General features: G+C 32.9%; 3 protein-coding genes across 5 annotated transcripts in view; 2 read left to right on the top strand and 1 right to left on the bottom strand.

Moving 5' to 3' along the window:
• LOC145256312 (uncharacterized) overlaps nucleotides 1-11,716 on the top strand; it is a 71,292-nt gene extending 59,576 nt beyond the window's left edge. Inside the window, exon 4 of one of the 2 annotated variants that reach the window (XR_013863972.1) lies at nucleotides 11,427-11,716. The gene's annotated coding sequence lies outside the window, so the exon portion shown is untranslated. The remainder of the gene's footprint in view (nucleotides 1-11,426) is intronic. The other variant, XM_080115040.1, reaches the window with a different exon arrangement.
• A 19,197-nt stretch (nucleotides 11,717-30,913) lies between these two features.
• Nucleotides 30,914-91,023, bottom strand: LOC145256307 (N-alpha-acetyltransferase 10-like). 2 transcript variants are annotated; one of them, XM_080115036.1, is made up of 8 exons: nucleotides 90,851-91,023; nucleotides 75,147-75,245; nucleotides 68,994-69,052; nucleotides 60,248-60,320; nucleotides 39,368-39,528; nucleotides 35,279-35,363; nucleotides 34,408-34,469; nucleotides 30,914-31,527 (listed from the first exon to the last, which is right to left on the bottom strand). In XM_080115036.1, exons 1-7 carry the CDS (start codon nucleotides 90,869-90,871, stop codon nucleotides 34,437-34,439), a joined length of 531 nt encoding a protein of 176 aa, XP_079971162.1. In that variant the 5' UTR covers nucleotides 90,872-91,023; the 3' UTR covers nucleotides 30,914-31,527; nucleotides 34,408-34,436. The 2 variants fall into 2 exon arrangements, with proteins under 2 accessions (XP_079971162.1, XP_079971163.1); XM_080115037.1 differs by having other exon boundaries at nucleotides 60,248-60,296; nucleotides 90,851-91,016.
• Nucleotides 91,023-133,763, top strand: LOC145256306 (phosducin-like protein). Its single transcript, XM_080115035.1, has 8 exons — nucleotides 91,023-91,134; nucleotides 95,703-95,894; nucleotides 101,776-101,901; nucleotides 109,601-109,740; nucleotides 117,298-117,400; nucleotides 119,824-119,937; nucleotides 125,785-125,909; nucleotides 132,742-133,763. Exons 2-8 carry the CDS (start codon nucleotides 95,709-95,711, stop codon nucleotides 132,869-132,871), a joined length of 924 nt encoding a protein of 307 aa, XP_079971161.1. The 5' UTR covers nucleotides 91,023-91,134; nucleotides 95,703-95,708; the 3' UTR covers nucleotides 132,872-133,763.
• Nucleotides 133,764-144,179: the final 10,416 nt, after the last annotated feature.

Here is a 144,179-nt window from a genome sequence, read left to right as displayed (position 1 = left end):
AAAACCAACATTATTTTTGCATCAGATAAAAAACGACATTATTTTTGCATCAGATAAAACCGACATTATTTTTGCATCAGAAAAAAACCGACATTATTTTTGCATCAGATTGAAACCGACATTATTTTTGCATCAGATTTAAACCGACATTATTTTTGCATCAGAAAAAAAACGACATTATTTTTGCATCAGATTGAAACCGACATTATTTTTGCATCAGAAAAAAAAACGACATTATTTTTGCATCACATAAAAACCGACATTATTTTTGCATCAGATAGAAACCGACATTATTTTTCACATAAAAAACGACATTATTTTTGCATCACATAAAAACCGACATTATTTTTGCATCAGATAAAAAACGACATTATTTTTGCATCAGATAAAAACCGACATTATTTTTGCATCAGAAAAAAAACGACATTATTTTTGCATCAGATTGAAACCGACATTATTTTTGCATCAGATAGAAACCGACATTATTTTTGCATCAGATAAAAACCGACATTATTTTTGCATCAGATAAAAACCGACATTATTTTTGAATCACATGAAAACCGACATTATTTTTGCATCAGATAAAAAACGACATTATTTTTGCATCAGATTGAAACCGACATTAATTTGGCATCAGAGAAAAACCGGCATATTTTTTTCATCGGATAAAAAACGACATTGGTGGCACTCCAGTAATTTATGTTTTTAATAAAAAATTTCATCAAGAATTCTTCATAAGGTTTTGTTTCGGCTATGGCTGAAGAACTTGTTATATATATATATATATATATATATATATATATATATATATATATATATATATATATATATATATGTATATATGTATATATATATGTATGTATATATATATATATGTATATATATACATATATATATATATATATATATATATATATATATATATATATATACTTATATATACAAATATAATTCTTGGTTCGTTCGAAGTCACAAAAAAACCATATTTCTACGTTACCAATTTAATTAAAATTTTCTGAAAATTTATGTATTATTGATGAAAAACGACATTATTTTTACATCAGATATAACCCACATTTTTTTCTTAATCAGATAAAATCAGCATCATTTTTGCATCAGATAAAAACCGACACTTTTGCTTCAGATAAAAACCGACATTTATGTCTGCATCAGATAAAAACTGAAATTATTTTGACATCAGATAAAAAACAAAATTATTTTTGCATCAGATAAAAACCGACATCATCTGATGCAAAAATAATGTCGGTTTAAATCTGATGCAAATTAATGTCGGTTTTTATCTGATGCAAACATAATGTCGGTTTTTATCTGATGCAAAAATAATGTCGTTTTTTTTCTGATGCAAAAATAATGTCGGTTTTTATCTGATGCAAAAATAATGTCGGTTTTTATCTGATGCAAAAATAATGTCGGTTTCAAAAAAACGACATTATTTTTGCATCAGAAAAAAAACGACATTATTTTTGCATCAGATTGAAACCGACATTATTTTTGCATCAGATAAAAACGACATTATTTTTGCATCAGATTGAAACCGACATTATTTTTGCATCAGATTGAAACCGACATTATTTTTGCATCAGATAAAAACCAACATTATTTTTGCATCAGAAAAAAAACGACATTATTTTTGCATCAGATTGAAACCGACATTATTTTTGCATCAGAAAAAAACCGACATTATTTTTGCATCAGAAAAAAAACGACAATATTTTTGCATCAGATTGAAACCGACATTATTTTTGCATCAGAAAAAAAAAAACGACATTATTTTTGCATCACATAAAAACCGACATTATTTTTGCATCAGATTGAAACCGACATTATTTTTGCATCAGATAAAAACGACATTATTTTTGCATCAGATTGAAACCGACATTATTTTTGCATCAGATTGAAACCGACATTATTTTTGCATCAGATAAAAACCAACATTATTTTTGCATCAGAAAAAAAACGACATTATTTTTGCATCAGATTGAAACCGACATTATTTTTGCATCAGAAAAAAACCGACATTATTTTTGCATCAGAAAAAAAACGACATTATTTTTGCATCAGATTGAAACCGACATTATTTTTGCATCAGAAAAAAAAAAACGACATTATTTTTGCATCACATAAAAACCGACATTATTTTTGCATCAAATAGAAACCGACATTATTTTTCACATAAAAAACGACATTATTTTTGCATCACATAAAAACCGACATTATTTTTGCATCAGATAAAAAACGACATTATTTTTGCATCAGATAAAAACCGACATTATTTTTGCATCAGAAAAAAAAACGACATTATTTTTGCATCAGATTGAAACCGACATTATTTTTGCATCAGATAGAAACCGACATTATTTTAGCATCAGATAAAAACCGACATTATTTTTGCATCAGATAAAAACCGACATTATTTTTGAATCACATGAAAACCGACATTATTTTTGCATCAGATAAAAAACGACATTATTTTTGAATCAGATAAAAACCGACATTATTTTTGCATCAGAAAAAAAAACGACATTATTTTTGCATCAGATTGAAACCGGCATTAATTTTGCATCAGAGAAAAACCGACATATTTTTTTCATCGGATAAAAAACGACATTGGTGGCACTCCAGTAATTTATGTTTTTAATAAAAAATTTCATCAAGAATTCTTCATAAGGTTTGGTTTCGGCTATGGCTGAAGAACTTGTTATATATATATATATATATATATATATATATATATATATATATATATATATATATATATGTATATATATATGTATGTATATATATATATATATATATATATATGTATATATATACATATATATATATATATATATATATATATATATATACTTATATATATAAATATAATTCTTGGTTCGTTCGAAGTCACAAAAAAAACATATTTCTACGTTACCAATTTAATTGAAATTTTCTGAAAATTTATGTATTATTGATGAAAAACGACATTATTTTTGCATCAGATATAACCCACATTTTTTTCTTAATCAGATAAAAACCGATACTTTTGCTTCAGATAAAAACCGACATTTATGTCTGCATCAGATAAAAACTGAAATTATTTTGACATCAGATAAAAAACAAAATAATTTTTGCATCAGATAAAAACCGACATCATCTGATGCAAAAATAATGTCGGTTTTTATCTGATGCAAAAATAATGTCGGTTTTTATCTGATGCAAAAATAATGTCGGTTTTTATCTGATGCAAAAATAATGTCGGTTTTTATCTGATGCAAAAATAATGTCGGTTTTTATCTGATGCAAAAATAATGTACGTTTTTATCTGATGCAAAAATAATGTCGGTTTTTATCTGATGCAAAAATAATGTCGGTTTCAAAAAAACGACATTATTTTTGCACCAGCCTAATACTTTCTTTTAAACCTGAAATTTGTTGCACAGTGTTATTTGTATATAGAAAGGAACGTTCCAAAAATAATACCTCCTATTTTTATTCCGCCTAAATGAATCAAAGGGGATTGAAAACTGCATTGTTATGATGATTGAACGCATGCATTCAGGACCTGGAATTTTTATCTCACTGTTACAGATATTGATGGTGCGAGACTCTAAATAAACAATCCTTGTCATGGATGTGCATCAGAAGCAAAGTTGCATTCCTCATTGAATCATCATTATTGAAAAGATTAAACCGACCAACATTCACCGGCGCATCTATACATATATATAATATTTTTCGTATCTGCGAGAGTGTCCGCCATGTTTCATTTCCGGTAGAAATGCGCCTTTCACGTGCACCACAGGTTGACGACTTTCGAAAAAAAAATCCCTATTTCTTAAATTATATATATATATATATATATATATATATAAATTCCCGTTCACATACACATTTCAGGATAAAGCTAGAACCCAGAACTAGATAGAATCGAGTAATTGCATCGACAACGGACAACGCCAGACCCAAAATGGGTTTCGATGTACTGCATCTCATCAGTGACGTGCTCCGACATAGGCGCGAACCCAGGTCGTCGCACTCATGAAGTGTGCAATACTGACGACCTAACGATATGGGCCATGGCGCAATCTATTGACTATGCCTCGATTTTTTAAATTCTTATATTTTTTATCCAGTTCTACATTCTACGATGTGACAAGCAACGCGTCATATACAACTAAGATAGTTACTGCTGGTATGCAGGCGGTAGACATCACATCTACAAACATTAACTGAAATTAGCCGACTCCCCAGACACGATTACGGAACAACCTTATTTGTGTTTGTGAACGGGAATTTATATATCTATCTATAATCTCCTCTTAATGTCTAATATATATATATATATACTTGTACTTCAACCTTACAATTTAATTAAAAAAAACATGTAAAAATGTAATTAAACTAGGAAATACGATTTAAAAAATAGCGCGGATCGGTAAGTGCACTAGCATCATTTGTTTAACTTAATTTTTTATTTTTAAAAGCCTACCTTAAATATATTGGTCTAATTCTTGATTTCTTATGTTATTGAAAAAAAAGAAGAAGGTAATTATGGAGAATTACTTAACCCTCGAAAATTCCTTTAAAATTTCCACTTTTATAAGTTTTCGGGGTCGCTGAAAACGAAAATAACGTTTATAATTAAGGCAAACGAGTAGTTTCCAAGATATGAAGAAATGTTAGTTTAAAAAAGTGGAGGATCACTTTTCCATAATAATTTAACGTAAAATGATCACCCACTTTGTGGCTACGATTTTTTTTTCTTGGAAAATCCTTTAAAACTACCTGTTTAAATTGCAAAATGCAAAAGAAATCAAACAAAAAACTTTTTAGCCAAGAAACACACAGAAATTTTTTTTAAAATAGCATCCATTTTTTTCTATCGAATTCATTTGCTGTTTTTATTGAAAACTATTTTTTCCCGGATTTTTAATAAGATTTGCCGTTTAGTTGTACAAATATCCTCAAACCAGGTAATCACTAAAAGGGACTCTTAAAAGTCGTCATCTGTATCGAGCAAAAGTTTAAAACCACTGATTATATATCAGCCTACGTCACAGTAACATATATTGAGTGAGTTCCTAACATTATTTTGTATAGATTTTTAGGTTAAACTCATTTTCCCAAAATTTCCCCAAACTTAACGTGTTCAATACAGTCTGCCGCCATTTGTATTTTTCAAATATACCGATAAACACTGCATGTTTTTGAACCGATTAAGCATTATACATTACATAAAACACTACAATGTAATCCAGTTAGGTAGAACATTTATTTTCTTGCCTTTGATAAAATTTATTTGTTATATATTTATTTTTTGACAACTTCTTTGTATCTGTGTTTAGTAATACAAACCCTTTTCATTTAATGTAACGTTTAGTCGGCTCGAAAAACAGTGTTTATCGGTGTATTTGAAAGATACAAATGGTGGCAGACACTGTTGATTACGTTAAGTTTGAGAAAGTGAGTTAAAACTAAAAAAACTATACAAAATACTGTCACAAACCCACCGATTATGTCAGCCTATGTCATGGTAACATATATTCGTTGGGGTTTTGACACTGTATTTTATAGTTTTTAGTTTTCAACTTACTTTCCCAAACTTAACGTATTCAACAGAGTCTACAACCATTTCTGTTTTTCGGGTCGATTAAACATTTTACATTACATAAAAACACTAAACAATTATCCAGTACGGTAGAAACATAACTTACCTTACCTTTGCTTTCATTTATTTGTTTTTGGACAATTTTTTCGAATCTGTGTATAGTAACTCCCAATCACTCAAATATCAATTACTAACTCACATTTTTCTATATAGAAAAAAAAAAAAAAAAAACATTTAGCGTTTCAACATTTTTGCTACGTTCAGCTTTATCCACTGATTGTTTGTCAAGCCCAAGCCATGATTGACGGTAATCCCGAGGATCAGGATCCAATTCTGCAAGAGTACCATTTTTATTTTTCATTTTCGCCTTGTTTATTTTACGTTTTGGAGTGGATTGCTGTACTAAGAATATAAGAAACATGCATTTTCTCTTTTTATTAGAATTTTCCATTACACCAAATTGAGCCACAGCAACGCGTGGCAGGGTACAGCTAGTATATATATATATATATATATATATATATATATATATATATATATATATATATATATTGAAATAGCAACTTTATAATATATAAAAATCGATAGAACATTAAATCTATAATAATATATACGAAATCTGCAAGAATTAAAATATCATATTTAAGCATACTTTATGACGGGGCTTTGACGGCCATTTGTGCTAGCTTAGATAAATACTTTTGCAGTTATAAAAAAACAGCTACAATAATATCAGAGCATCTCCATTTACGCTGAACATTTACAGAATGCCAACATCAATATATTACGTATGAATGAGTCCCCTGTGGAATTTCCACAGGTCCTGCTAGTAAGAATGATTTCATTTGCTTTATTTATTTAATAATTTCTAATTAGTTTATTGAATAGTTTCTTAAATTATTCATTACAAAACTGGCTAGAATTTTTACTAGATCTTCTTTTGTGAAATCCATAGGATTACCACATCAACTGAAACTATCGTTGCAGATTCTGGAGATACACGTGCAAGTCAATTTGAAGGATGAGATGCATCATAGGTACGTATTATATATATATATATATATATATATATATATATATATATATATATATATATATATATATATATAATAGCAAGGAGACCCGACATTGTCTGGTATTGAATGAGGGTCAACAAATGTTCCATTGTAGTCTAATTGCACTGTAGAGAATCTTTTTCTATATAGGCATCACCACTTATCAAGGCCAAGAGGCCACTCGAGGATAAGTGTTAAAGAGTGTACAGTAGAAATTGGACAATATAGTAAGCGTTAGTAATGGAGATTTGGTAAATTTATTAACTTATATGGAATGACTCATCAAAAACTTTTTTACATTAGACTTGAAGACAACCATATTGTAGTCAGCTGGAAAGCAGGAAAACGGAAGACAATTCCATAGGCATGCAGTTCTAAGAAAGAAGCTTTGCCCATGGTATCTACGTTTAGGTTTAGGCACAGATAAAGAGTGGGCTGTTGATTTTATGAAATTATCTTTAAATAATGGCTTCACTAAATGTTTAAAATGCTACAGTCAAGTATCATGGTTAAATTGTGCTCTAACCAGAAAAATTTGTTTCAAATGCGCCCCTGTCATATCAAAGAACCAACTGTTAATTTTATGAAATTAATTTTACATTATCACTTGAATTAAAGTTAAACGTTCAAAAGTCAAGTATCAGAGTTTAATTGTGCTCTAAAAAGAAACATTCATTTTGAACGCGACCTTATCTTATAAAAGAACTTACTGTTGATTTTATAGGCTTTTATTTATTACTAGCAGGGGATACCCGGCGTTGCCCGGGTGTTTGGAGGTGTGTGTGGTTTTAGGTAACTGTCGGGGGGCGGGGTGAAATAAAAAAAGTTTTGGTAGGTAAGTATGAAGGATCGAACCTGAACCCTTGAGTCGAAGTTGGAAATTAAAGTGTGAAAATTTAAGTATTAAGGAATTAGCAGGTGCCCGTACCTAATGACTTAATGAGGTCAACTTTGACTGCGGGGGAGTATTTTATTTACTGCGGGGGCAACTTTTTTTATTTTTATTTTCTGTTTCCCCAAGATGTTGTGGGAAAATCCAGCTCCCCATAAAAAGGGGATTGTCCAAATTGAATAGCAATTGTCTGATATAAGGAGAAACTCCACATTGATCAAAGCTGATTGCTTTCGGACGTTTCCGGAAAAATGTAGCCAGAATTAGCTTCGCTTTTATTATACTAAAAAGCTTAATGCACACGCGACGATCGAAAAATGTTGAATATTTATCTTTTCAAAGTCGAGCAAATTAAATAGACAGGCGACCCCCGTTGTTAACTCATAGATATTATCATTTAGACGTGATATAAAAAGTTTTAAGAAGTGAGTCAACCGATCGCTTCTCAGAAAAATGCCTTTCTCGGACATGCACAAAAAGCGAACATACATACACACATTTTCGCTTTTATATATATAGATAACACAGTTGAACCATGATACTTGACTTTAGCATTTTTCTGCATTAGTGATGTTAGGTTGTGGGGAAGTGTATTTTAAGTTTGCTTGATGTACTGCTAACAAAATCTCCCTTGTGTTACCCTACATCAATATATTGTTAACTCACGTTTACAGAATGATATACACGCTACAAAAAATATTAAAGATTAATTTAATTTGGACCCTAACATATTGTGCCCATACAATTTAATCAAAAGCAAAATTGGATGAAGAATTGAAAACGATCATAGATACTTTATCCAATAAGTGGTATCCTCTCGATGTGATTAGGTGTCAGCCATTGAAAGGAAATAAAATTAATTTTCTCACATCTAAATTACTATGATGGCTAAAGGTCCAATTTATATTCGTTTACCGTGGTTAGGGCCAGTATGTGAGCAATTCACTAAACGAATCAGCTCAATAGAAAAATGCTGTTTTGCTTACGACGTACATATTGTTAATAGCATCATATCGAATAGTGGGTTAGGGTTAGGGTTAACAATCTTTCACTTGGTGCTTATATCACTAAGTGAAAGATTCTTATAGAATATTCAGATAACCTACCCCACTATAAAAGACTTCTGCCTCCCAATAACAATAAGGTAATTAATTGATTTAATGTAGTTGCAGTGCTGACTATGTGGGTTGAACAACATTAGGCTTAAATAGTAGAGTTCAGCAATATAGACCTAGCAAAATTAAAAATGGTACCCACCTATCAACGGACGTTCTTCAAAATAGCTGATCATTTGCTTAAAAACCCATCATCTACTACGAACTTCAGCATTTGACACATTTACCATTTTGAGTCGTGCTGATTCAGGCTTTTATTTGAAGATCGTGGAGTCCATTCACGTTCATTTGAAGAGACCTTCCTTTTGTAAACAGAAGGAATGTCTCTTAGGTTTGAATGTAATTATTAGGAGATTCTATCATTGTACATCGATCACATGTGGCTATTTTAGCGTCTCCCATTTTTTTTTTGTTTGTAAAATTTTTGTTTTTCCTTTTAATACATCACACCCCATGTCGTCAGCTGATTTCTCACATCTGAGAACTTCAATCTCTTTCTCCTTTAGTAGTTGGCTCACAGATGACTTCTCAGACCAATTTGAGCATAGAATCTGTGTGGCCAAAGAAGGCAGGCAAAGGTTGGCAGGAGGTGGGGAATTTTTCGCCTGCCTCTTTATTTCCGCCAATCTTCTCTTTCTGTTTCATATTGTTTGGTAACGGATTGGCGACACAGGTGCCGGTCGTGGGTTGTTTTCTCCAGATGTGATTGTCATATCCACTCGTTCTTAGGGTGGTTTTCAGTTGGTCTTTGTATTGTTGTAGAGGGCATTTTTTCCTGTAGCGAATTCTGAGTACAGTGTTTCTTGAGGGAGCTTGTTCTCATCCATTTTTAGGATGTGCCCAAACCAACAGAGTTTGTGCCTCACAATGGTGGCATAATACTTCAGCTGTTTGCTTTCTCAAGGACGTTTGTCTTGGTTACATAGTCATACCATTTGATGTTCAGTATATCTTAAAGCTTTTGCTGGTGGAATTTTTATAGTTTTTTGAGATCACGTCGGTACACAGTCCCGGTTTGGTTTTTGTTAAAAGATTTTTATTTTTTGAAGGTGTGTTTTATTAGTTAGCAGGAATGCTAACTCTAAGTATATTGACCTCTTTGCTCCATTTGTCTGCCACACCTTGATTAACAATCCTATTTCAGCTTTCTTTTGTCTGTGTTGGTTAACAACTTCCTCCTCATTGTCTTTTTACTATAACTATTATTCTGCTGATCAACTTATTTCCTCTTTTTTTTATAGTTTTTCCTTGTTTCTTTTTTTTTTTAAATCATTCCTAACACTTTGGGGGATATCAATAGTATGCATACACCTTTTAACTTCTAATCTTTTGCCGGATTTTTATCTTTGAAGATGCGCTTTATTAGTTTGCCAAATGTTAACTCTAAATTTATTGACCTATATGTCCGACTCTTTGTCCCAGTCACCTGCCACACTTTTAATAACAATATTATTTCAACTTCCTTTTGGGCGTCTTGGTGAACAACTTCCTCCCCATTGTCTTTCTACTAAACCCATTCTCTATATATAATTTTATTCTACTGATAAACTTATTTTCTTCTTTTTGTTATTTTTTCTCATTTTTTAAAAAATCACTTCCTAACACTTTGGAGAAGGATGCACACATATTTTAACTTTTAGATAAAAACTGACATTATTTTTGCATCAGATAAAAACCGACATTATTTTTGCATCAGATAAAAACCGACATTATTTTTGCATCAGATAAAAAACCGACATTATTTTTGCATCAGATAAAAAACCGACATTATTTTTGAATCACATAAAAACCGACATTATTTTTGCATCAGATAAAAAACATTACTTTTGCATCAGATAGAAACCGATATTATTTTTGCATCAGATAAAAAACGACATTTTTGCATCACATAAAAGCCGACATTATTTTTGCATCAGATAGAAACCGACATTATTTTTTACATAAAAAACGACATTATTTTTGCATCAGATAAAAAACGACATTATTTTTGCATCAGATAAAAAACGACATTATTTTTGCATCAGATAAAAAACGACATTATTTTTGCATCACATATAAACCGACATTATTTTTGCATCAGATAAAAAACGACATTATTTTTGCATCAGATAAAAAACGACATTATTTTTGCATCAGATAAAAAACGACATTATTTTTGCATCAGATAAAAAACGACATTATTTTTGCATCACATATAAACCGACATTATTTTTGCATCAGATAAAAAACGACATTATTTTTGCATCAGATAAAAAACGACATTATTTTTGCATCAGATAAAAAACGACATTATTTTTGCATCACATATAAACCGACATTATTTTTGCATCAGATAAAAACCGACATTATTTTTGCATCAGATAAAAAACGACATTATTTTTGCATCAGATAAAAAACGACATTATTTTTGCATGGGATCCTGGCATTTTGGCAGGCTATTGCTGAAATATGGAAAAGAGAGGAGGACACTCAACATGATAGAGTTAAGAGGACAAAGGTTGTTTGAATTGACAATTTTGTGTTTAACAATAATAATAAAATATTATTTAATGCCCATGAAAACGGTGCTTAATCTAGAGAAATAAAGGTCGGATTTGGTATCAGGATAATTTTTTACACCAAAAAAAAAAAAAAAACAGGTCTTATGTAGCATGTATTATGTTGGTGCAAATTTGTCATTATTTTTGCATCAGATAAAAACCGACATTATTTTTGCATCAGATAAAAACCGACATTTTTTTTGTCTTTTGCAGCTGAAACTGGATTTGCATATGCGAAGCACCTGTTCAACTCCAACACACCAGCATCTAAAGTGCTTTTTATTTTGGTTTGCTGCATTATAGCTTGCTTCAATTTGCATATAAAATGCCATTTATCGCCGCTGGCCGAGAGTTACTGAATTTATTTTTCTAAGCCACAATTTAAATAAGATGTAAATTCACTGTTGATAATCATCACTTATTTGAATATATATTGAGCCCAGTGATCCATTTCTGTATCTGTGCTGTGTCTCATAATTTATTAAATAATATTGGATCATTAATTGTTGTTGTGCTTTTATTCCTATTTTTTTTTAAGTCATTTCATCTCAAATAAGGCATATCACCACTTGGACGTAAGTGGCTACAATTTGGGAGCATGTTTAGAAGAGACAAGCAAGATGGTAGTTTACATTACATTTAAACTTCTGGATGTCAGTACAGTAAGTGTACTAGGTAACAGGGTTAGAATTTCAAAGTAAAGAAGTCCAAGGAAAGAAGTTATTGGATTAGAAGGCTTTCCGGCATCTAGTGACCTCTACAATGAAGGGGTGGGATTTTATTACTAAATTAATTCCTATGGAGTTGTACATTTTTTTTAGTCATATTCATCCCAAATAAGGCATATTGCCACCTGGTTGTCATGTTGAATTATGATGCGAGGCAGTGCAAGGTTTTGTGAAGCTGGGCAGTGCCAGGCTTTGTGAAGCTGGGCAGTGCCAGGCTTTGTGAAGCTGGGCAGTGCCAGGTTTTGTGAAGCTGGGCAGTGCCAGGTTTTGGTGAAAAAAAAAAAGAACAACAATTGAGATAGTAATGTTCCATTTTCCGACCAAATGAACAACGGGAATTCCGATTTATGGAATGACAATAAAAACGGATTTTTGTAAACTGTGAATGCTCCGACGAACTGCAAGCACTTGTAACCCCCTCGATGTAAATATCTCCGACAAACCCAACAAGCAGCTAAATCCCACCCCTACACAGCAGAGATCCCTAGATGTAAGAGAGCTTTCTACTCCAGTAATTTCTTCCCCAGAACTGCTAGACTTTGAAATTTTCTTCCGGGTGCCTGCTTCCCCAACTGTACTGACATGCATAGTTCAAGTGTAACGTGAACCAACATCTTGCCTCCGAACTCCTCACATAGTACCCCTGTAGCTTATGTCCCTGATAGTGGCCCCCTACATCAAAGTGGCAATGTTTGGGGTGAAAATGTAATAAAAAAACAAAAAAAAAAACTGATGCAGTAATACTAAGTGTTTCTTTGTCACATTCTAAAAGTCATGTAAAAGTTGTACAATACCTGTCGAGAGTATGTTACGTTGTTTAATGTGTGTATTTACATTACATGTCTACGGGTAGGTAAAATTATTTTTACTATGTCTTGTACATTACTCGTGCAACTAAAGGTAAAATTATTTCACATAGGTGCTGTAAATCACCTGCCCTAGGGAAGGTACACTTATTTCATACACATGGTGTGTAATACCCGTCCTAGGGTAGGTAAAATATTATTTTACCCTAGAAAGTAAATGATACATAGACATAAAAAATTCCTAAGAATAATAAGTTTGTTCAAAAGCAACTTCATTTTTCTCCGTTTTATACGGTCCCGAGCAACGCCGAGTAGCACTGCATGGTGCATACAGGCTTGTCTGCATTCTTTTGTCATCCCCATCATCTGCCCTCGTCTCTCTCCATAACCGACGAGCTCAAATTGTCATAATAAAGTTGTTTTATAAACACAGAGAAAGTGATTGTTAATGAATACACTGCATATTCCCGATGAGTATATGTCACTAAAGTACAGCTACAACTGACAGGTAAATATATGTTCGTACGTATGGAAAAGCAAAGCTGATTGAAGACTTTGTACATACATGTTGTATGGTTGCTCAAAATATAACAGTAAGTGGTTACTACTTGGATGTCAATACACTCAGGAAAACAAGTAACAGGAAGAGAATTCTAAAGTCTAGCAGTTTAAGAGAAGAATCTATTAGTGTAGAAGGTTATCTAGTATCTAGTGAGCGCTACAATGAAGGGGTGGGAGTTTGTTGTTAAATGGTTTTGATGAGATGTATATTAAGAGGTTACATGTGTGATGGATTCATCAGAACAAATTCCATTAGAGTACTTCTAAAACAGGCAGGGAGATGCAACATTGTGGCGATAGGACAGAGGTGTGATATTGGTTGATAGTGTGCCGAGCATGAGTATGAGTCGGGCCTACCTGCGGTGAAAAGCAAACCTGAGACGTTTAGATTACAAATCAAGTCTACTAATGAACTGCACTCATCTTACCCCAAAGTTATGATTTAGTTTCGCCTAATGGCCTTAAAAAACAAGCCGATAAGTGATGTGGCAGTTGAAACGTGTTTTGAGAAGTGTCTTGTGTTATTGTATTTCTTATTGTGGCGTGTTGATTCGGCAAGATTGTTTGGTGCGACTTGGGAACATGTGAGTCGATTCAACGATATTTGTTTGTGTTGTGGCGTGTCAATTTAGCGGTAGTGCTCGGAATTGCGTGGACGAATTTGTTAAGGACCATGCCGTCACCTGTGAAAACAAATATATACATATGGGACCTATTAGATGGGAGAGTTTTTTGGACCCTGTCCAAGATAGAAAGCCTAGTGGTAGATGCAGCTTGCACTATTGCCTGAAAATTATTATCGTACTGCTGTGCTAAAAGAATAATAAACATTGATACGAAGGGCTTTCCAAAAGTGATGCCTAGTTTTTATTCCGCCTGAATGGATCAGAAGGGATTGCAAATTCCATTGTTATGATGACTAAACTTATGCATTCATGACTTGAAAGTTTCATCTTTCTGTTGCAGATATTGAGAGTGTGAGACTCTAAGAAAGCAAGCCCTGTCATGGATGTGCATCAGAAGCAGAGATGCATCATTAAATTCCTGGCAAAAGTGCATTGAGAATAATAGTGACTATGTAGAAAAATAAATTCTGGAGCACAAAAATGAGTCTTTACTTTTGGAATAATCATCGCATATAAAAAATAAAATAATATATTTTTATTGCTTGCTTGTTGTAAACGAGTGAGATGAAGCAGAGAAATCAGCAAAGGTTCAACTCACTAGCAGGTGGGTACTCTCAATCTCCATTTGGGCTGGTTTATATTGTAACAATATGATTGGATTGAAAAGGGTTGATTTGAAACTTGCATTTTCTAAAAAGAGGAAAACTTCAATTTGATTAGAAAATCTGGTGAGAAAAGAATTGTTTTGTAACGTTAAAGAAGGCATTCTCATTTTGTTTTTCCTCTCGTCTGTCGACCCCATCAAAGTGCCAAACAAAGAAATAATTTGAACTCACATTTTTCTGAGAGACACTTTTATTTCCTATCTGTGCTTCCCATTATACATAACAAATTTTGACAGAGCTGTTACCAGCTAGCGGGGGAATTGTTATGGTCTGCTTTCTCTCTCTCCTGCTGTTCATGCCGTCACGTCTTTCCCACTCCACTCTCTCTGTTTTGCTGCTTATCCGCATGACATCACCTGTCCTGCCACCTCCTACTGATCCTCTCTCTATTTCACTGCAGCAACTGCTGTCTACGCTACATTGCTGCACATTATGGTAGTTTTTCTCATCATGTGAATAGGAAATTCTATAAACAAACAAGCCAACTGGCTTTTTAACCTGCGTGGGCCACTTACGGTCAGTAGACAGTGATGACCTACATTTTTCCCAGAATTAGTGAAAATTGGAATACATTTAATTTTGGAATTTATGTTGAGAGTCTCGAAGGGAGGACAAAAGAATTTCTCCCTCTTGATGTGCAGAGAAAGAGAGAAATACCTCCCCCTCCTGATGTAATAGAGAGCGTGAGTCTAGCAGGGATCGGGCAGTGCCAGATTGCCTTGCTGGATTCTTAGCATTTTATAATAAGCTGCATTTTATAGCTGAGATTCCTTTTTGGTTGCTACATGACTCCATGTCATTAAGCGACAGACTCCAAACTTTAAGGTTGTAAAATGCCAATCCAAAATCATAGAAAAGAAAGTGTTAATTTATTTTTATTTCGGACTATTCTTCTCATCTTTATTAGTTGCTATTTTTTTGATCTTTATATTGGTTTGTTTATTCACAACGTTTCGGCCAACTATTCCTCTGGCCTTCGTCAGGTGGTAACCGCGACGGATAGGAACTTCGAATCTCCTAACTGCATTCTCAGCCATCACTGCCATCCGTAGTTGTTGTCGTCTCACCACATTTTGACCAATTAACCTCTGGCACGCTTTGGGTGGGATTGAAACCGCTATCTTCAGACAATGCTCATCTGGAACCATAGAGATTCAACGTCTCTATCAACTGCGTCACGGGCCCCGAAGAGCGATCAAGGTTGGATACTTTGATCTTATAAATCCACGTTTATTTATTATCTGATCTTCCATAGTCGGGTCCGTACCGATTGGTATATATATATTATTCCTTAATTGGAATTCATTTTTTGAGATGAGCATTATATATTAATTTATTTTTATTTTTTAAAAATAAATTAATATATAATGCTCATCTCAAAAAATGAATTCCAATTAAGGAATAATATATATATATATATAAAAGAAAGTGTATTTAGAAGTTTTTCTTTGTACTTTTTCTACACAAATGCAACATTGTGTTAAATAATTAATATTGTTAAAAGTTAATTAGTTATTATCGATCTATCTATTCAATGATATTCTTAAAATAGTTTTATTGGGAGTTATTTACTGTTTATAGAATTAAGTGTAGCAATAGATTTTAGCTGAGATGTTTATATAATTTAGCTAGGTTAAATATAAACAAAATAACCCTGGACAGGCAGACGTGGAAAGGTCACACGTAAGGGATACGTGTGCATGTGAATGATGACATAACAGAACTGAGGTCAGAGGTCGAGAAGTTTAGAGTCGACAGTTGGTGTTTCATCACCAGAGTGAACAGACGACAGAGTTGGGGGTCTAGTCACGCAGGTGAATAGATATACTTAACGGCCAGGGAGCGGGCTGGGAGAAGAAGAAACATGTAGAAGAAATGCAGACCATGTAAAATTATTTAAGACAACTGAAATAAATTTATATTATAAAAATATAAAGTGTTGTTCTTGTGGTTTCACAAAAAGAACAGATGTCTCAGTTGGATAGTGCTGATCATTTCATTGTTGCGTCACGGAGCTCAGCAAGTGAAGATATAAGAACTCTTCAAGAAAAAAAAAGGTATGAAGCATATATTATTATTCTTATATATGAAATGTAAAATATACCCGTGTGATAACTGATACACCATGACTCAGTTTACACGTCAATATTATATCCTCCTTGCTAAGCAAATATACATCCGATTAATATGTTTTAATACAGATGTCATAAGAAAATATCATTAACAAAATATCAGAGCCAACATATAACATATGACACGTTTTATAATATCAAATCCACCTCGTAATACAACAATTGTAACCTTTACTCAGAATAATTATTTTTATACAAAAAAAACAAAAACAAAAACTGTTGAATTGCTTTTTATTTTCATGCTTTAAAGTCATCTTTGCTTCTCAATGCTACAATAGAGTTTGTATGGATTTTCAACGTTGATTTTCCAAGACTTTTCAAAGTTTTTCAAGACCTTCTCCAGACAAAATTCAAGTTTTCATAACAAAATTTGGGGTTTATTTTACAATCCACAGCGATTTGAAAAAGTGGTAAAAAATTCAAATATACAACAAATAAATATTACCACAGCCAATAAGTTACTTTGCAACCTACCTGCATCATTTTTTAGTGTTTTTAAGTAGTTTTAAATGCTTTTTATCTCATCACAAATATTAACTCTCTTTACGGCTTTTAATTTCAAACCAAGATGGCTATTGTCTTGTCTATTTTTTTGGGGCCTGGTCGGTCTAATTTTAGGTTATTATTTTTTTCTTTTTGTATGGAGATGCATCATTGGAGAGTCCTGTCCACACATTATTATTTGCATTGAACTATGTAGCACAATATTATTTTCTGAGTATTTAGTTGTACTTATTAATTTCTCATTTGAGTCAGTTCTATATAAAAACTACACAATTTTTATAGAAATGTTAATAAACTCGTATTTGATGCGTGTTAGTGATTTTTCTGCGTAAAAACACATTTTTTTTTGCACTATTCAGACAACCATCAGCTTTATCAAAACATCTGTTGATTCAACATATTTCTCATTCTGTGGAATTTCCACAGGTCCTGCTAGTTTCCATTATTTAAATTATTCGAACTACTGTTCTAATTTTGGATGTTATTCCCACAATGTTTTGGCCGATGTAAGTGTTAAACTTTTTCAGGTAGATCTTGTCAAGCTTGAAAATCTGTCCACAAATGTCTTAGTTAATGCATGTATAAGGGGCCTAGAGAAAAACAGAAATTCAGAGCATTGTTTAAATTGTGTCAAATGATAATAAAATTCAATGTAATCTCTATATAAATAAAATGAACTCATTTTTCCCGACTGATTTTGACCTTAATAGGATTAAAAATCAAGATATTTCATGCAAATATAATATGCACAAACGGCAGAACAATATCTGAGGTGTGTTATAGGCTTATTATTTCTCAAATTCCTCGATAATCTTAGATTTCTATACTTTTTCTGCTGAGAAGTCACGGCCAAAATCGGTTAAGATCAATGGAAATCACACAGACGTAGCTGGTAGCGCCACATATAGCTTCTCTATATCTCATTCCCTATCGCAGATGGTTACAACTCCGACACGTTTCCCAGACCAGCACGATCAACATGCCTCACTTCTAGATCTCTTTCTGACAACGGTTCCCAATGACTGTACAACAAATGCCCATAGCCCACTCGGGAATGCTGATCACGCTGTGATAATGGTAGAAATCAGCCTAAATTCTCGCCCTAAAACTGAAGACCCACTACTCAAAACAACGAGGTATTACAAAAAGGCTGATTGGGAAGCCATCAGGGAGCTCATCAGAGATGCCCCATGGCAAAATATCTTTACTCTTCCAGCGGAACAGTGTGCAAATGAGACAACTGAATGGTTCAAAACTGCTATTGAAGCACATGTTCCCGCACGGAAATACTATAGCAAGCCCCACTCCCCCCAATGGTTTACTTCTACTTGTGCAGCTGCCATTTGTCAAAGGCAGCATGCGTTCCGCAGATTCAACCGACATAAGTCCAGCTCAAATAAACAGAAGTTTATAGAAGCTAGAAATAATTGTAAGAGAGTGATAGACACAGCTAAGTCAGATTACTCTGAAACCACCAGAAAGCGCATCGAAGCACAGAAATTAGGAACCCGGGATTTTTGGAAAATCTACAACAGCGTAGTTAATAATGGACAGTCAATTATTCCCCCACTAACAAACAATCATGAGGTTGCTTGCACGGCAACTGACAAGGCTAATCTGCTTGCCAGTCGGTTTGCCTAAAACTCCACACTGAACTCGGTACACCACTCACTCCCTGATTTTCCTCTGCGAACAGACGCCACACTTGACGATTTGAAAATCACCCCTTCTCAGGTACATGCTATTATAAAAAACCTAGACACCTCTAAAGCATGTGGACCAGATCTCATCCCAGCTGTGCTATTAAAAAAATGCTCTGCCAAGGTTGCTCCAGTTCTGTCCAAACTTTACAATAAATGCCTTAACGAATCTTGTTTTCCCGACTGCTGGAAAACCGCCTCTGTGGTACCAGTCTTCAAGAATACTGGTGAAAGAACTGACCCACTAAATTATCGCCCCATTAGCCTCCTCCCGCTTTTCGCCAAAATATTTGAGTCCTTAGTTAATCAAGTCCTAGTCCAGCACCTAACAGCTGCTAAACTCCTGACTGACAAACAATATGGATTCAGGCAAGCCCGTTCAACAGCAGATATCTTAACTGTAGTTTCTGAATGTATATACCGTTCATTGGATAAAACAGGGGAGGGTAGAGCGGTGGCCCTTGATATATCTAAGGCTTTTGACAGGGTATGGCACGATGGTCTTCTAAGGAAAATTAGATCATATGGAATCACTGGAAGAATTCATAACGTAATTAAATCCTTCTTAAGTAATAGAAAAATCAAAGTTGTCCTCGACGGACGTACATCCAAACAATATGACATAAATGCGGGAGTGCCTCAGGGGTCTATCCTTGGACCTCTATTGTTCCTGATATTCATAAACGACCTCCCTGATAATATTGTTTCGGAGATGGGTATATTTGCCGATGACACCACTCTCTATAACAGATATGAGGGGAAAACAAATGAACACATATCCAAGAAAATGGCAGAAACACTAGAGGATGACCTCCAATCCGTAGTGGAATGGGGACAAAAATGGTTGGTCTCATTCAATGCTGCTAAGACTAAGCTTGTTTCCTTCAATAACTACAAGAAACCTTCTCTACCACCAATAGCAATGGCCAAGAACACATTGCCTGAAAGTACTTCTTTTAAACTCCTCGGCCTAACGTTTACAGGGAATATGAACTGGAATAGATACATTGAGAGCATTGCCAAGGCTGCTGCAAGGAAGGTTGGCTCCCTCTACCGTGCTAGAAAACTACTTACGCCTGCCAGTATCCTATACCTCTATAAGGCAACCATTCGCCCATGTATGGAGTACTGTTGTCACATCTGGGCTGGTGCATCTGCTGCTTGTCTCTCGCTCCTGGACAGGGTTCAAAAAAGAGTCGCCAACCTGATAGGTCCTGAACTGTCATCTAGGCTTCAACCTCTGTCCCATCGACGAGATGTTGCATCCCTCTGCCTGTTCTACAAATACTTTAATGGTGAATGCTCTGACGAACTGCAAACACTTGTACCTCCCCGACGTAACTACCCCCGACAAACCCGACAAGCTACTAAGTCTCATCCCTTTACAGTGGAGATCCCTAGGTGCAAAAAGCCTTTTACTCCAATAGTTTCTTCCCCAGAACTGCGGGTCTTTGGAACTCCCTTCCGGGATTCTGCTTTCCCAACTGCAATGATATGCAGAAGTTCAAGTGTAATGTTAACAAACATCTTTCTACTCTTCTCCCTTCATAATGACCCCGCTAATTAATTCCCTAATAGTAGCCCCCTGCTTCAAAGTGGCACTGTGCCTTGTTTGGGGTGAAAATTGAATAATCAAAAAAAAAAAAAAAAAAAAAAAAAAAAAAAAAAAAAAGTGGTAAAATATTTTCTTATAAATTCCTCCTCCCCCTGCCACCACTTAACACCGTTCGGGGATCGTTCACAAGGAACAGTTGAGAAGAGAACACCGGTTTGGCTTCGTAGTTCTTTCATGTGAAGTTATTTAAAATCACTAAACTAAGCTGCAGTGCTCTGTGGCGTAGTGGTTAGCGTGCTGAACAATTCACATTATATTTTCACGTCCGCGCCGACCTACCGTAGTCGTTTTTTTTTTTTTTTTCCCTAAACAACTGGAATGGACTTCTCTTGGTGGCCGAACTGTTAACGTTGCAGATGTTTTTTTTTTTTTTCACACTTTATTTTCCTACTTTTACTCATGACTCCGGGTTTGATCCTTCCTACTTACCTACCATAACATTTTTTAAAACTCACCCACCACCCTGTCCCGGAAACAAACACTCGGGCAACGCCGGGTACCCCCGCTAGTTATATAATATTTGAAGTTCGGATGTGAAGGTGTGTCAAATGAGATGTTTATGCCATATTACAACAAATAAAAGTGCCAAGTTATAATTAACTCAGTACTCATCCAGCTTTTGAACTAGAAAAAAGCCGAGCATGTGGGAGCTCCCTCCATGAGTGAAAAATTTACTTTTACCATGACTAATGTTTGTGTATAATTAAAAAAAAAAAAATTCAAGGTGTGGTAACTGAGAAAAGTGTGAACCAATGCACTTGAGCGAATTTCTAGATCCAATCCCTCCTTTACCAAGGGGTTAAAAAACAATAAAACTTTTTATGTAACCAGCCAAAAGAAGCAGGAACACTTTTTCAATCAAAGAGGGAGGAAAAAAAAAAATGCTTAATTGTAAGTTGAATAAATATAGTGCAGAACAATTTCCTGGCAAACGACAAGACAATTGGTTAAAGCAAGAATGAATTTCATGCATTAGGCCATTTGATTCATAAAATTAAAATATTTTTGAAAAAAAAAAATTCATGAAAAATAAAAAGGATTATAAAAGCTGTTTTATTAAATTTCTTCATCAAAAACTAAATATCTTTCTGAATTTTTGAGATGAGGATAGATAATCTGCATTATCGGGACTACTGTTCTCATGAGTTATTTGCACGTTTCGGTTGATATAATCTTTAACCTTTGTCAGGTGTATCTTGTCGAACTCGGAAATCTTTCTATCAGATTCGGGAATCTACATAGAATTTCAAACAGCCCATAATTAAATCGATGTTGATAGTATGCTCTCATTCCCTCAGCCATGGTTGTCCTAATTTGCAATCGTATTTTCAGTATTATTCCAATTCTTTGAACTACTGTTCTCGTCGTGATCGTCATTTACACAACGCTTCTGTCAATGTAATCTCCAACGTCCGAGGAGTACAAATAATACGAATTACCACTCCTCATCCAAAAAATTCAGAAACGTATTTTCAGTATCACCCGCATTGAGGATTGATCCTTCAACCTCCAGAAGATCGTCACTTACAAGTGAATTTTACCAAGTACTTTATCCACTATGCCATGGGTCCTTGCAAACAATTCTAGAAAGAATTTTGGGAGCCTTAAACCTATTTTTGTTTTTAAATGCCTTCCATAGTTGTCGTTTGATCACGTTTTGGCCAAGTAAGCCATCTTACTATTTTTCATTATGTATCGCTATGTTACTTTACAGATTACTATAAAACTAGGAACGGCTAAAAAATGAAAGAAAAACCAAGTTTATATATTATTTAATTGGAATTCATTATTGAGATGAGTATTATTTATTAATTTATTTATTGCGGACTATTATTCTAATTCTTTTTTTTTGTGGACTATTATCCTCATTTTTATTTGTTGTTTCACGACGTTTTGGCCAACTATTCCACTGGCCTTCGTTAGGTCATGAATCTCTACAGTTCAAGGTCAGAATTGTCTGAAGCTAGCAGTTTCGATCCTTCCCCAAAAGCCAGCCAGAGGCTTACTTGGCCAGAACGTAGTGAGACGACAACCATGGAAGGCAGTAATTGCAGAGGATGCAGTTAGGAGATTTGGAGTTCCTATCCCGTCGTGGTTACTACCTGACAAAGGCCAAAGGAATAGTTGACCGAAACATTGTGAAACAACAACCAAAATGATGACAATAGTCCGTAATAAAATAAATTAATAAAAAACAAGTTGATTTTTGCTTTTTAAAACGAATTAAAATCTATTATTCATAAGCAACTTTTTTTTCCAGAAAGATTAAAACCTGAATCTTATCATATGAAAAGCAGAATAGTATAAAAACTTTTTCTATTACTTTTAAATAAAACCTTTTTCTATTACTTTTAAATAAAAAACTTTTTCTATTACTTTTAAATAAAAACTTTTTGTTATTTTTAAATAAAAAACTTTTTCTATTACTTTTAAATAAAAAACTTTTTCTGTTACTTTTAAATAAAAACTTTTTCTGTTATTTTTAAATAAAAACTTTTTCTATTACTTTTAAATAAAAAACTTTTTCTATTACTTTTAAATAAAAAACTTTTTCTATTACTTTTAAATAAAAAACTTTTTCTATTACTTTTAAATAAAAAACTTTTTCTATTACTTTTAAATAAAAATCTTTTTCTATTACTTTTAAATAAAAACATTCTATTACTTTTAAATAAAAACTTTTTCTGTTACTTTTAAATAAAAACTTTTTCTGTTACTTTTAAATAAAAACTTTTTCTGTTACTTTTAAATAAAAACTTTTTCTGTTACTTTTAAATAAAAACTTTTTCTGTTACTTTTAAATAAAAACTTTTTCTGTTACTTTTAAATAAAAACTTTTTCTGTTACTTTTAAATAAAAACTTTTTCTGTTACTTTTAAATAAAAACTTTTTCTGTTACTTTTAAATAAAAACTTTTTCTGTTACTTTTAAATAAAAACTTTTTCTGTTACTTTTAAATAAAAACTTTTTATGTTACTTTTAAATAAAAACTTTTTCTGTTACTTTTAAATAAACACTTTTTCTGTTACTTTTAAATAAACACTTTTTCTGTTACTTTTAAATAAAACTTTTTCTATTACTTTTAAATAAAAACTTTTTCTATTAGAATGTTTAAATAAAAACTTTTTCTATTAAAATTTTTAAATAAAAACTTTTTCTATTAAAATTTTTAAATAAACTTTTTCTATTAAAATTTTTAAATAAACTTTTTCTATTAAAATTTTAAAATAAACTTTTTCTATTAAAATTTTTAAATAAACTTTTTCTATTAAAATTTTTAAATAAACTTTTTCTATTAAAATTTTTAAATAAACTTTTTCTATTAAAATTTTTAAATAAACTTTTTCTATTAAAATTTTTAAATAAACTTTTTCTATTAAAATTTTTAAATAAACTTTTTCTAAAAACTTTTTCTATTAAAATTTTTAAATAAAAACTTTTTCTATTAAAATTTTTAAATAAACTTTTTCTAAAAACTTTTTCTATTAAAATTTTTAAATAAAAACTTTTTCTATTAAAATTTTTAAATAAAAACTTTTTCTATTAAAATTTTTAAATAAAAACTTTTTCTATTAAAATTTTTAAATAAAAACTTTTTCTATTAAAATTTTTAAATAAAAACTTTTTCTATTAAAATTTTTAAATAAAAACTTTTTCTATTAAAATTTTTAAATAAAAACTTTTTCTATTAAATTTTTTAAATAAAAACTTTTTCTATTAAATTTTTTAAATAAAAACTTTTTCTATTAAAATTTTTAAATAAAAACTTTTTCTATTAAAATTTTTAAATAAAAACTTTTTCTATTAAAATTTTTAAATAAAAACTTTTTCTATTAAAATTTTTAAATAAAAACTTTTTCTATTAGAATGTTTAAATAAAAACTTTTTCTATTAAAATTTTTAAATAAAAACTTTTTCTATTAAAATTTTTAAATAAAAAACATTTTCTATTAAAATTTTTAAATAAAAAACTTTTTCTATATAAATCTTTAAATAAAAAACTTTTTCTATTAAAATTTTTAAATAAAAAACTTTTTCTATTAAAATTTTTAAATAAAAAACTTTTTCTATTAAAATTTTTAAATAAAAAACTTTTTCTATTAAAATTTTTAAATAAAAACTTTTTCTATTAAAATTTTTAAATAAAAACTTTTTCTATTAAAATTTTTAAATAAACTTTTTCTATTAAAATTTTTAAATAAACTTTTTCTATTAAAATTTTTAAATAAACTTTTTCTATTAAAATTTTTAAATAAAAAACTTTTTCTATTAAAATTTTTAAATAAACTTTTTCTATTAAAATTTTTAAATAAACTTTTTCTATTAAAATTTTTAAATAAACTTTTTCTATTAAAATTTTTAAATAAAAAACTTTTTCTATTAAAATTTTTAAATAAAAAACTTTTTCTATTAAAATTTTTAAATAAAAAACTTTTTCTATTAAAATTTTTAAATAAACTTTTTCTATTAAAATTTTTAATAAAAAACTTTTTCTATTAAAATTTTTAAATAAAAAACTTTTTCTATTAAAATTTTTAAATAAAAAACTTTTTCTATTAAAATTTTTAAATAAAAAACTTTTTCTATTAAAATTTTTAAATAAAAAACTTTTTCTATTAAAATTTTTAAATAAAAAACTTTTTCTATTAAAATTTTTAAATAAAAAACTTTTTCTATTAAAATTTTTAAATAAAAAACTTTTTCTATTAAAATTTTTAAATAAAAAACTTTTTCTATTAAAATTTTTAAATAAAAAACTTTTTCTATTAAAATTTTTAAATAAAAAACTTTTTCTATTAAAATTTTTAAATAAAAAACTTTTTCTATTAAAATTTTTAAATAAAAAACTTTTTCTATTAAAATTTTTAAATAAAAAACTTTTTCTATTAAAATTTTTAAATAAAAAACTTTTTCTATTAAAATTTTTAAATAAAAAACTTTTTCTATTAAAATTTTTAAATAAAAAACTTTTTCTATTAAAATTTTTAAATAAAAAACTTTTTCTATTAAAATTTTTAAATAAAAACTTTTTCTATTAAAATTTTTAAATAAAAAACTTTTTCTATTAAAATTTTTAAATAAAAAACTTTTTCTATTAAAATTTTTAAATAAAAAACTTTTTCTATTAAAATTTTTAAATAAAAAACTTTTTCTATTAAAATTTTTAAATAAAAAACTTTTTCTATTAAAATTTTTAAATAAAAAACTTTTTCTATTAAAATTTTTAAATAAAAAACTTTTTCTATTAAAATTTTTAAATAAAAAACTTTTTCTATTAAAATTTTTAAATAAAAAACTTTTTCTATTAAAATTTTTAAATAAAAAACTTTTTCTATTAAAATTTTTAAATAAAAAACTTTTTCTATTAAAATTTTTAAATAAAAAACTTTTTCTATTAAAATTTTTAAATAAAAAACTTTTTCTATTAAAATTTTTAAATAAAAAACTTTTTCTATTAAAATTTTTAAATAAAAAACTTTTTCTATTAAAATTTTTAAATAAAAAACTTTTTCTATTAAAATTTTTAAATAAAAAACTTTTTCTATTAAAATTTTTAAATAAAAAACATTTTCTATTAAAATTTTTAAATAAAAAACATTTTCTATTAAAATTTTTAAATAAAAAACATTTTCTATTAAAATTTTTAAATAAAAAACTTTTTCTATATAAATCTTTAAATAAAAAACTTTTTCTATATAAATCTTTAAATAAAAAACTTTTTCTATTAAAATTTTTAAATAAAAAACTTTTTCTATTAAAATTTTTAAATAAAAAACTTTTTCTATTAAAATTTTTAAATAAAAAACTTTTTCTATTAAAATTTTTAAATAAAAAACTTTTTCTATTAAAATCTTTAAATAAAAAACTTTTTCTATTGCTTTTAAATAAAAAAATAAAACACCATTCACATTCTTAACATTTAACACATTTGAATTTTTTTTTTGTCTAATATTTAGGATGATTTGCTCTAAACATGCAAAAATATTAAAACATGAGAACCTGAATTTTAAATAATTCCATTTTTATAATCATACCGATATCCGCCCCAACCACACCAGGTGTCCTTAACCTCGTCGGACTCCACCCGATATGGCAGGTGTTCTTTCGATCGTACATTGTCCCGTCACAAGTTGGCCTGTTAATCGTCTTCACCCACTGTGTTTTCATGGTGGGGCACTTTGCCTCTCGATCGAATCGTCTCCTACCCTGTGTAGGTAGTTTCCGGGTACATCAATCACTCCGCTGGTCCTTGCGGCTTGCTGCAAAATAGAGTCCTCACCACACACAAACAGAACTCCGGTTTATAACAGTAACAAACTATTTATTAATTTCATTACTTCATAGAAGCTACTATCTAAATTAAGGTGACTGACTATAGCAGTGAAACGATGTAAGACCAGATTTCCCATTAACATCATAACATCAGCCCCTGAGGGCTCCCAAATCAGGAGCGCTTGACCAGCCCAGCCGTTCAGTTTGCTGGCTACGACTCTTCTCTTTTAAGAATTCCTTTTTCTAAATCCAACCCCTTTTCCCCACCTCTCCTTCAGAGTGGTTACAAACATCCTTTCTTTCTTCCTCTTAGAGCTTACCCTTCGTCTTGTCCACTCAACACCTCTCTCTTTCTCTGTTCCCCTAATCTCTACTCCTCCTCTCAAACTTATCTCTACCAAATTTTTAACCCTCATTTGCACTGAGGTGTTTACTTATTATCAAATTAGGAGTGATTAGTCACTCCAGGTCGAACAATGCTTGGCGGCGACCTTTACCCATGACCCCCATTCTACGTTGTCAGCCTTAATCAGCTAAGGATCTCTGGATTTCTTCATATCTCTCAACAGAGGTTTTAAAAACAACCTTTCATGTTAACAGATATATAACGACAATGAGATAAAAACAATTATTATTTGTTTTTTCTCTTTTCTTGTCAAAATCCCACAGACATTTCTGTTTTGTCCCAATCAGACATCAACACCCCCTCTTCTGCCCTCTCTTCCTCTATTTGTGTCGCCCGGGGTCTTGCCATATTTTTATGTCATTCTATACAAATTCCATACTGATTGGATAATTACTTGATTTTTGGTAAATTTTTAAAGAGAGGCTCCGCTGACAAATACTTACTACCTCCTTTCGTTTTCGACGTGCCTATCTAAAACTAAATACTATTTCATAAAAATAAAACCCAATGAGTGTTATGCTTGCTTTAAAGTTGCTTCATTTTTTTATTGGAACATTTAGATTTTGATGCTGTTGCATTTTTATTTGCCGATTTAAGTATGTCGACAGAAATCTTATTTTGTTTGGTTCAAAAACAGTATTCTTCCTTGTAGAGATTGAAAGTTCAATCCTCAATATAAGCAATACAATTATTCATTACTTAAGACATCTACCCGGTAATAACCGACAGAACAAGAACAAGCTACTCTTGTAGCTCAAATAAAAAGTTTTGTTGGTAATTCTGTAAAGATTCCAGAGGTCATCGTTGGTCCCTTTACTCAACCCTTTAACATATCCCTTCAAACTTGTGACATTCTTAAAGACTGACGAACAACTATTTATCTCATTTGCAAAAAGGGTAAGAGAGAGAATCCAGTCAAATACAGACCAGTTTCGTTTACTCCTGTCGTTTGTAAAGTCTTTGAGATTCTTCTCAAGTCATATGATATGATTCTATGATGTTCCATCTCCAGACCATCAGGGAGGTGACAGCGGCTCAGTGGTTAATATGAACTGACAAGCTGGGTGTGTAAAGTTCAAACTCAGTTCGTTCCACAGAAACACTTTCATTTAGGGATGTTGGCAACCTTCATGCGGTCCTTATTCTTAATAGAAAGATATCAGAGAAACAAGTGCCAAACACAATCATCATGAATGATCATCATCAGAATTCAACAATAACTACAATTATCATAACCACAGTATCAATTTCTCAACTCCAACATGGCCTCATATTGAAGAGACACTGTTGATAAAATACATGATTATGGTCGAGTGGGTCCCTAAAACCATGAATGACGGCGATGCAGCAGACATTGTCTTTCTTAACTGTGCAAAGGCCTTTGATTCAGCTACTCAGACTTCTGCACTATAAGCTCCAGGCCTATAGCTTTCAACCACATGTAATGACATGAATTATTGGTCGTATCTTTCAGGTACATGTCGGTAGCTCTGTATATGGCATTTCTAATGCGGTTGCTGACGTTTCCCAAGTCTTGGTATTGGATGCCTTGCTGTTCCTGATGTTTGTCAACGATCTACCAAATAATATCTACCAGACGGTCTTTCGTTTTGCAGATGACGTCCTAGAAGTGACTTTCAACATTCCCATAAATGCTGCCATCAAATCTGCAAATGACTCAAGGACTTGGGTGTTCAAACATCCGACAACTACTAAATTGGGCCCTCACCATCGAATGCCATTTCAATTATTTTGTAATTGGACAAAACTGCTGGAAATACTATTTAAAATATATATATATAAGCCTCTCTCTTTTCACCATCAATGCTCAGACCTGCACGACTATGTAGCAAAGAGATCATGGTTAACAAATCTTTTGATTACGGCTGAAATCACTAAAACAATGGATGATGGCAATGCAGCAAACATTGTCTTCCTTGATTTTGCTGTTTTTTTTTGTTTTTTTTTTCAAGTGAATAAGATTAGAGTATTTTCTGCTGGTCATACCTTTCGATCATAAGTTACACGCTCTCTGCCCGACATTTTCAAAGTGGTTAGTTGTGTCCATCAAGGCTTGGTACAGCGTCCCTTGCTGTTGGTCAATGATCTGTCCATTAACCACTCCCGGAAGGTCATTCTTTTTGCTGATGGTGTGAATATAATTACTTCAAGAAGTGACTTTCAAGACCTCCATCAAATCTAGAAATTATTTTTTTATGGAAATCACTTTAGACAACGCGTGAAGCCATTTAAAAAAATTAACAAGAACGAAATATGATTATTGCAAAGATAGGAGATGCCTATTGACCTTAGTCTTGAAAGGACCAAGGTTAAAAGTAGGGGGAAAACTCAACAGTAATAGAGTTTCACAAGCTTGTGGTTCTAAGAAAGAAGCTACTGGGATAGGAAGCTGTATTACAATAAGGTCTCAAAACATAGAATGGATGAAGACCACTACACTAATAAGTCAAACGAGCAGGAACAAAGGAAGCAGAGAATAAATCAGACAGTTCTGAAGAACACATAACATAACATTTATAAAAAAGACAGATTAGAAACAACATGTTTGTGAGAGAGGTTGCAGAGAAGAAGATAGAATGGGGCCAGTTAAATTGTAGATAAGTTTCTGTGCCTTATCAAATGGGACAGGGATTCACCAGCCCAAATATGACAACAGTACTTTATATATGGTTTGATAGTAGACTTATAAAGATAGGGAACAACCTCACATTTGAGAAACTGTTTAGAATGATATAGAGAACATGGCGAGAAGCAGAAAGAGCAACGGATCGAATATTTGGACTCCAAGAAAGATTTGATGAGAAAGAAAGACTAAGACATTTCAGAGTTGATCTGAAGAAGAAAAGAGACATGTCTACGATTGAAAGACACAAGCTGAATCAAACCTACATCAATTCTTTACACAATGTGCCATTTCATTTTGAATCAGGCAGATTGATTCTAGACACGATGACACAGTCGAAGATCTCGAGTGCGGTGGACGATTCTTCCTTTACTCCAATGCATTCAGGCGATAAATAGTATGTTCTTTCTTACCTACCATCCTTCTGCTACCATGAAGGTCGACGTCTTGGTACTTTTACAGGGTAGAACGATAAAGTTGTTGTCCTAAAGAAAACAACACTACAGCGTGATTTTAAAACTTTTATGAAAAAAATCAATTCAGGTTAACTTGATTACGTAGTAGAGCTGATATCTATTCAATGTAGCCGCCTTCAGCCTCAATCACTGCCTCAATATGAGTCCGGAACAGGGAGCATGCCTTTTACACAAGTACCGGCGGAAGCTCGGCGACTACGCGACAATCAGGTTGGATTTAGTGTTGTGGGCGGTCATGTTGCGTATGACTAAACGAAGTAGTCCAACGGGTTCAGGTCGGAAGAGTACAAAGTCATAACACTCCTGAAGCCAGTCGTCAATGCCTGTACCAGGCAGGACACCACTTGATGATAACGAAGGATTACATAGGATATGGAAGTAAATAAAGAACATGTAATATAGTGGAAAGGATTGTGCTAGATTATATAAAGGACGCATCTTCAAGGTAACATTTACTGCTGAGAACTTTCAAAACCATAACTCATTTGGATACATAAATACGCAATTTTGTGAAAACTACAAAAGAGAAAGAAGAGGTAGAAAAAACAACAACAAAAAACAAACTAAAAAAACAAATTTTTTCATTTGATAAAAGCACATATCAAAAAAAATACACAAAAAAAAACAAAAAAAAAACAATGGTTCTTGTTCAGAATTGCACCTATATTAAAAACAAAAATATAGAAAAATCTGTATTATTCGTGACAAAATGAAAATATATTCCAAAAATCAGTTTTATTTTTAAATAAGAAAATCAAATTTTATGAATAATCGAAGAGCGACAATTTCATGACGTCATTTTGCAAACAAACTCAAGAAACAAAGGAAGATAACTAAATTCGGACAAGATTTATGTTGTAATGGCCACAAATTCTTACTTGTTGCTTAAAAATGATTTTCTTTATAAAAAGAAAACTACTTGATCAATTTACGGCATTTTTGGAAGAGAACATTTCCGTTTGGTCACGGTAAATACATACTATAGATTTTCCGTTGTTTTAAAATAGGGTGAATTCCGGACAAGCACCCAACCAGCTCCTACAAAGTGACGAGTTGATAGCCTCTTGAAAAATTGTTTGTACAGTTTTCAGTTCTCCAATGAATTTCGATGCAAGATGGTAAAACATGGCCATTGGGCAGTTGAGAGGATGGTGCTTTTTGTACAAGTTTTTATAAACCTACAAAGAAAAAAAAAAAAAAAGATTTCTTAGAAGTAATAAACATAAGCGACACAGTAACATAAAAAAGTTACATTAGAAAAGACATCCTCGGTTTGTAAAGGAATGGAATTAGAAATGGATGGTAACATTTACGAGGTACCTTCAATAAGTTTCCAGACTTTTTTTGGAAAGGCATTTAAAATTGTTGTAGACTCTTGAAAATTCAGTATGTTATTGCTATACATCTTACGAGATAACTGACCAATTTTTACTTCAGGTTACAATGAACAGCTACAGCAGGAATTGGAATACACCCTACTAAAGCCTGATTGTCACAATTGGTGAATTTCAAAAATGTAATCCGGGCATGAGGACACATTAGAAGAAAATTATGAAATAAAATTCTGTTTTACACTTGGAAAAAATGTCACAGAAACGTATGAAATGCTTCAGACTACTTTAGGACCATCTTGCAAGAATCAAACATCAGTTTTTAAGTGACATAAGAGATTCAAGGAAAGTGGGGAGTTTGTGAAGGATGATGAGAGATGTAGGAGGAGTAAGGAAGTCAGAACACCAGAGTTGATTGGCCAAATAAAGAATTTCATGGATAAGAGCCATCGTATGTCTATAGAAATAATAAGTGAACAGTTTGATGTCAGTGCGGGAACTTTGTGTATAATGATTCGTGAGGAATTGAAAATGCAGAAGATTTGCGTGAAGTTTGTCCCAAGGGTGTTCAGAGAAGATCAGAGACTATTTGACCACGATGGGCATCAAGACACTTCCTCACCCTCCCTATAGTCCAGACCTTGCTTCCTGTGACTTTTGCTTATTCTTATTTTCAAGGAAAACCTTAATGGCTGTCGTTATGAGAAAATTGGAGAGATGAAAGAGGCTGTGACGAGGGTCATTGGAATGCTCACACAAGAGAACTTCCATGGGGCCTTCCAAAAGTTGTTGGAACGGTACAAGTGCATTGCAGTTGGAGGAGATTACTTTGAAGGGGACTATAGTTTCACGTGTGTACTATCAATAAAAATGCCCATATGAAAAAAAGTCTGGAAACTTATTGAAGACACCTCGTAATGCTACAAAAACAAAACATCTCTCATTCAACAATTTTACAAAGAACCTTTTTAGCCACCGATTGCCATAGATAATAACATTCTAGCCGAGAGTTCAGCATTTAAACCCCTCAGCTTAACATTCACAGGTAACATGATTTGGAACAAATAAATAAAAGACATTACTAAGTCTGCTGCAAAGAAGGTGGGCTCTCTCTAAGTATCCTATATCTCTACAAAGCCGCTATTTGCCCTTGTGTAGTATTGGGAATCCCAGCTTAAATGCTATATAGGTAGTTTTTAGAAACAGAAAGTTAAATAATCATATTTTGGGTTTCCCATCAGCGATTTGGCAGGGTCACAAAAGGTTAGGTTTGACAGGTATCATCCTAGAGAGAATGCACCGGAAATTAGGGCTGACACGGGAATTGTGGTTGTAGGCTTCCAGTTGACGACCACATGGGCTGAGAGTGGTTTTTATGCAGCAGATGAAGCGGACGGAAATTTGGGTCCCTCCCCGACAACCAGGGTTCAGATATAGGCTTGCCCTTAATAAACAATTGAAGCTTCAAATCCATCTTGTTGTTTATCGATGCAGCTGTCTGCAGTGACCACTTCCCCAATGAGATGGAGACCAGCGTCCAAGAAGGCATCATCCGCTGGCTAAGGCAAGCAGGTATGTACGCTTGATGCTATTTGCACATACACGTCGAGACCTTCCAAGGCAAGAAACTGTAAGATACGCAAGAGCATACACACCCACATGCCCATATATGTAAGAACACAGACACTTAAAGGTACCCTTTATAAGTAAAAGCAACAGTAAAAAGAATCGAACAGAAACAAGCAAACGTAACGATTAGCAAAGTGAACAATTAAATAAACAGGACAGCAAAACGTAATTCATGTAACACTTGCATGAATTATTGTGGTCACAGAAATTTTGAATTCACTAGATTTGCCAGGGATGCCACCACATGTGTTGCAATTAAAATGTGAAATATCAACCAGCCCAAGCTTTGCAGTGGCATGCAGCTTACAATAATAAAAAAAAAAAATAATGAACAATATAATAAAAGCAACAACTTTGCTGGACCGTTTCAAAGGTGACGTCCCCATTCAATGCATTCTTGCTGCATCAACTATTAGTCTTCTCTATTAGACAGGATCCAAAAAAGGGTCTCCGCTCTAATAGAGCCCACATTCAACAAAGCTACAACTCTTGTCCCATCACCGCAATGTTGTTTTATAAGTACTTTAATGGAATTAAATTTAAAACTTGTAAATACCACTGACAAGCAGCAAAATTCCACACATTCACTGTAGAGTTCTCTCTGATGCCAATGAGCCTTCAACTCTGAATGTTTATTTCCCCTGTACTGCTAGACTTCGGAATTACCTTCTTGTATCCACAAAAAATAATTATTCATTATTGATTAATCAACACTCGTTTTTCAAAGGAATATGCAAATTATTTAACTTTCATGTAGTTGCTTGTATATCTATGACTGTGTATATCAAGTTTGCTTTAATAATTTTTAAATAGAAAAAGTAGGCTTTTAATATCAATGTCAGAACAAGAAACCTCCCCCCAAACTCCACTTTATAGGCATATTATAACATTAAAAAATAAAACCATTTTGAAAAAGAGGCATTGCAAAGTAAAAACTATTTTTTATCTAAAGTTTTACAATTAAACTGGAATTACATAAACAACAATCAGAAGAAGATTGTTTTTAGCGATACAACTGCTAAACAGAAAAAGTCAAAATGGTATAAGTTTATTGGATTCAACCCGATTCTCTTTTTATAAAGAAACAAAAAAACTTACCTTATTAACTTTCTATAAATTAAAATTTGTTAACTTTGCTGAGCTAAAACACGTGGGTGATCCTGAAGAAAGAAAAAATGGGACGATTATTAAGAATTATACTTATTAAAAAAAAAAAAAAAAAAAATATTAAAAAAAAAATATTAAAAAAAATAAAAAATAAAAAAATCTTCGTGGAATGAAGATGTAATATTGCAAAAATCACCTAAATTCATCAAGTATTTTTTTTTATCTTTTGATTATCTTAGTTAAAATTAAAACTACTTGATCAATTTACATTTTTTTGATTATCTTAAAAAATTTTTTTTTTAACTAAAAAAAAAAAAAAATCAAATTCTATGACAGAATGAAACAGGATTTTGTTTGGTTATGTTGAATAAAAAAGGTGGAGACAACTCAACTTGAACTATAGAGACCAAAATCAGCCTTATAAATGGATACAATTTGGTATCAAAGTCACTAAAAACAGTATATTTTTATTTTCTTAGTTACAAAAAACATAAACATTAAAAATGGTAATTCAAGTCGGATGTTTTAGAACGAGTCGGAGTTAGACTTGTAACAATGCTAGGAGTTAGTATAAAATTTTTTATAATATTTAAAAATCTACAGTCTGAATATTGTGAGACTTTAAAGTATTGGAGTTGATTTGGGCATTTTGGGAAGCAGAGCTAGAATATATAGAAATCTTGGGAATTAGACTCTGACGTTATCCTATATCGTCTGACGTTATCCTATATCGTCTGACGTTATCCTATATCGTCTGACGCCACAAAATTGCTTTAAATCCAAGAAGTAAATAGGTTGGCCAGAGCAAGAATTTTAAAAGTTTGATGAAAAACAAAACACAAAAATTATCAAGTAAAAGTACCTTATCGATGAATTCTGCCAAATCCCTTCGCATGGCATATGCATCCTCCCCATCGGCATAATATTTAGGTTCCACTTCGCTGATCCTAAAGAAAAAATAAAATGAAAATAGATAATAGCAAATTAAATCAAAATATTAAATTAAAAAAATAGATAGCAAATTAAATCAAAATATTAAATTAAAAAAAAAGATATTAGCAAATTAAAAGGAAACATAAAATTTTAAAAATTAACTAAAAATAGATAGCAAGTTAAATTAGAATATAAAATATTAAAAAAGTTTAATTATTTAAAAAGTTAAATTAGAATATAAAATATTAAAAAAGTTTAATTTAAAAAGTTAAATTAGAATATAAAATATTAAAAAAGTTTAATTATTTAAAAAGTTAAATTAGAATATAAAATATTAAAAAAGTTTAATTATTTAAAAAGTTAAATTAGAATATAAAATATTAAAAAAGTTTAATTATTTAAAAAGTTAAATTAGAATATAAAATATTAAAAAAGTTTAATTATTTAAAAAGTTAAATTAGAATATGAAATATTAAAAAAGTTTAATTATTTAAAAAGTTAAATTAGAATATGAAATATTAAAAAAGTTTAATTATTTAAAAAGTTAAATTAGAATATAAAATATTAAAAAAGTTTAATTATTTAAAAAGTTAAATTAGAATATGAAATATTAAAAAAGTTTAATTATTTAAAAAGTTAAATTAGAATATGAAAAAAAGAAAGCAGCAATAAATTAGAATATAAAAATCAAAAAAAAAAAAGAAAATTAAAAGGAAATATTAAATTTAAAAAATAAAATAAAAGTTGAAAGTAACAAACAAAAATTAACTAAAAATAGATAGCAGCAAATTATATTAAAATATTAAATTAAAAAAAAAAACAGTAACAAATTAAAAGTAAATATTAAAATATTTAAAAAAATAAATAGTAGCAAATTAAAAGTAAATATTAAAATACTAAATTAAAAAAAAAAAAGGAGATAAAAGTATTTGGTGCTCATTTAGAAATACACTTATTTAAAAGAAAAAAAAAATTACAAAAAATCTTTGATGTACGTACTTGTCACGGAACGAAAATGACATATTCCAAAAATTACATAACTTGATCACGTAGGTTTTTTTCCTAAGAAAATTAAATTTTATGACTAAGCGAGACGTGATTTTTAGTTGGCTCAGCATAAATAAAAAGGAGACCACTCAATTCGAAGGATCGAAATCAAATTCAGTTTTTAGAATTGTGAAAAATCATTAATTTTTTTTCATGTGATTTTTGGAATATGACATGTTGGTTCCATGATGAGTATGTGCATCATACAGATTTTTGTATTTAAAAAAAATTTTTTTTAAATAAGTGTAATTCTAAATAAGCACCAATTATTTTTCCTGACAAGTTAGAAGTGAAGTGTGATGCTGGTAGGACAAGGCAATGAGCATATGTGCGTCAAATTTTCACGAAAAGATTTGAGTAACATTTATAATTTTTTTTTTATTACAAGGACTCAAGTTTGCCCAGCTGACTTTGCCATGCAAAAAAAAAAATAACGATTTACTAAACAACGTTTTATTTACTGGATGTTTTTCCGGTACAAGGACTCAAGTTTGCCCAGCTGGGCAAACTTGAGTCCTTGTACCGGAAAAACATCCAGTAAATAAAACGTTGTTTAGTAAATCGTTATTTTTTTTTTTGCATTTTCATAGACCCAACATGGATATAAATATCACTAAAACATCGCTGGGTCATAAGCTTCATTTCGGTACCTTACTTGCCTGGCTGGATTGCCTGTAGGCTGAGATAAACTGCGTCTCTCACACACACACACCCACAGACAGACAGACATTAGGAAAATTTATAATAAGATTTTCTTTTTTGCTCTATGTCCCAGGAACTCACACTTCCATGTTGCTAAAGAAACACACACATATATATATATATATATATATATATATATATAACTACTTCATTTACTCACATAAAATTAATATACGAAAGTATAAATTTAAGCGTAAACGTTAAGTATTTACTTCAAAAGTGCTCAATACGTAGGTCGAGCTAGTTAGTAAATTATAAAATATATATGGCAATTAAGCTACACTGAATATTCCGCGTTTCATCCACTCTAGGACTCTTCAGGCTCAATCAGATCAATCAGGACAACCACAAAATTCGCGCATAAGCCTGAAGAGTCCTAGAGTGGATGAAACGCGGAATATTCAGCTTAATCGCCATATATATTTTATAACTTAGTATATATCTATATATATATATATATTATACAACTTGCAGGTTCTGTCCAGAATTTCCTATATATTAAAAATAAAGCTAAAGAATCCGTATGATGCACGTACCGATGCCAGAACAGAAATATATGAAAAGAAAAAAAATCATGTAAATTGATCAAGTAGTTTTAATTTTAACGAAGATAATCAAAAAATTTATGAGTAAGAAAGGAATGACTGTCTCATGTCACCATATTGAAAATAATCTCAAGAAACAAGAGAGATAACTCAACAATTCAAACTCGCAAGATGTTTTTTGGTAATTCTACAAATTTCCATTAATTGCTTAAAAATGAATTTCCTTATATAATAAACGACTTGATTAATTTATGTGATTCTCGGAACATGACATTTTCATTTCGTTACATGTGTACATCATACAGATTGTTCTTTGTTTTTTTTTTTAAATAGGAAGGAGGGGAATTCTGAACAAAAACCAAACTTCCTTAAGCAACAAGATGTGGTGCGAGAAGATCCAGACAGATGAAAAGTCACAAGTTATGACTCCCAGTGAGTTATGTATCTTTTCCGTAACTCAATCGAGGTCATACTAAAGCACTGTAACTTAGTATTTTGTTTATTAAATCCATCCAATATTTTTGTAATATTTTTTAAAAACTATAATATATGATTGAACATATTGCTTTTCTCTAGCTATTGACAGATATTTGTACTTGTTTTGGCATTCATCCTGGAGAGATTAGATAATTTGCTGCAACTTGAATGAATACTGATCATGTGTGATCGTCCGATGCAGCAGATGATACAAGAGTTAACCAATCACGTTTCATAGACGTGAGGGACCAGTATCAGTGTAACATAGTCGTTAATCACCTTCAATGGTGTCATTACATTTGAATACTCAGACCCAACATGTATCTGAGGTCAGTTGCAAAGGAATAAAAAAGGAAAAAATTCAACTGCTTCTTCTGGTTGAAATGAAAGGCATTTATTTATGGTACTTTCCAAACAACCAGACCAGCAAGATCAACATGCCTCACTTCTAGATCTCTTTCTGACAACGGTTCCTGATGACTGTACAACAAATGCCCACAGCCCACTCGGGAATGCTGATCACGCTATGATAATGGTAGAAATCAGCCTAAATTCTCGCCCTAAAACTAAAGGCCCACTACTCAAAACAACGAGGTATTACAAAAAGGCTGATTGGGAAGCCATCAGAGAACTCATCAGAGATGCCCCATGGCAAAATATCTTCACTCTTCCAGCGGAACAGTGTGCAAATTTAAAACAGAATCAGTAATTGTATTGGAATCGGGGGAAAAACATTGGAATGATCTCATCACTAGTTAAAAATCTGATCAAGTAATTGGGTTCTTGTCCAGAATTTCTCCTATATTAAAAAACAAAAATAAAACAAAATCTATATGATGTATGTACTTGCACAAAAATGTCACATTCCAAAAATCACATAAACTGATCAAGTACTTTATTTTTAACCAAGGAAATGAAATCTTATGAGTAAGCAGAAAGGGTCTTGTGTCGCCATTTTGACAAGGAAAAAAAAAAAAAAAAAAAAGACTCACAATAATTCCAACTTACGAGATCAACCTTTTAGTATCTATGATTTCCCATTAATCGCTTAAAAATGATGTTCTTTCTATGATCTTTTTTGTTCAGTTTTTGGTATGCACATCATAAAGATGTTTTTGTAGTTTTGTTTTTTAACATAGGCAAAATTCTGGACAACCACTGATAATTGTATTAACATAGATCCGACAAGAAAGACTACGATTAAGAAGAAAAAAGGCAAGAAAGGAGAAAAGCGACAGTATACTTACGAGAATTTTAGTGTGTTTGTGTAAAGGTGAAGTGCTGCCCGGTTACTTTTCCTCACATGAAGACTTACGTATTTTGCATTGAAACACTCAACCATTGCGCGGGATGCCTGATCCATCAATTTTTGAGCCAAACCCAAACGTCTGTATGACCGTTTTACAGCCTTAAAACATGAAAACATTTTAAAATCGATTGTTAATGGATCAATGTTTAAAAAGAAGATTGTTTTAAGGAAAACAGAAAAAATTACATCCTATTTTTATTTAACAAATATTTTTAAAACTGAAACAAGAAAAATCACCTTTCTCTTTGTTAACAAGGAAGACTGAAATAGAATTTTCACGATATTGATCGATAATACGGATATTGTAACATATACAAGATAATCATATAAAAAGCAAAAAATTCAAATAAGATTTGAATAAGAATCAATTTCTAAATGTAGCAATACACACGGATGATAAAACACTTTGGATAATTATGGATTTCAAGGGGGCTCTGCTAAAAATGTCTTATTTTAAAAACCAAAGCACCTTAAGTCTTCGAAATACAACCGTTTTGTTAAAAAAATGTAAAAAAATTTTTTAAAAAAATGTAAAAAAAGAAAATAAATAAATGTAAAAAAAAAAAAAAAAAAAAATGTAAAAAAACCAAAGCACCTTAAATCTTCGAAATATCACCATTTTGTTCAAAAATATGCTTTCAAATGAATTAATAAATAATATACATTATATATTTTTAGAGTTTTAAGATAATAAAGTGATAAAAATGTTATCATAAAACAGCGTTTTCCGTAAGATTTTGTAATGACCCCCCCCCCCTTATTTATAAATGGTCGTACACGTTTCTCTGAAGAATTTTGTCATGAAATTTGGAAATTAACTAGAAGAGATATCACTTTTAATAGATTCGGGTGTCCAAAATTCTTTTGACAGCTCATTTTTTTGTTGTGTTAAAAAAAAATAAAAAAGACTTCAACATGAAAATTTTGAAAAAAAAATTCTTTGGACACCCACTGTTAAATAAATCAATCTTTTTACTATATTTATTCGTTAAAAATAAAATTATAATCAGCATTCTCTTGTATCGAGCAATTTAAAATGATACCTGGAAAAAAAAATCGTTCTATTTTAAAAAAGTATCAAAACACGATCTGTAGAAGCAGCAGCAGTAGCATTACTATCGCTGATATTAATTACTTTATTATAAACTAACGTTTTTTTTTCGTTTGGAAAAGATATAACTTTTTTTGTTTGGAAAAGATATAACTTTTTTTGTTTGGAAAAGATATAACTATGTAAAGTGTGAACTTTTATCCATTAACATTAGTTTTTAATGGTGAATTAAACAGCGTTTTGTTTAAAAAAAAAAAAAAAAAGTGAAATATGATTCTTTTTGCTTCACATATGTGAGCAGTACCTCCCCCACCCCTAATATATATATTTTTTTCGGCTTTTTTACAATTTTTTTTCAGCGGATTATAATCGAATGGACACTCTTTAAAAAAAAAAACCTCCCTTAATCCTAACTCTAACCCTAGGTACGAGTGGCAAGCCTCATCCTAAAACAATAATGCAAAGTCCAAGTGGCAAGCTCCTCATCAAACAAAGTTCCTTGGCAATTTACATATAAGTGTCTAAAAAAAAAAAAAAAAAAAAACCCTTCCTTAAAAAAAAGTGCACCATTTATCACCTATAAAAAATAAATTGGTCAACTGTCCTAAAACGCTAAAATGGTCTCAAAATGGTGAATTATTTATTTTACATTAAATTTATGTGAAACTAACCCCCATTCTAAATTCTAAAATTGTTTTTGTTTTGTTTCTATCAAGTCTTCAGGGTGTTCACACATAATTTTCCTTAGCTCTATCATTAACCCAAAGTCAGAGTGGCACCCCCCTCTCATTATTGCACAAAGACCCTCTTAAAACCACACATAATCTTCTTTAGAAAGAAAAAAAAAAAAAAAAAAAAAAGAGGCGCACAGGATTTATCTCCTATAGGAAAAAAACCCGATTAACTGCCCTAAAACGCTAGAATGGCTCAAAATGGGGAATCATTTGACATTAAATTCTAAAATAATATTTGTTTATCCTTCATTAAAGTTTTACAAGGTATTCACATGTAACTGCATACAAAGGTAAAATCGCATATTTTTGAGAGGTGGTCAGAAGGGGAGGGGGTTAACAGAGGATATTAATCTACAGTAATACCAAAGAAATATTGCAATATATTCATTTTTAAACAGACCTAGATTTCGATTTAAGTTATTTGTACATAAAATGCATTACAATTCAGCTTTGAGTTCTTTAACTTTTCTTTTAATGGATACATGACATTTTTAAGGAATTGCAGCATATTTATGTGCATTTACTGCAGCTTATTTGGAAACCATTCATTTCTGGAGATTTTCAGTAGCATATTCTGATTCCTAGCACAAAAAAATACACTTATATGGTAAATTTCATTGTTTAATCTTGTGTTTTAACAAAGATATAGCATTTTTACTGAAAAAGTAGTGTAAGAAATGTGACAAAAGGCATATGGTCTTAAAGAGGGGAAAATATCCAAACGTGTGAGGCACAAAAATAGTCATAACTTCCTTAATTTTAATCAGATTTTAAAAATTTGAAAAGATTCTTAGCTCATCAAGCTCTTTCTATATATACCAACATATTTATATATATATATATATATATATATATATATATATACCAATATTGAAATATTTAAAGCAATTTTAATTTATTCATGTGTATTGCTACTAAATGCAAAGGAAAGCTCAATGTTTAGAATATTCAATTGAGCTTAGAATAAGTGTTAAATTCAAAATAAAATCGCCACAATGTTGCATCACTGTGCCTGTTTTACAAATATTTTAATGGAATGTGTTCTGATGAACTTGTTTCACTTGTACCCCCTCGACGTAAATATCCATGACAAACACGCTTCGCAATAAGATTTCACCCCTTCACTGTTGATATCCCTAAATGGCAGAAAGTTTTCTATTCTAATATTTTCTTCTCTCGAACAGCTGGACTTTGGAATTCCCTTCCTGCTGCCTGCTTCCCTGGCTGTACTGATATGCAGAAGTTTAAATATAACATAAACAAATATCTTGTTAATCTTTCCTAGACATGGCCCCAAATAGTATCCCCTTACGTCCAAGTCGTGATATGCTTTGTAAGGGGTGAACATGAGTAAAAAAAAAAAAAAAAAAAAAAAAAAAAAAAATTTTTTTACACATTTCTAGAGTTCACTCTAAACATAGGCAATCCAGGCTGTCTACTCCAAACACCAATCCCCTCTTTAAAAGGGGATCTTCGGTTTACTTTCGGCAGCTGCATAACACTTGCTTCCCTTATTTTGTCCTTTAATCCTCACATTCCATGAATGAAAACTGAATGTGCTGAAGAGTGTGGTGTAATCAGGTGGCTGCTGGCAGACACTAGGTGTAACACCAGGACTTGTCGCCAGCCCATAAGTCCAAAGAGACCCAAGCTTGGCTTCAGAAAGAGTGCTACAACTATACCCTTCTCTCACTCGTCTCCCCGCTCCTTCCCTGACCTGAACCAGCTGGACTATTTCGTTTAGTCATATGTCAACAATATCACCAGCATAACCTCCCACAACACCAAAGCCAGTCTGATCATCGCCATCCGCCAAGCTTTCACTGGCACTTGTGGAAAAGGCATGTTTCCAGTTCCAGAACCGTATCGAGGCGGTGATTGAGGCTTCAGGCAGCTACATTGAATAGATGTAAGAAGTTTTGAAATAAAGCTGTAGCGTTGTTTTCTTTAAGGTGACTCTTATTGTTCCACCTTGTATATATGCGTGTGTGATTAAAAAAAAAGAAAAAAAAAAAAGAAAGAAAGTCAACTTGCTTTGAAAACAAAACTTTAAAATTTTGTAATTTAGGAAATTTTTAAGCTTAAACTTGGATTTACTTTTGTGTAACTTTTGCTTCTGCTATTTTGTTCTTTAGTCCTCACATTCCATAAGCGATGTTTCTAACAAAGAGGGAAGAATTACCATTTTCTGGGTCAAAATCTATTTCATCTAACACTTATCACTGACAAGTTTTTGACTTTGTTGATGTACTATTCAAAAAAAAAAAAAATAAAACTAGTCATTACATCAATTGGCTTCATGCTTTGTCTGGAGTGATTCTAAAAAAAAATTTTTTTTTTTTACAAAAGACCCAGAGGCCACTCGAGGATAAGGATTAATAAGTATACAGTCGTAAATGGGACAATGATGTAGTAATCGTTAGTAGTGAAAATTTGGTAAATTAAATTACTTAAGGGGAATGGCTCATCAAGAACTTGTTTACGTAGGACTTGAAGACGACCACATTATAGTCAGCCGGAAAACAGGCAAATGGAAGAGAGTTACACATTTTTTTTTTTTGGGGGGGGGGAGGTATTGTTATAATGAACAAAAAAAAAATAACGAGCATTTATTTATATATATATATATATATATATCAATAAAGAAAAAAAATGACGATATAAGTCTATATTATTATATACAGATTTATTTGTTTATTCAATAAGGGTATACCAATTAGAAGTGTAAGGTTAGTGAAAGCTCTTTATACCATGGTATTTCAAAGCCCAATGATTCTCATCAGAAGAGGAGAAAAGATACTGAGTAATATGATGGGGGTGCGACATCTAGCGATAGTTATATTAGAGGCAAAATAAAATATTAGGGCTGCTTGGGGGAACTACTCCTATATCACAGAGATCAATTTAGTTCCTCCCAAACAGCCTCAATATTCTATTTCGCTCCTAATGTAACTATCGCTAGACGTCGCATCCCCATCATGTTACCTAACATCTCTTCTGATGAGAAGCATTGGGCTTCGAAATACCATGATATAAAAAGTTCTCACTTACTCAACACTTAATGTATACCCTATTGAATAAATCTCTTTATATATATTAATATACAGTTTTATATCAATATTTTCTTTCTTTATTGATTTCTATATAATCTTTAAAACAATTCGTTGAGCTTCGTATCATTTCAATAAGTCTCCTCTTAAAGAATTGATCTTATTCTTTTCCATTAACTCACCCATATTATACACATTATATATATATATATATATATATATATATATATATATATATATATATATATATATATATATTATATGGGGAAAATAAAAGAATTAAAATTTATTATTCGACTGAATACTCCAAAAACAATTTTCAAAGTCCTTATTCCGCGGAGTTTCAAAGAATGTCACACTTTAACAAAAATAATTATTTAAAAAATGTAAAAAAAAAAAAAAAAAAGTGAAAATTTTGCAAATTATCTACTATTATATAAAAGCGTGTGTGTGTACATGTTCTTTCTCACAAGTTCTGAAACAGTAAAACCTGTCTTTTGCAAATTTCACACAAAGGCAATTTATATATCTGGCAGTGTTCTTAGAGATATTTTGTACAAAAATTCATTCAATAAGTATGAAAATAGAAAAAATCCGATCCTACAAATAGTCTTTCTTTCTTATAGATAAAAAATAATTTTTACAGAGGAATATTTTACATTACACAGCCAAGGGAGATAATAAAATCTTAGCAAATCATTTCTTAACCCCCCCCCCCAAAAAAAAACAAAAAAAAAAAAACAATTTATTGACATCTGGAGATATAGGTCAGTGGTAGAGCATTTTCATATAAAAAAATTGTCTTTGGAGAATTTGAAATCATTGCTTTTTTTTTCTCCCTTTATATTTTTACAAAATTAATATGGACATTTTGCCTTAAGTCAGTCCTATTCAAATGCATATAAGCTTGTGACTGAAAATGGTAGGAAATTTACACAATTTACAGACTAACCCATCTTTAAAAAGCTGTATTTTCAGATCTTTTTTAAGGTATTATGATGAAATGTTGAATATATCATAATACCATGAGAATTCAGTTGGCTTCATTTACGACTGTCTCACTTGGTAACTTACATACTAATTAGCATATTTCAGTTTCATTTTAAAGGCTTAAAGTAGAAACATCATAAAAACAGCTAAGAAACATGATAAGTAAGGCTTCATTATCATATGAAGTATTATTTTGATGGACATTATCATCTGGCATTATCACCTCATGAAAAATCCAAGATGGCGACTGGGAAATTCAAGATGGCCACCACGACACAATTGAAAGAAATTATTAACAAAATATGGCTTGTAGCATATCAAACTAAAGGAAATTTTGTACAGATCAGAATTATGTTTTAAAGTACATTATACTAATTAGCATAATTAAGTTTAATTTTAACGGCTTTAAGTAGAAGAATCATTAAAAAAACAGTTAAAAAAACGGGATCATCATGGGAAATATCATTCTGATGGACATTATCATTTGTCATATATATACATATATATATATATACATATATATATATATATATATATATATATATATATATATATATAGAGAGAGAGAGAGAGAGAGAGAGAGAGAGACTTATATGTAATATACTGAGTTCGTGTACTTCAGTAAATTTTTATATACCAATAGGTTTTAAGCCAAAAATGGTTGACTTAAGGATTAAGCTACAAAATTATCACATTATGATGAAATGTTGAACATATCATAATACCATAAGAATTCAGTTGGCTTTATTTACGATTGTCTCACTTGGTAATTTACATACTAATTAGCATATTTCAGTGTGTGTGTGTATATATATATATATATATATATATACAAACACACACACACATATATATTCAGTAATCCCTCCATTGTAAATTTTATTATACTATGGAATTCCTCTTTAAACCTTGCTAGAATGATACAAACGTTTAACAATGTGTTTTAACAATGACTATTTTTATTTCTTTACATATTCTTTTTATGTCTTATGTAATTAGATAATTGTTTCTGCATTTGTTTTTTCTTAGCCCATATCTATCCTTTAAGTAGACCCATATATTATCAATTATTAGGTTTCCAGCCACCCGTTGATGTCGAATCCAAATGGTCATGATGCTGTTACGTGATTGCTAACGTGGTATCCTCTTACCGTCCCCCTACCCCTTGTGCTGATGAAGAGACTATATATAAACTTGACATCATCTCTGAAACAATTGCACACAATTGTAAGTTGTTAGTGTTTCAATTTATTGGAACCTATGTAAATGATCTTGGATTCATTTTGTTTACCTCCTATTTATGCTCTCTCTCTCAACACACACACACACACACACAATGCCTCTTGGAGAGAACTTGAATGCCTACTATATACTGCCCTCAGGAGTCTAGATTTTTTTTGTACAGTTGTGCCCGTAAGGGAATGAAGTTTTCAAAAAATGTTAAAATATTTTTGACTTCTAATGAGGGTATGACTCTAATGATTTCGATGATCGGTTTCATAACTACAAGTTGTGCCTGTAAGGGAAAGAAGTTTTCAAAAAAAAAAAAAAAAAAAAAAATGTTAAAATATTTTTGACTTCTAATGAGGGTATGACTCTAATGATTTCGATGATCGGTTTCATAACTACAAGTTGTGCCCGTAAGGGAAAGAAGTTTTCAAAAAAAAAAAAAAAAAGAAAAAAAAAGATGTTAAAATGTTTTTGACTACTAATGAAGGTATGACTAATGATTTTGACGATCATTTTTATAACCATATATAACAGTTATAATAATCAATCAATAAGAAGCTTCAAAAGTCATTATTCTTCACCAACATCTTTGTTACTAGGAATTACTTAACACTCGAAATCGTGACTGCATTGATTCTTCGCCAATTTTATTTACTGCTGCCATCTTTGTTCAACACAATTTCTCAACACCTAACAGGCTATGTGCCCAGCCATCATCTTTTCTTTGACGGATCAGGATCTAAATTTGAATTGTGGCAGATGAAATTTTTGGGGTATTTAAGGATACAAAAACTACACAAAGTTATACAATCTCCAACAGAGAATCCTAACGACTCTAGATTTCTTGAAAAAAAAAAAAAAAAAAAAAAAGACGCGACTTTTTGCAGAACTGATTTAAAGCTTAGACGATAGAAGTCTATCTCTGATTATAAGAGATGCCTTGGATGATGGACGGAAATCATTGAACATATTAAAAGAGCATTATTTATCGAAAGAGAAACCGAAAATTACATCTATATACAGAACTAACGTTTCTAAAACGATTTGATTTACTGCTGCCATCTTTGTTCAACATAATGTCTCAACACTTAAACATTCAATTTAATCAAGTATTTTTTTTTTCAGAGGAAAATCAAATTTTATTGAAACCCATTGCAGCACAGTCATTTTGCCAATTGCAGCTACAAAGAAGGGGTGCTAAGGAAGATAAATCCATTTAATTCTTGAAGTTTACTTTAAAACATTGTTTCAACATTTTTTAATAAAATTATTAGAACTTCAAGAATTAGATGGAGGTAACTCCCCTGACACCCTCTCTCTCTTTGTAGCTGGAAATTGCCAAGATAGCTGTGTTGGGATCGACGTCACTAATATTTGATTTTTCTTTGTAAAAAAAAAAAAGAAAGAATTTTATTCCATAACGGACACACGTACATCATAAAGACTTGTTTATATTAATTTTTTAATGTCTTTGCTAAACTGCATAAGCACCCTTACATTTTATTCAAGACAAACTGTGACATCTTTTAAGAAATTCTTCCTGCATGATTAAAAATGTTTCTACTTGTACATTAATTATTGCCAGTGAACACTCATAATGATAGAATAATGCTCCATAATGGTCTTTATCCTTTTTCCTCTCCATCCTTATCACTTTTGGCCACTTTTTCTTCAGTCTTTTCCTGCTATTTACACCGATTAACCCAAAAATTTTCATCAATTCTTTTAATGTGGCCCTTCTACATGCATTTCGCTATAATGCTAATCTTCATCAGTTTATCAGATCTGAACCGTTCTTTAAGACAGACATTACACATACATCATATCATTTTTATATCATTTCTCGTCATGCAACACATGCCCTCAACCCCACTGGCCAGATTTCACTTCTATACATGCGTACACATGCCTGATAAACTCTTATGACATTGATTGACAATAACATTCTGCTGCAGAGTTTGTTCAGATTTTCAATGTCCATTTTCAAATACTTTTCAAGGCTTTTAAAAAGTTTTTCAAGACCTTCTCCAGACAAAATTCAAGTTTTCAAAACAAAACTTGATATATAAACAATATGATAAACTAAACTTAATTGACAACAGGAAAAGTCATTTTTATTTATCTCTTTATTTCATGAAGTAGTTTTAAAGGTCAGACTATTATTTACATGAAGTTGTCTAACGCACAACAAAACTGGTCAACTATTTACAGCTTTCGTTCATTTTGTGTTTAGTGCCTCAAGACATTTTCCCTCATTTTGCTCCAAACAAATGTATTTTTACATACAAAACAATACGCCTGGCGACAATCAGATTTGCATTTCCTGATGCGCTTATATTTGGCCAACCAAGCATGATTAAATTTTATTTTCCCAATTGTAGATTAGTTTACGCTGTGTTTGTTTTACTTTCAAATTTTGAATTTCCAGTATTGTGGATACAAGCGTTATGTCCTTTTAGCACAAAACTACCCGATGTTATTGGAAAACCTCAGGTAGTTTCATGTTAAAGGGATGCAACTATTCTATCCACAATAATACAATGAAATTTCAGAACTATGTGTTATGATTTTATTTTCAACATTTAAAAAAAATATCTTAATGGTGTTTTTTATTAATACTTACAAAATAATTTAATAGTATTTATTTCAATACTAGTATGGGTACCTGCATTGCCCGGGTTGACAAAGTTCTGTTCAGAATAAACCTGCTATACTAAGGATATTAATTATCATCATCATGGGCAACGTCGATACCCCCACAACAATTTAAAAAATAAAAGAACGGATAAAAACATGTAAATGTAGTCACCCACTCCCAAAAAAGAAGTCTGTGATACCCTCTCCACCAGACATTTCGGCAGAATGGATACAAAGAGAAGAAACTATTCTCCTGATATTGAGCACTTTTTGTTGTTTGTGTTTTTTTTATCTTTCAAACTAGAACATAAAAAAAAATCTCATCAGGAGAAATAACTATCCCCTTCTAAAAAAAAAAAAAAAAAAAAAAAAAAAAAAAATTGATGTTGGAAATAAATTCAATTAAATATATTATCAATATAATTGTTATTTAAAGTTGATGAAATAACCTTAAATAGAACACTTAAAACAACTCTTGTTAGAAACTTAAACTAACATACAGCTATTTAATAAATCAATTTCCCTTAATATAATATGCAAATGAGGTGATTTCTTAATCGTATATTTCGAAAGAAGCATACTATATGTAGAAATGAAGGAAACATTAAAGTAATGGACCTTTTGTGTGTATTAATCAAATTGTAAAAAAAAAACAAACAGGAATTTATATATTTAGATTATTTTGAATATTTCGACAAATTTTTACTGGACACGATTTTCAAGGCCTCTTCAGAACATTTTCCATATTTTCAAAGGATTTTTCAAGGTAATAATAGAAATAAGGCCTTTTTAAGACAAAAGTAAAAATTCCAAGACTTTTCAAGCCTGTGTGAACCCTGTGCTGGTTAGTAATGGCAGAGGTTGGTTGAACTTGCTCCATCTACTGCTAATTCTTGCAATAACACTAGATTCAACACCTTCCTGTGTGCGCCGATCATATCACCAAGGGTGACAAAACTTCTGAACAATGCAAATAGTTTTGTCATCCAAATATACTTTTTTCACGTTCATCCATCTCTATTGTCTTGCGCTTCTTGCACTTTTACCACTTCCACCAAAAGTGGAGAAAACTGCTGCATTTTTGAACAAATAAATCAAGTAATAAAAATAAATACCAGTACAGGGACGATTAATCGGAATCGAAAACCAGAAAAAAAAAAATATCAGAAGTATTGGAATCGGAAAAATGTGTCTATTTTCCAGTGTCAAAAACGATTTGTTTGTCATTTTTCATTTGATTTTGTTTTAAAGTTAAATCTCATACTGCTGGCAGTAATAATAAAATATTTAATGATTTTAAATTGCTAGAAAAACTAAAATTTATAGATCATCTCCCACAAGTGTATTTTTCATGTTTAAGATGTGGTTTTATAGTAATCAGGGAAAAAATAGCAATTCTATAGTGTGAAATGTTTAAAGATTTACAAAGAATTGGAATCAGTAATTGTATCTGAATCAGAAAATATTAGAATCACCCCATCACTAATAAATATGCATTATTTGGACTATTGTTCTCATCTTAAGTTTATATCTGCAGGTTTCAGTTGATGTAACCCCTTAGCATCTTCAGGGGTATCGTGTCAAACTCTGGAATCTGCACAGAATTTCTAACAGAACTCTTTATTCAATCCGCAGGGGTAGCATGCTCTCATGCAGTCTCCAACGATCAGAGTCTTAGGTAATTTGCAATTGTATTTTGAATATTAACCGCACTGAGAAATTCTGTGCAGATTCCAGAGTTCAACAAGTTACAACCGAAGAAGGCCAGAGGCTATATCAACCAAAATGTGAAGATAGCACTTAAGATAACAGTAATCTGAATAATCCAAATTATCACTCATCTTAAAAAAAAAAGAAAAAAGAAAAAAAAAAGAAATGCAGCAAAAAAAAAAAAAAAAAAAAATTAAATAGCCAATATCACATTAAACAATGTTTCTCCCTTTAAACGATCAACTATTTGTCATGCTCATGGAAATTAGATTCATTCCAATGTTCGTGTATTACAATTTTATTCTAAAGTGACCACGCATAATTTTCACTTTCAAGATTTTCAATTAGCTGCCCTTGAGTATATACTAAATTATTGCCTTTAATTTTTTTTTTTTTTTTACACATTTATAGATACAAACAAACAAATATATCTATATATCCATATACCTATCTCTACATATCTATCTCTATCTCTCTATCTATATACTTATCTCTACCTATACATCTATCTCTATCTCTACATCTATCTCTATCTATCTCTATATCTACCTCTATCTATATATCTACCTCTACCTCTATCTCTATCTATCTATCTATCTATCTCTATATCTCTTTCTATATCTATATATCTCTATTTAGCTATATCTATATATCTCTATTTAGCTATATCTATATATCTCTATTTAGCTATATCTATATATCTCTATCTAGCTATATATATTTATATATTAGTGTTGGGACGATTAATTGGAATCAGAAGTGAGAATTGAAAAAAATCAGAAAATTTGGGGGTATCGGAATCGGAAAAATTGTGCCTACTTTCCGATGCCAAAACGATTCTTTTAATTGTCTTTTTTTATTTTTATTTTGAATGATGAACTAATAAATATTTATTGATTTTAAAATACCAGTAAAGCTAAAATCGATAGACCACTCTCCACAAGTTTATTTTGACGTTTAGAAAAATATCTACATATTTAACATGTGTTTTTACGAAAATCGGGGAAATAATCTAACTATAGTTAAATAATTAGAGATTTATAAGAATCGGAAAAGATATTGGAATCGTCCCATCACTAATATACATAAATTTGTATTCCTGTGTTTGTTTGTTCTTCTGTAGTATTAGTGATAGTAACAGCAGCAGCGATAACATGGCGTAAACAGACATTTGTTTTTGTTGTTTATTTTTATTCCAAATCGATTTTTTTTTAATTGAAAATCTGGTTATAAAAAAAGACATCTTACATGTTTAGTTAGAGCTATTTTGTTATCAACCATACAAATATTTTTAAAAATTGTGTAGTAGTAAATTTTAAAATATTTTAACAAACGAAAATGTGAATTATCATTGTTCTGGTTCATGTGTACGAATGGTACACACACTTCTAATTTTCGTCCCTTAAAAAATGTTTTCAGTGAATTATTATTGAATGGAAACTAATCTACCCGATTATTAAAAAAAAATAAAATAAAATAAAAATCAATATTTAAATATTTGTAGGAGGTGCTCAGTTAAAAAATAACGGTCAGACAAGACATGAAATGTAATTAAAAATCAAAATAACATTAATTCAAAATTTTTAATTTGCCAGTTTTAGCAAAAACTTGTTTCTTTTTTTATATTTAAATAGAATTTAAATACTTGATATTTTTCCAAGCATCATGTTTTCTGTTAGAGGGATGTTACTTTTTTAAATAACATTTATTTTGTCTGTTTGTCATAATTCTTGTAAAGTTTCACAATGGGTATCAAACACCCTCTTAAAAAAAATCCTAGGTATGAGTGGCAAGCCTCCTCCTAAAACCTTTAGCCTTAACAATAACGCTAAGTACAAGTGGCAGAGCTCCCCACTAAATAAACTTCCTCTGTGAGCTCATATAAACATAAAAAAAGCATAAAAAACGTTTAAAGAAAAGTGCACATGATTAATCCACCCCCCCAAATAAATTGGTCAACTGTCCTAAAACGCTAGGATCGTCTTGAAATGGTGAATTATTTTACATTTATGTGAAACCAACCCCCACTCTAAATTCTAAAATTGTTTTTGTTTTGTTTCTATCAAGTCTTCAGGATGTTCACACATAATTTTCCTTAGCCCTATCATTAACCCAAAGTCAGAGTGGCAACCTTCCTACCTTCTCATAATTGCACAAAGATCGTCTTAAAACCACACATAATCACCTTTTAGAAAACAAACAAAAAAAAAACACCCAGGATTTATCTATCATAAGAAAAAAAGGGGGGGGGGTAACTGCCCTAAAATGCTTGAATGATTCAAAATGAGAAATTATTTTACATTAAATTCTAAAATAATTTTTGTTTATCTTTTATTAAAGTTTTTCAAGTTGTTCACATGCAATTGTCTATAAAGGTAGAATCACATATTTTGGAGAGGTGGTCAGATGGGGAGGGGTAACAGAAGGTATTAATCTACAATAATACCAAAGAAATATTGCAATATATTCATTTTTAACCAATCCTAGATTTCGATTTCAGTTTTTGGCACATAAAATGCATTACAACTAAACTGAGTTCTCTAACTTCTTTTCTTTTAATGAATACATGGCATTTTTAAGCAGTTGCAGCATATTTATGTGCATTTACTGCAGATTATTTGGAAACCATTCATTTCTGGAGATTTTCAGTAGCATATTTAGATTCCTTGCACAAAAATACACTTATATGGCAAATTTCATTGCTTAGTCTTGTGTTTTAACAAAGATATAGCATTTTTACTGAAAAAGTAGTGCAAAAAATGTGACAAAATACATATGGTCTTAAAGAGGGGAAAATATCCAAACATAATTTCCTTGATTTTAATTGGATTTTAAAAATTTAAAAAGATTCTTTTTTAGCTTATCAAGCTCTTTCTATAGATACCAATATTGAAATATTTTAAACCATTTAAATTTTTTCATGTGTATTGCTAGTATAATAGCTTGAATTAAAGTTTAAAATGTAACAGTCAAGTATCATGGTTCAATTGTGCTTTAAACAGAAACATTCATTTTGAATGCGCCCCTGTCATAAAAATCACATTGTTGATTTTATATACTGGGCCTTTCTTCTTGTGTGGTAATAACCTTCTCAAATGCACTTGTGATGTTAGGCTGTAAAAGGTGCTGACTTTAGTAAAAATCGCTTCTTCCTTCTTTCATCGAATTTTTTTCGATTATTGATGCTTATTGGAGATAACCCAATACCAAACCTAAGAACACTGCCAGTCACAAAGTACATTTCTATGAAATAAAATTAAAAAAAAAAAAAAAAAAAAAAATCAACCCAACTCGCATAATTTGTACTTAGATTCTCGGGAATTCCCATCAAGCATGGATCGGGCGAAACCGGCAATCATCGGTTTCAGCTGAGCGTTGCTAAAACGTTGAAACGCTAAATAAACTTTTTATTTACATCATCGACAAGGACGTTTATTTTTTTATATATTTTTTTTTTTGGTGACCATACCAAATTGCAACGCCGAAACCCTCCTTCCAATAATAAATAAATATATTTTGCCAGGGACTTCAGTTGTATATTTGACTGTTGGAAGGGCCTATAACAAAGTAGGAAGAGAAGGATTCCAAACACCTAACAGTGAATCATAAGTATGCATTTTGTAAATCTCGCGATGAAGGCAACAATGAACCACGTCTAGAAGATGGTGGAAGGAAGCAAAACAGCGAAACAAGCAAGAATGCAGGACCAACCGGGAGCGTCCGAGTACATATTTACTTGAACTGATGTAGAGACAATTGGAAACGATCCTTTTGTTACCATCATAAATCACATTTCCGAAAGCTACCCGATTACTGGGGAGCTGCCTTCAATTTCCCTTTACCCCCATCTCCCTCCTTGCCGTCGATGGTTGTTCAACAGTCAACTGAAGTAAAAGATTCCTAAGGAAATATCCTTATCTTGAGAAAGTTCTTCCACTGGCAATGAACAGCCATAAAAAATAAAGAAATATTAAGTTTCTTTCAAAAAAGAAGAAAAAAATTTTTTTTTCCTGTACTTTCATCTAACAATTCACGCTTTTCGTAAACATATTTTTACATATTTTCTTTAAAATATATATAAAAAATTTCTGTGGATCCCCACCCCCTAAATAACTTGACTGAACAAAAAGTCTTGAAAAATTGTACTTACACGTAACAATTTACGGTAAAAAAAATAAAACTTTCATCTTTTCTTGAAGAAAAAAAAAGGAAAAAAAACCTTTTTGTTGATAAATATTTTGCAAAAAAAAAAAAAAGATAAAAAAAACAAAACGAAACAAATAAATAAATAAAATAAAATAAATGAAAATATTTTCAGTCCTTTAAAAGTAGATTTTTATTATTTTTGATTATTTGCATTTTTTCCGGTTTGTTTGTTTGTTTTTAAATTAGTCTGCGTCTATTACAACGCTCAACTTAAACCGATGATTGCCGGTCTCGCCCGATCCATGTTTGACAGAAATTCCCGAGAATCCGCGTCAAATTATGCATGAGTACCGAATTCTTAATATCTTCAAATATTTACGGTTTTTAGTTTGATTGGTTTTAAGACGATTGTTTTTGATTTTAGCTTTGCAAAACATGATTGAATTTTACAAAGCGACAGGAAGAAAACAATAACATCAATGTTTGGTTCATTTAAGGTCAAGAAGCCATAATTTCCAGTCTGATCTGGTAGCACCAGGGAAAGTAGACAATCAAGAGCGAACAGGCCAATAGGAGAGAGTTAACAAGTGTACTGGAAATTTAAAGGTTGAAGAATTATGGACCCCCTATTAACGATCTGTTGAAGTTGTCTCCCTTGGATTGTGTGAAGGATTGGTTCGCTTGGATGTGTTTCTTTTTCATTTGCACAGGTGGTTTGAGTGATTTGGAGTTGTTTCTCTTTGACCTGTATATATATATATATATATATATATATATATATATATATATATATATATACACACAAGTGTTTAGGTGTGCTCTTTCTGTGTCAAAATGTAAATAATAACGTTCTGTCTTGTCTGTGAGTAAAATTAAAACATGGTTACGTGCTAATTTTATTTTTGTTGACGTCGGTGCTTTTTGATTCTTAATTCATAATTAATACTAATACTAGACGAAAATTCATAATTAATACTAATACTAGACGAAAATTCATAATTAATACTAATACTAGACGAAAATTCATAATTAATACTAATACTAGACGAAAAGAATTAAAGATATTATTAGGACCGCAAGAATTATTTTTCATAGTTTTAAAAATAGATTAAAAACAGAATTTGTAGAAAATAACGTTTAATGTCAAGAATGTAACGGTAATATTTTTAAAAATAAATAATTATCTTTAAAACTACAGACGCATGTATTTCAAACTTATGTTCTCTTCAGTGTAGGAGATGATAATTACTGCCAGTTCGGGGATTCGAACCCAGTCACAAAGTCACCCTCAACTTTGTTAGCAGGTATTCAAACTCCAAGCTCAGAATTTAACACGAGAAGCGATGGAAATTTAATGCCAAATCACCCGGCATAAACAGTAAGAGAGTATTCAATGACAAAAAAAAGGCGGAATATTGCCCTTGTGTTAAAGTTGACCAGGTATTCTTAATTCCCAAGAGGGCTTAATTTTTTTCTTAAAGAGGCTAATATTTATTAGTATATATATATATATATATATATATATATATATATATATATATATATATATATGTGTGTGTATGTGTGTGTAAGTTGCCCTTTTTTTTATATGCGAGGTTAATAGGAGAGAGCCACAGCCGAGTGCTCAATTATTAAGGAAAATTCAAAACTAAGAGTGAAATATTATTTATATGGGGGCTATAGAAGGTCAGAATAACATTGGTGTCATCAGTTTCGAATTTTCATACAGACATAAACTGAGGCTGATGAGAGTCTGATATAGGTCCTTTTATTTTGGATTTGAAACTGACATTTAGTACCAATGTTTTTCTGATATTATGTAACACACAAATTATATTTCTCCCAAACCTCTCGCTTTGATGGAGGGGAGACTAAAACTTGCTGCTATGGTTTCAAATAACAGCAAGGGGATTGATTCCAAATATTTCTCATGTTATATCTCCTCTCTTTTGGAAATAGGGTACGATTATGAATATCTCCAGTATCAAAACATCCTTATACACTGTGAAATTTACTTTATGTATGAAACCAAAGAGGGGTAGATATAGCATATGAGAAATATTTGGAATCAAGTCTTCCCTTAAGAGATGACTATTCAAGACTCCGACTTAAGAGTCGTTAAACTCACAAGAAAAGCTGACACCTTATAAATATAGAAAGACCAGCCTTCGCAAACCTATATCTGGTAAATATAAATTGATTTCTTTGAATTATGTTTGACTAAAGCAGTATTTATCTAAAACCATAAATCAAAATACGAAATATTAATCTAAGGGAATTAATCTGAGAAATAGTTGTCTCCCTTTTACCTTGTTGCCTTTTTCGGTTTTGTTTAATTTTTTTTTTTTTTTCAATAAAACTTTTTTTTTCATTTAACCTTTTTTTTTTTTTGACTCTTCTAGTTTTTATAATATACTAGCGAGGAGTACCCGGCGTTGCCCGGGTGTTTGAAGGTGTGTGTGGAAAAGTAAGTATGAGGATTGGACCTGAACCCTTGAGGCAAAGTTGTAAATTAAAGTGAAAAAAAAAAACAAAAAAAAAAAAACGTCCAACGTTAACCATTGCCCCACCGCGAGATGTTAACGGGAACACGTTTGAATTTATTTAATTATTTGGATTTGGCAGGTGCCCGTTTCAATGAGTTAATGAGGTCAAGTTTGACTGCGGGATTTTTATTTTCCCAAGATGTTATATAGGAAAAAGACTAACCCACATGCGACGAGCGACAAATGTTGAATATTTATCTTCCCGAAATCGAGCAAATTATATAGACTGGCGAGCTTCGTTGTTAACTGTGAGATATTATGATTTATATGCGATATAAAAAGTTTTAAAAAGTTGTGAACCGACTGACCGCTTCTCTGAAAAAAACCTTTTGTAGACATACAGAAAAAGCGAACACACATACATACATACATTTTCGCTTTTATATTTATAGATGATTTGCGGATTAACCCTAGACTCTACGAGCAACACTCATGAGGCATCTCTGATGAGATCCCTGATAGTTTCCCAGTCAGCCTTCTTATAATACCTTGTTGTTTTAAGCAATGGCTCTTCAGTTTTGGGTCGAGAATTAAGGGCGATTTCTACCATTATCACAGTGTTATAAGCATTCCCGAGTGGGCTATACGCATTTGTCACACAATCATTGGGAACTGTGGTCAGAAATAGATCTAGAAGTGAAGCGTGTTGATCTTGCTGATCTGGGAAACATGTCGGAAACGTAACTATCTGTGACAGGGAATAAGATATAGAAAAGCTATGTGTTGTTACCAGCTGCATCTGTGTAAGTAGAGAATCCAAGCCAATTACTGCGGTGGACATTCAAGTCACCAAATTCATGTACTTGTGAATTAATATAGAGGGAGAGTGCTGTATCTATGCTATCGAGGGAGAGCGGTAGAGAAAATACAAGTAATTAATGTTATTTTGCATGTTAAGTCTAAAGCACATGAAAGCCTGGTCGTCTGATTCTAGTTTTGATTAAGGGGAGGGTGTTTTGAATATAGACTCCAAGTCCGTCCATATGTCCGAGTCCTTACGGCAAAGTGGGAGATAACCAGGCATATTAAAGTGGTTAAGCCTATAGATATTTGTGAATTCAAGTCTCAAGGGAGGAGGCAAATTGGTTTTGAGTTTAAGCCTAGTTTAATCAATTTTTGATTGAACTGCCATTTTATTTTATTTAGAAGTTTCAGTTTAAGGGTGAGAAGTGCTGGACAAAGTAGCTGACCAGAATACCAAACATGCAATACAAGTAGACCATCAGCTGACTCCTCATCTACAGGATTCTGGCCTTGGAAAGCCCAACTTGTTATTTCAGATTATTTAAAACCATAGCAGTAAATTTTAGCCTCCCCTCCATCAAGGCCAGAGGTTTTGGGGAATATATATATATATATATATATATATATATATATATATATATATGTGTGTGTGTGTGTGTGTGTATGTGTGTATCACCTTTTTTGGCAATATTATAAGTTCCAATCTCAGTGACTATTGATCAGAATTTAATGAATAATGGCTTGTTGGAAAGGTAATGACCTGAATTGTGAAGTGGTCTATGTGGCATTTGCCCTTAAGGCTGTACATTAAGGGGATCAAAAAGAAAACGGTTTTGGGGAATTATATACCTATATGAATTTTGGAAAACTTGTCCCTGGAAAACTCGTCCCTTTTTGCTAGGTAGGAAAACGGGTCCCTTATTGATTAAATATTGATTGAAAATCACATTTTATGACTGTTTTCGAAGAAGATATGGTCTTTAAAAGAGAATACACATCCCATAATATTTAAAAAAAATATTTTTACTTGTTTACGGTTTTAAAAAACGCCCCCCACCGCCTTCAAAAGAAAATAAATTTGTATGTTTTTAGGTAATGTCCAAGATCACTGCTGGGGGAAAAAAAAAAAATTCAAGCTATCGAAAGTGGATATGATTGATTATGTAACAAAACCGAATGGAAGACACAAAAAACGAAACCATATATTGCATTATCAAATAATCAAACAAATATTTTATTTAGAAAATTTGGTACTTCATAGGGAACAGTGTTTTTATTTAATGATTGCTCCCTCAAAGCGCATGTGCAAAAGGTTTTCTTTGGTTTATTTAATCACAAAAACTTTTTGAAGGTACTATTTGAGGCCAAAAAAAGGAGGAAATTTGAATATGTATGAAAAAAAAATAATTTAATAAAAAATAATATTTAGTGGAGAAAATAATAAAAAAATAAAATAAAATAAAAACAAGCACGAAATAAAAGTATGAATCAAATTTACCCAAAAAAAAAAAAAAAAAAAAAAAAAAAAATTTTTAGAACAAAATAAATACACGCACGATTAAAAATAAAGTCTGAGATATATACGAAGAAAGGGAAAGAAAACGTTTTCAGGGAGCAATCATTCAATAAAAACACTTTATGCAGGGTCCACGTTCCCCGTGAAGTACCAAAAAATTAGTTTTAACACTTTTTGTGTTCACGAAACAACAAAAGGCACTTGTGCAGCATGAGGACGGCGGCCGTCTCTTCTTGGCGCATTTCACTAAACTGTCGCCAGGTGGCGCTTCTCGATCAAAAAACATTCTTTCAATTTATTATGTAATTTTTAATGGAAGAAAAAAATGAAAACAAGGGGGAAAAAAAAAGAAGAGGTTAAGTCATTTTTGCAGAAATCTAAGAAATGCATTTTAAATAAGAGACAAAAAAAAACAAAAACAGTTACTGCTGAATTAGTTTGAAAACTTCAACACATCTACGTACCAATGAAGTGATGTGTCCATGGGGAACTGAATCTTCGGGGTCTTCCTCCCTGCAAATAGAAGAACCTCTGTCACTGGAAGTATAAAACGAAATATGTCATTGGATAAGAAGGACAACACAGTTGAAAATGAGCATCTGGCTAGAAACGTTACCTAGACATGGAGTGGGGTACGTATTTTACAGAGTAGCGCGAGTTTTAGGAAAAAAAACTACCATAAATAGTTCTGCTTAAAACTGAATAAAACTGGTTAAAAAAGTGCTTATTTCGAATTACACTTAATTAAAAACAATTACAAAAAAAATCTTCATAATGTACGTACTCATCACAGAACGAAAATGTCATATTCCAAAAATCATGAATTGATCAAGTATTTCTTTTGTATAAAATATAATTATTTTACAATTATTAACGATCTTACAAGTAACTTGTATTCAATACAAGTCTGATTTTGATCTCAGTAGTTGGAATTCTATTGTCTTCCACTTATTTATAAACAATGGCTGCGAAAAATTATTAACTGCTAAAAATCATAAAATCTGATTTTCTTGGAAAAAAAAAAAAAGATGACTTGATCAATTTACATGGTTTTTGGAATATGGCATGTTTGTTCTGTGACAGGTATGTACACCATAAAGATTTATCCATATTTTCTGTATATTTGTTTTTTATTAAGTTAAATTCTAGAGAAAAAAAACAACAACAACAATAATAAAACACTCAAGAGACAAAGCAAAACCAAAAAATAAAAAAAAAATAAAAATAAAGCAAAACCAAAGCCGAATGAGAGCGTTTCAAAAAACAAATTCTATTATGATGTATTGCATTTATTTTTTCTGTAAACACAAAACTGAATTTGCAAAATTATTGAGACTAAACTTTTTAGCCAATTATAAATGGGAAAAAGTTATAAGCCCTTTGACTTAGCATGAGTGCTTTATGCCAAATTGATGGTTGACTATGGTTTAATTTGTGCTCATTTCAACATTAAATACTTATCACTATTCATCACTAACTGTACATCAGAGGGATAACATAATACTTAGTTTGTTGCACCTTATATCAAAGTTCCATACAAAATTTCAAAGGAACTCAACCTTATTAGGTACCTGTCTGACCGTTAACTGTTTAACAAAGTTTAGCTAAAATTATACCCAAAGTTGTATTGTAGAGGCAGATGGAATCAAATGTTTTAATCTAAATATTGGAAGATTTCAAAAAAGAGTCAGAGTCAAATATTTTCAAATTCTAGAAGTCTAAGCTTATACATTCTAACCCTGCAACCTTAATTATAATCTAAAAAAACAAAAAAAAAAACAACAAAAAAAAAACAGTTCTTTTTCTCCTTATCCTCAACCTTTAATATCAGCAGAGATTAAACCATTCCTAGTTCTGTGTAGTTCTGGGAGGTCCAACCTCCCAGGCTTTGCTTTCTCCCTTTGAGATGGGGTTAGTTTATTGCTAATCGTCTGATGCACTCTTACTGGAGTATGTCAACAGGGGTTGCCCAGGCACTTTTTTTTGCAGGTCAGAGTTCACCCTCCTCGGGGGCAATAACTTCTCAATCTCACTTTTCAACCTCGGTGTCTGAGTTCTTGCAGTGGGAGAGATCTAAATACCTCCTTAACTGTTAAATAGTTTTTAAAAGAATTGTTGAAATATTTTCTATCCTGTTTTCATCTGTCTTGCACCTCTCTGCTCCGTCTGTCTATTTCTCTCATCTGTTTTTCAATTGTAAACTTTTTATGAGTTTTTTGAACAATTAAGACAAAATATTAAAATTTCAATCCACAGAATAAATATATATATATATTATTTATTTATTTTTCTTTTAGTGTCGTTTAATAACTCTTGCTGACATTTTTTTAAGTGATAACCTGTACATTTCAGTTGACCTATATTATTTTGCCTTATATATATGTTCGCGCCTTTAATTTTTCCTGCCTGGGTCGTTTTGACTTTTGTTTCCCTTTATTTTATATTTAACTTCATAATTTTTTTTTTTTCTCTCTATCTCCTTTTTCTTCCTAGATCTTTTTTATTTATAGTTATGTCTCGGAAGTAGAGTGAAAAGCACATCTTATTTTTCTTTTATTAATATTATTTTTTTTTTCCTTGTACACATGTTTGTGAATTATTGCATGGATTTCTGCCTTTGGATTATTATGGACCATCTTCTTCCAATTATGGGATGTCTTTGGATTTTACTTGTACAAATGGAAATTCTTTTAACTTTCTTGAAGTTTTACATTTGGATTTTACCGTCACTGGATTTTTTTATTTTCCACCAGACTATCCATTCATGTGTAATCACCTTTTTCTTCACCATATTCCCTCTGCTTAACTTATTTTGTTTTCAAGTAAGATCTTTGACTTACTTGTCGTTTCATCAAATACTTCTGCATGCAAAATCCGATCCCGCATTTTGCTAATTCCTACCCTCTGATGAGAAGGAGAGTATTTCTTCGAAACTCCGCGGATTAAGGACTATCCATTTATCTAGTGTTTCCTTTTCAGATTAAATATGTTTTTAACTCATTTCAAAGTGTTTTTTAACATATTTTATTAACTGTTTGCTCATATATATATATATATATATATATATATATATATGGCACAATCATGTTGACACACTGGTTCCTACCAAATCATCGAAGTTAAGCAATGATGAGCCTGGCCATTACCACGCTGACAAATTTCCAGGTTGGTATCCGGAGGCGCATTAATTCACTTGGAGAGATGCACCCCTAGTCTTAGTTTAGACATGCAGCTAAGAGACGTTATATGACCATGGAGGAGGATGAATCTCTAGCAGATCAACAATTCTAGGGTATCGAGAGTCACGTTATTCAGCTGCAGCTATGCAGCTGAATAACGTAACTCTTAATACCCTAGAATTGTTGATTGTTGATAAGCTATGCAGATGATCTAAGGACAGGCATGTCAGATGCCGCTGCACTGGGGAAGGTAATAGCAACCCACGCCATGTATTCTGCCAAGTTCAAAATCTTGTGATGTCTTCAGAGGAATCAGACCAACAGTGGACTGAATCCTATGGAGAACACTAACCATGATTTCATCTACGACATGAACATGCCATGATAATACAAGAAGATTTTATATATATATATACACATATATATATTTTTATTTTTCATGGGAGTTACCACTTATCAATGCCCAGAAGCCACTCAAAGATAAGGGTTAATGAGTGAACGATGGTCACTGGGACAATATTGTAGTAACTGTTAGTAGTAGAAATTTGGTAAATAGGAGAACTTGTTTACGTTAGACTTGGAGACGACCATATTATAGTCAGCTGGAAAGCAAGCAAATAGAAGAGAGTTCCACAGGTGTGCAGTTCTAAGAAAGAAGCTTTGTTCATGGAATCTATGTTTAGGTTGAGGCACAGAAACAGAATGGGGGAAATATATATATATATATATTTAATAATTTTTATTCAAACCAAGTAATGAGGGTTAAAACTGTTTAATTAAAAAAATCTGTATAGTAAACAAAACAAAAAAACTGATGTTTATTTTACTATTAAAATAAAATTCTTTTTGCCAGAACGTTGTTTAGAATTTCTTAAAAAAAAAAAATTGTTTTTTTGTAGTTCTTCAAAACTAATTACAAGCTACAAAAAAAAAAACAAACAAACTAATTACAAGCCACAAAAATAATAAATTTTTTTTTTAACATTTCATGCAATAGAAAAAGCACACAAGGCATGCAAGTAGGACAGCCATATTTAATGAAAAGTGTTTGTATTCAAATCAATGGAACTTTAATGATTTTATATAGATTTTTTTTTATTATCTTTGTTGTATTTTTATTGAAATAAAAATGTAATAGTGCAGCATAAAATGAAAAAAAAGAAAAAAAAAAAAAATGACTAAATTTGGATCAATTAGGTTTCGAGGACCCCACAATAATCAAAACAAAAGGGATACATTCGAGTTGACATTAGGTGACTTTCAATGTATGTGACATCTGTAAATAAACAGATAATAAACCCACTTTGTTGAGTGGTCTACCAACTAGAAAAGATTGGGACAGCCTTTATAACATTTTTTGTTTGTTTTTTTTTTACCCCCCACTCCTCCATGCTAATGAAATTTTGCCTATGATAAAATTATTTAAATTTTTTTTTCTTTTTACACATAGATTTTACAGGGTGGAATGATAAAATTGTTACCCTAGAAAAGACCACATAATTCCATTTCAGTTTGATGAGAGCTGATTTTCCTTTTTTGTTGCAGACCATTTACTAGTTGGCAAGTTGTGTACAAATCCCAACAGCAATAGGAGCTTTCTATCATGTCTGAAAGTGACACAATGTTCAATGAACAAGATTGGAGATGTGCCACTGTAAAACTCATGCTCTCTACTGATCAAAATTATGACAACAGGGTCAATGTCAGCACCCTCAAAATGGAAATCCAGATGGTTCAATGCTTGAGGGCACAGCTCAACGCATCGGATGACCCATGGTTATGGTCTTTGGTGTGGTTTCAAGTGAGGGCCATATCATGCCACCTCACATCTTTGAAGTCTACTTGAAAGTCAACACTAAAGTGTACCCGGATATGCTGAAGAATGAGGTGATCTCTTGGTGCAATCAGGTGGCTGTTAGCAGACCTTAGGTATGGTAGCAGGACTCGACGCCGGCCCACAAGTCCAAAGAGACCCAGAATTGCCTTTAGAAGGAGTGCTATGACTTTGTACCCTTCTCTCACTGCACCCACCCCCTCCCTTGACCTAAACCCGCTTGACTACTTTGTTTCGTCATACATCGAGAATATTACCAACATGTCTCAAGAGACAATGGATACCCTCTGTAAAGGCAGCTGCATGCATAATTGTGAAGCAAAGATTACACAGTCTCAAGTACATCTCTCCTAAGTCAGGACTGTCTGATTCCAATGGCAAGAAAAAGTCTAGGATGTCAGGAGAAAATGCTAAGATAAACAGAGAGCAGATACAGCACCTGGTATTCCCAATTGATTACCCATTAAGTATGGACCAGGCTCAATGTTGCTTAACTTAAGGTTTCAATGATGAAATAAAATCATCTTGACTATTTCAATTATTTTCCTAAAAAACAAAAGAATCTCCTGATTTTTCCCTACAAAGAATTTACGCATTCATTTTCCCGCCACATTTTCCACAAACTTGTGAACTTGTAAATTGTGAAGCTCTGCATTACGGACACATTCTATAAAAAGCAGATGCTAACACTGGCAACATAAAACAATACAAATAAGCAAGAAATTAAAAACAATAAATTTTGCAGTTCAATTATTGTTTACAGACTTTGTTGGGGGAAAAAAAAATAAATAAATTGTCTGTTTTGCTTTGCGGGGAGATTTTGAGCGAATTATCCCACTTCATTGTTGCATCCAGGCTTAAAATCTTTGTTATAAAATTTCGAAAATGTTTTTTTTATAATGTAATTGAATTGTTGATTAGTTATGTCGAGATTTCGCCATTTTTTTTGGTCTTATTTGAAAAAAAAAAAAAAAAAAAAAAAAAAAAAAAAAAAAACTATTTTAAATCCATTTGCAAAACAAAGTTTAAAAAACAACAAACGAACTAATATATACTAAATTTCACAACATTTTTCATATGTAATGTATTGCTGCTGGGCATTCTGTGGACGTTCAGCGTGAATGGCGATTCCGCAATATTATTGTAGCTATTTACTATGCCTCCCCACGGGACAGAGTTAGACACTAGGGTCGTTTTTTAACGTGGAGAAAAGGTACTAAAATTACAAATTGTCTCAGCCGTGAAAGACTGATTCTCCACCGAAAGAGAACAAGAAATGGAAGTGCAGCATCTGAAGAACAGACACTACACTCCGATCTTGACCAAAAGGGCTAGCCCTTTTGTTAAAACAGCAAAGTAATCTGGTTAATGTAGTGTCCGAATATATCTGGTTATTATAGTTTATTTCCAATATCATTATAGGAGTTTGGGACATATTTCCACTGTATGGACGCCCAACATGAAAGAAACTCCACAATATCATCATACCATCTTTAAACAGAACAGATACTACTCTAGGATCCCAGACAGAAGACCAAGAAGGTGTATTTTAGTTTCACGTATGGCTAAAAAGCGACAATTTTTATTTTATCCCGATCACAATGTAAAAAAAAAAAAAAAAATTTACATTGTGTCTTTGGTAATCGGGAGATCCTATTCATTAAAAAGGAGGACATAAGGTGGTAACATTACTACGAACATTAAATTAGCGTATCTATATATTAATTTAATGCTCGTAGTCTTATCACCTCTCCTCCTTTTTAATAAATAAGATATCCCAATCAAATCATTTGTAATCTGGAAATCATGACACACGTACGTACGTTATTAATATATAGACAGTTATCTAGTCAGATTTTTAGAAGTTAGACTTAGAGAGTATTACTTCTGGTACATTGATATTCGACCCTATGTAAATGCTTCAGTAGGGGTTTTGATGCTTTTCCAGAATCTCTTACTATGAAAAAACAAAAAAATAAAGAACAAATTTCAATGATGTACGTACTCGTGATGGAAAAAAATATTGTACACAAAAATTATATCGATTGATCAATGACGCCCCCCTCCCTCGTGTTAAGAATGGCTTTCTAAAACCTTGATTTGGAGTTATTTCCCTTGTTTCTGTGGACTGTTTTCAAGATAAAAAAGAAAAAAACAATTCGGTAAGAGAGATTGTTATAATGGTGAAAATTGTAAATACTAAATTAAATGATCTAAGGGAGATAAATCTTTTCAACCTAAAATATGAATTATCTCCCTTACTTTATGAGTTCTTGTTGAGCAATTTTTCTGTTTCTTCTCGGTCTTTTGGCAAGGATCAAAGTAAAATATCTGTTCTGATGCAACACTTAGTCTATTCTGTTATGCGTTAATCAGAAATCCTTCTAGATTAAGGCAATTTTTATTTTTGTTCCAAAGTGCTCTTTTCTGAGGAAGTGAACTTATCTCTTTCATTAAAAACTGACCTAACTTTGCATTCATAAGGGGTTGGGGTAGGGAGATGGAAAGATAAGAACAACATTTTGTGATCACTGTGTGCAGATTTCTCATGTGTACGTGGATTTGCACATTGTTTTTTTTTTTTTTTATTTTACCTGGTTCCTGTCGATCGTTTTTTTTTGTTTGTTCATGAGGATTCTTACAATTTCTACATAGGCGTATGGATTTCTTAACTCTAAAATGTTTTTTAATTTTTTTTACTCATCATCCCCAACAAGGCAAATTGCAACCGAGATATAAGGGGCTCTTATGAATTAAGAAGTATGTCTACAAGAACACTAAGTAGGGAATTGAGCAGCAAAATTGACATTCCACTTAAATGATGGCAAGTTTGAAAATGCATATAATTTGATTTGCCCTAAAGAACTATAGTTGAAGTGTGAATATGATGACAGTTGCGACAAACAATTTCTGAATATTCAGTAAACACATTTTTGAAATACAACATCAACGAAGCAACTATGACAAAGTGAAAAACGCAACTCAGTCGTTAAACAATAATTGAACGACATTTAACAAACTAAGCAAAGGCAGTGATAAAAAAAAAAAAATACAATATCAAAAAACCGTTTATTCAGTTTTATTCAGGTTGGTTAAATATAAAAAGGATTTCCCCTAAAATCGTCCAGGTACCGTTCGAGTGAGATAAGCCAGTCATCAACCTGCGTTGTTGGAATAATCCCAGATGGATGGAAAGACGGTCAGAGAGAAAAATGTGGTGATGGAGGGAAAGGGTGATAAAGGAGAGGGGGCATAGAGAAAGGGAGATAAAAACGAAGGGACAGATGGAAAGGGTGATAAAATGGGGGGGGGCAGAAAAGATTGATAAAAGAGGAGGGAGCATAGAAAAGGGTGATAAGGGGGAGGGAGCATAGAAAAGGGTGATGGGGAGAGGGAGCATAGAAAAGGGTGATGGGGAGAGGGAGCATAGAAAAGGGTGATGGGGAGAGGGAGCATAGAAAAGGGTGATAAGGGGGAGGGAGCATAGAAAAGGGTGATAAGGGGGAGGGAGCATAGAAAAGGGTGATAAGGGGGAGGGAGCATAGAAAAGGGTGATAAGGGGGAGGGAGCATAGAAAAGGGTGATAAGGGGGAGGGAGCATAGAAAAGGGTGATAAAGGGGAGGGAGCATAGAAAAGGGTGATAAAGGGGAGGGAGCATAGAAAAGGGTGATAAAGGGGAGGGAGCATAGAAAAGGGTGATAAGGGGGAGGGAGCATAGAAAAGGGTGATAAGGGGGAGGGAGCATAGAAAAGGGTGATAAAGGGGAGGGAGCATAGAAAAGGGTGATAAAGGGGAGGGAGCATAGAAAAGGGTGATAAAGGGGAGGGAGCATAGAAAAGGGTGATAAAGAGGAGGGAGCATAGAAAAGGGTGATAAGGGGGAGGGAGCATAGAAAAGGGGTGATAAGGGGAGGGAGCATAGAAAAGGGTGATAAGGGGAGGGAGCATAGAAAAGGGTGATAAGGGGAGGGAGCATAGAAAAGGGTGATAAGGGGAGGGAGCATAGAAAAGGGTGATAAGGGGAGGGGCATAGAAAAGGGTGATAAGGGGGAGGGGCATAGAAAAGGTGATAAAAAGGGGGCATAAAAAGGATGATATAAAAAGAGGAGGGAGAGAAAGTGGGACAGAGATTGAAGGCAGGAAAGAGTGAATAAAAGAGAGAAAGAGGGAGTAGATAATGAACGTTGCGATACTTACATCTTAGCCAGAACATAGCCAACAATTTTTCCGTTTTCATCCTCGGCAACATATGACAACTGTGGAACAAAGGAAAAAAAAAAAACACAAATGGACTTTTTAGAGATAAGGAAAGTATTTTTTTAAATATACAAAAAATTTTTTTTAAAGAATATAGAAAAAATTTTTTTTTTTAAAATATAGAAAATTTTTTTTTTAAATATAGAAAAAGATTTTTTTTAAATATAGAAAAAGATTTTTTTTAAAAGAATATAAAAAAGTTACCAAATTTATAGCAAAAGTACACTTTCAAGCTTCTGTAGTCTAAAATAGTATTCAGTCGATTTTGCAACAAAGGGTTTCAGTAAACCCTTATTAAAAACAAAAGTCGGTGCTTGTTAAGATAAAGTCGACAAATCGATTGTTTAAATGTCATTTTAAACAAAAGCAATATTACGTACTTGTCATGTCAAAAATAGTACCATATCCAAAAATTACGAAAATTTGTTGAACAGAACAACTGCTATTGTATTTTTTTATTAAAACAAAGTCTATTGCTACAGACAACAAATATTGGAGCCATGAACAAGTAATCTAACATATTCGTTCTGAATTATGTACCCTATTTCTTACCATCTACTTTATAACGTCCAACAAAAATGCAATTTGATCCAATTTTTCTGTAAAAATGTTCGACTTTCTACTCAATGAATTTTCATAAGTTTTGAATATATCATTTTCAGTAGCATTACAAGTTGATTTTTTCTTTTTAGATAATTGTTATTTTATCAACTCTATTTTTAAATAATGGAATCCATTATTTAAAAAATACAATGTACTACAAATGATTGGATCATAATCCATTATTTAAAAAATACTAAACTTCTACTATCCTCTTGACACTTCCTCCTTTGGAGGAAACTGGTTCGATCTGCTTAGGGTGAATGCTGTACAACAATACATCTTCAGATCATCAGTACTACTCCAAGTCTTAAATGGAACACTTACATCAAATCTGTTGCTAAGGCCGCTGGAAAAATGGTGGGATCCTTCTATCGATCCAGTAGATATCTCACTGCTGATGCTATTCTCTATCTATATAAGAGCCAGGTACATCCAAGGATGGAATATTGTTGCCACATCTGGGCAGGAGCTGCTAGAAAGGACTTGTCCTGCCTTGATAGAGTTTAAAATAGACTTCGTAGCCTCGTAGGAGATGTCCTTTTCTCTTCCTTGCAACCTCTATCTCACAGAAGAGATGTTGCGAGTTTGTCTCTGATGTATCGTTATTTTCATGGAAGGTGTTCAACTGAGCTTCAATCTATGGTCCCCCCCTCGCCAAACTTTCACAAGAAACACTCGTCTAGCTGAAAACACTATCAATAATCCCCCCCCCTCTTTATCTGTGCCTAAACCTAAACGTAGATACCATGGGCAAAGCTTGTTTCTTAGAACTGCACGCCTGTGGAATTGTCTTCCATTTTCCTGCTTTCCAGCTGACTACAATATGGTTGTGTTCAAGTCTAACGTAAACAAGTTCTTGATGAACCGTTTCACTTGTTAACAAATTTACTGAATTTCCATTACTAACAATTACTATATTGTCCAATTTCTACTGTACACTATTTAACCCTTATCCTCGAGTGGCCTCTTGGCCTTGATAAGTGGGGATGCCTATGTAAATTAAAAAAAAAAAAAAAGATTTTATTGAATTAATTTGGAATTATTTTGAGATGAATAATTTGTATAATTAATAATAATAATTAATAAGATAGTATTTGGACTATTATCCTCATCTTCTCGTTGTTTTCGTGACGTTTCGGCCAATTATTCCTCTGGCCTTCCTCAGGTTAACCCCGCGACAGGAAAGGAATGTTGAATCCTCCAATTACATCCACAGCAATTACTGTCTTCAATAGTTGTGGTCATCTCACAATAGTTTAGCCAACTAATCCTCTGACTGGCTTTGGTGGGATTGAAACTGCTACCTCTAGCTCTGTGCTCACCTGTAATCGTAGATATTCTGCATCTGTATTCACTGCGCCACGGGCCCCAAAGGGCAATCAAGGTTGGATTTTATGGCCTTATAAATCTACATTTTTATATTTTTTGTTCTTCCAATTGTTGGGTCTGTACGATTGTCATATTGAATTAATTTGGAATTATTTCGACTATCTTGGCTGCTATGTTCATCTGAGACGCTGTGTTCTACGAGAGGAGCTGACTCAACTCATCTTAGGTAAATGTCGTCTCGCACGCAATTATCATCAAACCCAGTTTAATGTCTATTTAATATGTTGGACTGTTTTGAGAAATGGACTTCCAAACTTATCTTATGTTCAGGATTCTTTGGAAGCTATTTCTTTAACTGAGGCAAGATTTTTATAGTCTGGATGCCCTTTCTGATGCTAAACTAGTGAGTGTTGTGACAAGAACCAATGTATTTATCGAAACTATCGCTAGCAAGGAAAAAAAGCACTTCACCTACCCTTACGAAGAACCCCCTCCCCTTTCTTTTTTCATTATTTTTCTAATATACAAAGTTAGTTTTAAAATGTTCAGTATAAATTAAAAATTATATTTTCTTTCTGCAAGATTTTTTTTCCATGTGTGTGTGTGTGTGTGTGTGTGTGTGTGCGTGCAAAGGGAGTGGGACGATTTACGAGAGAGTATTAATCTACGAATGTACAAGAAAAATAAAAACAAAACAAAAGATTAACCAGTTCAGGTTGGCAATACGCTCCTTGTTAACAGGAACTTTTTGAATCGAAGTGAACAATGATTAGAATGGCAGCCATCCATATAACATAATGCTTCTTTCATGATAGTGAAAGCATTCATGTCATCATCAACAAGTAAATGCATCATATGTATAAAAAAAAACAAAAGAAAAGAAAAAAAAAGAAAAAAGAAAAGAAAGAAAAGAAAAAAGAAAACAAGCCGCACGTGCGTGGTCCCGCTTTTGTGCTGCATATGAGATGACGCCACAAAAAATAGTGAAGAAATGATGAATGTGAGAAGTGTGAAGGGCAAACGTTGCCTTCACATTTTCGCCAAATTTCAAAAAAATCTAATAGATACGGCAAAAGTTATAGGGTAAAAAGTGTCATATTTTGCAATTTTGGGGCATTTATGATCCCTTTTCAGCTCCTGAGAATGCTGAATTCCAATGAAAATGAACAAACAGTGCAGTTTCACACCTTAAGACATGTATATTTGAATTCAGCACCATGGAAAACCACTATATAGACATATATATCAAGTTTTTGAGTAATATGAAAAAAGAGCTCTAAAAAGGCATGTTTTTTAGCCCTAAAAGTCCCAGAATGACGTGAACCAGAATTTTGCCAGGGTCACCCATACTGGATTTACATCAAGAACAATAGGCTCCACATTTTAGCTAAGTTTCAGAAAAATCTAATGGATGGATCAAAAGTTATGGGGCAAAACATGTCATTTTTGGCCATTTTGGAGCATTTTTAACCTCTTTGGAGCCCCTGGGGACGCAACAGGAATTTCTGCAAAAATATTTATTTTACTGTGCACATCTATTTAATAAAAATGAATTTGTAGCAAAATTTCAGGAAAAACTAATGAACAATTATCTGGCAATTGTCTGGACTAACGGATGCATGAACAGATACCACTGACTCTGATAAATTGGGGGACCAATTTCTTATTTTGTTCAACTTCCAGATACCAGACGGTTATGAGGACATTTTCCTTATAAAAATGAATAGAACATTGAAATATTCTATTTAGAACGTCTTAAGAACAATCTGGAATGATCAAGAAAATTCCATGCAGAAACCTATATAAGGACGCAGCATTAGCAGCCGCATCATGTGTTAATTTATTAAGTTACAGACTTGCTGTTTCTTATGAACTCCCGTAATGTTCTAGGACGAAAATTCAGCTGAAAGAAACTCCTTAAAAGCCAAACACAGCAGGATTTGAGAAAACTGGAATTTTAGTTAAATACAAAGATTTCTGTATACCTTCACACTAACCAAAGAATTCTATTTTTAATATTACATATATATATATATATATATATATATATATATATATATATAAAACATTTGATTTGAAGTTAGTAGTTCTTATCTCCCTTATACGCCAACGCTATGTACCTTATAATCGCTTTCAAAGCTAGTATCAGTAGCTCTAAGAAAATGTGTCTATTTATAAATATTATTTGTAGGTTTTGTTTTATGTTAAAATACATATATCTTTCAGTTTTATTAGTTTTTTTCATTTTGTTTTTTTTTTTACATAGGAATCGAATCACCACTTATCAAGGCCTATAGGTCACTCGAGGATAAGAGTGAATGAGTGTACTGTAGTCAATGGGACAATATTGTATCTATTTACAATGCCTCCCCACGGGACAGAGTTAGACACCAGGGTCGTTTTTTAACGTGGAGAAAAGGTACAAAAATAAAAATTGTCTCAGTCGTGAAGGATTTCTCCTCCACTGAAAGAGAATGAGAAATGGAAGTGCCGGATCTGAAGAACAGATACTACACTTTGATCTTGGCCAAAAGGCCAATCGTTAGTAGTGGAAATCTGGTAATTTGAATTACTTAAGGAAATGGCTCAAGAATTTGTTTACGTAGGACTTGAAGAAGACCATATTGTAGTCAGCTGGAAGTTCATATTCCTGGACAGACATGCAGCACGGACATTCATTCGCTATCTCATAGATTCCAATCAAAAGATCTTTTTATGATTCTACCCCTCCCTTTATGTGCAGCTGTTTGAATCAGACATATATACGTCTGCGTATAACTCATTAAATGTTCATCTCCTGACAATTGTACATAATCCGATGCATGCCTTTTTTTTTTTATGGAGAGTGGATGAGAAGTGTATTGTACAGAGTGTCCAAAAAAAAAAAAAAAAAAAAAATTTGACGTCATTTTAAATGCAAATACTCAAATTTTTAAGAACACCCTGTATATTCTGTTGCCATATCCTGCCAGGTACTACATCCTTCTTTGGGGTCAGTATATTTTATGTTCACTTAACAAGATGGTAGCACATCTAAGACACTAAACGACCAAGTTCTCTCCAATTCTCTCTCCTCTGATCTTGAGCACGTAGTACAATGGGGAAAGGAGTGGCTGGTTACTTTTAATGCATCTAAAACCAAGCTTCTCTCTTTACATCATCAACATTCTGATCCACATCTGGCATCAATTGAAATGAATGGCTCTCGTCTTCAGGAGGCCTCAAGTTTTGACAAGCTTCTGGGCTTGACCTTTACTCCTGATCTTAAATGGAACACGTACATCAAATCTGTTGCTAAGGCCGCTGGAAAAATGGTGGGATCTTTCTATCGATTCGGTAAATATCTCACTGCTGATGCTATTCTCTATCTATTTAAGAGCCAGGTACGTCCAAGGATGGAATATTGTTGCCACATCTGGGCAGGAGCTGCTAGAAAGGACTTGTCCTGCCTTGATAGAGTTTAAAATAGACTTCGTAGCCTTGTAGGAGATGTCCTTTTCTCTTCCTTGCAACCTCTATCTCACAGAAGAGATGTTGCGAGTTTGTCTCTGATATATCGTTATTTTCATGGAAGGTGTTCAACTGAGCTTCAATCTATGGTCCCCCCTCGCCAAACTTTCACAAGAAACACTCGTCTAGCTGAAAACACTATCAATAATTCCCCCCCCCCACACTCTTTATCTGTGCCTAAACCTAAACGTAGATTCCATGAACAAGGCTTCTTTCTTAGAACTGCACGCCTGTGGAATTGTCTTCCGTTTTCCTGCTTTCCGTCTGACTACAATATGGTTGTGTTCAAGTCTAACGTAAATAAGTTCTTGATGAGGCGTTCTATATAAGTTATCAAATTTACCAAATTTTCATTACTAATGATTACTATATTGTCCAATGTCTACTGTACACTCTTTAACCCTTATCCTTGAGTGGCCTCTTGGCCTTGATAAGTGGTGATGCCTATGTAAAAAAAAAAAAAAAAAAAAAAAAAATCCTCTCAGTCAATACTTCCTTGTTTGGGCGTCAGTGTATGTAGTTTATTCATCTTATCGTAACAGACTAGCAAAAAAAATATGCAATCAGAGGAAGCATGTACTTGTTCGTATTTCATGATTTTGAGACAGACTGAACAAGTGGGAGTTGTGTTGAAAAAAGTAAATTACTTACCTGAGGCCACGAAAGGCCGTGATAGAAATAATACTTCATTTGGTAATTTTCGGGTAGGCACAATAAGTTGCAATGTTGCATATTCATCAAATCTTCAGGCTAAAAAAAAATAAATAAATAAATAAATAAATTTAATGCATAATAAGCGTTGAGATGACTGACCAATTTTTATGATATCAGATTCAAATGAACAGCTACAGCCGGAATTGGAATACACCCTACTAAAGCCTAATTGCCACAGCTGGTGAGAATTTCAAAAATACAATCTGGATGTGAGGACACTTTAGAATAACGAGATGCAATAAAATTATGTTTTAAATTAGGGAAAAATGCCACAGAAAAATATGGAATGCTTCAGACTAGTTTAGGATGATCTTGCATAAAGTGAACATCAGTTTTTGAGTGGCATAAGAGGTGTGAGAGGAGTAAGAAAGTCAGAACACCAGAGTTGATTGGCCAAATAAAGAATTTCATAGATAAGGACCGCCATGTGTCTATAGAGACAATACGTTTGAGGTCAGTGTGAGAATTGTAGACACAATTATATGCAAGGAACTAAAGATGTGGAAGATTTGCATGAAGTTTGTCCTAAGAATACTCAGAAATTATCACAGACTGACCAAGATGGACACAAAGACAGTTCCTCACCCTCCCTGCAGTCCAAACCTTGCTCCCTGTGACTTTTGGTTATTCCCTAAGCTCAAGCAAAACCTTAGAGGCTGTCAACGTGTTGATAAGAAAGCTCAGATGAGAATAATTAGCAAAGTCCTGGAGCATCAAAGTTAGTTGGATTGAAATTAATTAGAATAATCTCTTGTTGATAAAATCGTTCTGAGAAGATAAATAGCAGAGTCTTGTCATCGAGACATTTCGTTGCCAACGTTGAGCGAATGGCTACTGCCGAGAAAGAAAGAGCGAAGGCTTTCGTGTTAGTTGTTGATGATGCTGGAGCAAAAATGTTCATGTAAGCTGCTGCTGTTATTAGGAAAGCAAGAGAAATCCATACAAAATTTTTGGATGACTTCCACCACCAACTGTTGAGGACAGCTTATGACGCAAATCTTTATATATCGTGCGTGCAGACCTAGTTTGGAGCTGAGGCCTGCGCTACGATCGGAGGAGACATTGTGTTTGCTGTTGTGTTTCAATGTCTTGATTATCTTTTGTTGTTAGAGAATCTTCGCTCCCCGAAGTCTGCATTTTGTTATTTCCATTGAACTTGTGTGACTGTAAATGGAGTTCAGTTTAAAGTTTGTCACTTCTTGACTATTTAGATATTTTATCACATATTTCCGTATCTGATCTGTCGTATATTTTTGATCTTCTCTCTCTCTCTCTTAGCGTAGCTATTTTCTTGGGCAGTGTGTTTTCCTGATAATTCTTTGTTATAATGGACTATTTATCGTAGTAGAATGATGGGTACAAAAAGCATAGTTTCTAACAACTTGATGCACCGTTAACAATTGATTGAATGTCGAAGTAAAACACAGATCGGCGCCATTTTCACTTATGTGTCACTGTTGTGATATCAGTGGCTGCTGCTGGTGTTTGGGTGTCTTTGCTCCTGCTAATGCAAATTGTGCTTTATTTATGTTATTATTATAGAATGTTGGAGATCTTGTATTTGATAATATAACATTGATCAAGTACTTTGCTTTTTATACAGAAAAATCATTTTTAAGTGATAAATGGGAATTCGTAGACATTACAAGAACCTGGCAAGTTTGAATTATTTAATTTTCTCCCTTGTTTCTTTAGATTATTTTCAAGATGAACAGATAGTTGCTACTCTCTTATTCATGAAATTTGATTTTCTTAGAAATAAAACTACATGATCAATTTATGTGATTTTTGGAATATAATATTTTCGTTCTATTATTGGTATACATATCATACAGATTTTTTAGTTAAAAAAAATTTTTTTTTTTTAATACGGAGAAATTCTGGATAAGAACCGCCAATTGTCTTCAGTTCCCAACCTCATATCACATCGTGCTACAGTAAAAATCATGTCAATAAAGACTTCAATACCGAGTGCGACTTCTCCAGAAAAAATAAATGCAGACATTACGTACATTTCCTGTGCCATTTTAAACTCAAAGCCAATGCAGTTGGTTCTGTAATTCTGTATTATTTTTGTGTAATTGAACAGATGAATCACCAGAACAAAAAAAAAAAAAAAAAAGAAATTGTGCTTTGTTTAACAACAAATTCAAGACATCAATTCATTGTCTACAAACCATGTATTCCTTCAAATCAAATTCATGCCATTATTGGGTTCTATTTTTAACTACCAGCCTTACTTGGTGACATAGCCAACAAAATGGAAGTTAAAAGTTAAAGTCTGTAGAACATCTTTTTTTTTTGCTTTCTCTCAGAGGAACCTCCAATCATATGCGAAAAGAAGCACAAAATTGTCAATTGTGTTAACTATACAAAACTTTTAATAAATATGAAACAGAAGCAACTTAACTTCTTGGTCTCATGTCCTTGACTTTTTGGCTAGGAACAAAGTGTATCGTGCGTGCAGACCTAGTTTGGAGCTGAGGCCTGCGCTACGATCGGAGGAGACATTGTGTTTGCTGTTGTGTTTCAATGTCTTGATTATCTTTTGTTGTTAGAGAAGCTGTTCTGACGCTGCACTTCACTCTGTTCGTGGTCGGTGGAGGAGAGATCCTTTATGACTGAGACAATTTTTTATTTTTGTTCCTATCCAGAGTGCCCCTTTTGGGGGGAGCTGGATTAAAAAAAAACAAAAAAAAACAACCTTATGTCATGGAGAGGCAAGTAAATAGAAACTTCTTGGTTTTCGGGCCAAGATCAAAGTGTAGTGTCTGTTCTGATGCTACACTTCACCTTTTCTGGCCTCGGTCAGTGGCGGAGAAATCCTTCATGACAGAGAATTTTTATTTTTGTTCTTATCCAGAGTGCCCTTTTTGGGGAGCTGGATTTTCCCTACATTAAAAACCGACCTTGTGTCTAACACTATCCTTAACACTTTTAAATTTTTTATTTTTATCCAAATTAATAATAACAGCTTTGTTATAATCGTAAGATTTTGAGATTTACATAAATACTAGCAGAACTTGTAGAAATTCCACAGGGGATTCATTCATTTGTAATATATTCATGTTGGCATTCTGTAAATGTTCAGTGTAAATGCTCTAATATTATCATAGGTCTTTTATTAAAACTGCAAAAGTATTTATCTAAGCTAGCATATGAATTGGGTGCATCAGCAGGAATCGAAACCGAAACTTATGAAAAAATATATATATATATATATATATATAAGTGTGTGTGTGTATATATCTATGTATATAACCGAGTTCCTTCAGCCACCGAAACAAAAATTTATGAAGTATTCTTGACAAAATTATTTATAAAAAAAAAAAAAAATTAGATTACTGGAGTGCCATCAGCTATAATCAAAACCGAAACCAAACCTTATGAAGAATTCTTGGTAAAATCATTTATTAAAAGAAATGAAAATCCATAACAATTAAATGACAGTCACTCGGATGTAAGCATGACACACAAAATAAATAACACGCTATCCTATTAATATCTAGATAATTATTAAAAACATACATTTATTATGTTTCAATATTTATATATTTACAGAATACGTATACACTTATAAGTCCCCCAAAAATAGGAATATATAACCAATAAACACATTGGTTATTCTCAAATATATATCAAATATAACACAAGAGTTACAATTCATGTCTAACGTCAATGTGGTTCTTGGCTATAAAGGTGACCTTTACCAAAGTCAGGTAGACCACACTACAGGCTAACATGTAGATTTTGATACTTTATGTTTTCAGAATTTTTTTTTTGAGATGGAGGATTGATTATTTGTATTATTTGGATTTTTTGGACTACTGTTCTCATCTTGAGTGTCATTTTCAACGTTTCAGTAGATGTAACCTCCAACCTTCAGGTGTATCTTGTTGAACTCTGAAATTTTGGATGGAATTTCGAATGAAGCCCTTTATTTACTTCACAGGGATAGCATGCTCTTGTTGTCAGCCATTATGAAAATCATGTCAATACGACTTCTTGAGAAAGAATAAAAGCAGACATTATGTACATTCCACAGGACAGTTTGAACTCAAACTCAATCCAGTTGATTCTGTAATTACTTTGACATTTAAACATTCTTGTGTAATTGAACAGCTGAATCACCAGAATAAAGAACAACAACAAAAAAAATTGTGCTTTGTTTAACAACAAATTCAAGAGATCATTTTATTGTCTACAAACAATTTATCCCTTCAAATCAAATTCATGCCATCATTGAGTTCTATTTTTAACCAACCTTGGCCTTGGGCCAAGATTACAAATTTATCTTATTGTCTGTTACATATTTAAATAAAAAAATTGTTAGGAGCCTCCAATCAAATGCAGAGATGGGATCACAAAATTGGTGACACCAGCAATTGCATTAACTATAGAAAACTTTTAATAATTATGAAACAGCAGAAAAAAAAGGTATTTACAATAAAATATTTCTAAAGTTGTATTGAATTTTCTATTTTAAAATTACCAATAGTCATTTTAATATTATAGTAAAATTAAAAAAAAAAATTGTAAAACTAATTTCTATGTTTAAATTTGACCTTTTTAGAATTACCGAATTTTAATCATTTAAATCTTAAAAATGAATTATTTTGAGAATGAGTTTTTCTTTGTAATTTAACTGATTATATTATATATTATTGAGAAATACTATCATGTTTTTTTTACAAAATACAAAAAAATTAAATGTATTTCCATTTTTATTTATGAAGTAAAAAAAAAAGTTTATACATATAAAAAATGTTTATACAAAAAAAAAAATATTTAACATTTTTTAAAACTCTTCAGCTTTATAACATTTTAAAATTTTGCTCCATTCTAATTTTTTTTTCAGATTTTGTAAAATGAAATATGAGGAGTGGGAGAAGTGGGTGGTAAATATCCCCCAAAGATCTAGAGCGGGGTACCTGTACAGTTTAATCAAGACATTAAAAAATGAAAATATCAAAAAAAGTTTAAATTGTGCATATCTGTCATGGAATGAAGTTCTCAGAAAAAAATTTCACTTAATTTCATCAAGTAGTTTTTGTTTTACAGCGAAAAAAAAATTTGTTATGATACCGAGCAAAGGGTTCGATTTTAGGAAGAAAAGCTAGTATTAAAGATAGGGAGGGAGTGTCGGCACTTTAACTGGAGTTATCTCCGCGTGGCGTTTCTAAACTCCAAACAAAAATTTTAAAAAATCCAAGATGTCTGCCTTCAATGCGCTCTCATAAAAATGTGTTTTTCCGATGTAAAAAAAAAAAAAAAAAATTACTCGATCAAATTAAGTGAATTTTTTTTTCCAGAGATCTTCAGTTCAAAACAGATACGTACAATATAAGCTGTTTTCGATACTTTCATTTTTTTAATGTCTTGATCAAACTGTACAAGTACCTAGAGTTTTAGAGCCTTCCAACCTTACGTTTTTTTTCTGTTAAACTTGTCAATTTCTACTGTGTGCTCTGGGCCTCCTGTCTGCTGAGGATTCCTCAAGAGATAATCCTGGCCAAAGTCTCATCAAAGTTTCTGACCCTATACCACATTCTCTCTGGAGATTTTTTGTCATTGCCATGTGATATTGTTTTAATAATTTTGGAGATGTCCATAATTGATTTGGAAAAAAAATTATTAAAATTACATTTTTTTTTTCTCTTCCAATTGATTAAAAGTCGTCTGCTTAAATTCTCATTGGATAAGTGTGTTTGTTATTGATTTTGCATTGGCTAATAAACTTGATTACCGCTTGACATTCCGTCAGTTTACGTCAGCTACTGGGTGAGCCAAAGCTAACATTTACAGAAATCTGGATCGCTAACTGCATAGGTTTTCAATAATTTCAACATGTAATAAAGCTTAAGAGTTAAAATAAGAATATCTTTTTTTCTTACATTGTATTCGTAAATAGAAATGAATTATGTTCATGTTTCATAAAAAAAAGTGATTTCTCAATAATATAATCAGTTTAATTATGAAGAAAAAAATAATCCTCAAAAAAATACTTTAATATAATGTAAAAATCACTCACCATGTATGAAAAATCAAAAGCAACACCAATAAAAAATATATTGTAAAAATGATTCATTTCACAATAGTGCCTTAGGTTTCTAACAGCTTTTTAACCCTTAAAGTATGGAAGGGCATGATAGATATAAGTTTATGTTAGCTATAACAAACTTATTAATACATTAGCCACTTGAAGACGCACATTTATTGTATAAGGAAAAAATATTAGCCCAACAGGCAAATAAATACATAAATATTTTAAAATAAATTTGTATTTTTTAATAAATTTAATATTTGTGTAAATATCAAAATAAAATAGCAAAAGGATGTTGCTTCCATCATTCATTTTTAGTGCCTTTAACCAAAGCATTTTTTAGTGCCTTTAACCAAAGCATTTTTAGTGCCTTTAACCAAAGCATTTTTTAGTGCCTTTAACCAAAGCATTTTTTAGTGCCTTTAACCAAAGCATTTTTAGTGCCTTTAACCAAAGCATTTTTAGTGCCTTTAACCAAAGCATTTTTAGTGCCTTTAACCAAAGCATTTTTAGTGCCTTTAACCAAAGCATTTTTTAGTGCCTTTAACCAAAGCATTTTTTAGTGCCTTTAACCAAAGCATTTTTAGTGCCTTTAACCAAAGCATTTTTAGTGCCTTTAACCAAAGCATTTTTTAGTGCCTTTAACCAAAGCATTTTTTAGTGCCTTTAACCAAAGCATTTTTAGTGCCTTTAACCAAAGCATTTTTAGTGCCTTTAACCAAAGCATTTTTAGTGCCTTTAACCAAAGCATTTTTAGTGCCTTTAACCAAAGCATTTTTAAATTCCATGCAAAATAATGACATTGCCAATTTTTCACAAAAAATGGTCATACCTATTTTTAAATAAAAATGATAATTTTTAAACGATTTTAGGCAATTAATGGTTAGCATTACAAGGCTGATCTCACAAGTTTGAATTATAATTATTGTGGAGTTATCTTTTTTCCAAAATGGCAACATGGGAGTTGCTTACTCATAAAATTTAATTTTCTCAGTTAAAAAAAGGCAAAACCTACTTGATCAATTTATGTAATTTTTGGAATATAACATCTTTGTTCCATGACTGGCACATACGTAATAATTTTTTTTTTTTTTTTTGAAATTTAACTCTGGACTTATATAACCCATTCTTAACATAGAGGGGAGGACGTTTTGTAACTGATCTGTACATTTACCTAATAAAAAGATACTGTAAAAATTGTATGTACACATTTCAAATTTGTTCTTAAGATTACAAGTGTAATACCAAATAGATTTATTGCAACTACATAATAGCAAAATTTGGAAAAAAAAAAATATTGATTAAAAAAAAAAAAAATTAGTTTCTATAGACTTTTTGTGCCAACTTTAACTAAAAGCAATAGCATAGTAAGAAGTACTAAAATATTACATTATCAAAAAAAAAAAAAAATTTTTTTTGGATCTTTATCATACCCCCCCCCCAAAAAAAAACACCATATTTCTGTGGGAAGACACGAGAAGGACGTAACTCAGTCATGCTAGAAACAAGAAAAACCTATAAAAGCTGTCATTTTAAAGAAAATTGTGCAGGTTAACCTAATGTAAAAAAAATATCAGAAAAGATCCTTATTTTCGCACATATTTGTCGATAGAAAATATTGCATTCAAATATAATGATTGAAAAAGGTTGTAAACATTTTTGTTCCTTTTGTTGTAGCAAAATTCGGAAATCAGGCGTAGGGTGTTTTTTTGTTAGAATTTTTTTTTTGTTTTTTTTTTTTACAAGGTGGTCACCACTTATCAAGGCCCGGAAGCCACTAATGGATAAGGGTTAAAAAAGGGTTTGAGATGTCTTAAATGCAAGGGAAGTAAGCGAAGAGTTTCGTAAATTTTTTTTATTATTTAAAGAAAAGATCCTTATTCTCTGACATTTTTTCAGAAAAAATAATGCAGGTAACATTTTAATTATTTATCAACAGAAGTGGGTTTTAGTAAATATTTGAGACACGTGTAACTGAATACATGGAAACAAACACACACAGGGGAAATGTAGTGATGCCATGTTTGAATTTTAATACGTGTTCGATTATAAACGAAATGAATGCATTTTGGAATAATAGAATTTTCAAAGCTCAGCCAATCAGATTAGATGGAATTTGGGAAGGGAGACTTTATTATTTAGGAGTCAGAAATTAGAAAAGTTATGTTATGTATCTAATAACCAATTACACTGTGTGTAATCACAGTATTGTAGGAAAATGTAGAATTGGTCCCAGTGACAACTTGTAGCAATGGTAGGACTAAATATTTAGAAAGAAAAATAGGAACTCCTTCCTCTGTAGATGTTGCAATAGTGATGGTGTTGCTCATCGGATGTAATGCAGCATTTTATTATAATGACAATATGTCTAAAATGGTGTTTGAAAGCTTCATTAGATAGTGGCTAATAAGCTATATGTATTGAATTTTTATGTAGCATCTGTTGTTGCAAACCTATGACACTTTGTCCCAGTGGTGAATTTCTGCAGTTAAAATATTATATAGGAGATTAATATATGAATTTCAAATAATTTCATTTTTTATGACAAGTAAATAACGTAATTGATAGATGCCATTTTGAATTGTAAACTTTTTAAAAGTATGGAAACGTATACCTGTTACAAAAACTAACTAAAACTGTTTTGCTTTCTGATTTTTTTTTTTTTTTTTTTGCAACTATAAATTTGTGGTATTATATATTTTAATGTTAATATGATTTTTAGTCTGCTGTTAGAATTTCTAAATTTTTTCTCATAATAATTTTTTTATTTTATTGAGAATAAATTCTATTATTTTCATAAATTTAATTTATTTTTCATTTCTTATTTTCTAATTAATAAAAGTGAACCACATTATTTTTCCACGAACAGATTATACTGTTTTTCCCCCAATTTTGTAAAAAAAAAAAGATTGTAAAATTTGTGTTTTAACGGATTCAATATTTTATTGAATTTTGTTTGAAAATAATGGTCAGATGATCGCTTTAGGTTCACTTTGAATGCCTGCCTTTGTATCATCATTTTGTTGGTTGATTTGAGTCACATGATGTTAAACACGCAGACGACAATCTTATAATTTTTAGCACTTTTTAAAATGAGATTTGGGTGTTGAAGAGAAAATTATACTGTATAACCCCCTGGTAATGTAGTCAGCTGGGTTCTGATCAGTAGGGACGTATTTGTATTGAAGGTGTACTCTGAATTCTGTTGTCAATTCAGTTTCCCATTGCACAATATCCTTCAGCCTGTTTTTGGCAAACACATTCTTGTTGTTGGTACTCTTAGAGATCAACCATGACAGGACTATTTGAGCGTCGACTGCCACAAAAATGTTTTGAAGCACACATTTGAATAAGCTCTCAGTGTTGGGAGACATTTTATTGCCAAGACAGCCGCCAGTAACTCCATTGTAGGCAATGTCTTAGGCTTCAGTGGGGCTACCTTTGCTTTAGCAAAAACTAAGGACGAAGCAGCATCTTTAGCAACATAGGCAGCGAAACCATATGCCTTCTTAGAGGCATCACAGAACAGGAAAAGGTTTGCCTCTCCTCCTTCATCAATGGCATGTCTAGGGAATTTAATAGAACTAACCCTTGATAATTCTTTAGCTATGACTGCCCATCTTGCCTGCAGCTCCTCTGGCACATTTTCATCCCAGCTCAACCCCAACCTCCACAACTCGCTTATGAAAGTTCGAGCCTGAATAGTCACGGGAAGGCAAAGGGAAAGCGGATCAAAACTCCTTGAGGCTTCAGATAAAATCTGTCTTTTGGTCCTTGCCGTATGACCACAATCATAGGGAGTGACATTAATAACATCATCCTGAGGGTGATACGGATAGCCAAGTACCTTCTCTCAAGAACAGTCAGGTTTTACAAACGTGCTATCCTTCTTCATAGTCTCCCGCAGAGTGGCATTATTAGAGTTGCATGATTGTAGAATTAATCCTCCCTCCTGCAATTGCTCTACCACCCTTGAATAAAGCGCGGTCAAATTCTCCAAATTGTTGTCTGTCCTTACCAAGTTGTCTACATAGAAGTTTGACATCAATATCTTGGTGCATGGATCTCTAGGGAATAATCCAGCGTGAAACCTTAAAATACAATTGAGTATGAACGGACTAGCACTGAAGTCAAATATGATTGTCGCATATCTGAAACATTTTAACTGGTTGTTCTTTTTCAAGAAAAAACAAAATCTATTCTTATCGGCGTCATCCGCTAATCGGACCATCAGGAATGCTTTCCTAATATCAGCCAACAGAACATATCCATTCATACGGAAATGAAGTGTTAAGTCCAACATATCCCCAGTCAAATTCACCCCCAGCGTAGGCTGCATCATTGAGAGAATATGACTTTCCCAACTTAAAAGAGCAATTAAAAACAGGCCGAATTTTGGTGGTGCTGGTAGGATCAGTTTTGAAGACCAACCTACGAGGGATCCACACAATTTTTATATTCAGCAATACTCTAGGGGCTCTATTATCCCTTCTCCTTCCTGATCCTCAAAAACCCTCAAATATTCGTCATAGAGCCCCTTCTCTAAATCACAAACCACCTTATCCAAGACCTTAATGGCAACATGGTGGTTAGATTGAACTCCTTTCAGTCTACCCTCATACCATGGCAACTTGATCAAATAGTGTCCGTCTCTAAGAGAGATGTTATCCATAAACTTGTCCAACATCATTTCATTATAATTAGTATCAACCTCAGATTCAGGAAGTCCTAGCGATTCGAGGCTGAACATCCACTCCAAGCCTCTGTCCGCTCGGCTATCCTCAAAAACGTCTGCAAAGGGATCAACATATGAGGGGCAGGGATTCATCGCATTGTTGACGAGAGAGTCCTTGCAAGGAAACCTTCTGACAATTCGATCGTAGCTTTGGTTCTGGAAGCATTTGGTGAGTGGCTTCATTTGGTCATCGAACAGGAAATGTCTGGTGTCCCCAAAGGGAACTACACCGGCTGGGGTTTCCCAAGCAGTTCCATTCATACAGCCTACTACCCTAATAGGGTACATATGCTGCAAGAGATCCACCCGTATCAGGCCCCAAAGATGAACACAACCACTAGTAATATTGGTTGCCAGATCCAAGCCTAAGTCCCGGAGATTTTTCCACACCAGAGACAAACCAGGAATCTTGTAAGATCCAATTGTTTATCAATAAGAATTGGAACTTGATGGGTAGCACCTGGAAACAAATCAACAAATCAACCACGGCCATCAACTGTTTAAACTGGCGGTGCTTCCTTCCCACAAAGGAGACCACATCTAGAGCCATATCTTTCCAACGAGTTCGGGTCACAATGTAGATGGTCTAAAACTTCTTGCGAAAAATAGGATCTCTGGCTACCAGAATCCAAGAGACAGGTCAGTGAAACCAAGTAACTTCCCCTTCTAATGGTAGTCCTGATCATAGGCAATATATTCTAGGCTATTCCAGCATTAGCGCTCACATTAATGTTAATTCTCGATTCATCTGGTTTTAGTTCCGGGCACAACACTGACAAATGTCCACGAGCATGGCAAAACTTGCAGCGAGCCCTCAAATCCCTGCTATTTGGACAAGCTCTGCTATGGTGACTGGCATCCGAACAATTCAGACACAATCTTAATTGTTTACATCGCTTGAGCCATTCTCCGTATGACGGATAGGCCTTACAGTTAACACTGGAGTGCCCATTCCTGACACAAAAATTGCAGAAGTGGGGACTCCCTTCAAGATTGAGATCAACATGAAACCTCTCTGTGGTTCCTGCTAGATTGTTCGTATTCTATGAAGAATTTGTCCTAGAACGGAATCGAGAGGTATTAGTTCGATGTGCAGGCTCTGGTCTCACTCGAAGTGAGGCCTTTATCACATTACTAGTATAGTGAAGGATGCAATCCAGGCTAGGATAAGGTGAGTGATCCCCTAATTAGCTCAGCCTTGACCTCACATGGAATCTTCGCAAAGAGAATGTGAGCTACCAAGATACCACTGCCTGAACCCTCCACTAGGAAATCATATCCATAATCAGCGTCTAGTTCTCTGAGCTCGTACTGTACCTGGGCCAGATATTCTTTCAAATGTTCATAGTTTTTATCCATCTCAGGTTGGTCTTGGATAATCTTTTCAAAAATCTTCTCACGAATGGCATTCTTGTCCCAATATTCGGCCTGGATAATATCAACAGCTATGTTGTAATTCCACTCATTCTCAAAGATGATGAATGAGGTGGAACTGCTGTCCTGACACATATGTTTTTAAACATATTCACCTTTCCTTATCGCTATTGAGTCCTGATGTGCAGAATTTAAATTTCTCTAAAAAATCTCTCAAGGCAAACTTGTTGTCATGGTCAAGACCATCAAACGTGGGAGAAGATATCTTTGGTTTTGCTAGTTCATATCCCACCTGACTAGGGTTTGGCAAAGTTGGTTGAGATGTAGCTGTCAAAGGAGCGGTAAATTCAGCCAAAGGAAGAGAGTTCCTCATGCCTCTTAATGCTAAGTTTACGCTGTCATCAATCAGATCACTCACTTCTTCAGGACGAGCCACTCTGATAATCTCCTTATCTACTTGTTTCAACTCTTCAAGCCATAAGTTGACATCCTGACTATGCTGTCCCAAAACTTCAGCTTCAAGGGGCTTCAACGCCTCTAGTCTCTTCAGTGTGTGATCGACTAATGATCGTGTCCACCATAGACGCAAACCGAGAAGACTCCATTCCGGTAAGGAATTCAATCCGGGTAGAAATGAAAGAAATTTTGTTGCAAAATGATCGAATTAATATGGGGAATTCCCAGAAGAAAGGCAAGATAAGTGACGTTGCAACAAGGCAACTTGTTGCAACGTCACTTCTTATCTTGCCTTTCTTCTGACCTACCTAGAAGTCTCCGAGGTTTGGTAGACTAATGCGTTAAACTGTCAAAAAGTAGAGGTGTCCTATGCAACATAAGGCTGCTTTTAAAAGAAAAGAAAGGGAAGGTGTTCATCACGTGAACACGCCATCCATGCATGCATGCATGTCGACAAACTTAATTTAAAGTGTGCTAAAGAAGGCTACAGTTTCCTCTGATCATCCCAGGCGCCTTGGCAGGTAGGTAGTTATTTTCTACACATGGGGAGGTTAGAGAGGGGGATCATTCCGAAAGCCGTTCTTAACATGGGGTGATTGGGGGGGGTGATACTACGCTGGGGCAGGTCGTAAAGAAATACCAAAACTCGTCCATTTTTGAATAACTTATCGATTGAAAACACTGGCCGTTATTGAAGGAGATATTTTGCTATTACTGTACACAGATTCGAAAAAGTTGTCAAAAAACAAATGTCATCAAAAGGCAAGATAAGTTACTTTTCTACCTAACTGGATATGTTTCTATTTAATGTAACATGTTTATTAAGATCGAAAAACATACAGTGTTTACAGATGTATTAGGTGTGTCAGAAATTTTGTGAAAAATAGTGAATAATTCCACCCCATCTTTCCAAGCTTATAACTCCTCGAAAAATGTAATTCAAGCCCTAATTTTTTTTTCAATTAAAGGAGCAAGGACCAAGGTTTCATTTAAAAAAAAAAGAAAAGAAAAAACAAACAACGTGGTTTAAAAAAAAAAAAGGTTTTAAACTTCGAACTTTACAGGTAAATTTCTAAAAAAACATTACTTTTTTTGTTTTAAATTTGAATATATTATTTATTGACCTTTTCTCTTCAATTTGGGATATATAACACTTTGGTGAGTAAATTAATTATTTACTTTTTAATAGACATTTCAAAATGGGAGGAGTGAATTATTCGACCCCCTGTCTTTCCAAGCTTATAACTACTCGAAAAATGTAATTCAAGCCCTATTTTTTTTTTTCAATTAAAGGAGCAAGGACCAAGGTTTCATTAAAAAAAAAAAAGAAAGAACAAACAACGTGGTTAAAAAAAAAGGTTTTAAACTTCGAACTTTACAGGTAAATTTCTAAAAAAAACACTACTTTTTTGTTTTAAATTTGATATTATTTATTGACCTTTTCTCTTCAATTTGTGATATATAAAACTTTGGTGAGTAAATTAATTATTTACTTTTTAATAGACACTTGAAAATGGGGGGGGGGGCGTGAATTAAAAAAAAAAAGTTTGTTTAAAATATTATACTCAGTTTATTGGAAAGAGCATAAATTTTCACATTGACCCTGAAAATATCGTAAAAATAGAATCAATAGAAAAATTGATAGATTTTTAAAGTTTAAAAATTGAAAAATATTGATTTCGGAAAATTCATTACTGTTTTTTAAAAAATAAAAATATTTCTATTACTTTTAAAACAACTTTAATAGTTTATTTTGGAAGTATAATCCATAAAGAAAATAAACAACCCACTTTTAAAAGAGAAATTACGAGTTTTTTAAATTTTATTCGCAGTTTCGTGTTAGGGGGTGTCAAAAATTCCTACAAAAATTCTGATATACCTACCGATGTATTGGAAAATTAAAAATGGCGCTCGACTCTCTCTTTGACACGGTAAGTTTGGGAAAAGGAGTTAAAAATTCAAAAAAAAAAAAAAAAACTATACAAAATACTGTTAGAAACTCGCTCAACATATGTTACCGTGACATGGGTTTTAACAGTATTTTGCATATTTTTTTTTATTTTTAACTCCTTTTCCAAAACTTACGGTGTCAAATAAAGAGTCGGGCGCCATTTTTAATTTTCCAATGCATCGGTAAATACTGTATGTTTTACGAGCTGATTAAACATGTTACATTAAACAAAAACACTAAAAACATATCCAGTTAGGTAGAAAAGTAACTTATCTTGCTTTTGATAACATTTATTTGTTATATATTTATTTTTTGACAACTTTATCGAATCTATGTGCATAGTAATACAAACCCAACGAAAGATACCGTAAAAATTGAATTTAACTAAAAAAAATAATAAATAAATAATAGCGTACCCCGTATTCTGCATAAGTACAAAAATAAATTTAATAATAAAATCGACATTATAAAAACTGGTGCTAATGCACTTACTAATCCGCGCTATTTTTTAAATCATATTTTCAAGTTTAATTAAAGTTTTATGAGTTTTTTTTTTTATTCAATTGTAAGGTTAAAGTACAAAATAGGTACAAAACATCCTCCCCTCCCCATGTTAAGAATGGCTTTTAAATAACATTATTATTTCAGCACGGATCAATAAGTGCATAAATACCAAAAAATTAATAATGCACAAGATAAACAATCTTATCGTTAATAAATATTTAATAGTATTGAATTACAAAATTCAATTAAAATTAGTAAAAAAAAAATAAATAAATAAAAAATAATAAAAACACGTGTTACCCCGATTTTACTTTTTCGTTTGATACACTTTAGATATTTTGTTTAAGATGTAAATACGATATAAATAAAAGAAATTGTCCAAATATATTAAATTTAAATTAAAGGAACGAAAGTTTTTTTTTCAAGCAATAAAATCAAAATGTTTGAAAATATTTTTAAAAAATGATAAAATGCTTAATAAATTGACATTTAAAAATGTATTAATTAACTATTTCTTACTCGGAAACTGAAACGCAGAAATGTTTAATAAAATTACTGTTAAATAAATAAATACTCACAGTGGCACATCGGATATTCATGATTAGATGGTAATGTCGAATATCAATATAATTAATATTTTTGTAAATAAAAATATGTCAGCGATATATTTTACGGGAAGAAAAATTTCAGTAGGAAAAAAAAAAAATTGATTTTACCGGAAGTGAGATTAGCGGTGACAAATGCGCATGCCTTTGTTTAACCGGAACCGGAAGTTCTAGTCTGACTAGAAATTGTGTTTTGATTTTCACCAATATTTTTTGGTCTTCGCTGATTTTTAATTAAAAGAAAAAAAATATTCTGGGTAAGAGAGATTTTAAACATTCATTATTATCATTATGCACCTGAACGATATGTTATGTAATATTGATATTTTTATAAGATTTTTTATTCGATATTTGTACTTCGATCCACTTTAAGTTTATATGGTTGTTGAGTTAAAAAAAAAAAATATTAAAGAGATTATTTAAATCGGATTATTTTTTTTTCTATTCGGTAACATTTTTAAAAAAAATCTCCACCTCATGAAAATGACTAAAAATGAAATAATTTTCAAATGTAAAAATAATCACCAGAAAAAAAAAAAAAAAGAAAGTATTCGTGGTTTTACTTAGTTTTTTTAGCTATGCATAAAAATACATATTTCAAGATATGCATTTCAAAATACGTATCTTGAAATATGAATTTTAAAATAATAAAATCTTTGTTCTCTGTCCCATCGACGTAATGTTGCATGTTTTACAAGTATTTTTAATGGTGGATGCTCCGACAAACTACAGGCCCTTGTGCCATCTCGACGTAAATACCCCCGACAAACCCGACGAGCAGCAAAGTCCCACCCCTACAGTGTAGATATCCCTAGATGTAAGAAAGCCTTCTACTCTAATAGTTTCTTCCCCATAACTGCTAGACTCTGAAATTCTCTTTCGTGTTCCTGCTTTCCCATCTGTACTGACATGCAGAAGTTCAAGTGTAATGTGAACAGACATCTTGCTGCTCAACTCCCTACATAGTATCCCTGCAACATATCCCTGATAGTAGCCCCCTACATCAAAGTGGCACTGTGCCTTGTTTGGGGTGGAAATGTAAAAAAAAAAAAAGTTATGTCTCGATTTATTTTGAAAGAAAACTATGTAAAAAAAACAAAAACAAGTTTATTTCTGAATTTTTAAAATGAGGATTGATACTTTCGATTATTTTAAGTATTGTCTTCATCTTGAGTGTTATTTTTTATTCAGAGTTCCAAGTCACACACTTCAGAAGGTTGAAGGTTCAATCTTCAATGCGGATGATACTCTTTTTTTTTTTTTTTTTTTTTTTTTTTTTTACACAGTGATCACCACTTATCAAGGCCCGGAAGCCACTCAGGGATAAGGGTTATTGCAGGGATAAGGGTTATTGGCGTACAGTACATTAGTGTGGAGATTTGATGAAGTGTTTACTTAAAGGGGCGGTTCATTAGGAATTTGTTAACATTGGACTTGAAGACATCCAAGTTGTAGTCCGGTGGGAAGCAGGCAGACGGAACAGAGTTCCACAGGCGTGCAGTTCTAAGAAAGAAGCTTTGTTCATGGAATCCGCGTTTTGATTTAGGCACAGATATAGAGTGGGGGAAATTTTTCACTGTGGATTCAGCTAGATGGGTGTTTTTCGTGAAAGATTGGCGCGGGGGGGGGGGCAGAGATTGGAGCTCAGACGAGCACCTGCCATGGAAATAACGATAAAACAAGGATAGGCTCGCAACGTCTCTTCTGTGGGAGAGAGGTTGCAGGGTAGAGAAAAAGGCATCCCCCACTAAGCCACGAAGTCTATTTTGTACTCTGTCAAGGCAGGATAGGCTGTTTTTAGCAGATATGGCAACAGTATTCCATCCTTGGATGTACTCAGAGTACAATTATGAATTACTTAAGACCTTTACCTGATCATAGCTGATGGAACGAGAACATGCTATCCCCATGGATTAAATATTCCTGAGTTCGACAAGATATACCCGGAGAAGGTCGGCGTTAGATCATCTGAAATAATAAGATGAGGACAACAGGGCAAATAATTCAAATTCGAATAATCAATTTTCAAAATTATTTTTCTACTCTTTTTTTTTAAATTCAATTTTCACCCCAAATGGCACAGTGCAACTTTGAAGTAGGGGGTTACTATCGGGTACATAAGTTGCAGGGACATTATGAAGGGAGACGAGCAACAAGATGTCTGTTCACATTACATTTGAACTTCTGCATGTCAGTACAGTTGGGAAAGCAGGAACACAAAAGGGAATATCAGAGTCTAGCAGTTATGGGGAAGAAACTATTAAAGTAGAAGACTTTCAGTTGGGAAAGCAGAATCCCGGAAGGGAGTTCCAAAGTCTAGCAGTTCTGGGGAAGAAACTACTGGAGTAGAAGGCTTTCTTACACCTAGGGATCTCTACTGTGTAAGGGTGGGGTTTAGTTGCTTGTCGGGTTTGTCGGGGGTATTTTCGTTGAGGGGGTACACATGCTTGCAGTTCATCAGAGCATTCACCATTAAAATATTTGTAGAACAGGTAGAGGGATGCAACATTTCGTTGATGGGACACAGGCTGAAGCCTAGATGACCGTTCAGGACCTATCAGGTTGGCGACTCTCTTTTGAACCCTATCCAGGGGTGAGAGACTAGTAGCAGATGCACCAGCCCAAATTTGACAACAGTACTCCATACCTGGGCGAATGGTGGCTTTATAGAGGTACAGGATACTTTCAGGCGTAAGTAGCTTTCTAGCACGGTAGAGAGAGCCCTCTTTCTTTGCAGCAGCCTTGGCAATGCTCTCAATGTATCTGCTCCAACTCATGTTCCCTGTGAATGTTAAACCGCAGAGTTTGAGAGAAGTACTTTCAGATAATGTGTTTTTGGCCATTGCTATTGGTGGTAGAGAAGGTTTCTTGTAATTATTGAAGGAAACAAGCTTAATCTTGGCAGCATTGAATGAGACGATGTCCCCATTCCACTGCAGAGTGGAGGTCTTCCTCTAATGTTTCTGCCATTTCCTAAGATATGTGTTCATTTGTTTTTTTATCGTGCCTGTTATAGAGCATGGTGTCATCAGCAAATATACACATCTCAGAGACAATTTTATCAGGGAGGTAATTTATGAATATTAGAATAGACCCCTGAGGTACACCCGCATTTATATCATATTGTTTTGATGTAAGACCGTCGAGGACAACCTGGATTCTTCTCTTAAGAAGGATTTAATTATGTTAAGTATTCGTCCAGTGATGCCATATGATCTGATTTTCATCAATCAAACGTTTTGATTTTTTTATGAATTTTAACATGACAGTGAGTATGTAATAGTGTTTTCACCTGAAATGCGTTTTTTTTAGTGTTCAATTATAATGCACAAACAGCAGAAATCCTTGTGAGAAATTTATTCTCACATAGCTTAAAACTCTGGCAAAGAAGAAATTAACACAACATCGAAAAGTACACTTACCTGGTGGATTAATAACAGGTCGTTTCATCTTCTCGTTGCAAAATTATATTGCATAATTTTGCTGCTTCTGCTGAGCTTGGTAGGGTAGACTTTGTGAAAAAGTGGTTGGGAAAAAATCTTTTGTGAAGATTATCATTAGTCCTTGGCTTATGGTTCATTTAAAACAATGTTCGGGTTTGTATTACTGTACACATATATTCGAAAAAGTTGTCAAAAAAACAAATATATAACAAATAAATGTTATCAAAGGCAAGATAAGTTACTTTTCTACCTAACTGGATATATTTTTTGTGTTTTTATTCAATGTAACATATTTATTCAGCTCGAAAAACATACAGTGTTTACCGATGTATTGGAAAATTCAAGATGGCGTCTCACACCCTCTTTAACACCATAAGTTTGGGAAAAGGTGTTATAAATAAAAAACTATACAAAATACTGTTAAAAACCCGCCGAATATATGTCAACCTATGTCACGGTAACATATATTGAGCGAGTTTTTAACAGTATTTTAACCGTTTTTTTCCCAAACTTACCGTGTTAAAGAGAGAATCAGACGCCATCTTGAATGTTCCAATACATCGGTAAACACTGTATGTTTTTCGAGCTGAATAAACATGTTACATTGAATAAAAACATGAAAAATATATCCAGTTTGGTAGAGAAGTAACTTATCTTGCCTTTGATAACATTTATTTGTTATATATTTGTTTTTGGACAACTTTTTCGAATCTATGTGTACAGTAATACAAACCCCAATGTTCAAATTGAAAAAAGCAGATAATTTTGACAAAGTAGTAAAAACCGAATTCAACATTCTTTGCAGATTAGAAAGACGATATTACATTTAGGAAAAAATGCCTAACTTATTAGGTTGTATTGCCTCAGTATTGGATGCCAAAAGTCCTTAAATCAATAACAAAATTAATATGAGTTCATCTCGTATGAAAGTTTTTCTCAGACTGAAGTATTCAGTTGAAACATTCGATTGCTTGCGGGTTAAAATTTAAATCAACCAATGAGAAAGGCTGTAAGTAAAAACAATGTGTTAAACTAATTAACCAATAAAGTGACACAATTCAAGGCGTGTAATTTCTCACATCCTGTCCTACATGCTTAAATGTAATACGAACAAATATCTTGCTACTTAATTTCCCACCCAGAATCTGAACAGAATTCTTTATTTAAGTGGCAGGCGTAACATGCCCTCATTCTGCCACCATAACTAGGTAGAAGTCCTAAATAATTTGCCATTGAATTTTGAGTGTTACCTGCACTGAGGATTGAACCTTCAACCTCCAGATAAGTATAACTTAGAACTGACGTTGCATAGTGGATGAAGTTCTCTGTAAAAATCAACAATACATGTTAACACTTTATTTTTTTTTGTGCATCTTTTGCAGAAAAAAATGTCGGTATCGATGGATGATAAGCTTGTTGGGGAGAAGGCGCACTATTATTGCAGTAGCAGTGAAGACGAAGAGGAGGAAGAGGATGAGGACTATGGTGAAGATGAAGCTCCTCAGAAAACAATCCGAGAACCCACTTTTATTCCTGAACCTGATATGAAAAAGTATGAAGGAACCTGTACCAATGTAAGTATGAGTTTGTTTTTTGTGTGTGTACTTCCTCTCCAAGAAATTGGACACAGAGTACAAGTGGGATTTTAAAAATCCTCTGTTCCGTCTGCCTGCTTCCCACCTGACTACAACTTGGATGCCTTCAAGTCCAACGTAAACAAATTTCTAATGAACCGCTCCCTTAAGTAAACACTTCATCAAATCTCTACACTAACGTACTGTACTTGCAATAACCCTTATCCCTGAGTGGCTTCCGGGCCTTGATAAGTGGTGACCACCGTGTAAAAAAAAAAAAAAAAGCCAGCACACTGAAAGTGGACTTAACAATAAACCAACCTCTCCAAAAAGGGGAGGTAAAGCCTGGGAGGTGGATCTGCTAAGACTGAACAATCATAGCTCAGCAACAAGGCAGCTGTTGGACTGCTTGTCATGAATGTATGCTTGACTGATATTGACAAAACTTTGTTATATCGTACGGAGTCAGTGACTCTATCAATGAAAGCTAATTTCTAGGGCAATAACTCTTGATATATAAAAGATCTTTTTTACCATACAGTCATTGCTTGTCAAGGCCTAGAGTCCATTCAAGGACAAAGGTTAATGAGTACTGTGATGGTGGAAATTAGATTAGTTAATTTATTTTAGTGGGCGGATTATCAAGAAGCTGAGTTCGTTGGACTTGAAAAAGACCATGTAGGGTTTGGTGCGAAGGTTGCTCCACAAGTTTCTTAGCTATAGAATATCTGGAAACGTCCTCCCAAGCATCAAATCGTTTCTCTCCGAGAGGTCTATAAAACTAGTTGCTGATTGGTAAAAGTCAGAAGAACATACCATCAATGCAGGCATTCCTCAAGGATCTGTTCTGAGCTCAATCGTCTTCTAATCTTTTTAAGTGATCTCCCAAATCATATTCTGAGATCATTTGGTGACATCTATACAGATAACACAACTGGTTGGAACTGTATTCGACATTAAAGAAAATGGAAGACTATATTATTTAAATAGTGTTGTCCCATCGAAAACCGCCTGCCATGATCTACGGACATAGCATAAAATTCTTGGACACTGCAATATTCCTGATATCAAAAGGTTGCCAACTGTAGTTGATGGAATGAAAATACAAACATCAAAAAATTTCAACTGCGACGTCTGTACGGAGGGGAAAATGACAAACTATCAAAGCAAGATACCAGACAAGAAGGCCAAAGAAATCCAATCAATGATGCATTGTGACTTGAACGATCCCGTGGAACCGATGGCTAGAGAACATTATAGATATGTGTGGAATTTTGTGGATGACCATTCAGGTTTAATAATGGTTTACTTTTTACAGAACAAATCTGATACCCTGCTAGAAACTAAAAAATATTTAGCCGACATGTACGGTAAAGTAAAGTGTATTTGCTCTGACAACGGTACAGAATTCACTAATAAAGACTTTGAACTTTTACTAATTAACCATCGTATCAAGCATGAAAAATCAGCTCCTAGATCGCCACACCAAAACGGGACTACTGAACGAGCATGGCGGACACTTTTTGAAATGGCAAGATGTCTACTCATTGAATCCAAACTCCCCAAAAACCTCTGGACGTACGCACTTATAGCGGCTGCTTATATACGCAGCAGGTGCTTTAACAAAATCTTTCTGTGGTAAAAAACCCAATTTAAGCCAAATGCATATATTTGGTCCAACTTGCTTCGCATATATAGATAAAAAGAGTAAATAAAATATTAATTAAAAATATTAAAACCGACAGAGGTATATTTCTTGGATCCGATAAAAACAGTCCAGCCAGTTTAGTATTTTTTCCAGAGGAAAATAAAAAGAATCCGATGTGTAAAATTCACAGACACATTTAATTTTAAAGACGAAATCCTGTCATATGAAGAGGATGAAATTATATTTCCTCAAATTATTAAAACAAATGAAGACAATAAAGATGATGGAGACAAGAGTATCCATGATGATGATGAGGTTAAAGTCGAAAAATATCCCAAAAGAAATAAAAGGCGACCCAATTATTTTGTAGTCGACAATATAAAAGACTATCAAATCGACTGTTGCTATTCCATGGAAAATATGCCAAAAAGCTTTAACGAAGCAATTAATTCAGAACATTGTGTGAATGGAAATAGCCATGAAAAAAGAAATAGATGCTTTAACTGAAAATAATACCTATACGGTAGTACCTCTCCCAAAAGATAAACATGTTATTTCTACAAGATGGGTCTTTACAAAAAAGACTACAGCATCAGGCGTTGAACAGTACAAAGCTAGATTTGTTGCTAGAGGATACTCTCAGATTTACAGTATAGAATATTTTTCTATGTTTTCACCGACCACAAACCTAATGACAATCAGAATTTTATTGCAAATTGTATCGCAATATGACCTAAACATCCATCAAATGGACGTGAAAAATGCTTATTTGAATGCTCCAATAGACTGTGAAATTTATATAACCTCTCCAGAGGGACTTATAATGAAAAATAAAAGTAGCGTGTTCGACTTAATAAGTCATTGTACGATCTACAGCAGAGTGCTCAGTGTTGGAATACAGTATTTCATGATTATATGATTAAACAACAATTTAGACAATGCACTGCAGACCCCTGTTTATATACCCAACACAAAGACGATAAACTACTGATTTTGGTTTTATGGGTCGATGATATTTTAATCACATCAAATTGTGACATAATGTTGACCGATGTTAAGAACAAATTAAGTAAAAGATTCAAAATGACCGATCTTAGCAAAATATCCTGTTTTTTGGGATGGAATTTACTCAAAGCAAAGAACTTATTACGATGAATCAATCGAGATACATTGGCAAAATACTATTAAAATTTGGAATGCGAGAGTACAAGAAATGCTCTACACCGGTCGAAAATGATATTAATAAAAATATATACACAGAATCTGAAATAATAGATGGTAAATTATACTGAGAAATCATAGGCAGTCTTGTATATTTAATGACTGCGACCAGACCTGACATATGCTATACAGTAACAAAACTGTCACAAAAATTATCAAGACCGACAATGAAGAATTTAAATAGAGCTAAACAAGTCCTGCGTTATTTAAAAGGAACTAAAGAACAGAAGTTAGTATTTAGAAAATCAAAAAATCCCCTAAAATTAGAAGGATTTTCGGATTCAGATTAGGGAAACAACGAAGATCGAAAAAGTATATCTGGATATTGTTTCAGACTATCAGAAAATGGGCCTATGATTTCATGGAAATCTAAAAAGCAACAGATTGTATCTCTCTCTATGTGTGAAGCAGAATTTATCACGATCACACACACAACCCAGGAAGCACTCTACCTTAAAAATATCCTAAAGACTATTTTAGAGCCAGAATTAACTAAAATTCCTGTAGTAATTAATTGTGATAATCAAGCCAGCATAGTCTTAGCACAGAACATGGTAATCAACCAAAGATCTAAGCATATAGATATAAAATACCATTTCATAAAGAAAACGAGGTGAAAAAGGAATCCATTATTTTGAATTACATATCATCAGAACAAAATATCGCTGATGTATTCACGAAACCAGCAACAAGAATAAAGTTAAAGCGTTTTACTCCAAAACTTGATGGAGAATTTGACTGAATAATTTTTTTTTTTCACGGGTCTGTATGTATATAAATTTCTATATATTAAAAACAAAAAGTCCTGAGCAAGACGTTAAACTGCATCCATTTTTTGTTACACTTTAACCTACTAATGCGTAACTAATACTTTTACTGAAATAATAAAATAATATTTTAAAAAAAAAGATGTGAAAAAAAAGTCACTTTTTAAAAAACTTTTCTTTGTAAATTTCCTTTTTGACAAATAATTTTTTTTTTGCATCATTTTTTCGCAAACATTTTCTGTGCGTATTTTCTTTTTGACAAATACTTTTGCATGCATATTTTAAGGCGCGCAGAAATTACAATTGACTTTTATTTTTTGTGCACATTAGTTTTCTTTCTTATTTATCAAAAATGTCCTATTTTTTTCTTTGCATTGTTTTAATTAACAAAAAAACCCCTTTTTTTAAAAACGGGTGCATGTATGTTTATTTATACGGATATTTAAGAAATGTTTTCTTTTTCACATACCCATTCCTTTTTAAGGCAAAAATATGTTCCATTTCTTTTATTTCTCTTCTCTGTACACATATATATCTGTTTGACATTTGAACACAATTAAAAATGTCGTCTTTTTACATGCTAAAATGTTACGATCCAAATGATTTCCAATTTTGTTATGTATAATTGAATATAAAAATATATATTTATTTTTAAGCAGAATGAACACAAAGGACTTCCCCTATTATAAAAAATAGGGGGGATGTTACAATATTTTTGGTGTATAATGGGGTCAAGTCTTCCGAGTTCGATCCCGCCTCCTGACCCCAAAATTATTTTTTTCTTTTACACCTTTAAACACCTGGGCACCAGTTTATCTCACCCTCCCTATACACACAGTGTTGTTATCTTTAGATTGCAGGTTCGATCCGACAGGTTTATTTATGCCATTTTTTTTCCGTTTTGGTTTTGGTTTTTCCGATTTTTTAATACTGTCTTTTTTTATAATATTTAAACAGGATTATTACTCCCCCCCCCATACACACACCTACAAACACCCGGGCAACACCGGGTACCCCCCCCCCCCGCTAGTCTATATATATGAAATGCAAAAGTGGCGCACGTGTTTTTGTATGTCCATGAAAGGCTTGGGGGGAGGGGCTCTCAGTCACGTTACTATTTTTTTAGAATTTTTTATATACTCCCTAGATTATAATATCTACGATTTGCGAACGTCGTCTCTACATTTATTTTGATTGCCTTTTATGAAATTCCCTCTATTCCGTCCTTTCACGTGTTTGTTCATCTTTTTCGTATAAATAAAGCAAAACTAATTGAAGCAAATCAACTTGCCTGGCTTTCATGGTCGAGACGTCTTGAAAGCAATCAACTTTGATCAATATGAGGGAAACCCTTCATATCAAATAATTGCTATTCATTTAGAAAACTCCTCCTTTTTCGGGGGAACTGTTTTTTCCCCAACATCGTGGGGAAGCAAAATACGGCAGAAACTGGCCTGCAGCCAATGTTCATTTCTGCGCCTGCGTGATTCTTAACTTATTCACTTCAAGTCAACTTTTTGATTGACATCGATAAATTTGAACGCTTTTCACTTCCTCTCGCGTAGCGATAAGATCTCAGCTTTTCTTTCACTTTCTTCTTTTCCACCTTTGCATCACGGGTTCAAGCCTGCCTGCCTACTTTTTCCCCAAACACCTGAGCAATGCCAAGCACCCTCGCTCGTCCAAATAAGGACAGTAATCTAACGAATTCATAGACAATATTGTAGACGAGTTGTGTTTTAAGTTTTATAATTACAATCCTCCAGTTTTCTTTTGTTTGTATTATTTTTGTGACCTAACCAGTATAGTTTTATCTCCTAAAAAGAAATCAAAATCTACTTTTTTTTGGCTTTCATCTCCCACTCTAAAGTGTTAAATCTTTTATTATTTTAAAAAATTCCTTCTTTTATATTATCTTTAAATGCTGTTGAAACATAGCAAAAAGAAAAGTAGATACGTGAAAGTGCAATGGGGAATCACCCAAAGACGGTCAATGTGCTCTGGTTGTTCAACCTGCAAAGGGTGTTTATTCCAAAAACCGTTCTTAACATGGGGAGGTTGGTGGTGTCTATTCCGAAAGGCGTTTTCTTATTTTCGATCTTCCTGTAATCAACTTCTTAAAGGTAAGTCTTTGTGTGGTCCTCCAGTGCACTTTCACCGGAGGTAAATTATGCTGTGGTAGGTAATAAAAAATACCTTTTTTTCCGTTTTTATTCTGTTTTTATTTTTATTGTTTTGTTTTCAGACAGGTGTAAAAGGGGTCATCAATGACTGGCGGGAATACAAGAAATTGGAGACGGAAAAAAAAGAAGAGCAGGAACAAGAAAGAAAAGATTTGCTAAAAAAACTGTCGATGACGTGTCGTTCTCATGTAAGTTGTCTTTAAATTTTTAATTTTCTCTTCAGGTGCAACACAAATTTTCAGGTTCCACTTGCCGGCTGTAATGAAGACTCAAGGTGATTTCTTTAAATGAGTTGGATGCAACAAGAGATATCTTAAGAGATGCCTGTTGAATCTGTAAACACATCAATTATTAGTCAAGATAGGATATTTTTCCTTTTCTTTGTAAAAAGTGTCAAATTTACCTCAAACACTGTGTGTGACGGAAGCCTCTGTTCAGTCTCAAGAGACAATGGATACTCCCTGTAATTATGAGGCAAATGTTGTGCAATCTCCAACCACACGTCTCTTGAATTGGGATTGCTTGAGTCCAGTGGTATACACCTTTATGCTATACTGCTATAACCTATCAAAGGCCTTTGATATGTCAAGATTAATTGCTCTAGAAAGGAAACCTCTGTCAAGAGATTAGCTAATCCTATGAGATATAACTGTTAGCACATCTGCTGTAGATCTAGCAGAATTAAAACCATATTGCATGTTACTGAGGAGGTTATTTTTCCTGAGGTGGTTGACTACTTCTCTATTTAACACAGATTCTAGCAACTTACTCATGATGCACAGGAGATTTATTGATCTGTATTGAGAGGGAGATGAGCGATCACCTGAATTTTTAAATACAGGATATATTGATGAGGTTTTCCAGGGTGTTGGGAAGCATTTCTCCTTAAGACAATGCTTCAATAGCTTTGCAAGTATGGGAGCTAGTTCTGGTTGAAGCTTTTTGAGCATGATAATTGGAATTAATATTCAATTTTCACCCCAAACAAGGCACAGTGCCACTTTGAAGCAGGGAGCTACTATCAGGGACATAATTTGCAGGGAAGTTATGAAGGGAGATGAGTAGAAAGATGTTTGTTCACATTACACTTGAACTTCTGCATATCAGTACAGTTGGGAAAGCAGAATCTCAGAAGGGAGTTCCAAAGACCTGCAGTTCTGGGGAAGAAACTATTGGAGTAAAAGGCTTTCTTGCACCTAGGGATCTCCACTGTAAAGGACTGAGACTTACTAGCTTGTCAGGGGTAGTTACGTCGAGGAGGTACAAGTGTTTGTAGTTCGTCAGAGCATTCACCATTAAAGTATTTGTAGATTAGGCAGAGGGATACAATATCTTGTCGATGGGACAGAGGCTGTAGTCTAGATGACAGTTCAGGACCTATCAGGATGGCGACTCTCTTTTGAACCCTGTCCAGGAGTGAGAGACAAGCAGCAGATGCACCAGCCCAGATGTGATAACTGCACTCCATACATGGGTGAATGGTGACCTTATAGAGGTACAGGATACTTTCAGGCGTAAGTAGTTTTCTAGCACGGTAGAGAGAGCCAACCTTCTTTGCAGCAGCCTTGGCAATGCTCTCAATGTATCTATTCCAGTTCATATTCCCTGTAAACATTAGGCCGAGGAGTTTAAAAGAAATACTTTCAGGCAATGTGTTCTTGGCCATTGCTATTAGTGGTAGAGAAGGTTTCTTGTAGTTATTGAAGGAAACCAGCTTAGTCTTGGCAGCATTGAATGTGACCATCCATTTTTGTCCCCATTCCACTACAGATTGGAGGTCATCCTCTAGTGTTTTTGCCATTTCCTTAGATGTGTTCATTTGTTTTCCCCTCATAGCTGTTATAGAGAGTGGTGTCATCAGCAAATATACCCATCTCCGAAACAGTTTTATCAGGGAAGTCATTTATGAATATCAGGAATAATAGAGGTCCAAGGATAGACCCCTGAGGTACTCCCGCATTTATGTCATATTGTTTAGATGTACGACCGTCGAGGACAACTTGAATTTTTCTCTTACTTAAGAAGAAGGATTTAATTACATTATGTATTCTTCCAGTGACACCATATGATCTAATTTTCCTTAGAAGACCATCGTGCCATACCCTATCAAAAGCCTTAGATATATCAAGGGCTACCGCTCTACTCTCCCCTGTTTTGTCCAGTGAACGGTATATACGTTCAGAGACTACAGTTAAGATATCTGCTGTTGAACGGGCTTGCCTGAATCCATATTGTTTGTCAGTCAGGAGTTTAGCAGCTGTTAGGTGTTGGACTAAGGCTTTATTAACTAAGGACTCAAATATTTTTGCGTAAAGCGGGAGGAGGATAATGGGGCGATAATTTAGTGGGTCAGTTCTTTTATCAGAATTCTTGAAGACTGGTACCATAGAACCGGTTTTCCAGCAGTCAGGAAAGCAAGATTCGTTAAGGCATTTATTGCAAAATTTATAGAGAACTGGAGCAACCTCAGCAGAGCATTTTTTTAATAGCACAGGTCGGATGAGATCTGGTCCACATGCTTTTGAGATGTCTAGGTTCTTTATAATACCATGTACCTGAGAAGAGGTGATTTTCAAATCGTTTAGTATGGCGTTTGTCCGCAAAGGAAAGTCAAGGAGGGAGTGGTGTGCCGGGTCCAGTGTGGAGTTTGAGGCAAACCGACTGGCAAGCAGATTAGCCTTGTCAGTTGCCGTGCAAGAAACCTCATGGTTGTTGGATAGTGGGGAATCGTTGACTGCCCATTATTTACTACGCTGGTGTAGATTTTCCAAAAATCACAGGTTCCTAATTTCTGTGCTTCGATGTGTTTTCTGGTGGTTTCAGAGTAATCTGTCTTAGCTGTCGCTATCACTCTCTTACAATTATTTCTAGCTTCTATATACTTCTGTTTGTTTGAGCTGGACTTATATCGGTTAAATCTGCGGAACGCATGCTGCCTTTGACAACTGGCAGCTGCACAAGCAGAAGTAAACCATTGGGGAGAGTGGGGCTTGTTATAGAATTTCTGTGTGGGAACATGTGCTTCAGTTGCAGTTTTGAATCATTCAGTGGTCTCATTTGCACACAGTTCTGTTGGAAGAGAAAAGATATTTTGCCATGAGGCATCTCTGATGAGTTCCCTGATGGCTTCCCAGTCAGCCTTTTTGTAATACCTCGTTGTTTTGAGTAGTGGGTCTTCAGTTTTAGGGCAAGAATTTAGGGTGATTTCTACCATTATCACAGTGTGATCAGCATTCCCGAGTGGGCTGTGGGCATTTGTTGTACAATCATCGGGAACCGTTGTCAGAAATAGATCTAGATGTGAGGCATGTTGATCTTGCTGGTCTGGGAAACGTGTCGGAAATGTAATCTGAGATAGGGAATGGGATATGTGTTGTGCTACCAGCTATAGGGATATGTGTTGTGCTACCAGTAGTAATACACACGGACGAAAAAATGCTTTGGATAATCACAGATTTCAAGGTAGTTCTACTAAAATAGCCATATTTTTTAAACCAAAGCACTTCAAGTCTTCAAATTACTACTGTTTTGTTCGGAAATGAATATACTTTCAAATGAATTAATAAATATGAATGTACATTATATATTTTAAGAGTTTTAAGCAAATAAAGTGATAAAAATGTGAACGTCATAAAATGGCGTTTTCGGTAAGGTTTTGTAATGACCCCCCCTGTTTTCTAAAGGTCCGTACCGTGATTGAATGAAGAATTTCGTCATGAAATTTGGGAATCAATAAGAGGTGTTAATCTTAATACTGTCAAGTGTCCGAAATATTTTTGACCTTTTCTTTTTTTGTCGTGTTAAAAATAAGACTTTAATATGACGAGTATTGAACATTTTGAAAAGAAAATTCTTCGGACACCCAGTAGTAAGTAAATCAATCTTTTTACTATCTTTATCAATTAAAAGTATTATTTTATGTTGAGTAGGACCGCGGTAATTGATAATTTAAAAGGACCTACCCAAAAAAAAAAATTGTTTCTATTTCTCGAATTTGGTCAAATGAAGTTAGTATTACTAGAAGCAGCAGCAGCAGCAGCAGCTCCAGCCTGTAGAATCAGCAATAGCACAGTGTATAAACAACACACGTTCTTTAATTTTTATTCAAGAACGAATTAAGAAAAAACATGAAAATATGAATATAAATGTTCTTATGTTTAATTAGAGCTATTTTGTTATCAGAATAACATTAGTTTAGAACTATTCGGTTTTCAGAATGTATAATAACAACAATCCCAACCAATGCGGCATTATGAATCTGTTGCAATTTCTCACATTTCTTGTCAAATTTAAAAACATGGTTAAAAAAACAAAATAAACTTTTGTAGATATATAGCTTGCATGCACTTTTATTCTTTAAATTAGTTTTGAACAGCGAATTAAAACAATGTTTTACTGCGAACAGCCACAAATGTTTTTTTTTCAAAATCAAATAAGTATCAAAATCTCGTTTATACATAGATTCGAAAAAGTTGTCAAAAAACAAATACATAACAAATAAATTTTATCAAAGGCAAGATAAGTTACTTTTCTACCTAACTGGATAATTTTCTAGTGTTTTTATTTAATGTAACATGTTTATTCAGCTCGAAAAACGTACAGTGTTTACCGATGTATTGGAAAATTAAAAATGGCGCCCGGCCTGACTCTCTTTGACACGGTAAGTTTGAGAAAAGGAGTTAAAAATAAAAAAACTATACAAAATACTGTTAAAAACTCACCGAATATATGTCAGCCTATGTCACGTTAACATATATTGAGCGAGTTTCTAGCAGTATTTTGTCTACTTTTTTATTTTTAACTCTTTTCCCCAAACTTACCGTTTCAAGAGAGTCGGGCGCCATTTTAAATTTTCCAAAACATCGGTAAACACTGTTTTCAAGCTGAATAAACATGTTACATTAAATAAAAACACTAAAAAATTATCCAGTTAGGTAGAAAAGTAACTTGCTTTTGATAACATTTATTTGTTATATATTTGTTTTTTTTTTGACAACTTTTTCGAATCTATGTGTATTGTAATACAAACCCTCAAAATCTATATCAATATTCTTGAAATTTTAAAAGCAGTTAGAAAACACATCAAACTACAATTAGGAAGCTTTTTATTTTGTTATTTTTTTTTTCTACTTATTAAGCCAAAGATATTTTTACAACCTGCTCCAGCGTAGTATAAACGGCCTATGGAATTAACACCTTCAACCTCGAAAATAGAAATCAACAAATTTATGGAATTTTCTTTTACTTCACCTCTAATCCAAATTATGTGTGGCAAGTCTCCTCCTAAAACACTCTTTAACCCTAACAATAACACTAAGTTCGAGTGGCAAGCCCCCCAACAAAATACCTCTGTAAGCCACATACAAGCATCTAAAACAAACAAACAAAAAATAGATCCTTCTTTAAAGAAAAATACACATAAAAATAAATTGGTTAACTGTCCTAAAATGCTAGAATGGCCAGGAAATGGTGAATTATTTTACATTAAATTTTTGTGAAACTAACCGCTCCCCCCCTCTAATATTGTTTTTGTTAGCTTGGTCGCTGTCAAGTTTTCAGTATGTTCACACATAATTTTCCTTAGCCCTACAATTAATTCAAAGTCCGAATGGCAACCCTCCGGGATTCTCATTGCATAGAAACCCTCTTAAAACTACACATAATCATCTTAAAAAAAAAAAAGCATGCATATTTTCCCATAGAAAAAAAAACAGTTAACTGCCCTAAAATGCTAGAATGACCTGTAATAGGAAATTATTTTACATTCAATTCTAAAATAATTTGTTTATCTTTCATTAAAGTTTTTCATGGCATTTTATACATAATTTCCTAAAAAGGTAGAATCACATTTTGGAGGGGTGGTCAGAAGGAGTTGAGTGGGGTTAAACAGAAGGTGTTAATCTACAATAATACCAAAGAAATATTGCAATATATTCATTTTTAAATGGTCTTATGTTTAGATTTAAGTTTTTTGTACATAAAGCACATTACAATTGAACTTTGAGTTCTCCAACTTCTTTTCTGTTTATGGATACATGGCATTTTTAAGGAATTGCTGCACATTTATGCACATTTACTGCAGATTATTTGGAAACCATAAACTTTGGGAGATTTTCAGTTGCATATTCTGATTCCTTGTACAAAAATACACTTATATGGTAAATTTCATTTCTTAGTCTTGTGTTTTAACAAAGATATGACATTTTTACTGAAAAAGTAGTGTAAAAAATGTGACGAAACGCATATGGTCTTAAAGAGGGAAAAATATCCAAACGTGTGAGGCACAAAAATAGCCATAACTTCCTTCATTTTAATCAGATTTTAAAAATTTAAAAAGATTCTTTCTTAGCTCATCAAGCTCTTTCTATGCATACCAATATTGAAATATTTTAAGCTATTTCAATTTTTTCATGCGTATTGCTACTACCAGCTACGTCTGTGTAATTAGAGAATCCTAGCCAGTTACTGTAGTGGACATTGAAGTCACCAAATACATGTACTTGTGCGCTAGTATCGAGGGAGAGTGCTATATCTATGTTGTCAAAGACTTTGTTTATTATTTAGTCCTGGGTTGAGGGAGAGCGGTAGAGAAAATACAAGTAGTTAATATTATGTTGCATATTTAGTCTGAAGCACATAAGGAATGCCGTCCAGTTGCTTTTACTTTACTTATTACTTACTCTGGAAAAGAATTTACAAAAGTGTGTGTGTGTGGGAGGGATTATTCTATGTGTATGTACATTCAAATGTTTCCCATATACATATATACATGCATATTTACTGAACTGTTAAATTTTTTTTAAATGTTATTTTGATTTTGTTTAATGTATTTTTAATTATATTCATTTGTTAGTTAATACCTTATTAATTTTATCAAAATTATATAAAGAGAAACGGTTAAGGATATACAAAATAGCTACCCAGAATGTAGATTTATATTTTGTTTTTTGAATATTATATTTCCTATAGGACTCCTTCTGTCTTTGACAGACTATGGATACCCACGGAGGGGTGTCTGCACGTGAATTTTTTGTGACAGGATGTGCACAATCTTCAACCACACCTCTCCTTAATCGACATTGTTTAATACCAGTGGCCAGTGAAGTGTGTACAGGACGACTGGAAACAAATGCCGAGATAAGCAGAGAGCACATACAGCGCATAGAATTGGTCACCCATCAAGTATTAACTAGGCTTGACGTTGCTTAACTTCGGTGATCTGACGAGAACCGGTGTGTCAACACAATTATGCCGTATATATATTTCCTATAATGGTGACTAAATTGTAGAATCCTTTTCTTTACTTAAGGGTGTTGGTATTTGGAATGAGTGCTGATTCTAGAAGTCTTTGTTCAGTTTTATCTGGAATGAATTTGATGATTTTTGCACATGCAAACCTGAACGAATAACCATGTTCAGTGTAGTGGGAGAAAAGTGCATTTAAGGGGTTGCCGTTCTTCATGTCTCTTCTATAGTCACTTAGTTTTCCAATTTAGATTGTGTTTCTCCTATATATGTCTGGTGGCAGTCAGTTTGCACGTGCAAAAATCATCAAATTCATTCCAGAATTCATTCTTTTAGAATGGCTGATGGCACAAAAGCATAAATTAAATAAAGGGTTCTATTTGAAGTTCTGTCCAAGTTCCCGAGTTCAACAAGGTACACCTAAAGAAAGTGGGAGGTTACATCGACCGAAACGTTGTGGAAATGACACTCCAAATGAGAACAGCAGTCCAAAGAATCTAAATAATATGAATAACCAATCCTCATCTCAAAAATTCAGAAATGCACGGTTTTTGTTGTAATGCCTATGAATTCCCATTAAATTACTTAAAATGATTTCCTTTATAAAAATAAAACGTTTTTTATTTTGTTTAATTTTTTCAGCTTGATGATGAAAAGGAAAAAGAAAAAGACATCCGTTTCCAAGAAGACATTGAAAAAGAACTTGAAGAATTGGAAGATGAATTTATCCGGGAATATCGTCGCAAACGGCTCGAAGAGATGCGAAAACAGATTGATAATATGTAAGCAGATTTGATGATGTATTTTGACTTTTTCTTAAAAACAAATTTTGTTTTTGTCCATAGTTCCGTCCATATTAAAAAACAAAGAAAAAAATCAGTATCCATGACGGGACAAAAATATCATATTCCAAAAATTAGTTTTATTTTTATAAAGAAAACCATTTTTAAACGATTCATGGAATTACAACATAAATCTAATGAGTATAAATTATTGTTGAGTTATCTCCTTTTGTTTCTTGAATTTTTTTTTTCAAAATAGTTAGCAAGACAGTCACTTCTTGGACACTCATAAAATTTGATTTTCTTATTTAAAAATAAAACTACTTGATCAATTTATGATTTTTGGAATAAGGTATTCTCGTTTTGTCACGGGTACATACATCATAAAGAAAAATTTTTAAAAAAAATGATTTGTGTAAATTTGACGTCATCTTGTGAGATAAACGTAAAAATATCAGAAAAAAACAACTCCATAAGTAATGTTATTAAAAAAGAAAATAGTAATATATCTTACATATTTCCTGGAAATCAGACTCGAGCTATGTAAAGCATCTACGCACTGTGCTGAAGTAATAACAGATCCTTGTTCAGAATTCCCTCGAATTAAAAACAAAAAATAAAGAAAAATCTGTATGATTTTTCCATCCTTGACTGAAAGAAAATATCAAACACCAAAAATTATGTAAATTGATCAAGTGGTTTTATTTTTATAAAGAAAATCATTATTAAGCAAATTTTAGTTTTTTCTTTAGTGCATACACCATCCCTATGTTAAGAATGGCTTTCTAAAATCTTGTAAAGTTTGAATTATTTCAAGTTATCTCCCTTCTTTCAGCAAACTGTTTTCTAGATAGCTTTGCAAAATTGTCTCTTGTAATTTCACTATAAAATTTTTTTTTTTTTATTAAAAAGTAAAACTACTTGATTAAATTTATGGTATACTAGCCTGGGTACCCGTCATTGCCCGGAGGTGGGTGTTGAGTAAAAATTAAAAAAAAATGGTAGTAGGCAGGCAGGCTCGAACCCGTACCACGTAGGAGGAAAAGAATGTGAAAAAAAATAATATGTCTTTGCTGTTGCATCCCTCGCCAAATGGGAAGTGACGAAGGTTTAAATTAAGGCTAGTCAATCGAAAAGATCGGTTAAAAAAGCAACCCCTCCCTGTAGAAAAGTCTCCAGTTCAGGGTGAAGAAATTAATGTTTTTAGCCAATTTTTCGATATTTGTCGTCCGAAGGGTTGAGCTTATAAACGATACCGATCTCGTGAAAATCCATCGCCTCTATAGAAAGTTTTAGGCAGACATACATACATTTAAACAGACAGGTGAGATTTACATTATAGAAGACTAGCGAGGGGTACCCGGCGTTGCCCGGGTGTTTGTAGGGGTGTGTGGTGTTAAATAAAAAAGAAGCCGGGGATGGGGAGGGGGGGTAGGATCGAAGCCGAACCCCTGAGGCGAAGTTTGAAAATAAAATCGGCCAGCCAGAAGTGAAAGATGTTTGAAAGTCGTCGAGCGTTACGACAACGACGATGACGATGTAAGCATTGTTATAAGCGAAGTAAGAAAAGAAAAGAACGTTTTAATTAAGCGGGGGTGGGGGGTGGGGTTAAAATACCAAAAAAAAATAACGTAAGGCAAATTAACGATTAAAACAGAAAAACGAACGAACGTTACGTGAAAAATGGCTTAAATAATACAGGGTTCAATATTTAAATGTAAAAAATCGAAAAAAAACAAAAACATCTCACACCACGATTCGAACCCAAAACGTTTAGATAATGAACCAATGCCTTAACTACTTGCGCTAAAGCGCCGTATATAAAGTTTGTTCGGTTTATCAACTATTTAAAGTAAATCAGGTCACAACGTCATCTGACGCATGCATTGTTGACCCTCCCCCCTGTCGAAAATTGTCGATTTCGGGGTGAAAAAGTTAACGTTTTTCTCGTTTTCTGTCTAGACATCTCTCTCTCTCTCTCTCTCACTCACTTCGTCTGCCTTACTCTAAAGACTGGAAAATGGCGTCTGGCTGTTTTTATTTTAAAAAAAAAACTTTGATTGTTAATATTTTTTGTAAGCATATTTTTTTTTTTGCTTCACATGTTTGGCTTAGCTTTATTTTTCATTTAACTATCGTATCTACCTATTTTGAATGTGGTAATAACTTTGGTAACATTGCCATAGCGTAGAAGTTCATAGTTTAGCTTTAATTAATTTTTTTTTTTACCGATAACAACATTTTTAAATTGTAAATTAAGACTGCCATTAGAGGTTGCTGACGTCAAGATCACGTGACATGACTCAGCGGGTTTTAAATACAAGTTGACCCAAAATAAATGGCCGCATGTATACTTTATGTAGAAGAGTTGGCGGCCGTATTTTTTGGGGCAGTTATAAATCGATTTAAAAATATGTAATGTTTAACATTAAAATGTCACTTTTTTGGCCCCCCCCCCTGCAGAAAATCGATCAGTTGACGCACTTCTGATGGTCACTTTGGGCCAATTTTTCGATATTTGTCGTCCAGAAGGTGGGGCTTTCATATGAGACCAAGTTTGTGAATTTTTGTTGTGTCTATCGAAAGTTTTTAGCAGACACACAAACATACATACATACACACAAACATACATACACACATTTTCGCTTTTATATATATAGATAATATATTCGTTTTGTCATGGGGATGTACATCGTACAGATTTTTTCTTTATTTTTGCTTTGTAATATAGAGAGAATTCTGAATCAACTCAAATTTTTTCGTTAAAAAGATGAAATATTTCTCAGTAAAGTTAAAAATGAATATACAGAGTTACTTCCCTTTTCAAATTTTAAATTAAATTTTTACTGCTGAAAACCATGGACAGGTCTTTATTGCTATCGTTCAAGGAGTCATGCTTCATGCCACTGAAACTCGAGCTGTCACAGTTGATGATACAAACAGGCTTATGGGAAACGAAAATGCCATAGTCAGATGGATCTGCTCTCCCAGAATTATTGACAAGACGTGCATGGGCGATCTGAGAGAACATCTTCGCATCACTTTTTTTTTTAAGTTATCCTGAGGCGTGAAAGATTTGAGATGGTTTGGGTAGGTGAAGAGAATGGATGACAACCTTTTACAACACAGAATGTTATCCTTTGATGTCAGAGGCAAATACCACGCCCATCAAAAAGCTGATGGCGGGATATACCAAGGTTGACCTACATGCTCTAAATATTTACAGAGCACTTGGTCAATGATTGTAATATTTGGAGAGTGGTCATCAATACATGCAATGACACAACAGGAAGGTATCCAACTCCACCAGCTGGGAACAGAAGATGTCAAATTGTGCAGCAGAAGTAGTAGTAGCAGCAGCAGTTGTAGTAGTAAATGTACTGAAACGCGACTTCCATCTTAAAACTAGTGACCAAAGTTGTGGAATTCGAAGGTATAAGGTTTGGCTTTGTTGATTCCAAAAATGCTGACTCTGACTCATAGAATTTAAGACTATCAGACTCTGTCGCCTTATTTAAAAGTCTTCTTATATTTAGACTAGCTGTTTAACCAGCTTCCTGCAAAAGAGGAAGTTTCATGGGTGTATATTATTTCGGAGATTAAATGAGCAAATTCTGACCCTGAGATTATTCCTACGTGTCAAACTCAGACTCTTTCCAAACCCTTAAACTCTGTATGACTCTGCAACCCTGACAGTGACACTTGTCACTTTAACCGATATAGTCTGTCAAGTTAAGATATTCCTCTATGACCACTTGTCTTCCAGTTTATGGGTTGTACAGTTGAAAGATATAAAGTCTGATTTTGACTGCCAGAGTTCTAAAAACATCCAATTCAAACAAAAGTTTTTGAATTTTTGAGATGAGGATTGATAATTCATATGATTTGAATTATTTGGACTACTGTTCTCATCTTGAGTCTTATTTTTTTTTAAATTTTAATGATTAGATTGATGTACCCTCCAACCTTCTTCAGGTGTATCTTGTCGAACTCTTTTGTAATAAACAATGATACATAGTGATAGGTAGTAAAATTGTGCATCCAAAACCAAAAATATCTTTAAGGTTCGCAAAATACATACTAGAATTGGACCTCTGGCGCAGTGGATTGAGTACTGGTTAAAAATTCAGTTGTAAGTTACTCTCTTCCGGAGGTTGAAGGTTCAATTCTCAGTATGGGCCACACTCAAAATACAATTGCGAATTACTTAGGACTTCTACCCATTCGTGGCTGACAGATATATGACATAATCATGTTGGCATACTGGTTCTCGTTAGATCACCGAAGTTAAGCAACATTGACCCTGGTCAGTACAGATTTGATTAACTTACTCTTTTTGTTGTTTGTTGTTTAAGTAAATTAATATTTTGGAAGTGTTTATTTTTTTAAATAATTTTTGGGTTTGTATTACTGTACACATAGATTCGAAAAAAATTGTCAAAAAACAAATATATAACAAATAAATGTTATCAAAGGCAAGATAAGTTACTTTTCTACCTAACTGGATATATTTTTTGTGTTTTTATTCAAAAAACATATTTATTCAGCTCGCAAAACATACAGTGTTTACCGATGTATTCGAAAATTCAAGATGGCGTCTCACACCCTCTTTAACACCGTAAGTTTGGAAAAAGGTGTTATAAATAAAAAAACGGATAAAATACTGTTAAAAACTCGCTCAATACATGTTACTGTGACATAGGTTGACATATATTCGGCGGGTTTTTAATAGTATTTTGTATAGTTTTTTATTTATAACACCTTTTTCCAAACTTACGGTGTTAAAGAGGGTGTGAGACGCCATCTTGAATTTTCGAATACATCGGTAAACACTGTATGTTTTTCGAGCTGAATAAATATGTTACATTGAATAAAAACACGAAAAATATATCCAGTTTGGCAGAGAAGTAACTTATCTTGCCTTTGATAACATTTATTTGTTATATATTTGTTTTTTGACAACTTTTTCGAATCTATATGTGCAGTAATACAAACCCTAATTTTTTTGTTAAACTGACTTATTGTTTCACAATTTGTGGCCGCCATAACTTTCAGCCCATAAAGATTTTTTTTTTTTTTTTACTAAAAACACAATAGCAGTAGTTCTACTTGATGAATTTTCATAATCTTTGGATATATTACTATTTTCGACATGACAACTAATTAAGTAATATTGTTTTTGCTTAAAATGACGTATTTAAAAAATCGATCTGTCGCCTCTTCCTTAACCAGCACCAACAAAACAACGAAACCGAACATTGTGTAGCAAAATAAAATATATCAAAATAAAGGGAGACAACCAAATGAAACATTGTATCAAAATAAAGGGAGACTATTTACTCTTAGATAAACAAAAAAAAAAAAAACATTGATGGCATGCTACACACACACAGAGTCAGCTGTTGCTCTCTCAGTGCATCAGTTTAGAGCAGGATTATCTGATTTTCTTTCATGATGTTGTTTGCATTAAAAGAAGTGCTGGACCATTAGTTGTCAGAAACTCAGTATTGCATTAAGTAATAATTTTCAAATGGCTTCTATCTTCCCCCCGAAGAAGAGATATATTCCAAAGTGAATACCGAACAAAAATTTAAAAAATGCAAATCCTATGTTATCCTGTTGCTGTAATATACAGATAATTTTCTCAAAATGCTGCCTCAGCAAGTGAACAACTACGAGTATCATTCCAAAAATAATGCCTCCTATTTTTGCATTGTCATCATGACTGAACTTATGCATTCATGACCTGAAATTTTTATCTCTCTGTTGCAGATATTGATGGTGTGAGATTCTAAGAAAGCATCCCCTGTCATGGACGTGTGTCCGAAGCAAAGATGGATCATTAAATTTCTGGTTAAAGTGCATTGAGAATGGTGGTGACTATGTAGAAAAACAAATTCTGGAGCACAAAGGGTTGCTCGTTTCAATAGTGCCACTTCCATCTTTACAGCTCTTCAACTTTTTGAGTTAAAAAATAGGAGGCATTACTTTTAGAATGACCCTCACCCTCATATAACAGGTTTTTATTAAAGGGAAACAACCAAATGAAACATCGTAGCAAAATAAAGGGAGACTATCTATCTACTCTTAGATAAACAAAAGACATTGATGGCATGCTACACACAGAGCCGGCTATTGGCCACCCAGTATACCAGTAGGTGTGTCAGAAATTTCGTGAAAATAGTGAATAATTCCACCCCATCTTTCCAAGCTTATAACTCCTCGAAAAATGTAATTCAAGCCCTAATTTTTTTTTCAATTAAAGGAGCAAGTACCAAGGTTTCATTAAAAAAAAAACAAAAAAAACGTGTTTTTTTTTTTTTAAAGGTTTTAAACTTCGCACTTTACAGGTAAATTTCTAAAAAACAGTTCTTTTTTTTGTTTTAAATTTGAATATATTATTTATTGACCTTTTCTCTTCAATTTGTGATATATAAGACTTTGGTACATAAATTAATTATTTACTTTTTAATAGACATTTCAAAATGGGAGGCGTGAATTATTCGACCCTCTGCCTTTCCAAGCTTATAACTCCACGAAAAATGTAATTCAAGCCCTAATATTTTTTTTTATTAAAGGAGCAAGGACCAAGGTTCCATTTAAAAAAAAAAAAAAGAAAAACAAATAACGTGGTTTAAAAAAAAAGGTTTTAAACTTCAAACTTTACAGGTAAAATTCTAAAAAACACTACTTGTTTTTGTTTTAAATTTGAATATATTATTTATTGACATTTTCTCTTCAATTTGTGAGTAAATTAATTATTTACTTTTTAATAGAAACTTGAAAATGGGAGGGGGCGTGAATTAAAAAAAAAACGTTTGTCTAAAATATTATATTTGGTTTATTGGAAAGAACATAAAATTTCACATTGACCCTGAAAATATCGTAAAAATAGAATCAATAGAAAAATTTTGATAGATTTTTAAAGTTTAAAAATTGAAAAATATTGAGTTCGGAAAATTCATTACTGTTTAAAAAAAAAAATATTTCTATTACTTTTAAAACAACTTTAATAGTTTATTTTGGAAGTATAATCCATAAAGAAAATAAATAACCCACTTTTAACAGAAAATTACGAGATTTTTATATTTTATTCGCAGTTTCGTGTTAGGGGTGTCAAAAATTTCTACAAAAATTCTGATAAACCTAGTATACCAGTCTATTGACAGCAGGATTTTCAAATTTCCTTTCATGATGTTGTTTGCATTAAAAGAGGTGCTGGATCATTAGTTTTCAGAAACTCAGTATTTATAATTTTCTGAGGACTTTTATCCTTTCCCGAAAAAGAGATATATTCTAAAAAATTTTGGGCAATTCACACACCTATCATATGTGACACACTGTTCGGAAATAAATGTGTAATTGAAGATTATAGAAATTCCTTCAATATCGTCATCATTACTTATTTTACTACATAAACTGTTTTCATACACAACATTGCCATAGCCCTCACACATCCTTCTCATATTTTGCATAATGCTTCAAGCAAACTAGAAACTCCTCCATTTTAATAATTTTTTTTTATTATCTTTGTGTTTTTTATTTTTCTACTTACAGTCCAAAATTTGGGAGAGTCTATGATTTAGCCGGTAGCGATTTTGTCGATACAATAGACAAAGAGAATCCAATAGTTACAGTCATTGTTCATGTCTATGGAAATGTAAGTATTCTCATAGTATTTAACTGTTATCATTCAAAAGACGAGTGAGAGATTTCTGGAAATTTTTTTTTTTTTAGATTCTGAAAATGATTTCGACAAAATATGCTAAAGCCTTATTACATCTGTTTAATTCTGCTTAAATCAGCTGTTATTTTTATTGTTATTGTTATCGTTATCATTATTGTTATCATTATTGTTGTTGTTATCATTATTGTTATTGTTATTATTATTGTTATCATTATCGTTATTGTTATCATTATTGTCATTGTTATTGTTATCATTATTGTTATCGTTATCATTATCATTATTGTTATCATTATTGTTATCGTTATCATTATCATTATTATTATCATTATTGTTATCATTATTGTTGTTGTTATCATTATTGTTATTGTTATTATTATTGTTATCATTATCGTTATTGTTATCATTATTGTTATCATTATTGTTGTTGTTATCATTATTGTTATTGTTATTATTATTATCATTATCGTTATTGTTATCATTATTGTCATTGTTATTGTTATCATTATTGTTATCGTTATCATTATCATTATTGTTATCATTATTGTTATCGTTATCATTATCATTATTATTATTGTTATTGTTATCATTATCATTATTGTTATCATTATTGTTATCGTTATCATCGTTATTGTTATCATTATTGTTATCATTATTGTTATTGTTATCATTATTATTATTGCTATCATTATTGTTATCATTATCATTATTGTTATCATTATCATTATCATTATTGTGATCATTATTGTTATTGTTATTGTTATCATTATTGTTATTGTTATCATTATTGTTATCATTATCATTATTGTTATTGTTATCGTTATTGTTATTATTATTATCATTATTGTTATCATTATCATTATTGTTATTGTTATCATTATTGTTATTGTTATCATTATTGTTATTGTTATCTGTGTGCTTGTCTTATCTCCTCTCCATCATTTCTTGCCAGATGTATATCCCTACCAACTGTACTGTTTTAATTGACGGAAAAATCTCATTTTAAAACAGGAAAAACCATAATTGTTTACCTTAGCAACATGCGATTAATCACCAATCACCATTTTTGTTGCTCACACGATCTCATTTAAAAAAAAATTTATGTGAAAGGTGACATGAAATGCTTTTTTGTGTTATTATATCAGAAGCTCACAGTATTAATGCTGGAGTCCCTCAGGGGTCCATCCTGGGCTCAACTCTTTTCCTGATCTACATTAATGATCTTCCAAATCACATCCTTACATCATTCGTAGACATTTATGTGATGACACTACCATCTATGGTAGCACATCTAAGTCAGTAAACGACCAAGTTCTCTCCGATTCTCTCTCCTCTGATCTTGAGCACGTGATACAATGGGGAAAGGAGTGGCTGGTTACTTTTAATGCATCTAAAACCAAGCTTCTCTCTTTATATCATCAACGTTCTGATCCCCATCTGGCATCAGTTGAAATGAATGACTCTCATCTTGAGGAGACCTCAAGTTTTAACAAGCTTCTGGGCTTAACCTTTACTCCTGATCTTAAATGGAACAGGTACATCAAATCTGCTGCCAAGGCCGCTGGAAAAATAGTGGGATCCTTCTATCGATCCAGTAGATATCTCACTGTTGATGCAATTCTCTATCTATATAAGAGCCAGGTACGTCCAAGGATGGAATACTGTTGCCACATCTGGGCAGGAGCTGCTAGAAAGGACTTGTCCTGCCTTGATAGAGTTCAAAATAAACTTCGTAGCCTCGTAGGAGATATCCTTTTTTCTTCCCTGCAACTTCTATCTCACAGAAGAGATGTTGCGAGTTTGTCTCTGCTGTATCATTATTTTCATGGAAAGTGTTCGACGGAGCTTCAGTCTATTGTCCCCCCTCGCCAAACTTTCACAAGAAACACTCGTCTAGCTGTAAACACTATCAATAATTCCCCCCACTCTTTATCTGTGCCTAAGCCTAAACGTAGATTCCTTGAACAAAGCTTCTTTCTTAGAACTGCACGCTTGTGGAATTGTCTTCCGTTTTCCTGCTTTCCAGCTGACTACAATATGGTTGTCTTCAAGTCTAACGTAAACAAGTTTTTGATGAGCTGTTCCATATAAGTTAACAAATTTACCGAATCTCCATTACTAACAGTTACTATATTGTCCAATTTCTACTGTACACTCTTTAACCCTTATCCTTGAGTGGCCTCTTGGCCTTGATAAGTGGTGATGCCTATGTAAAAAAAAAATATAGATTTATTAAACGTTTACTTTGTTTCTCATTTGTTGTTTATTTTAAATTTTAATCTAAATTTAAAAACTGTGTCACGAAGAAATCCTTGACAGTGTTGACTTGCTACATCAAATAATAAATAAAAAAAACATCCAAGATTCTTTGCAATTTATCTTTTCTTCGTCTCTTGTAGAAAGTTGATGCCTGTGATGCCATGGACGGATGCATACAATGTTTGTCGCAGGAATACCCTTCAATTAAATTCTGCCGAATTAATGCTAAAGATGCAAAACTCAGCCGCAGATTTGTAAGTTGCTTTGATTTGTCCAAACTTCATCTTTATATCTTCTCATATTCATATTCCAAATTACATGATATGCCGTAAAACAAAAACAACCAACCAACAAACCAACCAACCAACCAAACATCAGGTGAGAAGACAAAAAAACTATTCATGTCCGTCTCAAATTCGAATCAACATAGAAATGAGATTACTGTCAACGGATGCAAATACATGAGTTTTAATTGAATTATTTGTTCTCCAAAGATGCTTAGAATATTTAAGATATTGATTTGCTTTAGTAAAGTGTTTTAGAATCTTTGCAAATCGGTTTTTTTATTTTATATATATACTAGCGGGGGGTACAACCCTGTTAAAAAAAACAAAAAACGTTGGCCGGTTGTTTGGAGGTGTAAAAGAAAAAAAATAGTTTTAGTATAAAGGTAGGCTTGAACCCCGAACGTTTGACGCGGAGGTGGAAAGGAAATGGAAAAAAAAAACCTGCGACCTAACCATCTCGACCACGGGAACAGATGAATTGATAAGTGTGTTGACGCTTATAAACCGAAATTAGCAGGTGCGACAACGTCAAGTTGCGGAAGCCAGTTTCTGTTTTCCCCGCTATGTGGCAATCAAACAATAAAAAAAAAACACAAGAAAACTAACGTAAGGCAAACGAACGATGAAAACAGAAAAATGAACACGTGAAAAATGGCTTAAATAGGCCTGTTTCGATATTAAAATTTAAAAAAATCGGTGGGCACCTGGGTGTTTTTGGGTGTCACTAAGAATAAGCGAAGTAAAAAAAAAAAAGCAGAAAAACGAAGATTACGTGAAAAGTGTCTTAAATAACACTGGTTAAATATTTAAATTTAAAAACTCGAAAAAAAAACCCATCTCACCACGATTCGAACCCAAAATGTTTTGATAATGAACCAAGGCCTTAACCAACTGAGCTAACATGATGTACATGAAATTTGTTCGGTTTTTCAACTATTTAAAGTAAATCAGGTCACAACGTTATCTGACGCATGCGTAGAATCGGTCATTGTCACGAGAGGACCGTTTTTGTTGCCCCCCCCTGTCGAAAATTGTCGATTTCGGGGTGAAAAAGTTATCATTTTTGGCCAATTTTTCGATATTTTTCAAGCAAAGGATGGAGCTTCGATGTGATACCGAGTTTGTGAATTTTCGTCGCGTCTGTCGAAAGTTTTTAGCAGACATCCAAACATACACACATACATACATACATACATACATACATTTTCGTTTTTATATATATAGATAATCTATGTTTAAAAATTGAATTTTATAAAATTGCTTACTTGCTTATAAAAAAATGATATTTTGGTGAATTTAATTTAGGGATCAATTAGTTTTCAAGAACCCTACAAAATAAACAAAACAAAAGGAGCACTTTCAAGTCAACAATAAAAAAATAATTCTTTTATGTAAAAAAAAAATGTTTGTTCATTAATATTTTAAGTATAAATCGAATAATCATAGAGAAAGAACATTTTAAAACGAGAATTTATTGGAAAGTTTTGCAGATTAAAAAAAAGTACCCTACACTAACAAATACACATTTAATATATCTCCCCCACCCCCACCCTTTTCTACAAATAAATATTTCCTTATATTAAAAATTGACGAAATGTGACAAAAAAACCAAACAACTCTGGTTTATTATCTGTTTATTTACAGATGCCACTTGTGTCGAAAGTCAATGAGTGTCAACTCAAAGGACTCCCTTTTGTTTTGATCCGTTTATGAGATCCTTGAAACCTAATTGACTTACATTGTGGCACAATGGCTAGCCCCTTTTTAAGGGAGCTGTGGGCTGCTACATTAATAACCCCTTTATATAGCTTCTAACGTTGTGCCTGACTTTGTGATGAAGTTAAAAACATTTCATGCAGGTGTTTTGTGGGTTTGGGAACATTAGATCATGTCGGTTGGGTTTGAATGACAGGTGTTATGAAACTTTTAAAGGTCAGACTTACACGCGGATATATGAAGGTGAAAACTAAAACATTGTGTGAAACGCATTGTTCTCTCCCATTCTCTCTCTCTCTTTCTTTCTCTACTTCTCTCATTGACTCCCTTTCTCTCTCTTTCAATGAAGAAAGAGAGAATTAAATATAATTTAATTGTTTTAAAACAGTTAACGCTTGGCTTCTTGGGTCGGCGGACGCAATCAAAGCATGCGTCCGATTTCTGCTGGTTCCATAAAAATATGCCTCGTATTTGTTAAATCTTAAATAAATTATATATATTTTTATAAAAATGCATTTGTCGCTGTTTTCATACAAGTGTTCGATTTCTGCATACCATTAATGCCGACGACAGAAAGCTGCCTGTAACGACACAATGACTACACAAGAAGCGACGATGGGAAGACGCCTGCAATGACCACACATAATGCGACCCATGCTAGACAGTTATAGCCAACGACGGATCGACCCGTTCTCGTTGATGTTTCCAGCATGGGCCTATCTTTTAGATATCGTTGAATATCGTTCATTCCCCGAGGAGCTGGTTGCGTTCCCAAGATATTTCTCAACCAAGTAACCCTCCAGGGGAGCAATAGTACTACAACATATTTTATTTCGCCAAACAAGTTTAACAAAACTAGGTTAGGCACATGGCCAATCAAAAAATTGGGGAGGGGGGGGGATTCTATGGTCATCCTTGTCAACGTAGCTTTGATTTGTCTACGCTAATCCAAGCTAGAGTTCTTGGTCACCATAATACTACAAATGCACCATGGGTCATCTTACTTAAGATTCCCAAATTCAATTGTTATTTTTTTTATATAGATAATCTACATGTAAAAATAAAATTAAACAAAAAATCGTTTTTATTATGTTAAAAATTTCACTGGTGTAAGGTGGGAAGTGGAGAGCTGGTTGGGGGTGGGTATGTAGTCTGACTCCAAGATGAGGATGAGATCAATTAGTTGGGTGGCCAAGGACGAAAAGAAAAGCTGGAGTATGGGCATCTTGATCACAAATAAAAATATTACGCTCTTCAACATGGGGTGTGAAAATCGTGTTAAAAATGATATTATTCAAATAAGGTTTAAATTAAAATAAAAAAAAGAAATTTTCCATTATTGTGTTATATACGAAAGCGGACAAACCCCAGTAATTAAAGAAAGATGTAAGTAGGATTAAAAAGAATATTTATTATTAGGAAAATGCTAGAATTGAACCGAGTATTCAAAAGTTAAAAGTGAATACATGTTGCAATCTCAGGAATTTAGTGAATTGACCATTATGTTTAGAAATAACTAAATAACAATACAACTAGTTACGTCAGATATCAGACAATGTAAATTAAGAAATGTCTTTGTTTTGCCAAAAACGTGTTAGACATATGTGTATGTGAATCCACGTGAGGAGAGCACATGTTTGAGCACATTTCTGACATCACAAAGAAAGATAGGTTTTCAATATATTCAGTAAGAGGGTTCGAAATCAATCAGTCAGATTAGAGAGAGCAGTAGAGACAGATCAGTCAGGGTCGATTCATGAAGGAGGAGAGTTAGCTAAGCCCGTTTTGGAAGTGAAAGAATGGGAAGAAAGACAAAGTAGAAATCAGCAAGGCATTGAATCCCTGATCATCTCATCCGGATGAAATAAAGATCATCATATTTATAAGTTTTCGTTTGTCTTCATCGTTATTTCATCCACTGAAAGGTAATGTGATTTTGTCTACTGTATTTGTAAAAGAATTTAATATGAAACACCCTACCAAAGTGTAACTGAATTCTTCATCAATAATGTGTTCGTCTCCTATGTGTTAAACGAACTGTCTCTCCTTATAGCAAGCTCCTATTATAAATATGAACTGTGTGTAATCTATTATAAATGCCGTTATCCATCCCCGTTCTATAATCCCATTACCTGTTGTTCTCGAGATATACACAACCCTGCTATTCAACAATTGAACAAACATTGCCAAAGCTGCTGCAAAGAAGAAGAACACCTGAGACTATCCTGTATCTCTACAAAGCCACCATTTGCCCAAGCATGGACTATTTTTGCCATATTTGGGCTGGTGCATCTATCACAAGTCTCAAATCTAATAGGTCCTGCATCATAAACCATGGCCCAACCTTTGTCCGATAGCCGCAGTGTTACATTTCTGTACCTGTTTTATGAGTATTTATGAGTACTTTAATGAAATGTCCTTTGTTTTATGAGTATTTATGAGTACTTTAATGAAATGTCCTTTGTTTTATGAGTACTTTAATGAAATGTCCTTTGTTTTATGAGTATTTATGAGTACTTTAATGAAATGTCCTTTGTTTTATGAGTATTTATGAGTACTTTAATGAAATGTCCTTTGTTTTATGAGTACTTTAATGAAATGTCCTTTGTTTTATGAGTATTTATGAGTACTTTAATGAAATGTCCTTTGTTTTATGAGTATTTATGAGTACTTTAATGAAATGTCCTTTGTTTTATGAGTACTTTAATGAAATGTCCTTTGTTTTATGAGTATTTATGAGTACTTTAATGAAATGTCCTTTGTTTTATGAGTATTTATGAGTACTTTAATGAAATGTCCTTTGTTTTATGAGTACTTTAATGAAATGTCCTTTGTTTTATGAGTATTTATGAGTACTTTAATGAAATGTCCTTTGTTTTATGAGTATTTATGAGTACTTTAATGAAATGTCCTTTGTTTTATGAGTACTTTAATGAAATGTCCTTTGTTTTATGAGTATTTATGAGTACTTTAATGAAATGTCCTTTGTTTTATGAGTATTTATGAGTACTTTAATGAAATGTCCTTTGTTTTATGAGTATTTTATGAGTACTTTAATGAAATGTCCTTTGTTTTATGAGTATTTATGAGTACTTTAATGAAATGTCCTTTGTTTTATGAGTATTTATGAGTACTTTAATGAAATGTCCTTTGTTTTATGAGTACTTTAATGAAATGTCCTTTGTTTTATGAGTATTTATGAGTACTTTAATGAAATGTCCTTTGTTTTATGAGTATTTATGAGTACTTTAATGAAATGTCCTTTGTTTTATGAGTACTTTAATGAAATGTCCTTTGTTTTATGAGTACTTTAATGAAATGTCCTTTGTTTTATGAGTATTTATGAGTACTTTAATGAAATGTCCTTTGTTTTATGAGTATTTATGAGTACTTTAATGAAATGTCCTTTGATGAGATCAGCACTTGTACTTCTTTGATGTATATCCTCCCGACTAACCTGTCAAGCAGCGAAATGCCACACGCTCACTGTTAATGTCCATCGGATTTTTATCTGTTTATCAACTGTTTCATGAATGCGTATGCGTGACTCATGTGCATGACAGATTACTAATGTTAAGAATAAGTAGGTTTGAAAACACTTGTTAAAGATTGTGTCAAACTGGCCTAATGGTTACTGTACTTAACTAGCTGTCTTTAGGTTTTGGTTTCAATCTCAGCTTAAGTTTTTTTTAATTTATTTATTTAAAAGAAGTGAACTGTTTAGAAAAAAGCATAATTCTCACATGCACATGTCTCAGTTTCTGTATGAATTAAAATATATTATTTATATGTATTTTACGACTGGGCAATGCCAAGTGGCCTGCTAGTATTCTGTAGATCTTGCTTGCTTGCTCTGGGGACATGCTGAATGACGTCATTGTTTTGTGACATTATCCATTCAATCAGAAATGGGAATAATTGTTCACAGTCTATGACATCACTAAAAGATGACATTACCCATCAAAGGAAGCCTAATCTTAATCATAACCCATTAAGCTACGGGTTATCTACGAGTTGAATCGTCTAAACCCATGAGGATCTGCGTCTGTTCTAATTTCCTAAAATTCTTGCTGACTTTGAACCTGTTTAATTTTTCAGGCCTCGCAAGGCGTTCCTGCCCTTTTGATTTACAAGGCGGGAGAACTGATCGGAAATTTCATTGCCCTTGGGAAGGAATTTGGTGAAGACTTTTTTGCAACTGACATTGAAAGCTTCCTGCAAGAGTAAGTGGAAATAAAATAAGAAAAATACAATCATTTCTTTAAAAATATCTTCCGAATGCTTTTAAAGCATGGTTATGCCTTTAGTTGTTTGTTTTAATTAATAAATTATTTTGTTGTTTATTTTAATTAGAAAATTAGTTTTTTCATCTAGCAATTTTTTTGTACGTAGTTTAACAATTATTTTTAGGTGCATGTCCTCCATTTTTATGAAGCAACAAAAATAGAGAAAAAACTGTACAATTTACATACTCATGGCAGAAAGAAAATATCATATTCCAAAAGTTACATAAATTGATCAAGTAGTTTTATTTTTAAATAAAAAAACAAACAGATTTTATGGTTAACCAAGGAGCAACTTTCTCGCATTGCCATTTTGAAAACAGGCTAAAGAAACAAGAGAGAAAACTCCATATAATCCAAACTCGTGAGATTTTAGAAAGTGATTCTTAATATGAGGAGGGGGCTAGAAATGATTTTCTTTATGAAAAATACTTGATCAATTTATATGATTTTTGGAATATGATATAATTTGTTTTTGGTTTAATTTTCAAATAATTTTTACTTGTTATAGATAGTAAATTTTTTCTGTTTCTTTGTTATTTTAGCAAAAATCGAAATATTGAATTTCAAATAAAATCGATGGTATCTACTTAATTGTCATGTCGCAAGAATGAACATATCCAAAAACTTTGAAAAACTATAAGGTAGAAATTTAATTATTAATGAAAAATGTTTGCAAAGAAAATTAGCAAAAATTGAATTTTGTAAAAAAATAAATAAATAGGAGAGTTCAAATCTTAACAAGCGAGGTAATCTCTGATAACTGAAAATCTTAGGCCAATTTAACAAAACTATTTTTGATAATTGTCTTTGAAAACTATTTACATTAACATTTAAGTATTTTACTTTATTGCTTTTCGTAATTTTTGGATATGTTAATTACAGTGCCATGCCCATTAACTAGATACCATTAGTTTCACTTGAATTTCGCTCTAATGACGCAGAAGCACCTTTTCTTGTTTGTATTCGACGTGTGTGTATATATATATATATATATATATATATATATATATATATATATATATATAAAAGTGAGAATGTGTGTGTGAGGACACATACTCGACCTATGTACTCAACGAATGTTTGATCTACAGACTTGAAACTTGGTATATATGATATTCAGACATGTAGAAAATTTTTTAATCAGTTTTCATCCAGAAAAAAGGGCTGCTAAGGGGTAAAAATTGAAAAATTGGAATATGGGGGTCATCGGATTTATATCTGTTTGACAACTGTTTCAGGAATGCGCATTTGTGAATCGTTCACATGACAGATTACTTATATTAAGAATAAGTAGGTTTGAAAACACTTTTTAAAGCTCGTATCAAACTGGTGTAATGGTTATCGTACTTGACTCACTGTCGTTAGGTTTTGGTTTCGATCTCCGCTTTTCATTTTTTTTTTAAAGGAATTTAACATTACTTTTAATACCTACAGTATTTCTGTTTCTAATAAATAATGATTCTGCATTAATTAAAATATAATATTTATGTGTATTTTATGACCGGGCAATGCCGGGCAGCCTTCTAGTATTTCTATATTTCTATATGAAAATTATTAAAATGATTAAAATCTGATGCTATGAAATTTAAAATGGAGGTGGAGAGACCGTCCCTTTTGAGAAAGCCTGCATAAAACGGGTGATACGTCGAGCCTCCAGGTCTCTCTGCCTTCATTTTGAATTTCATATTTTCATGTATAGAATTTGCTCATAAACTAATCATTATGAATTTTGGAACACAGTTACTACACAAAGGTATTAATGTCGGATATGTTTAGTTTTATCCAAAGAGAATGAAAGCTCTTAGTGAAAATTCGGATATTTCTGCTTTTTACAAAATTTTACAGTAGATTTCCTTCAATTTTAGTTTAAAAGTGTTTTTTTTATGCATAATATGAACCCAACATCACGTTTGACAAAATGTTTCTTTTTACTTTAAAATCACCACTTACTAAGGCCGAAAAGCTACTCAAGGATAAGGGTTAATAAGTGTTAGAGAGTTGAAAAAACAACTCAGTGATTATCAGTAATGGTGACACTTGGGTAGGACTTAGTTATTTAAGAGGATGGATCAACAAAAAGTTATTTACATATGATTTGAAAAGGACCAAGTTATAGTCAGCTAGGAAGCAGCTTCACGGTATCGTGTTTCACAGACAGTTTTAGGAAATAAATTTTGCTCATAGAATTTACGCTTAATTTTAAGCACAGAGTGTAAGGAAAATAGTTGACGGTTGTTGTATCTAAATGTGTATTTGTTACTAATGTTTTCTTGGACTAACCACTAAGGATTCCGTCCTATCAGCAGGTGTAAAGTACTGGGGCTGCTGTATTGCCATTTGGTGAATAGATTCTGGACCATGCAGACACTTCTGGTGAGGCTTCTCGATGCCATATTAGTGGGTAATTGTTACGGCTTTACCTTGTCATGGTCTACAAACAAAAAATATTTCTTCATCTCTTTTTTGTCCTTTAGTTTCTCTCTCTGGATTGCTCTAACCAAGTCTGTCGACCTATTCTACAAATCCTAAAACTCTATCATGAAAAGTCTCCAGAAAAAATACATTATTAACCCCGGAACTTCAACTTCCAACGCACTACCATGTCTCTTTCTCTAACATTAGGGGTTTACATTCCAACCTTCCAGTGGTTGAAATCCAATTACGGGAGACCAAACCTGACCTATTCTTCCTAAGAGAAACTGGCATTGGACCGACTTTGTTATTAAAAGATATTCTAGTTTAACATCCAAATCTGCTCCCCCCCCCCGCCCCCCAAGATTGACAGGGCCATGGAATATGTGCCATGTGGTAAGGGCATCTCCAGAGAAGACCCTAAATTGCCCTATATGTGCTTTCGAATTGCACTTGCTCACACCACTGCATTTATATTTGCCCTCTATGGACCTGAAGTAATCATTGAACAAAGCCACACTCTTTTCCAAAAACTTTGCAGCTAATTCTACCCTATGCGATGAGGGCTGCCAACCCCTGATATTTCCTCCTGTGCCTGAAAACATGCTATGTGACATACAAATATCTGTGCGTGATGTTGTCAAGCTAATCAAAAATCTCAATTTTAGTAAAGCAACTGGCCCTGATAGCATTCCTATTATAGTGCTCAAAAAGTTTCAACCAGAACTAGCTCCCATACTTACAAAGTTATTTAAGCATTGTCTTAAAGAGAATTGCTTCCCAACACCCTGGAAAACCTCATCAGTATGCCCCGTATTTGAAAATTAGGTTCATAAAAGTAGTGGTTGACGGGCAAAAATCTGAAGCTCACAGAATTAATGCTGGAGTGACTCAGGGGTCCATCCTGGGCCCAACTCTCTTTTTGATCTACATCAATGATCTCTCAAATCACATTTAAGATCAGTTGTAGACATTTCTGATGACGACACTACCATCTATGGTAACATTTCAAAGGCTGTAAACGATCAAGTTCTCTCTGATTCTCTCTCCTTTGATCTAGAGCACGTGGTATGATGGGGGGAAAAGGTGACTGGTTAATTTTAATGCATCTAAGACCAAACTTCTATCTTTTCATCATCGCCACTCTGATCCTCATCTGGCATCTTGAGGAGGATCCATGTTTTGACAAACTTCCGGGCTTGATGTTTACTCCTGATCTGAGATGGAACACGTACATCAAATCTGTTGCCAAGATTGCTGAGAAAATAGTGGGATCGTTTTACCGTTCCAGTAGATATCTCTCTGCTGATACAATTCTCTACATGTATAAGAGCCAAGTGCGTCCAAGGATGGAGTATTGTTGCCACATCTGGGAAGGAGCTGCTAGAAGCACCTTACCCTGCCTTGACAGAGTTCAAAATAGACTTCATAGCCTAGTGGGGGATGCCCTTTTCTCTTCCCTGGAACCTCTTTCCCACAGAAGAGATGTTGCAAGCTTGTCTCTGCTTTATCATTATTTTCATGGCAAGTGCTCATCTGAGCTCCAATCTATGGTTCCCCTGGCCTGACTTTCACGAAAAACACTCGTCTAGTTGAAACTACTATCAATAATTTCCCCAACTCTTTATCCGTGCCTAAACCTAAACGTAGATTCCATGAACAAAGCTTCTTTCTTAGAACTGCACGCCTGTGGAACCCTGCTTTGTTTTCCTGCTTTCCAACTGACTACAATATGGTCGTCTTCAAGTCCAACGTGAACAAATTCTTGATGAGCCATCCTCTTAAGTAATCCAATTTACAAAATATCCACTACTAATGATGACTGCCATGTTCCCCTTGACCACTCTACACTCATTAACCCTTATCCTCGAGTGGGCCCTAGGCCTTGATAAGTGGTGACTCCTTTAAACAAAAAGACGTGGGGTGGGGGTTGGAACATGGATTAGAGCTCAGTTGAACATCTGCCATGAAAGTAACAATAGAAAATAAATTCAAACTTTTCAGATTTGCATTAAATTTGGTTCATAGTAATTTGCCATCAATTAAGCAAAGTTTCCTGAATTTTCTTAAGCACCTTCAAATTTAAGCCTGACATTATAAACATTTTTTTAGAATCAAAATTGTGTAATAGAGTTTGATAAAAATTAAAATAAGGATTCCGTATTATTATATCTTGATTGTATTCTTTGTATTGCTCGCACTGAGGCTTAAACCTTCAACCTCTAGAAGATTGTCACCTATAACTTTTATTCAACATTAGCGAGGGGTACCCGGCGTTGCCCGGGTGTTTGGAGGTGTGTGTGGTTTTGGGTAAATCAAAACTCCGGGGGGGGGGTAAATTAAAAAAAAATGTTTTGGTAGGTAAGTATGAGGATTGAACCCGAACCGTTGAGGCAAAGTTGGAAATTAAAGTGTGAAAAAAAAAGAGTGCAACGGTTATAACCATTGACCCACCGCGAGATGCTAACGGAAACACGTTTGAATTTATTTAATTACTTGGATTTGGCAGGTGCACGTTTTAATGACTTAATGAGGTCAAGTTTGACTGCTGGACAGCATTTCATTTACTTCGGGAACACTTTTTTTTATTTCTATTTTTCCAAGATGTTGGGGGGGGACCAGCTCCCCTTGTCCAAATTGAATAGCAATTGTTTGATATATGGAAAATATTTCCACATTGATCAAAGCTGATTGCTTTCGGACATTTCCTGCGGTAGATGGAAAATGCCGCCAGAATTAGTGTCGCTTTTATTATAGGAAAAAGACCAATCCACATGCGGCGAGCGACAAATGTTGAATATTTATCTTCCCGAAGTCGAGCAAATTAAATAGACAGGCGAGCTTCATTGTTAACTCTGAGATATTACGATTTACATGTGATATAAAAAGTTTTAAAAAGTTGTGAACCGACTGACCACTTCTCTGAAAAAAGCCTTTTGTAGACATAGAGAAAAAGCGAACACACATACATACATTTTCGCTTTTATATTTAGAGATTACCAGATTGTTTTTATTTTATATCGTTTGCACATTTCCTTGATTGCTTTTTTTCTTAACTTTTTACTGACTTTAGTTGAATTAGTAGAACGACTCGCATTGGCCATGTTTTAAAAGGTTGAGAAGAACTGGTTTTTCAATGATTACATTTCAGATTTGAAGATTGATGCAATCGAGAGTTGTTTCACAAATTGGATTTTTTTTTTTGTTAGTTTTTAGATTTTTTTTGGATAACTTTGACTTTAGTTATGTTAAACTAGCAGGGTTGCACACATATGAAAAATAACACAAATAATGTCCAAATTCGTATTATCAGTGAACACTGTTTATCACATTTGTCCTCAATTGAAAAAATATATTAAATTTACAGGATTGCAAATGTGATGTTCACATCTGATCAGTTCTTAAAAAAAAAAACTGCTGTTTATAAAAAATATACATATATATAGGGTGGAATGATAAAATTGTTGCCCCAGAAAAGACGACATGATTCCATTTCCATTTGATGAAAACCGGTTTTCTTTTTTTGTTGTAAACCATCTACTAGTTAGCGCAAATCCCAAGAGCGATAGGATCTTCCTATTATGTCTGAAAGTGACACAATGTTCAACAAGCGAGATTGGCGATGTGCTGCTGTACGACTTATGCTCTCTACCAATCCAAGTTATGACAATAGGACCATTGCTAGCACCTTCAAAATGCAAATCTGGATATCAGGGACGTGCCCAGGTTGATGAAAACAAAGTTTCTATCCACAGTTATGGTCTTTGGTGGTTTCAAGTGAGGGCCACATTATGCCACCTCACATCTTCAAAGTCGGCTTGAAACAAAAGTGTATCTAGATGTGCTGAAGACTGTGGTAATCCCTTGGTGCAATCAGATGGCTGCTGGCAGACCCTGGGTGGGGCAACAGGACTTGGTACTAGCCCACAACTCCAAAGAGACCCAGGCTTGCCTTCAGAAGGAGTGCTACGACATTGTACTCATCTCTCACTGCCCCTCCCTCTCGTCTTTTTACCTGAACTGTTGGACTACTTCATTTGGTCATACAATGAGAACATCACCAACACGAACTCCCACAACACCTAAGTCAGCCTGATCGCCACCATCTACCAAGTATTCGCCAAGCTCCTGCTGGCTCTTGTGAGAAAGGCATGCTCCCTGTTCTGGACCCGTATCGAGGTGGTGATTAAGGCTGAAGGCGGCTACATTAAAGAGAATTTTTCCAATAAAAGTCTTAAAATAAAGCTGTAGTGTTGTTTTTTTCTTTTAGGGTGACAGTTGTATTATTCTATCCTGTAGTTTTTTTGTTTTGTTTTTAATTCAATGAAATTTTTTTTTCTTTTCTTTTTCTTTACAGACATGGATTTCTCCCAAATAACAGTTCTGTGGACACTGTGATCAAAGCCAGCAAGACTGTGCGTCAGTGCGAAACTCCAATCTTCGATGATGGTGATGACTGTGACAGCGACTTTGATGTCGATTATTGACAACATATTTTGTTTTCTTTTTTGGAGACGATTAACATGTTCCGTGTAACGTGAATAATTCCGCACGTGGATGATAGCATTCGCGACTTTGAGAGAAATGAAAGATACCAGAAGTGCTTATCGGTTCTTTTATTTAAATTGTTTACATCTGTGACCCTGTAAAATCATTTTTGTTTAGGAAAATCAAAATCTTTTTATGTTGTCAATACCTCCGACAGACGCAGGCAAGATGGCAACACTCATAATAGTATTATGTAATCAGTAAATATTGGTAAAACTGTAGCCCTGCACCTGTTGCTACTACCCCCTTGCTCACCTGATGATATTCCAAACCACAAAGTTGAATTATCAACCCACTTCAAGACCAGATAGCTGTTTAAGAAGCCATCCTTAAAAATGCTATCTGGTTCAAAAGTGAGTGATCATTTTATGTTAAATTTATATGTGAAAATTATTCCCCGCTTTAAAGTCTAAAATAATGCTTTGTTTTGTTTGTTTTATTTATTTTTACTGTCTACCTTTTCAGGTTATTTAGATGTAATCACTTAAAGAAGTAGAATCTCACTCGTGTATTTTTGTGTGTGTGACGGGGGTAAATTAGCTGAACATGCAGGGCTACAATAATACCTAAACATTTAAAACTAAAAATAAAATCAAAACTATTTGTTTTGTTTCATATTATTTGGATTCTTCGGACTACTGTTCTCATATTGAATGTTTTTAAAAACGTTTTTTTTATAATTTCCGGTCAATGTAACCTCCGACCTTCTTCAGGTTATGTAATGAAATTCTTTATGTAAGTATATAGATTTAATTTTATTTCATTATTATTGAGAGATGTGAGGTGCCAAAAGCAATACAGAAAACTAGAAAAGTGAAAGAAAAAACAAAAGCAAACAGATGAGATTGTATTGAGATGACGGTAAACAAGTACCTATTTTTATTATTTAAAAATTTTTTTTGTTTTTTACTAAAAATATTTCACAATCATTAGCAAACTAGGTTACTGATATGTCTGGGGTAGTGTAAAGTCCTTGGATAATAAAGGTCTTTTGTTAATTTTGGGAAAAAGTTCTCCCTTTATGAAAAGTGATAATCAAAATGGTGGAAAAAGTATGTGTGCAGAAGATTTATAATATATATATATATATATATATATATATAATATATATATATATATATATATATATATATATATACCTATTAAAATGGCACAGTGGAAACATTAAAGGTATTTGCGGCTTCTCTTCCAATTTTCAGATTTTAATCATGTCAAATCACACTTTATTTCCTTTTGACCGATTGATTGTTGCTATTCCTTCTGATGAGTTAAGGGCAAAATAGATTCACTGATTGATATAAAAAGTGATTGATTTTGCGCTATGAAACAGATATTGTCAAGAATTGCAAATGTCAACTGAATTATTAATGAAATAAATTATAAGATGGTCAACATCATGAATTTTGGAATATAACTTTTTGTCATTTATTCACTATATATATATATATATATATATATATATATATATATATATATATATAGAGAGAGAGAGAGAGAGAAAGTTATAAAATATATATGGCAATTAAGCTACACAGAATATTCCACATTTCCTCCATGCTAGGATTCATCAAGCTTATGCAAGGAGTTGTGGTTGTTTCGCGTTTTTATATACACACATTCCATTGAGTTTTTAGTTAGCCAATCAGCTTCCTAGTTTCCATCACACCCTTCCTAATCAGCCAGTGAGCAGGCACTTACAGGACAAAAGCCCAGTGTACCTCCGGTTCACCCCTTCCTTTGTGTGTGCTATTTTGGTATATAAAAACGTGAGACAACCACAACACATAAGCCTGATGAATCCTAGCGTGGATGAAACTCGGAATATTCTGTGTAGCTTAATTGCCATATATATTTTATAGCTTACTACCTAGCTCTACCTATGTATTGAGCACTGTTAAAGTTTATGCATAAATTTATACTTTCATACATTAGTTTATGTGATTAAATGAAATAGTTATATATAAGCACGGTATTAAAAACCAAGGTGGAGAGAACTAAAAATGTTTAGTATGGGCTTTTTCAAGAGTCATAACCTTCTTATCTATGTATCGTAACAAGAGTGTACTCCCCCTCCCTTTTTTCCCTTCTCCCTCCCTTCTTTCCATGCTGGCCCTGTCAGTGGGGCATTAGAATACACCAACTGTCCCCCTGCAGAGGGTAAAAGTCTCTCAATGGGGGTCCTAGATATGACCTTAAACTATATCCAGTGGTGAGGCCCCAGCTTGTGGGTTTTGGGGAGTGTGGAGCCACCCTTTAATTACCATTGCTCCCAGGTCCACTCTGACCCAGAGTGGTAGTACCTGTTAGGGTCCCAACTATGGGTTAAATAGAAACCGACGTGAAAACAACAAATATATTCTATTAAAAATTTTTTCTTCAAAATCTTTGGATTCGGCATTAAATAACCCGAAAAGGGTTGATATGCCGTAAAACAAAAACAACCAATCCTTCCATGCCTCATCTTTCTTTTCCCCACTCCTCTTCTTTTTTATTATTATTTCTTCTCCGCCTCTATCATGTTTCCATGCGTCCATTCATTATCCTGCTCTCTCTATCTATTAAAAATATTTTTCTTTTTGTTCTCCGACAAAGGAGGGATTGGACCTAGTAATTCCCTTCCGTTCGTCCGTCTGTCTGTTTATTTGTCCGTACTTTTCTCACTGACCATGCCGTGGACAAACATTAGTCATGGTGAAAGTAAATTTTTGCCAGAATGGATTTTCCGAGATAACTCTTATCTCCCCCCTAGGGGAGGATTATAGGAGTAAAATTGCCCCAAAATCGTTCATCCATTCATACTTTTCTCAATAACCATGCCTTGGTTTTAAAAAAAAAAAATTTTGTACAAACATTAGTTATAGTGAAAGTAAATTTTTGCCAGAATGGAGGGAGTCTCCGCATGCTTAGCTTATTTATTTTCTATTTCCTTCTCTTTCATCTCTTGTTTTCATTTCTCATTCTTTTATTTTTATTTATTTTTCATTTTTTTATTCGATTTTTTTATGGCTTATTATTATTATATTTCTTTTTGCCTTAATTTTATTTGTACATAAATGAAAAAAGGGGTTCATTCGAGATTTCATGCAGATTGCCAAGTTCAACAGAAATATTCCTTTGACAAGGTACATCTAGAGAAGGCTGAAGGTTACATCAACCGAAACATTGTGAAAAAAAAAAAATAATGCTCAAGATAAGAATAGTATTCCAAAGAATCTAAATAATACAAATAATCAGTCTTCATCTCAAAAAATCAGATTCACCAAAATTTTTTCAAAATCAAATGACTTTCGGAATATTCAATCCAGAAATTGATCCGTTTAACAATTAATGAGACATTTCCTTTCATGCCGGTATGACGTTTATTTTTGCATTTAAGAAAACTTTTTAGAATTGTGTGCATGTATTTGTGTGAGAATCATTGTTTAAATGTATCGCTCGTGAAATTTGAATCTTTTATGGATTCTCTTGATTTCATTTGATTCCATTGAAATGAATTTTGATTTCCTAAAATTATTAAATCACAAAGAAAAACTACAAATGCGTTTTTGTTGTTGATTGAATTAATTCTGTGTTAATTGGGGGGGGGGCATTTGTTGCATCTACTGGAAATGCGGGAATAGAAAGCAGATCATAGAAAGATTCATGATGATGAAATTCTACTTTTTATTTCACTTTGCAAATTATACATTCGCAAGCAGGTTGGATATATATATCTTTTTTTTGTTTTTACTACAGATGATTTTTATCTTTAATTGGATGCAGCAAGTAGAGTACTCTTCATTTTCCTTTTCAAATTATTCACTTGTAAACAGGTTGAATGTTTTTTTGTTTTATTTTTGGTGTTTTACTAAAAAAATTTTATTTTTTTGTTTATTTTTACAGATAATTTTTTTCTTTAAATTTGAAAAGGAAAATAAAGAGTACTCTACTTGCTCCAAGGGATATTTTCATGAAATCATTAAATAATTTGTGACAATTTATTGTCACAAATTATTGATTTCATGAAAATATCCCTTCGAGCAAGTACAGTACTCCTTATTTTCCTTTTCAAATTATACACTTGTAAACTGGTTGGGTTTATATATATATATACTAGCAAAAGTACCCGTCATTAACTGGGTTCAAAAACAGCCTAGAGAAAATGGACTCTGATTTATGAAAGTATGATAGCTTATGAAAAGGAAGGGTTGTAAAGAGATAGCTTCAAATTTGGGGGTATCAAAACCAAAGCAAAATATGATGAAAGTAAAAATAAAATATATAAACCCCATAATTTATTATACCATACCTGTTCACACTGAAATACTTATCACAATATTCTGTGGATCTATATTAAAAAACTTTGTTAAACTTTGTGACATATTTCCATTCTATGGAGGTCAGGCGTGAACGAACACCCCATAATTTTATTATACCATATTTCTTCAAACTAAAACATAATTATCAAAGTATACTTACGCAGATAGATATGAAAAGTCTTTATTAAAGTTTGTGCCTATTTCCATTCTATGGAGACCAGGCGCGAACGCAGACCCCACAATTTTATTATACCATCCCTATTAAAGTTAAAACATTTATCAAAGTATTATTATGTACATCTATATCAAAAACACTTGTAAACGTTTTTTTGTAATTTTTAAATTTTTTATTTCCATATTTTGTGGACCAGGCGCGTACGCAGACCCCACAATTTTAATGAATCATCATTATGCCAGATCAAACATACCCGTTCCTGTGTCTCGACACATCTTCTATCATTATGTGATCAGTTTTCTATAATAGTCAACCATATAGGAGCCTATTCGTGACCAGACACACACACAGACGTTCAGCTTTATATTATAGATATATATATTAACAAAGATGGCTGCCAGAACAAACACACGATGTTGAGTCTCCTATGAACAATTTCTTCTTGCAGCATTATATTGTTATGCATTTTCTCTATCTAAGCAAAGAATTTCTAATTTTTCTGAAGAGTACATGCATGAAAAGAGGCGATATTGACATAATGATAACCGTTTGTTTTTGCATAAAAAACATTTCTTTAAAAAATATCCCGATTTTCTAATATGTTGGAGGAGCTGTTTTTCATGAAAAATAAATATTTGGATCTTGGAATGTAACTATACTGTTTTATATATGCTCTATTATTATATTTAATATACATTGAGCAAATATATATAAGTACAAGAATTTAATAAAATACGTTGAAACACACTTTAGAAAGAGTTAAAAACATTTAATTTTCAAAAAGAAAACACAAATAAAATGGATTATCCTTAATCCGCAAAGTTAAAAAAAATTTTTTTTTATTACATTTTCACCCCAAACAAGGCACATTGCCACTTTGGTGTAGGGGGCTACTATCAGGGGCAACAACTACTGGGGCACTATGTAGGGATTTGGGCAGCAAGATGTCTGTTCACGTTGCACTTGAACTTCTGCACGTCAGTACAGTTGGGGAAGCAGGGACCTGGAATGGAATTCCAAAGTCTAGCGGTTCTGGGGAAGAAACTACTGGAGTAGAAAGATCTTTTACATCTAGGGATCTCTACAGTGTAGGGGTGGGATTTTGCAGCCTGTTGAGGGTGTTCACGTCGTGGGGGCTCAAGTGCTTGCAGTTCGTTAGGTCCTGAACTTGGTGAATGCTCTATCAGATTTGCGACTCTCTTCTGAACCCTGTCAAGGAGCGAGAGACTAGTAGCCGATGCACCAGCCCAAATATGACAGCAATACTTCATACATGGGCGAATGGTTGCCTTATTTCGGGTGTTAGTAATTTTCTAGCACGGTAGAGAGAGCCCACCTTCCTCGCAGCGGCCCTGGCAATGCCCTCAATGTAATTGTTCCAACTCATGTTTCCTGTGAACGTTAGGCCAAGGAGCTTGAAAGACGTACTCTCAGATAAAGAGTCGTTGGCCATTGCTATAGGTGGTAGAGAAGGTTTCTTGTAATCACTGAATGAAACTAGTTTAGTCTTGGCAGCATTGAATGTGACCATCCATTTTTGTCTCCATTCCACTACAGATTGGAGGTAATCCTTTAGTGTTTCTGCCATTTCTTTAGATATGTGTTCATTTGTTTTCCTGTCGTGCCTGTTATAGAGAGTGGTGTCATCAGCATATATACCCATCTCAGAGGAAATTTTGTCGGGTAGGTCATTTATGAATATCAGGAACAGTAGAGGTCCAAGGATAGACCCCTGGGGCACTCCAGCATTTATATCATATTGTTTAGATGTACGACCGTCGAGGACAACCTGGATTTTTCTCTTATCTAAGAAGGATTTAATTATGTTAAGTATTCTACCAGTGATACCGTATGATCTAATTTTCCTGAGGAGACGCTCATGCCATACCCTGTCAAAAGCCTTAGATATGTCTAGAGTTTCAAAAGAAATACTTTCCTTCTCATCAGAGGAGAGGAGGAGTTAGCAAAATGCAGAATAAGATTTTGCTTGTAAAATATTTAATGAAATCGCAAGTATAAAGCAGATCATACTGGCGTGAAAATGAAAAACAGTGAAAAGAAAAGGAGTGGGGAAAAAATGAAAAATAATTTCACGTGAATGGATGTATACATTTAATATATCAAATATATATTGCTCTTTTTTTTTATCGAGCACTCTTAATAACCTTGTATATATATATATATATATATATATATATATATATATATATATATATATATTATATATGTAAAAAAAAACAAATATATATATATATATATATTATATATGTAAAAAAAAACAAATATATATATATATATATATATATATATATATATATTATATATGTAAAAAAAAACAAATATATATATATATATATATATATATATATATGGTAATATGGTAAAACTGGTAATTAGTAAAAACCTGAAGAGAGTGCTCAATACTATTGCAGAGCAAATATGTGCTTTATTTTTTTATTACCGTTTTATCTGTTTGGTTACATATGTTTCAGATGTTGGACCATATTTACGATCTAACTGCCTCGTCAGACCTTACAGAAGTGGTTGTTAGTATTAGGAAGAAGTGTTTTAGAAGAAAAACACTTCTTCCTAATACTGACAACCACTTCTGTAAGGTCTGACGAGGCTGTTAGATCGTAAACATGGTCCAACATCTGAAACATATGTAACCAAACATATAAAACGGTGATAAAAAATAAAACATATATATATATATATATATATATATATATGTATATATGTATATTTGTTTTTTTTACAAAAGATGTATATGTTTAATATATAAGATATAAAATATATATTGCTCTTCTTTTTATTGAGCACTCTTAATAACCTTGTTAAATTCATTAGTTTTCACTCTTGAATACCTGATATATATATATATGTTTTTTTTTTACAAAAGTTTTGGTTCTTATATAGAATTCAATTTAATAAAATAAAATATACAGACAAATCTTTATGATGTACTTATCATCACGGAGCAAAGATGTCATATTCCAAAAATGATGTAAATTGATCAAGCAAGATGGAGGCTGTGAGGCGTTATGTTTTTTTTTGAATGTATTAAAATTCAAGAGTGACAATTCAGTTTGATTACCAGTTAATTTTATGGTTCTTCTCCCTTATTGTACCTATTTACTATGCCTCCCCACGGGACAGAGTTAGACACCAGGGTCGTTTTTTAATGTGGAGAAAAGGCACAAAAAAAAAAATGTCTCACTCATGAATGACTGCTCTTCCACCAAAAGAGAACAAGAAATGGAAGTGCAGCATCTGGAGAACAGATACTACACTTTGATCTTGACCAAATTGTAGCGAAATTAAAAAAATGAAATATTGAATTTCAATTGAAACCAATGGTATCTACTGAACTGTCATGTCACAGTAATACACATATCCCAAAATTACAAAAAACGATAAGGTAGAAAATTAATTATTAATGAAAGTTTTTGAAGGCAATTAGCAAAATTTAAGGTTTGAAAAAAAAAAATAAAAATAAAAAAAAGAAACTGGAGCGTTCTAATTGTGACAAAAGGGAGGTAAATATTTTCTGAAAAATGAAAATCTTTGATCCATTTAACAAAACTTAATTTTCACTGATTGTCTTCGAAAACATTTTATCAATAATTAATTTTTGAACTTATTGTTTATCGTAAGTTTTGGATATTTTCATTACTGCTACATGACAATTCAGTAGATACCATTCGTTTCACTAGAAATTCAAATTTCAAGTTTTCGAATTTAACTACAGACTCGATTTTGTTTGTATTCAAAATAAAACTTTTTAAAGACTGTAAATCTTGATTTTCTTAGTTTAAAAAACAATAAACTAGCCGATCAATTTACATGATTTTTGGAATATGATATCTTCGTTTTGTGATGGATACGTAAATTATAAAGACTTTTTGCATTTTTTTTTTTTTATTTATATATTTCTAAATATAAACCAAAGTCTTGTTTTTCTATCTTTAATTTGACATCAAGTATTTCACGGACATACCTCTTGAACCTGGTAAATGGAGTTATCTCCCCTGTATCGTGTTCGAAAAGAGATAAGGCCGCATGTGCTTTTATCAAAAACGTTTGTAGGGTGATTCTGCAGCGAAAGTTTTAGAGCAGAGTTTCCCAAACTTCAGAACACCATGGAGTTCCTGAGCAGGGTAAAGGTTTTTCATGGAGCACTAACAAGATAATTTCTAAAATAAATACGAAAAACACCCGTCTAGCTGAAACCACTGTCAGAAATTTTCCCCACTTTTTATCTGTGCCTATATCAAAATGTAGATTCCGTTAACAAAGCTTCATTTTTAGGAGTGCACGCCTGTGGAATTTTCTTCCGTTTGCCTGTTTACCACCTGACTACAACTTGGATGTCTTCAAGTCCAATATAAACAAATTCCTGATGAATCGCCCTCTTAAGTAAAACACTTGATCAAATCTCCATTACTAACGATTATTACGATACTGTCCCATTGATTACTGTACACGCAATAACCCTTATCCCTGAGTGGCTTCCGGGCCTTGATAAGTGGTGACCTCCATGTAAAAAAAAAAAGAAAAAAAGAAAAACAAATATCAATTTAAAATTTTAACACTAACTAATAATAATGTTTGTTTTTTGATTACTCAAAAATTGTTGCATTTTTTGTTAATTTATTTTTTTTTATTTTCTTTTTCATGAACCATCCTGAAACTCTTTATTTATTATATCTCCGTGAAAAAAAAGATCAATAAATAAATATTTGCAGCCGGTTATTTTTTCCAAATAAAGCATTTGGTCAACGTTAAAAAAGGGTTCCGGAGCTCCTCAGCCTATCTCATGGAGCTCCAGGGCTCCATGACCTGAAAATTTCATCTCTCTGTTGCAGATATTGATGGTGTGAGGGTCTAAGAAAGCAATCTCTCTCATGGGCATATGTCAGAAGCAGAGATGTATTACTGAATTCCTGGCAAAAGTGCATTAAGAATGGCGGTGACTATGTGGAAAAATAAATTCTTAAGCATATAAGTTCACTCATTTTTAATGGTACCACTCCCGTGTTTGTAGCTCTTTAACTTTTTTAGTTAAAAAAAATGTAACCATGACTCTCGTATGACAAAACACACCTGGACGCCCATGCACAGCAGCCATCGTTCATTGCTAACAAAAGTGCATTGGAAATGGTGGTGACTTTGTAGAAAAATTAATTTTGGCGCACAAAAAGGTTGATTGTTTTAATAGTACCACTCCTGTCTTTATTTTTTATCTTTTACAAGGGAAGCACCACTTATCAAAGCCACTCGAGGATAAGGGTTAAAGAGTGTACAGTGGTCAAAAGGGCAATATCTTAGCAATCATTAGAAGTGTAAATTTGGTAAAATTGGGTTACTTAAGGGGAACGGCTCATTGCTCACATTGGACTTGAAGACGGCCATATTGTAGTCAGCTGGAAAGCAGGTAAATGGAAGAAAATTCCACAAGTGTGCAGTTCTAAGAAAGAAGCATTGTTCATGGAATCTACGATTAGGTTTAGGCACGGATAAAGAGTGGGGGAAATTATTGATAGTGTTTTCAGCCAAATGAATGTTTTTCATGAATGTTTGGCGAAGGGGGACCATAGATTGGAGCTCAAACAAGCACTTGCCATGAAAATAACGATGAAACAGAGACAAGCTCGCAATGTCTCTTCTGTGAGAAAGAGATTGCAGGGAAGAGAAAAGTCATCCCCCACTAGGCTAAAAAGTCTATTCTGAACTCTGTCAAGGCAGGATAAGCATTCCTAGCAACTCCTGTCTAGATGTGACAACAATACTCCATCCTTGGACGTACCTTGCTCTTATATAAGTAGAGTATTGCATCAGCAGGTAGATATCTACTAGATTGATAGAAGGATCCCATCATTTTTCCAGCAACTTTGGCAACAGATTTGATGTACGTATTCCATTTTAGATCAGGAGTAAAGGTCAAACCCAGAAGCTTCTCAAAACATGGAGCCTCCCCAAGAGGAGAGCCATTCATTTATAGCTCTTCAACTTTTTTAGTTTAAAAAGCAAGTAGTAGGCTTTATTTTTAGAATGATCCTCGTACTTGGCTACATCTACTTGGCGTGTCTTTTCATCGGGTCTTTGTGGCATTGTTAAGCATCATTAGCGGCAAGGGCCATTCAGGTGTTTTCATTAAAATGCTATTTTTAACTGAAATCAAAAAACGTATACGACAGTTGAAAGTGGACATTGGCTTTACATTCGCCGACCTCGTAACTCCTGCTTCCTTTATTTTGTCTATTCTTCACATTCCATGAGCAATATTTCTGACAAAAGGGGAAGAATTGCTGTTTTCTGGGCCAGAATCGATTCCATCTCTCACTTATTGTTAACTGCTTTTTTTTTTTCTTGAAATAGTATTTTTTTAGTTAGCTCCTTACATCAAGTGGCTTCTTGCCTTGTCTGGAGCGAATCCCCCCCCCCTCCCCCAAATAAATGTGACAGACTTTGACAGAACATAAAACCTCCACCACCGGGAATAACAAGAGAAATTCTTGCTTATTGTTGCAATGGCCTTCAATTTGATTTGTTTGCGCCTGCTTCTTACATTGACTAACGGACATCCCGAATGATGACAGTCCTGAGCAAAATCACACGAGATGCCAACACAGTAGCAATTCTGTTGTATATATCTGCTCAATTCGCTTTTCTTTTTCTATTTCTATCATTTTACTCAAGCTGGAGATGGGGCATCCTACTGGATGTTAGACATTCACCCCCTATTTCATATTGTAACAGAGCGCATATGAG

Source organism: Euprymna scolopes, chromosome 32 (genome assembly GCF_053919585.1).
Source record: "Euprymna scolopes isolate OS-2025 chromosome 32, ASM5391958v1, whole genome shotgun sequence".
NCBI lineage: Eukaryota > Metazoa > Mollusca > Cephalopoda > Sepiida > Sepiolidae > Euprymna > Euprymna scolopes.
The sequence above is the reverse complement of the archived record's forward strand: the minus strand, read 5'-3'. Positions and strand labels throughout refer to the sequence as shown.

Bases quoted from the DNA above. Each gene is read 5' to 3' on its own strand.
- LOC145256306 (XM_080115035.1), top strand. From the start codon at position 95,709: ATGTCGGTATCGATGGATGATAAGCTTGTTGGGGAGAAGGCGCACTAT. The intron at 95,895-101,775 runs GTAAGTATGAGT...TTTTGTTTTCAG, and splicing joins ATGAAGGAACCTGTACCAAT to ACAGGTGTAAAAGGGGTCAT. The intron at 119,938-125,784 runs GTAAGTTGCTTT...TTAATTTTTCAG, and splicing joins CAAAACTCAGCCGCAGATTT to GCCTCGCAAGGCGTTCCTGC.
- LOC145256307 (XM_080115036.1), bottom strand. From the start codon at position 90,871: ATGAATATCCGATGTGCCACT. The intron at 60,321-68,993 runs GTAAGTATCGCA...TTATACTTCCAG, and splicing joins GGCTATGTTCTGGCTAAGAT to TGACAGAGGTTCTTCTATTT. The intron at 34,470-35,278 runs GTACTTTTACTT...TTCTTTCTTCAG, and splicing joins TGGCAGAATTCATCGATAAG to GATCACCCACGTGTTTTAGC.